Source organism: Carassius auratus, chromosome 22, assembly GCF_003368295.1.
Source record: "Carassius auratus strain Wakin chromosome 22, ASM336829v1, whole genome shotgun sequence".
Taxonomy (NCBI): domain Eukaryota; kingdom Metazoa; phylum Chordata; class Actinopteri; order Cypriniformes; family Cyprinidae; genus Carassius; species Carassius auratus.
In genome coordinates, this window is record NC_039264.1 from 23021560 (window position 1) to 23165738 (window position 144179).

At 38.0% G+C, this 144179-nt stretch overlaps 8 protein-coding genes, 1 long non-coding RNA gene and 1 other non-coding gene across 27 annotated transcripts in view; 4 read left to right on the forward strand and 6 right to left on the reverse strand.

Moving 5' to 3' along the window:
• Nucleotides 1-875: 875 nt before the first annotated feature.
• On the reverse strand, nt 876-4937 carry LOC113040682 (protein unc-13 homolog A-like). Its single transcript, XM_026198959.1, has 5 exons — nt 4891-4937; nt 3925-4044; nt 1579-2328; nt 1395-1488; nt 876-1043 (listed from the first exon to the last, which is right to left on the reverse strand). The coding sequence occupies exons 1-5, from the start codon at nt 4926-4928 to the stop codon at nt 963-965; spliced, it is 1083 nt and encodes a 360-aa protein (XP_026054744.1). The 5' UTR covers nt 4929-4937; the 3' UTR covers nt 876-962.
• Nucleotides 4938-18694: 13757 nt separating this feature from the next.
• On the reverse strand, nt 18695-23697 carry LOC113040062 (SWI/SNF-related matrix-associated actin-dependent regulator of chromatin subfamily E member 1-related). Of its 2 annotated transcripts, none has more exons than XM_026198296.1 (9): nt 23602-23697; nt 22765-22860; nt 22361-22582; nt 21422-21542; nt 21274-21329; nt 21091-21157; nt 20779-20994; nt 20559-20691; nt 18695-19377 (listed from the first exon to the last, which is right to left on the reverse strand). In XM_026198296.1, exons 2-9 carry the CDS (start codon nt 22840-22842, stop codon nt 19365-19367), a joined length of 906 nt encoding a protein of 301 aa, XP_026054081.1. In that variant the 5' UTR covers nt 22843-22860; nt 23602-23697; the 3' UTR covers nt 18695-19364. The 2 variants fall into 2 exon arrangements, with proteins under 2 accessions (XP_026054081.1, XP_026054083.1); XM_026198298.1 differs by having other exon boundaries at nt 22765-22841; nt 23598-23660.
• A 1028-nt stretch (nt 23698-24725) lies between these two features.
• LOC113040061 (BTB/POZ domain-containing protein 2-like) lies at nt 24726-29580 on the forward strand. 3 transcript variants are annotated; one of them, XM_026198294.1, is made up of 9 exons: nt 24733-25475; nt 25763-25882; nt 26400-26556; nt 26774-26879; nt 26968-27165; nt 27291-27483; nt 27631-27718; nt 27943-28089; nt 28552-29580. In XM_026198294.1, the coding sequence occupies exons 1-9, from the start codon at nt 24967-24969 to the stop codon at nt 28711-28713; spliced, it is 1680 nt and encodes a 559-aa protein (XP_026054079.1). In that variant the 5' UTR covers nt 24733-24966; the 3' UTR covers nt 28714-29580. The 3 variants fall into 3 exon arrangements, with proteins under 3 accessions (XP_026054080.1, XP_026054079.1, XP_026054078.1); XM_026198293.1 differs by having other exon boundaries at nt 24739-25565; XM_026198295.1 differs by lacking the exon at nt 25763-25882 and having other exon boundaries at nt 24726-25475.
• A 449-nt stretch (nt 29581-30029) lies between these two features.
• LOC113040063 (uncharacterized) lies at nt 30030-32464 on the reverse strand. Of its 2 annotated transcripts, none has more exons than XR_003275152.1 (5): nt 32371-32464; nt 31106-31294; nt 30800-31004; nt 30637-30721; nt 30030-30411 (listed from the first exon to the last, which is right to left on the reverse strand). It is a non-coding gene; the product is annotated as an uncharacterized LOC113040063 (long non-coding RNA). The 2 variants fall into 2 exon arrangements; XR_003275151.1 differs by having other exon boundaries at nt 30030-30443.
• On the reverse strand, nt 30524-30589 carry LOC113040809 (small nucleolar RNA SNORD37). Its single transcript, XR_003275306.1, has one exon. It is a non-coding gene; the product is annotated as a small nucleolar RNA SNORD37 (small nucleolar RNA).
• A 4330-nt stretch (nt 32465-36794) lies between the features above and the next one.
• On the forward strand, nt 36795-46604 carry LOC113040064 (cyclic AMP-responsive element-binding protein 3-like protein 3-A). Its single transcript, XM_026198299.1, has 10 exons — nt 36795-37001; nt 37253-37366; nt 37624-37858; nt 38056-38189; nt 38354-38464; nt 38547-38653; nt 38876-38944; nt 39028-39112; nt 41090-41186; nt 44467-46604. Exons 1-10 carry the CDS (start codon nt 36981-36983, stop codon nt 44778-44780), a joined length of 1287 nt encoding a protein of 428 aa, XP_026054084.1. The 5' UTR covers nt 36795-36980; the 3' UTR covers nt 44781-46604.
• Nucleotides 46605-48050: 1446 nt separating this feature from the next.
• LOC113040683 (relaxin-3 receptor 1-like) lies at nt 48051-49728 on the forward strand. The gene has a single exon (XM_026198960.1). It carries the CDS (start codon nt 48263-48265, stop codon nt 49463-49465), a length of 1203 nt encoding a protein of 400 aa, XP_026054745.1. The 5' UTR covers nt 48051-48262; the 3' UTR covers nt 49466-49728.
• Nucleotides 49729-82337: 32609 nt separating this feature from the next.
• LOC113040536 (uncharacterized) lies at nt 82338-90480 on the reverse strand. The gene is made up of 7 exons (XM_026198853.1): nt 90071-90480; nt 89541-89747; nt 89079-89425; nt 87858-88363; nt 87317-87719; nt 86271-86391; nt 82338-82600 (listed from the first exon to the last, which is right to left on the reverse strand). The coding sequence occupies exons 1-7, from the start codon at nt 90180-90182 to the stop codon at nt 82338-82340; spliced, it is 1959 nt and encodes a 652-aa protein (XP_026054638.1). The 5' UTR covers nt 90183-90480.
• Nucleotides 90481-91163: 683 nt separating this feature from the next.
• On the reverse strand, nt 91164-93989 carry LOC113040065 (uncharacterized). The gene is made up of 6 exons (XM_026198300.1): nt 92885-93989; nt 92708-92791; nt 92552-92632; nt 92375-92432; nt 91391-91919; nt 91164-91293 (listed from the first exon to the last, which is right to left on the reverse strand). The coding sequence occupies exons 1-5, from the start codon at nt 93687-93689 to the stop codon at nt 91844-91846; spliced, it is 1104 nt and encodes a 367-aa protein (XP_026054085.1). The 5' UTR covers nt 93690-93989; the 3' UTR covers nt 91164-91293; nt 91391-91843.
• A 9800-nt stretch (nt 93990-103789) lies between these two features.
• The window catches only part of celf5a (cugbp, Elav-like family member 5a), a 199645-nt gene continuing 159255 nt past the window's right edge, over nt 103790-144179 (forward strand). For 3 of the 14 annotated variants that reach the window (XM_026198307.1, XM_026198311.1, XM_026198308.1), the window contains exons 1-2: nt 103792-104496; nt 119191-119273. In XM_026198307.1, coding sequence (XP_026054092.1) covers nt 104091-104496; nt 119191-119273 — 489 coding nt within the window. In that variant the 5' untranslated portion in view covers nt 103792-104090. Of the gene's footprint in view, nt 104497-119190; nt 119274-144179 lie in introns of all 14 variants that reach the window. The other 11 variants (XM_026198301.1, XM_026198302.1, XM_026198309.1 and 8 more) reach the window with 7 other exon arrangements.

The window sequence follows — 144179 nt, forward strand, 5'->3', positions numbered from 1 at the left end:
TCCCTACTGTGCATAATGAAGCAGAAGTCTTGCACATTCACAGAGAAAAAGGCTTACGTCCACATTGAAAAATAAGGTGGTTAAGTTGGTGGTGTTGCTACAGTAGCGAATTTACACCATTCTATCTCTCACTGCAGCCAAAAGTATCCGCATGCGCTTGAAGCCACTGAGTCACATGATGGCATGACAACAAAACAGCATAGCAGGGGAGGAGCAGCAATGTTTGCATTCGAGATGTAAAAAGAGCGATATATACACACACAGACAAGTCTAATCTTTGTTAAATGTATTAAGCAATGTATTAAGTATAGAGGAGAGAAAAGTCCGGCTAGTATTGATCCAATACCAATACAAACGTTGGCATTGATATTATCGATATTAGGATCGATCCGCCCACCCCTAAAGCGTATTCGTCATAGTGATTCATAAAGCTTCAGGTACTTCCTGATGTTTAAATGTTTACATAAATTATATATCATCTAAAGCATGAAGTTTGAATTGCTCAGACGCATAGCTGCTCTGAAAAATTAGCTGCAGTCCTTTGGTGACACTCACCCTGCTTGCAAAAAGAGTGACGCAAGTCCTGGAGTCTCGCCTCGAGCCTGGGGACAACAGGGAGTTACAGCAGGGTCAGTGACAGATCTCTACATCTCTCTTTAATCCATCTGCTAAACCATATTTAACATTTTTTCAATATCCATGCAGACCTCACAATGTAATTTCAATGATATAATTTATAATAAAGAAAAAAAGACCATTGTCTGTTTTGAGAGGAGAAAGAGCCTGCAGTCAGCTGATCTCATTGACGTCAGTTGCAGGACTCTCTCATAATTAGACTGGATTTGCCGGACATCTTTATCTCATCCATCATTATTCTTTCATCACAACTCCATGAGTATCTCAGAGGAAGCAGGCTGCAGCCATCGGTCAGGAATATGTGTTTAATTTGGACCCACACATAGTCACACCCACCTTTCAGACTGCTTGTCCAGCTTCAGTAAAGCAGTGAAGAACATGACAATCATCATGGCAATGACAAAAAACTGAAAGAAATAAAACAAAAAAGCAAAAACAAATGGGGTTGAACACAAAGAGGGGGCAGGGCATGAAATCTCAAAACAAAGACTTGTATTGTAAACATATGTAAAATGTAAACTTAAAAGCAAGTGACAAAAAAGTAACATGACGTGGACAAGACAGGCAAGAAAAAGGACAACAACGCCGGGCAAGAAGACTAACCAAAAACTGACAACCCAGTGTTGGCCAACAGAACCAACTGTACTGGGCATAAGCAAGCTGGCAAACTTTGATTGGTTACTGAATTACTATGTACTTGGAGAAAGCTAATCAAACAAATATAGTATCAATGTCAGGCTTCACAAGACCTCATGTACCTCCTGAAGTTGAAGGCGAACCCTGTTGAAGAGTCGCAGCCAGTTGGCTTTGGCCCTTAGTGCAGGGTCCACAGGTGGCTCCAACTTTGGTGTGCTGGGAAAGGATGGACATTTTTTTTTAGATATAACTAAGCATTCAGCAAAATGTCATGAAAGGCTACACCTTCTCCAAGGACAAGCTTACCTCTCTGGAGGAGCATCTTTCTTTTCTTGTTCTGCTTCAGGCAGGTTCTCAGTAGCAGGGGTAAGCAAAGGTTCCTCCGAAGGAGCTGCCTGCTTGCCTGCAGGTGTTGGGACCTTCTCAGGCTCCAACTCTGAGACTCGTGGTGGGGTCAAGGTATGAGGGACCTTGGCAAAAACACCCTGTGGCTGCTGTGGGGGCGGTGACTTTCGCTTAGGCTCAATGGTCTGGAATGGTGGTTGAGATTGTGGTGGCTGTTGCTGGTGTATGGAAGCCTGTTTCTCCAGTGGTGGACGGCTGGTTGGGGCCTCAGGAGCTAACGCTGGGGCAGTGCTGGTTGGGGTAGGGGTGTAAGGTGGCTCCTGCTCTTCACTGAGAGTACCATCCAGTGGATAAAGGTCTCCGTCCTCTTCATACACCATTCCTTCCTCTTCCTCCTCATAGGGAAACTCCCTTTGCTCTTGCTCATAGATCTCACCATCCTCTTCATCATAGAGTGCACCTTCTTCACCTCCATCTTTGTTATACTCCCCATCATCACTGTAGACGCCATGCGGCTCATCTGGATCCCAACCAGGTGAGTCTTTACCATAGCTAACGGAGGAATGGCAGGAATGGTAGGAGTCATTCTCATCGTAGAACTCTCCGGAACCTCGGAAGCTCTCACCATCCTCTGGGCCAAACTCCTCACTGAGTTGGGAGCTGCCACGGCTCAGCTCACCCGAGGAGGCATAGCGACTACTACCGGTGGGGCTGTGGGAGTAAAGAGTTGTTAGTTATAGGTCATGAAAGAAACAAGATGGGCGACTGCTGATATACGGTTTATGGGCCATAATAATTGTGGTAAAGAAAGCAGGAACGACCAACCATAAAGGAATCTTATCCTTGTCAGCTGATAGAAGTCTCTCCCTGCTGAAAACAAAAGCTTAAAACCTGCCAAATATGGTTTTCTGCTCTTAACTGGTCTCTCAGAAGGCTGGCCAATACACCATCTTAAACCAGCTAAGACAAGCAAACAAATTTAGGGTTGGTTTAACGGTATTCTCTTCAGCAGGGAAAAGGTTTCTGCTTATTTATGGATGTATGCGTGCAGGTAAGGTGGTGAGAGAAAACAAGACAGAATCCTGAGGTTCATTTGAGGGATTCGAAGGAAAAAACTCACATCAACATACAGACTCAAAAAGAACTGTTTCACAAAAACTGCGAAATGCCAATGGGAAGAGTTGTCCATGGACAGATTCATCCAGGTGGACTTAAGAAAGGACAACACATTGAAAAAACAGAGATAGAAACACTGAGCTGAAAGAAAAAGGGGATACAGCATTTTCCTGTGACACTTTAAACAATGGAAGGCTATTTATCTTTGCTGATGAATGAGCCAATTAGGTGTAGAGAGATTGAGAGAATGGAATGAGTAAGAAAAGATGCGCTGCCACACACACACACATTATCGATTACGGGACCTAAGGTTTAGTAATGCATGAAGAATCAGAAGCGAAAGAGATGGGGTGTGTAATAGGCTGTGAGCCAAAAAGCATCTGGGCTTCAGACTAGAGGAAATATGAGAGCCACAGGACACACACACAATTACACATACAATCACAATTCTGTCAAGCCTTTCCGCCGATTAATCATATATCCTTGTCACCTTTTCTCACTTCCTCGCACACAAACCCATAAATTCTCAAGACACACACACACAGCTTTATTTCCTGTCTTCCACACGACACATTTTGGCTTTCGGAAAGGTTTTGTCCATGAGATGCTGAAAGGGTAAATCAGTGATGTGAACATCCCCTGGTCTCTGTCATAGCCATCAGCATGGTCCATTCTGCTGCCCACACACAGCCTAGTGTGTCTAAAGGCTATGTAATTAGCGCACACTAGGCTTTTGCAATTACAACGTTATTCTCTAACTCTGTCAGGCATATAGCAGGCAAATAACAGACTTCACAAAAAACACACTTTGTGACCAACCCAGTGGACCCCCGTCTGCAATTGCACCAAATTCCGATTTACACAGTACAGAAGTCACAAGAAAAAGCTTCTGAGACGTACGGGTTGGTTACCTAATAACAGGTGACAGGTCATTAACAGGTACACAGTAGTCATGATAGAGGACATAGATACATATACAAAGAGGTATACATAAAGTATATATATCAATAGACCATGTATGTAAAAGAAGGACTGGTGCGCATGCATGGCAAGCATAGCGAGGACCACAGGACCAGACAAGTCCAATTCCACGACATCATCACAGCGGGACGGAATCACAGGCTGGAGCAAGAAGAAGAGCAGGAGGAGGAGGTGGAAGAGGGTGGAGGTGTAGGAGCTACGGAGACCCACCTATCAGAGAGCGAGTGCCTACTGTCTAAGGAGTACTGGCGGCTGGTCCGCCTGCTTGAGCCAGAAGCCGAATCGAGATCGCTGCGGTCGTTGGTGGCGGAGTCTAAACTATCATAGCGTCTGGTGAGAGGGAAGGGATGGGGGAGGCAGGAAGAGGAGGAGCATGAGTAATGTCTTTTTTCATCTCACCTTATGTGTTGGGAAAATGACCCAACTTAAGGCAATGGTTAATCAGCTACTAAGAGACTCTTATCAAAAGCATCACTTTGGGATCAGGGTCTATCCATTTGTAAGACTGTAGGGTGGCTGCTTTGAGGCAGCTATGCCTCCTTTTGGTAAAACTATCTTAAGGGACAGTTCCCCAACAGTCTGCCCTGTTAAAAAAAAAAAAAACAGCATATGTTTTGAAGCATGGCAGCTGGTTTGAGCTGGCTTAAGCTGGTCCTTAGTTGGCCACGAGTTGGTTAATAGCTGGTCATGTGTTGGTCCTAAGCATCAGCTTCTACTCAGGACCAGCTGATAACCAGCTCAGGACCAACTAAGGACCAGTTCAAACCAGTTGCAATGTTAAAAACTTGGAGAAGGAGCTTCAGGTGCCATTTGGGACAAGGCAAGAGTCTTAGAGCACAAAGTCTCCAGCATGCAATGCAATAATGTAGGGAATACCACATTTGCAAGACAAAATGTACAGGAAATAAAAACTCGTTTTGAAGTGAAATGGGCCAAAACGAACAATTGAGGGGAAACGTTGCATTCATATCACAGAGTGGCACCAGTGTGGCTCCAAACCCATGAAGTGTATAACAATGACCACTCATCCATGGCTTGTATAGTCACCATGCATAGGAATAAGAACAGAAGGAAAGTCCCACAGACACAGTGAATGTTTTTACCAACTGATAGAGGCTAAAGTGACTAGAATTAGAAAATACATTGCAACCAGGAATTGGGGCTTATGGAATTTACCTAATGGGTCTCTGGTTATCATAGTCATAGTCATGCATGTCGTTGTAGCGGGAAGCCATGGTGCATGTGACGGATGGGGTATGGTGCATGGATGCGTTGGGCTGGGAAGTGGTGTAGAATGGAGGCGGGATACTGTTGCTGTTTCGCTGCGGTAATCACTGTCTCGATCGTCCACAGCACTGTCTGGATCGTCATCTGAGAAGCAAGTGGAGAATTTAGATGTAAATTGTGTGGATTAACTGTAATATCTGGTACTTTTTAAATATTGATGTTCTAGGACCAAAACCATGCCCATCATACTTTGGGAGGAGTCAATGAAAAGTTTTCAATGCATTTCTTTTTAACCCATAAAACAAAGTTTACTTACTTTGCTGGTCCCCCCATAGACTCCAGTTACCTATTAGAACAATGAGTCGACACAAAAATTAGAAGCAGACCAAGAAAAAATTTTTTTTTGAGACACATGCCTCTGTGTGCCCATGAACAAGCAGCTTGTTATAAATCTAGGTTTGTAAAACTACCAGGTGTGACACAGACATAAATTTGGATGTCTGGAGTGCAGAATAGTGACCTCACCCAGGTACGCTAAGTGCTAATGGTTAATAGCTCTGATGTAAAGCATGGCCTGTTGGCAAACCAAAGATTCCCGCTCCTTAACCCACACATGCATGCGATATTGGCTGAATACTGTCCAGGAAATCTTTATGCACCATGATGCTAAGCCATCCATCTAGTGCTCAGAGATAAAGCAATCTCATATTGGACATGCTGATGGGGTGACTGGACCTCTAATGAGGTTCTGCACACATCAACCTACCAAGGGGACTTGCAATTTATAGTGTGTGTCTAAGTGTGAGTAGTGCTTAAAAGCTCACAGCACTGAGTTGATGGCACTGGAAGTGGTCTCTCGTGCTCCTCCTGGTATGTGTACTGCAAAATAAGCAAACAAAAATGACTGTTTGAACAGGTGATAGTCTTTATTTTAACAGGTCAGTAGTTCAGAAGGCAAAGAAAAAAAAACTGTTCAGGTCTCAGGAGTACTGCTGACAGACTCAAATTAATGCATGTTCCGCCCTTGGGCTCTGGGGAGGACTGTAAACACAACAAGACTCACATCTTGGTCCCTCATGGCATTAAGCTGCTCCAATTTCTTGGCCCAGTATCGAGCTTCCTCCTCTGGTATATCTAGAATGATGAAAACTATGGGTTAGCATTAGGATGATTGTGGACCAAATGCAGTATTTTAGAAAGCAAAACACAGTAAGGATACCTAATGGGAGTTCAAATCGTGTATCCAAAAGCACTCGATGGAACGTGGGATCTTTGGTGCCACAGATCTCATTCTCAGCCATAATGACCTGGGAGTCTAAAGTCAGCCATTGTCCTGGACCTTCCTACAACACGAGAAAAAAAAGCACTGCGCTCAGAGACATGTTGTTGTCTGTAGGAGTGGGAGTCATTTTATTTTTACACCAACGATACATATAAAGTTAATTTTGCTTTAAATAATGCCTTTATGATATAAACATGTTTGATATCAAAAGAATATCAATATGTCAATATCCCAAAAAACAAACAAAAAAACTTAAGCTCACTGAAGACAAGTAAACAATCAGCGATTAAATAAGAATTAGGAACTAATTACAAGCAATAGGATGAAAAAAACAAAACCTAATACAGAAAAACAAATAAATAATGTATTGTAAATATTCGTTTTTTTATTGTATTTGTATTTGTATTTTTTTTGATAATGTAAGAAAATTTGTTTAAATGTTTTGCTTGAGCAACTGTGTTGTGCTGTGTGCAAACTATTATGCAACAACTGCATGAGTGTAAAACAAAAATGCAATTCACGATCGAAAATTTAGGTGAGATAAATAAATATTTTAGAAAAATGTTTCCTTCCACCCTCAAATAAAATAAAGAAATAATGAATAAAAACCCTATGAGAGGGAAATTCTCCCCATTTTCACAAATGAAATTCAGGCCCTGAATAAATGTCTAAAAATCCTAATTAATGTATTACTATAAATAATTCTACATGATAAAAAAAAAGATTGGTATCGGTGATCGTATCGGCAGATACTGCTTTCTATAATTTGTGATCAGCCTCAAAAATCCTGATCGGAGCACCCTTAAAAATATTATATAAGGGCCTTTCGCACCGTTTTAGTTCCAGAACTAAATGTGAAGTACTAATGTACTGGGACGATTGTGCTCAAACTATTCCCAGTTTTATTTAAAGGATTGTAAGTGACGTAAACCGGTTACAGAGAGATCATTTGTGCGCGGCTTTAACAACAGGAGGATGGAGGGCGCTGTCATCGGAGCTGTGTTTTTGTTGCATCTCACAGGTTTCACAATAATGGACATGAAATGTCTACGCATACATAAATTTAAATTAAATAAATGTATGCATTTAGCAGACGCTTTTATCCAAAGCGACTTACAGTGCATTAAGGCTATCAATTTTTTACCTATCATGTGTTCCCGGGGAATCGAACCCCCAACCTTGCGCTAGCTTGCTTGCTAACGCAACGCTCTACCAGTTGAGCTACAGGAAAGAAGAGCTACAATGTTTACAGGATGTTGTTCACACAGCGTTTTAAATCATGGCAGGTGAGGGCGTTTTCATACACGTCTGGCCAATCAATGTATAGTTACGTCACGGTTAGTACCAGTTGTGCTGGTTAGACCCCGCTTCGGAGTAGGAGCTAATTTGGTTCTCAAAAAAGGCAGTCCGGTACTAAATCGCATCCAGTTCCGGAGGTGCAAAAAACGCCAAAAAGTGGGTAGTTCCACAATTAGTTCTGGTACTATGAAAATGCTTCTGCGGTGCGAAAGGCCTTATAGAGTCTTACAAGGAATGGTTTCTGTTTGCAATGAGAGCCAATGGTAGGCTTCAGCTACAGATCTACACATATAGCTCTACAGAGGCTGAGAAAAGCTGCAAGCTGTTGGAGGCCAGGCTGGCCATCTGGGCAGTACCTCGTTCGACTGTCGAATGCTGCGCAAAGGGATCCACAATGTGCCAACCATGGTGTCCCAGATCAGTCCTTTGTTCCATACCTCAACTGTCAGTCCCAGATCCAGCCTGTTAATCTCACTAGAAGATGAAGTGAAGGGTAGTATTGAGAAACAGAGAGATGGAGAGAGATATTCATGTGTTTTTATGATGATATGGAGACAATACTGGTATGTCTGCTTCATATATCTTCAGTTAATAAACCCACATTAATAATCAAGAGACCTTAGGCAAAAATTTCTGAATTACTGTGGAGAAACTGCAAGACAAGTTTTAGTTCGATTAGACATGCTGAAAAACCAGCCCCCAGAGAATGGTGGAGGACAAAAATAAAATCCATTTTGACAGGGGCACTATTTTAAATGGAAAAAGAAACAGAAAATAGCAATAAAAACCAAACAGGGAACAGACAACAATGCCATCTGTGTCTTGGGCATCTCCAGCGCCACTCCAAGTGAAGCTCCATAGGACTACGATCTCTAAAGCCGCATCAAATCCTAATAAGATATTAAAACCAATCCTTCTTACAGACCACAGGGGCTAATCTTGGGGACAGTGGTGGTGCTGCTTTAGACATTACACAGCAAGATACAGAGGTGCTGACTCAAAATGAAGCTCTTGCAGTGTCAACCAAATGCTTTCGTAGTTTTGCTCTCAGTGTCTCAAAATTTTCTTCATTAGAACATTCACATTCTGAACAAAATGTGCAAGAACATTTTCTTATTTGTGAATGGATGCAAGTGTGTTGCTGTGTTGTTCTAACTGGTTGCTAGGGTAGTCTGGGTGGCTAGTTGGGGCGTAATGGTACACAGAAGTCACGGTTCGGTACGTACTTAGGTTTTGGGTTCACAGTTCAATACGAGTTCAGTACAACAGAAGTTTTTTTTCATTTATTCTGAACAGACAGTAGTGCTACGTATATGTAGCATGACTAGTTGTTTTTGATTTGATTTAGATTTACATAAGACACCTGCACAAAACAAAGACACCTGCACAAAACAAAAACAGCAGAGGGACTGAATTCAAATGCAAATTTATTACTGACAGCAGATGGCGCTTATGGAACAGCAACGATATAGAGTTTCCTATATAAACCCACAAATAGTTTTCTTCCTATATTTCGAGCATCATGAACAATGAGCTTGACCTGCCTGGTACAGTATTTTCTCCCGTTTACAGACTTCATAAAAACTCCACACAAATTACATTTGGGAAATAATTGCAATGCAGTTTGCATGGAATTCTGGAATTGAGATCGGCCCAAATAAAACCCAAAACCAGTTCCAGTTTATAGCCGGTCAATCAGAGCATCTCTAGAGCCTAAACTTTCCAACACTGCTGATTTAAAACAAGCAGGCGGTTCTAAAAGCTCTTGTTTGCCGCAACGTTTTTGGGTTGTTGCATAGATTGCCTCTTCGTCTGCTCTTTCCTGTTGTGACGGTTAGCATTGCATTACTGCATGCGCCCCCTTCTGGATTGATCCCTATAACTGACTGTATTCGTTGTTTGACTACATAAACCAAACAGTGACAATTTGGGGCAAATACATGTACTGTTACACTTCTAGTGGCTACTACAATGATTGCTAGGACAAGTTATGCAGGTTCTTATATGTTCAGGGCAGTGTTGGGAGTAACGGTGTTTAAGTATAACGGCGTTACTAACGGAGTTAAATTTTCAGTAATGGAGTTATCTAATTAATTACTTTTCCCATCATTGCAACGCTGTTATCTTTACTGATAATGTTAAGTGTCGCGTTACTACAATTTGGTTGAATAAAGTGCGAGGTGTCATGCTTTGGCTAGTGGCTACACATCAGCTGCCTGACACCGTTGCGAAAACAGATAATGATTGGCTGGGTGGGCGGTGGCCTGCTCACGCTGTCTCACTGCATGCTCCAACAACCACTAAACACAAGACGGCACCAGCGATAATGGCGTTCTCGAATTGGAAGTACCAGGAATTAAAGGCAAGAATGTTTCTATGACATGCACGGTATGCCCAGGAAAAAAAGACTTTATCCACGTCTGCCTCAAGCAACTCAAATCTTATGAACCACCTCAATCAACCCATGCTAACATGTTACTGTACTGAATATTTAATGCTGTGTTCAAACCAGACACGACTTGCACAAATAAATCTAGTTTTATAAGTATTTAATGTGAGAATATAGTTGTTTTAAACTCAAATATACGGTTTATTTAAAAAGACAGCTTCTATTTAAGAATGTGTTTCGCTGATTTTCGGAGGTTGTCAATACGCGTCTGTGCAGACGCTCTATTAGCGTCTGGTGTGAACTCACCATAAGAGTTGGATAGTGTTCTGTTTATTGTTTGCCTTAATGTTGCACTTGAATTTTATTTTTATTTCTATGCATATCATATGGCAGGCTGCAATCTATTGAATTAAAATAAATACAACATTTTCTAAAATACTTAGTGTTTTTATTCTTCAATCAGTTAATATAAACATCTTATATATTAAAGATGTTATGGGACATAATAGCGTTATAGAACATAAAAAATAACGTCACAGTTACTTTGCTGAGTAACTAATTACTTTTACAATGTGGTAAATGAGTTACTAACTCAGTTACATTTTAGGAGAAGTAATTTGTAACTGTAACTAATTACTTTTTTAAAGTAAGATGACCAACACTGGTTCTGGGTGTTTGAATTGGTAAACTAAGTCAAAAGAGCTCATCCAAAGCTTTTTGAAGTGTTTAAATTTAAGATATTACTTTGTTGTACTTCGTGAACTCCTCTATTTAAATGTTTTATGTCTATTCTTTCAGGACAACAAGTATAGAAGACAAGATTTACTGCAATTAGTGCTAAGCAACATTTGGGCCCTTGAGGGTGAAACCATTAGGGGGTACTTCCTGACTGGCACTACCAAGGGAATGCCAACTGTCACATGCAAAAACAGAAATAGCTCCTTCATCAAGGTTCTTGTCAGCTCAGTCGTAAGAAGTGAAACGTACTCTACACATGTTTGTGACGGCAAATGTTTGTAGCTACACTAGCTCAAGCTCTCACGATATAGGCTATGAAATGTGTCTGAATGCAGTTTAATTCAAGTACAGATGGCATTCTCGGCATTACCACTAGGGAACACACATTAAGGGTGCACAATGGGACCCTGTGCTTGGAATGCTTTGCCCAAACATTTGCATCAGCATCATGACTTACTTGTTTCTAGCCTTTCCTTGCACTGTTAAAAAGAAAGTGAAGAGGAACTCACAACATGAAGTCCTGTTCCCAACATGGCTGACTGCCGCGCACGGTTACGGTGGTGCTTTTCACGTTCTGAACCTTCAGTGACACGTAGGTGTTGAATTTCTCTGCAAAGAAATACCAGTGCATTTAATAGACTGCTGCAGGAAATAAAAATACAAAAAGATATTGTGGAAAGCTAGTTACAGTGAGACTTCAGGCTTACCTTGCGGTCCATCGAGCTTGGCTTTCTTCACTGTAATAGAGAGAGATGGGTATGTAAATAAGTAATAAACACGGGTATTAAAAATAATCACACTTTACATATCAGGCAGCGCATTTCACATTCAATGTCAGCATATTTGCATTTCTGCAAAAGGGATTCCTCAAGGCTAGACTCCAGTTTGTAGGGATTTTCAATTAGTGGGAAGGCAACTCATAACTTCAGCTTGAACATACAAAGAGTGCCATGATACTGTCATGGTTTTTGGACATGGCAATGTTTTTTGGTATGTACCGTGTTGCATAGTGTTACCATGGTAAATAAATACTATGATAATCATTCATTACCAAAGTATAAGGTGAACTTAAGTTGAATTTATATCAAAGTATCCTGTAATCACAATCTGATTCTATTTCTGTAGCATGGTAGCACCACAGTTCTTTTTTAAAAGCGTTGTTAAAGAGAAATACTCATGAAAACCTTTAAAACCATCATGTCAAGCAACAAAAGAAACAGAAAACAAGTTTTTCTGTGCAGATTATGAACAATTTGGGTGCTTATGAAACCTCAGAGGGGTCTAGAGAGGCAGTTACTGTCAGTTATGCTTAGGGAAAATCTGAAAAAAAAAAAAAATCCCCTACTGAGCTTCTTTTAAAGCCGAATGACATCAGTGACCCCATTCATAATTCATATTCCCCTATTCAGAGTGGGTAGAAGCATCCTCGAGTTAAGGGGACCTTAAAATAATTCCAAGCCTTCCACTGTAATCCTTCACAGTCAGCGTTCCTCTTTAAATTCAGTGCAGAATATCTCACTTCCTCTAAAACTCTTACCGGCTGACATTTTCAACACCTGAGAGTGGCTCTAAGTTATACCGAACGCAAAGCATATGAGTCAGAGGTTCTTGACAAACTGATAATATCACAAACAAACGAAATGGAAACTCTCACATTGCATTCGTCTGTTTGCCAACATACTGCAAATCTACACTTAAATGCTTGGGGAAAATTGAACATCCATTTCCTGCTGAGAAGGGGGAATGTTAGTGCTGGTTTGTTGCTAGTCTAGCTGGCACAACGGCTTCCTTAAATTTGGTTGAAGCCACTCAACAAGTATAATCAGGTAAACCTGACTGATCAAGGAAGTCGAGCTGGTTAAGCTACAGTACGGTAGTTAAAATGCCTAATGGAGTGATGCTAACATCCAGAACACTGAAATTTGTTGCATTCCATAAATGCTAATAGCTCCAGATGAGAATATGTGAGTGTTATGGTATGGAATTGGAGCGAGGTGCAGAGTTTGCCCACAGTAGTGGGTGATTTCATTCCAGGTCGGGTTTTGCAGCTATGAACAAATCACAGCCTTGCTGATATTAAGTACAATAAATGAACATCTAGTTCATGTGCAACCCTCACACAGTACATCAACAGACTGTTGGCTGAACATCTGATGCATAAAGCACACAAAATGGGAAAACACTTTGGGAGGATTTCCAGGAGTTCTTTAAAGGTACTTTAATTCTTTACAGTGTTAGCAGTTCAGCCCAAAAACAAGAATTCTGCCATTAATTACTCACCCCCATGTTGTTCCAAACCTGTATGACCTTTTCTCATCTTTGGAACACAAATTAAGATATTTTTGATGAAATCCGAGAGCTTCCTGACCCTTCATAGACAGCAACGGAACTTCGTCATTCAAGGCCCAGAAAGTAAGGACTTTGTTCAAATAATCCATGTGACAACAGTGGCTGCAATTTCAAGAAGCTACCAGAATACTTAATGTGTGAAAAAAACAAAAACAAACAAACAAACAAACAAACGTTACTGTCGTTAACACACGCAGACACACATGGAAGAGAAGAAACTGAAATAAAATCATTCAGAAACAATTTTAGCATCTTTCCACCTGTGATCACTTGTGTATAAGATACATTATTAATCATAATCATCACTCGTTACAGAAACACACCCCAAAGTGGAACAGATCTAGCATTTTGAGCGACATAATGCACTTTTCCACCACGTAGTTCTAGGAACTCAGTCATAGCTAGGAACAAACCAGTAGGGTCGTTCCTAGAGAACCAATTTATCCCTCGGGCCATTGTTCTGGTTTAATTCGCATCGGCAGCAGGAGCTCTGAAGCAGCCGACAATGATATCTTTATTAGTGGCATTTTCAAACATCTACAACTGGTGAATGGAGGACGCCGTGTTTGGAGATGTTTTTGTTGTGTGTGTGCATGCGTGTGTTGTTGTGCCGTGTCGTGGGTTTCGTGATAATGGAGATGGAATGTAAACGCACAATTTTTCACGGAATTGAAAGAGCTAGTGTGAAAACTAGACCAAATCTCCTACGACAACTCGTAGTGTTATCATCAAAGCTGAGAAAAGAACACAACGCTGCTGACAACAGGTAAATGCTGTTATCATTGTTTTCCATGTTCGTGAAGTCAAAGTTTTACATGGCCTTTTAAAAATGCCGGGGTAAAATGTACATGTATTTGCATCGCTTTGACCGTTCTCTGTAGATCCCACCTTCTCAAGCAACACGATTGGTCGATTTTACGTACAATGTCTGCAGGTTATTGGTCAAGTGATCATTACCATCATTAAGTATGTAAACAGGAAACCAAAGCCAAAACCCGGATGTTTTAGGCAATATAGAAATCCTGGCCAGGACGTGTCCTGCGAAAATGGCACGATTGGCCACCCTACCAGTGTCTCGTATGCGTTTTGGTCAGTCAGCGTACACTGCTTCACTGATAGTTCCTATATAACTGTTTAAGACCCTCCTCTGAAGTAGGTAAATTCGTTTTTAATTAAAGTTTTAGTTTAGTTAAATTTGTTTAATTTAGTTCCCTCAAATGGAGTTCGAGTTCCTGTGGTGTGAACACACCAAAAAGTGGGAACATCCGGCAATAGTTCTAGGAACTATTATAAATGTTTCCTCCAGTACGAAAGCGCCTACTATTCTGCTGCTATAGTGGACAAGCACCGTAAGGCTGATAGGAAAATGACATTTATAATGAAAGCCTCACAATAACCAATGCTGCACCTCCACTCAAAGTTCCCGCTCACGATGCGCCATTGTCTCCACCCACTCGTGCAGGCAGGCTATCCTCTCTCATGCTCCCACGCACCATCTCCTGCCATGTGGCTGGCATGCACGTGTGCTGCCTCTTTATCTCTTCCCCTCTTCCTCTCGCGCTCCATTAATCTCTCTGTGTAGCCAAGCTCGGGCAGAGCGAGCTATATCCTGACACTAAAAATAACCACTTCAGGGTGAATGTTGAGTGAAGGGGGTTTTTGGGGGTGGGAGGCTAAAAGCTTGGCATTAAGGGATGATATTAAAACAAGCTTCAAAGAAATCTAGGATTTACATGCAGTGATGTAAAGTAATCCATCAGCGATGAACTTCGGTCATTACTTTTAATACCTATTTTGTTTTAGGTATTTGTTCATTTAAGTATTTTAGGGTTTTCATCTGATTTTTATCACCGCTTTAAATGTAAATTGACAAAATGGGTTTTTTAATTGTTTTAGTTAACAATAACAATGCTCCAATTTCTTGTTTTTAATAAATAATATCAAATAAATACAACACAGCAGAGCATCCTTGAGGAACTACAGTGTTTGGCCTATTTAGACCACTAGATTTAATGTTATTTGTCTTATGAATGACTATGAATGAATGTATAAGGTCTGTAACTCTGCAGTTGCACATGATGGTTTTCTTTTTATACCTCTTGTGTAAATCTACAGCATTTGCAATTGACTGTCAGTGCTAAATTATACATGGTAACCGTTGATCGCATTAACTACAACACAGTCATATATCTGGAAGGTTAAACAGGCAGTTCGAATCAATTATTAAAATGAAAATGAGTCAAGGCCCCGGTTCCTTACAGGCAGAGTTCATCCAGAAATAAAATCACATCTTTTGACTCCTGCATTAACAAGTATACACCTGTATAAATCCTCTGTGGAACACACAAAAAGAGATGTTTAGTAGAATGTCAAGGCTGCTCTTTTCCATAAAATCAAAAAGTCAATAAAGTAAGTTTTGTGTGTGTGTGTGGGTGTGTCATGATTCCAAGGTTTAAACTGATAGCTTAGAATGCTTTTCCATTGAAACAAATCAGACATTTTAAACAGAGCTTAGAAAAGATGCATTCAAATTCACCAAAAAGTGCCGAAGAAATGGTAATGTAACAGGACTACAAGACTTTCAACATCATCAACACACATCCGCTGGGAATTAGGCAAGCCGTACTGTACATCTGCTCAGGTTACTGCCAAGAATGATGCCAGTCAATGTGACACACACACCCACACACTCACTGCCACATTCGGACGCTGCTTGTGAATCTGCTGCCTGTTTAATTACAGAGTGGTGGCAGACGTGCCGTGGATCAGAAAGTGTGTGTGGGATGTGTTCAAAGAAACATGGCTTACAGTATCGTTTAGATTTCTGAGGCTCCTACAACAGTTCTACAACAGACCGATCTGATTTGCATGTCGTCTTGCGTTAAATAGCAATCAAGAAAGCCAAGCAGCCCACTGCAAACTGCAGACCAGAAAGTGCATATGAAATACATTCAGCCAAAAATTTACACCACGTATTTCCACCTTTACAGACGCAGGGAGACACTATTCATACTTTCAGTTCCTAATAAATCTAATAAACTATCATTTTACAGCAATTATTCATCTCAATTTCTACATATCCACCTGTAATATGAATGAAAATGAACCATGATAATATACGTCACAAATGTTAACATTAAAATAAGTGCGACCTAAGCTAAAATTAATAAATGAAAGTGTCATTGTGCCTAATTTTTAATACTGAAATATTCAAATTGTGTTTCTTTAGATATAAAAATAACAGCTAAATTAAAGTAAATAATAATACTCATAATACAATTAAAATAAATACAAAATTGTTACTTCTAACATTAAAATAACAAAACAAAAACAACAAAAATAATAATAAATGAAGGTTCGGTTAAATGTGTCATTCTGCCTCATTTTTAATATTCAACTATTTATTTATTTAGCTTGAAATTAAAGTTCAGCTTGAATAGTTTTAATAGTGAAATATCAAAAATTTGTGTTACATTTTTTAAATTAAAATTTTTACTGCTGTAAAAAAAAAAAACTTTTAATGAAACCAAAGCTTAAGATAAGAAAATGTCCAGCTAAATGTGTAATTGCGCCTAACTAACTAATACTAAAATTTACAATTAAATAAAACATTTAATAACATATTTAGAAATGGGAATGTATATAAACCTGTCCATCAGAAATGATTTTTAATGGCTTTGCTATGCAAGCATAAAATAAAACCTTACAATATCTTTTGTTACATTAAAATGCAATGTCCTTCAATCCACAAAAGGGCTAAAAATGGTTGAAGACCCCCAATTTATTAATCTATTCATCTGTCAGTTGAGACCACATAGTGATTAAAACACATTATGTATTTTATTTCAGACATATTTGCATTTGATAGTTGTGGATGACCATTACAGCAAAGAAAATGTCAACTTTAATGTTGTCTATCCATCGAGAAGGTTTTGAACTGCAAAGCCCTTTTACCACTGTATACAGTAAACGCGGTTATAAATAGATATCATCATTCATCAAAGCAGATCCCAACCGAGCAGGGGAGCAAACTAAAGCTCCATTTGGAATATCACGGGAACACACCCCTGAATCCTGTCTGCATTTGGCGGATTCAGTACACTGCATTTCTAGAGCATCTCTATGAACAAACTGCACATTCTACTAAATAACTAGATAAGTAAACCAACAAAAGAGTAAGTTATAACAATAATAATAAAGAGCCATTGCACAGAGCGGACACTCCTTTTGCCTTACATTTCATACTGTAATCATAACAGTTCCCTTTCAGTTGCATGAATATAAAAACCAATAATAATATTAAACTCCAATGGGGAAAAATATATAATCAATTACTGATCATTGATCAGACTGAATAGCATACAGCGCTTGTAAACTATGCATTTCAATCAAAAGCAGTATCAGGTGACTAGTTAAAAACCTAACATACATATTTAACCCTTTCATTAAATGTATGCAATTCTTATATGCATGACCAATAGCAGGTATGCATCCATGCATGAAATAATACACTTACCTCCAACACACAGCAGTGACATCTCTTTATTAATTATTATCCTCGACCTTTGGCGTTATTTTAGATAATAAAACTGTTATTAAAACGATTTATGGATTATAATTTTTTTTTTTTTTTTACGTTGAGAAACCTCCTCTCTCCGTTATCGAACTCTACCACAGAATATACAAAAACAACGGCAGCTGCTATTCCGAATCGTCCAGATTACTCGAGCCGAGGGTGTTTTCAGCCGCCCTCTCGACGCAAACCGCTGTTAGTCGGTCTATGTGTGATTATTAGAGCTGTTTTTTCAGCCGCTCGTAGCGCGACGCACTGCCATCTTGTTCAGCACCGCCGCCGCGAGGAGAGCTACTCCAGTGACGTCACGGCCCGAGCGGCGCACGCGAGAGAGCGATGCTGTCATCGGCAGAGCACGCGGACGCCTCTGATCCTTTATAGCTATTTAACCCAGCAGAGCCTGAACAAAGCGTGGATCAATTGCTAGGAACTCTTCATTCATAACGGTCGGCAAATAAACATATGTTTTTAATTGGAAATGAGGTAGAAATTAAGATGCGGGGTCCGAAAGACTACAATGTTACTTTTTTAATCCGTCGAAAAACCTACTTAAAGGGAAAGTTCACCCTAAAATGGTAATTGCAAAAGTGTCATAATTTACTTACCGACAGGATGTTCCTAACTCGTATGATTTAGTTTATTCTGTGAGACAAAACACGACTGAACAATGGTCTTAGACTCAATTAACTTGTCGAAAAAGATGCTATAAAAGTGAATGGTGACTGAGGGTGGTTTGTTCATAACATTATGTAACCGCCTTTTATCTCAGTTCCTAATTCAATGAGAATACTGAATAAAACAACCCTACGGATAGATTTGTATGGCAGTTGTCTTTCAGAAACAATGGCTGCTATCATAAATTTGGATATAAAGTAGGGTTAATTTGTTTTTAAATTGCATTGTATGAATGTTGTGATTTACTAATCATTTTAAATTACTCATATGATAAAGTCATATGCAAAAGGTCTGTGGGAAAATTTTGTTATATATGTGTAATTCCAGAGAATATGATGCATTTTTTTTGCTGTGGCCAATGTCACCCTCTACTGGATAAACGTACAACTGAAGGCTGAATAATGTAATGGAATCATTCAAATTTTTAAATAAAAATAAAAAAGTAAAATAATTCTTGCCAGACTTTATTATCTTTTTTCATATTGAAATAATTGACACAATTTAAAAGTAGATTCATCAATTCAAGTACATCACCAAAGCAGTGTAAACTCTTGACACCTGAAATATTTTAATGCTAGAATTCATGCAGACTTATGGTTCGTTCAAAAGGGAATGCAACCAAAAACAAACATTTTTAGTCATTTTAATTCACTAAACATAATGATTAGGAATGTTACTCATTGTTTAGAGTAAACCAATTTCATTTTGTGCAGTTCTCAGGTTCTTGCAATCCATAGCACTGCGCACGGTTTAGGTGACCCAATGTAAAACACTGCACTTAACATTTCATTACAACTCAGTAAAGACAATATTACTTTGTAAAAATCATAGTATGCCTTTAAACCATGCTTTCCTTGATTCTAAATGGACTCTGTCTTTAAATGAGCTGCTGTAGTTGTCAAAACAGCAATATTATGACGCATTATATTACATGTCTCTGAGTTTAGAATCCGCTGGCACCAGTGTTACAAATTAGCTTATTGGCGAGTAAATATATCCAATTAAACTGTATGGCCCATCACACCCTGGAAGGCAGAGAAATCATAGGTAGAGCACGGTGATCCCAGGTCTTCCCAATGCTTGGGACATTTAGCTCCACCACAGCTGCAGACATGCTTTCAAAGCTTCTCACTGGAGGAAAATAAAGAAGAACCAGACTATCAGTAACAGTGTCATAATATATCTCCAGCAGCAAAGTACTTTTACATTCCGACTGTACTTGATTATTTTAAATTTGAGAAAGTTAAACTTCTAATTCCAAAGCATAATAATATTGTGCTTTTTATTCCACTGTTAAATAAATAAATAAATAAATAAATAAATAAATAAATAAATAAATGTATGTGTGTTGCGATCTGAGAAAACCCGTCAGATGCGCTGGGACAGTTTCAGTAATATACGAAAAATAGGATGAATGTCAATTATTTATTTTTTTGTCAAAATTGGGTTTTCATTAAATTATGCTATAACATCGTCTATCATCAATATAAATCGTCAAGGATCGGATGATGAAGTTACTAAATAGGAGTAAGATGACAGTCTCTTCTATGCACAGGTGCGCGAACAGTTGCACTGCGTTTTTGTTTTTATAAATGTAAACTACAAGGTACACTATTCGTGCCGCCTAAACAAACAAAGGGTGATTTAGTTCTCTCTCCACCTTCAATACCACGACTTAGGTGCCCTTGAGCAAGGCATTGAACCCCAAACTGCTCCCCGGGCGCCGCAGCATAAATGGCTGCCCACTGCTCCGGGTGTGTCTCACAGTGTGTGTGTGTTCACTGCTCTGTGTGTGTGCATTTCGGATGGGTTAAATGCAGAGCACAAATTCTGAGTATGGGTCACCATACTTGGCTGAATGTCACTTCACTTCACTTCACATTTTTTTTTTTTTTAAAGTTCAGAGACCATGCCCATGATAAACAATGTAAAATGTAAAAAACAATGTGTAATGAAAGTATAGCACTCCCGACAGACAGCTCTCGTTAAACCAGTGAAGTGAAACCCGCCTCGCTTTAAATTCGTTTTTTTCTCAAAATTCCATTCCTGAAAATCATCACTATCAGCCAACTAAAGATAGCCATAACTTTTGTTACGTTTTATAAAAACAGTTTTGAAAAGGGCTTGAACCCAACGTACACATGGTATCAAAACCAAAAAAAACGTACAATTTCACCAAATGTTGTGTTTTCCTAGATTGCAACACATATACATACATAGATATATATGTATATAAATTATTTATTATTTCTTGTTATTTCAATCTAAGGAAATCAATATATGTATGGCAAACCTGCTGAATGATTTGTTACCTGTCTAGGTGAGCTAAGAGCTCTTGTAGCTTGAGGACTAAGGCGCGATGCTCATGAGGCCTGCTCTCTAAAGCACCACTCAAGCGACTCAGGTACGAGTCCAGCGTTCCAACTGATGGCGTCTCGCCTGTGCCTGAACAAAAAAACAAAGATGTTTCCCCGCGGTCAAAAAAAGGATTTATCATGGTACTGGTAATATGGGCACAGTACAAGTACTGACCTGGCAAAGGCACAGAGGCCAGGCTGTTGACCAGTGTCTGTTTGATCGCCTGTAGGTGGCGCTGTAGAGCTTGAGTGCGAACCTCATCCTGGCCCAGCTCAGCCTCCAGTCGCTCTTTAGCGCTGAACATGTCGGCAATGTGCTTCTGGAGAACCGCGTTCTGCTCTTCAAACTCCACATTAGCCTTGCGCAGTCGCCGCAGCTCAGCTTCTCGCGCTGGGAAATGCGCAATTTTAAGAATACAGCTTTCTACGTTGATGTGTATGGTGTGTTCTGAGATTTAATTTTTTTTTTTTTTTTAATTAAAAATACCTTTGTTTTGGTCTAAAAATTCTTCTGTGAAAATTGGGACGTCAAATCTGGCCGTTAAGTCGGAGTTCTGAAAAAAAAAATCTTCATGAGGCAGGTTGCAAGAACGATTTCCACGCTTACCAGTTTCTACTTCAGGAATGGGGTGGGACTGTTTAGGAGTTCAGGCTTTGTTTGTATGCTTACCTTAAAACCTGCAGATCCTGAACTGTTGGCGTTGATAATGACAGAAGTCAACTCCTCTGTAAAACAAACAAACAAACAAATACATTTCTCTAAGCTAACACTTCCCCCGTTTCTAATTTTTAAACAGAAAACAAAATAAATTTTTTACCTCTCTTAATTCTCTTGTCCTGAACTTTTGCACATGTGATCTGATAAGCTTCACTTTTTTGATACTCCCTGAGTTCTCGTGCATACTGCATTTTGTCCCTTTCAGCTTCGTCTAGGTACCGCTGTAAAAAATAAATAAATATATATATTTAATTTAATCAGAATGATGATGTTACAAGGATTTGTTTATCCCAAAATGAAAGTTTTCTTGTAGTTAACTCACTCAAGATGTAGGCGAGTTTGTTTCTTTGCCAAAATTGATTTTGATAAATGTAGCATTACATTACTTGCTCACCAGTGGATTCACTGCTGTGAATGGGTGCCGTCAGAATGAGAGTCCTCAGCTGATAAAAACATCACGATAATTCACAAGTAATCCACAGTACATCAATTAATGTCTTGTGAAGTGAACATCTCATGTTTGTAAGGACAACAAATCTATCATTAACGTTCTTTAATTTGAATCTGGCCGAAATACGAGTTTATGTAATCCATAATAACACTTCGTCCAGCGAAAAAAGTCCATCCTCTATTACTATCTCACATCAAAAATCCACCAACATATTTCTTTAGAACTGTTTTTGCTTATAAATGGTGCTTGATCTGTGCATATTTCCCTCCTGATTCAGACGAGACAACTGTCTCACTGTAGAAAGCAATGTTATGGACAGAAGACTAGATGTTTTACTAGATGTTGGACTGGCATTGTGTGGATTAGTTGTGAATTACTGCAATGTTTTTATCAGCTGTTTGGACTGTCATCCTGACGGCACCCATTCACTGCATTTGTGACTAAGTCATTTCTCAAAATCTGTTCTGATGAAGAAACAAACTCATCTTCATCTTGGATGGCCTGAGAATTTTCATTCTTGAGTGAAATATTCCTTTAAAAGGAAACATCTGGACAGTCAGTTCACAATCACACACACAGAAAAAATACCTGTTTATCATGAAGGGCCAGGCAGCTCCATTCTGCTCCGAGTCTCTTGGTGATTTCTGGGAAGGGAAGATCCGGGTGAAGTGCTCGGATGTGTTCCCGTCTCTCATTCAAGAAACGCACGTAGCCAGTAACCGGAGCCTTGGGGCCATTTGGTAACACCTTCTTTCTCTTCTTTCCTTTTGGCCAGCCTCGCTTCTTTACCGGCTGTGAAGTCGATTGGTTCTGTAACAAATCAATTCAAATTGACACGAATCACATTTGCGAAGAGTATATGAGGAAAACAAGAGTGTTCTTGACTATGCTGACCACAAAACCTTTTACAATGATTCAATTACATAGCTGAAGTACTCTGTGATACATAATAGACGAGGTTATTGAACAAATCAAAGGAGTCCTGATCTTACCTCCTCTTGTGCGGTGTCTATATGTTCAGACTCTTTGGATGCAGGAGCATCGGTTTGCTCTTGCTTTACACCACCCATTACCGAACTCAGAAAATTCTGGGACACACACACACACACAAAAAATAAAAGGGTTGAATTTTTATTCATGTATTACTATTATTTGTATTTTTTTTTACTTGAAACATAATAACATAATAACTGAAAACCCAAATAATAATAATTTTGTTTCAGATATTTGCCAGGACAAAATTTCTCATTTTCATTTAGTTTAACTTACTACTAAAATACTACTAAATTTAAACTACGTACCAAAATAAAATACAAAATTAAATAAAATAGAAAGAAAACCAGATTTATTTAAAAAACATAAAATTAGTCAAAAAGAAACAAAAAAATAAGAGAAAAACATACAAATAATAATAATAAGAACAAATCGAAATGTAGTATTTTAATGCTACAATAATATTGTACATCAAACCCGCAAAGTGCTGTACATAATACATCATGATTGGAAAACAGCCATTATTAAATCGTTTGTTGACTTATTTAATACATGCGTTGTTTGTATCAAATATGTAGTAGACTGTATATTTGCAAACACGCATGTGTGCGAGTTGGAGCTTTCGGTGAATTAATGTTTTAACAAGACTTTTCTTTGCATCACCGGTTATTATTTGCTAAAGTAGCATAGTTGGCTAACTAGCTTCCGTTGAAGCTCAGACAAAATAAAATCAATCTCGTCCTTGTGAAGCGATATTATGTATTTATATTGATACATATATATATTTGTATTTATCAAAATATTCCGGTAGTTTAATACACAATAATTACACTTACCTAAATTACTCCCTGTTTTCTTAACTCGAACGCTAGCCCAGCTACAAACGTTGGTTTGATTGGCAGTGTGTTGGCAGTTTTGATTGGTTTGTGGGTTTAGGTGGGCGGGGCGAATGGCAACGCGCTTCATTTGCACTGCGCATGACTGAAATTAAAGTTATTTATTTATTTATTTATTTATGTATGTATTTATTTTAAATAAGAGTTTTAAAGCAGTTGTCAATTTTAAGCTATGACTACTCAATTATTTTCAGCAGTTGGGGAACTAATTATGGAGTAAATATTACTGATGTATGAATCAAGTCATATCATATCTTATATCAATTAATCCAACCAAAATTCTCTTTTAAACGCAGAATTATCACATAAATGTATATCCAATGATATTCATTTACGTTTCAAGCATGATAAAGTACAATTAAATAATTTTATAGGCAAGAAATTGTTGGGAATTTACATTTTTATGTCAGATACAAATTCATTTCTTACTAAAATTAACCATGATTTTCCTCCGTAGAACCATAGTAACAACAAAATGAACCATGGCTTTACTACACATCAGTAAATTACGACAGCACCTACAGCTTATGGCTTTGTAGTAAAATCATAGTATATAGTAAATTCTAAATTTATTAATACTGTGGGAATAATAATTAATTAGGCATAGTTTTACGAAGAAAACATTTCCAAAATAATTGACTTTTATCATCACTCAACTCCAGTCAAGGCGAACTATTGAGCTCTGTTAATTAGTCAGATATGTTCAATAATTATTTGTATCTAAACTACTGATTTAGATACCAATATTGGCTAGATATTGCTCTGTTTAGTGTAAACTCTTACTGCACAGCAGTGTAGTAATATCATTAATCTAATGACTATTACAACAACAATGATAATGAAATAATATTATTACCTAATTCACAATTTTAAAATTCAATTTCTACAAGTGTGAGGACCTCAAAGTTAATTGAATGAATAAAAGATAGTTTTTAATATTAAATTTTTAAAAAAAAGTAAATATAAAGCAAAAACCAACCAACCGCCTGTAAAACAGCACTTTAACATAACTGTTAACAATTACACTTCTCATATGGTTCAACTTATTTTAAACATTTGTAATTTTAATGCCATGTGTGGAAAAGCTGCTCTCTTATTTTTTACGCCATACTCTCCAGAATGAAAACATTTCCACGCACATCTGCCTCCTCTCCAACAATGTGCTGGCTAAAGAATAAAACTCTCACATCCTAAACATGAAAACTAGAATGAATTGCAGGCAGGAAGGCCAGGTTAATTAAAAGGGGGCTCGGTGATGCTCGAGTCTCTCGTGGCAAGGCAGTCATTCGGCCAGTATTTCTGGTTATGCGCTGTTGTGTTTGTTTATTCACGCAGAGCCTGGAGTGTTCACCATCCAAGATGGCTGCGGGGGAAAGCAACAGCCGATCCTCATGCCTAAACTTGTCTAATTCGGGGCCTCTTGGCAATGCACCGCCGAGCAACAGCGCCCATTCGTCACCCGCCAGCAACGGGGGAGTCGTGGTCGCTGCCGGGGGAATGAACCGGGGCGCGGGGAACGCGAACCCCCGGACAGGCCCAGAGAACGGCGGAGGAGGCGCCGAGCCCGCGGTGAGGAGCACGCCGAGCGCGCACAACCCTCCGCGGCAGTCGGTCTGTCCAAGCGGAGCGACTTCGGGCGCTGCGTCAAACATGACGGCGACTCCATCATCATCTTCAACCTCCTCTTCGTCTTCCTCCGCGTCCTCCGACGCGTCCGCCGCCGTCGCCTCGCTTCCCAGCAGCCCGGCTTCAGTTTTGGTTTATCGAGAGCCGGTCTACAACTGGCAAGCGACAAAAAGTACAGTGAAAGAAAGGTTTGCATTTTTGTTTAACAACGAAGTGCTAAGTGACGTCCATTTTTTGGTTGGGAAGGGGATGGGAGTGCAGCGCATTCCAGCGCACAGGTAGGGATGAAGAGCGGTCTGTTTCTATGTTTGACTGGAGTCGTTTTTGAATCATTATTTATATTGCTATAAACAAAGCGTATGGTAACTTCTTCCGCTAGATGAATATAAGCTATAGCACTTGTTTCGGTGAGGATAAATCCATATTTAATCCTCAAATGGCCGTATTTACAGCGCGGTCCCGTTGCTCTTCGCAGATTTGCTCTCGCGGTGGGAAGTGCCGTGTTTGATGCCATGTTCAACGGTGGCATGGCTACAACGTCGACCGAAATTGAGCTGCCAGATGTGGAACCGGCTGCATTTCTAGCCCTTCTCAAGTAAGAATGGGCTTCACTGCATGCTGGATGCTCTGTCCTGCTCTTCTTTGGGTTGACCCTTGCTGTCATAACGTCCTTCAGATGTCCTCTGCCATGTAACTGCAGTCAGCACAACCATTGCAAACATGTACCATGGTATATTAACGTGTTTCCGCCGATATAATACTGTTTTTGTTCCTACTAATAGGCTACAACAGTTAGTAAGTAAGCTTTTAGATTCTTTGTTAGTTTTTAAATGCTTGTGGTGGCTAGAGCGACGATATTTTGGCGGAAATAAACCGTTACCATGAACCAGAACCTTAAAATATACTGGACATTGTGGACAGAAGTAATAACTAGACTCAAACCAACAATAAAACAGGTACTGAGTAAAGTTTGACAGTCTGTTTTCTTAAGACTATCTATCTATCTGCTAAATTGTCCATCTCAAAACATAACTTCTTGTCTCTCTATCGTCTTCTTTATGTCTTTCTGTCAATCTGTAAGTGTATAATAGTTTTTCTTTTTCCAATTACAGATTTTTATACTCCGATGAAGTGCAAATTGGACCGGAGACCGTTATGACCACGCTTTACTCAGCCAAAAAGTACGCAGTACCTGCGCTCGAAGCCCACTGCGTCGAATTCTTAAAGAAAAACCTACGCGCTGACAATGCGTTCATGTTGCTTACCCAGGTAATCACCGGGATTTGAGTCCGGTTTGATGGTGGCAATAGGAACTGACATATTGGACGAGTTTGTCCCCCAGTCCTCTTGAGTCCCCATGTTTGACAGCTCCCTTTCAAATCCTAGCAAACAGCGCCTCGGGCTTATTGAGTGTTGTCTGTTATGTTTTGTTTTTTTGTGTTGTGTATTATAGATTGTATGAAAACATGGTTCCTTTTGCTTTTAGGCACGGCTTTTTGACGAGCCCCAGCTGGCTAGTCTCTGTTTAGAAAATATCGACAAGAACACCGCTGATGCGCTAGCCGCCGAGGGCTTCACGGATGTCGACCTCGGTACTGCTCTTAAGTATCAAATATCACAGCAAAATACAATCAGAAGAGTAAGTCAGCAATAAACTGTCTTATGTTTCCTCCCGTGCAGACACCCTTGTGGCAGTCCTGGAGAGAGACACGCTGGGTCTACGGGAAGTGCGTCTCTTCGGGGCTGCGGTTCGTTGGGCGGAAGCTGAGGCCCAGAGGCAACAGTTACAGCCAACACCAGAGAACAAGCGCAGAGTGTTGGGAAAAGCACTGTCCCTTATTCGGTTCCCGCTTATGACTATTGAAGAGTTTGCGGCAGGTGATTTCCTGAATGCTTTTTCAGAAAAGTGGATCTGTCATATTTCACTTGACCTTAGCGATAGGTGCTCTAGCTTCCTGAGTGGCATTAGCCATAGAGCTAAACCTTGTGTATGTGTGCGATAGGTCCGGCTCAGTCTGGAATACTCACAGACCGCGAGGTGGTCAGTCTGTTTCTGCATTTTACCGTCAATCCAAAACCACACGTGGAGTTTATTGACCGGCCTCGCTGCTGCCTCCGGGGGAAAGAGTGCAGTATCACACGTTTCAGTCAGGTGGAGAGTCGCTGGGGCTACAGCGGAACCAGTGACCGCATACGGTATGTATGTGTGTTTTTAAAACCCATTGATTGAAAAAGGGCTGAGATATCGAAGGGGAACATTCTAGTCGTTTTATGTAGCTACCTGATTTAGGTGGAACGTTAAAAACTGTTGTCGAGTAATGTTTGCATTCAAATTCCTCACAGGTTTTCTGTGAACCGCAGAATATTTGTGGTGGGATTTGGGCTCTATGGGTCCATACATGGTCCAACTGACTATCAGGTCAACATCCAGGTAAGAAATTCAAATTTCAAGCATGATCTGCCTGCAGTGCGTTCACTGATGGTCAATGCATGTCTGACAGATGCTCTTTCTGTCTAAGTGGGCGATTCTTGGCTACATCCAATTGCAATAAGGACTAGAGTAGTCCTTGTATTTCTGTGCTTGAAGATGATCTCGGAAATATTAAAATGTGTCAGTATGTGAGTGGTAAAACTGCACATTTTCTTCTAATGTAGATCATACATACAGACAGCAATACAGTTCTCGGTCAGAATGATACAGGCTTTAGCTGCGATGGAACGGCCAGTACTTTCCGAGTCATGTTCAAGGAGCCTGTGGAAATTCTTCCCAGTGTCAACTACATTGCCTGCGCCACCCTCAAGGTAAAACAGACCCAAATTTGTGTATTAGTCCATTCATATGCCAAAATGGTTATTGTAAATGCCACTTGCCACCTACAAGCAATGACAAGTACCAAATCTTGGTTCCTTGCATCTACAGTTGCATTAATGCTTGCAAAGCTAATACTTTGTTAACTAAAGTCTACTGGCTATTAATTATTAGGAATCCATGGGATCTGGAATTTTGCACGAGAGCGAAAGATTTTCCCATGCAGATTTTGCATTGGGTTCAAGTGAATTAATGGTTTTAAAATTGACTTCTGCGTGGGATGTGTTTCAAACATCACTACGCTATTGGACAATGGACCTTTTTTTGACTGCACATGTAGTTCCCTTGATATCCCTTTGTTACCGACGAATAATCATGTAAAACAATATCTATATAATTGAATACATTATTTAATGAATTATCAATTAACCTTTAATGGATTGATGCATTTGCAGGGGCCAGACTCTCATTATGGGACCAAAGGGATGCGTAAAGTCACCCATGAAGCCCCTGCTACTGGTACCAAGACCTGCTTTACATTCTGCTACGCTGCAGGCAATAACAATGGCACTTCTGTAGAGGATGGACAAATCCCAGAGGTCATCTTCTACACATAATGACCAAGCTGAATCGTCTCACAGTTGAGGAGTTTCGCATTGCATTTTGTGGCCAATTCACCGGTCTCCATGCAGACCGGTGACCAAATACTGATCTCTCATTTCTAACGGCTTTTGTTTCTAAGATTTGAAGCATGAGAATTCAGTCCTTTAAAAGTGTACTTAGGGTACAGATTCTGTTTCTACCCAAGTAGCACCTCGTAGTACCACCTTGATGTTATGAGCAGCCAGTGTCTTTGCTAATTAATGAACAAAGAGGTGAACTTTAATTGCAATGAACTACTACAGGTACAGTTCAACTCTAGAGGGTAACTCTCTTCCATTTGTACATTTATTTGAATGTTGACAACAACTGGTGTTTTTTTTTTTTGGTCCCATCTTTGACCCTTGATTGTTTATTACAGTCCTTCAGATCGCACTGATGCACTTAAGCCCCCAGGTGCAACAGCAAGTTTGGGGAAAGTACACTACATCTCAATTAAGACATCAATTCATTGTATAATGGACTGTTATGTACCCATTTTGAGTGGCCTGCACCCCTTGCTAGAGGTGAAACGCCATTTCTTCCACGGCAATGTGAACAGTAGATGTTTATAAAGTGTTGTTTTATCATAGTTGCCCTTCTTATAGTGATAAACCACAAGAGCACTTAGATTCACAAAGCCACGATGTATAAAAGCTCTAAAGTATTGACTGCTGTGAAATACTGAATACATTTGTTACCAATTATGAATATTCATTTACTGAGATGTTGATAGAAGGAAGATGAACAGGAAATGGCTTCATGAATGTACCAATGCTTACCTTGTAAGCACTGTAAATATGTCCATGTCTTGTTTCGGTGTTCAATTAAAGTCTGCACCCCAAGCTTGTTTTCCTAGAGTCACATGAATCCGAATCAAGTCAGATTGCTTTTAAACTAGATTCTTATTTCAAACACAAATGTATATAGAACAGAAATAGTGAAGTTTAATACTGTTAATATTGTAGGTTTAATATTAAAGTTGAAAATTAACTTTGGCTAATGGACATTAGTCAGAATATGTGGCATATTTACCATGGCACAAATAATAAAAACCTAGGATGGGTACAACTACCATATACATTGAAAAGACCATACATGAATCCCTCATTTTGATGTAAAATTCATTTTTTCCAAACCAAAATCCAGAATTTAAGACAATTCCTCAGAAATTGAAACCAAAACTTTTAATAAAACCTTAAAGGTACAGATGCACACACTATACCTGCCTGTCTGCGCATATTAGCATATCCAAACCAATAATAATAATAAAAAGACAAGCAGAGACATTGCATTGCTGATTAAGACTTGTATTTCAGGCTTACAAAAACACCAGTCTTCCAGAAATATTTTACATTGAGGTAGACTGTTATTATCTTTTAATGATATCACAGCAAGCACAGAATATCCACATACCACAGTACATAAATTGTGCAACTCATTTGACTAAATTTATAAATCCCACTAGGAGGTGAGAAAAGCCACCATTTGCCTGTTGGTCTGTAATGCAGACAACAAGACCACCTAAAAACTATGGTCATGCCTCTAGTGTAAATCTACAATTTGTCCAAGTAGTTGTCTAAAGCTAGAATGCCTTCGAGTCCCTTGCGCTTTTGTGTGTCAGCCACCATCTGGGCAGGCTTGGAATTGGCTTCCATGGGGTCTCCAGGCAGGATCTGCCAATGAAGTTCATGATGGCATCAAATATCTATATAATGGGAAAAGTAACAGCTCCATAAAATATCCATATGCACAAAGCAAATGAACCCAAGTTGTTGACAACAGCCATATCAGACAAACAATTTTCATCAAGACAATCAGGTCAAAGTGAAGAATTTTAAAATCATCATTAATGGCTTGGATAACAACTATACGTTACCACTCAGAGCAAGAATACTGACATTAAAGATAGGGTCCAGGATCAATTGGGCTAAAGTCCTGGGAATTATTTAGCCATCTGGTGAAGTGGCAGAAGGGTCAGATTACCTGCAAGAAATGGTCACATGTTACAGAAAGAAACATTATATTCAGCTGGGTTGTTCTGTTGGCTTTTCCCCATCTCACCGGTCTCCCCAAAGCTTCATCATGTCCTCCAACTTCTTGCACCGCCCAGCTGGTTCCAGCTGGGCTTCACCTTTGGCAGCAAACTTCATTACATACATCTCCACCAACTGCTTCAAAGTAAAAAAGTTCATGCAGTCCAGATCCATAGTCAACAGTACCAATGACTGCATTGGTCTAGGAGCAGGATATTAAGTAGACCGTGTACCTAAAATACATTTTAAGACAATCAATTAAAAAATTTACCTAATAACAGCAGAGTTCTTTGAAAACTGTAAAGGTCCCATGAGCAAGCCATGAGGCACTCACCATAATGAAGCCCATAGGTCCATTCTCATCCTTACCAAGGGGTATAGATGATCACGTTGACGTTCTCAAACAATGCGCTGGAAGGTCTAGTAAAGCTCTTCAGGGTCCAGCTGCAGCTCCAGCAATGCACATCTTGCCAATCATCAATACAGACTTCATTCTCCCAACAATAGCCCGTCTGAGCAGTCTCTGTCACACATTAATAAGCCACAGATCATGCAACATTTCAGACAGAGTCATATCTGGTTCTCTGACATATGGCACCCTACACTTCAAAATAAAAGGCACTTTAATGGAATATAACATTCCATGAAGAACACAAATGGAACCTAGAACATTCCATGAAGAACACTCATGGAACCTTTCCATTGCACAAAACGTTCTTATGATAAAAAGATCTTTAAAAAAAATTGTTCTAAGAGCAATTCACTAAAAGGTTCTTTAGGGAACCTAAAATGATTCTAATGCATCAAAAAAAAACAAAAAAAACATTTTTAACAGTGTACCTAGTTTTACCAAAACCCCGCCGTTTTAGCATCACCACCTATTATATGGTTTTGGACTATATAACGACTACCAATCGATCTCGATCTAGAAGCATGAAGTTCAAAATTATGCAGGAGCAAAGCTACGTTTAGCCTATATTTTGTTCCTACAAGTGTAATATGAACAACACAATGAATTTCTGAGCAGTGGGTGTTATTTTAGTAAATGTGGATTTTATTTCAACGACAATGAACGCTAATAGCTCATGTGGTCTCAAAATGGCAGCACCCATGAGGGGGCAAGTAAAATGAAATTCTAGAGGAATTTTAATAGATATTAAAGTTTAATTAACTTGTGCAGAACTTCATGTGCAGTCTTTAGCACCAGCTGTTTTGCTAACACACCACTGAAACAGACCTTTAGGAACCAATTCAGCTGACAATAGGCTTTGATGAAACCAGGATAACACACCCAGAGAGCACAACTGGTCAGAAGTAAAGGGATCGATGACATCGGTTCACCATTTCAGAAAATTGTTAAAAAAAAATTAAAATTTAAACAGTAACTGTACATATAAGCGTACAGACTTAAGAGAGAATGTAATACAATTTCTTACAAAAAGAGAAAATTGAATTCATATGTTGGTCAGGGTTTCAAAAGTGTTTTTTACAGCATCTTCACTAAACCAAATTGAACTCAAAGCACTTAAATGGTCACAAAATATCAAACTTTAGAAGATTATTAATGCATAAAGTAAATGCCGTCATATATCGCCTTACCATTTCCCCGATGTTTTTGGATTCGTTTAACGATGAACTCATTGGGACCCAGGCGAGGGTGAGAGAGAGGGAACGCAACCCTCATGAATATATATTGAGCGCGCGCCGTACGTATTGTACGTGATGACGTAGCATTACCGCATTTTCCAGGATGAGAGAAAATGTTGGGAATAGGGTATACAACGAGATAAATATATAATTTAATTTCAGTAAATTACAGGCACATGAGAAACGGATCATTTAAACTTTTTAAACAGTTTCTTTCATATAAAGCGGGAATTCGACCAGCAGGTGGCGCCTCGTCACTGATTCCGTTACAATGTCTCCACAGCCTTGCAAACTCTGATTCACACACTATCAACTTATTTTTAAAGGTGATGGGATGTAAATCATGTATCTGACAGATCATGCAGGCTACGTGATTAGTAGCCTAGGCTATTCTGATGTGGAGATACTGTAGCCTATGTGTTTTCGTTGGACTGAAGTATTGAATTGAACACGAATAAATGCTTTAAGTTTTCAGACATTTCCCTGATAGCACATGTAGGCTACAAGGGTACGGATATTTGACATCTGCATTTATGTCAGCAAGACGTGTCTTTTTTAGTCCAGACTATGTGTTAGGACTAATACATTTCAACTGAGGATGCTTAGATTTGGCATAAGTAGTTTAGCATTATCTACCTACCTACCAATTACATATATGACACTGTTGTCAGTAAGTTACTGTAATTAATATTTACAGTGTTAAACTGTATTTGATTTACAGTAGCAAACTGTACCATTTTACCGTAAATTACTATACAAAATGTAATTCATCCGTGTAATACTGTAGTCCATTTATTTTAATATAGATTTCATTTGATTTTATAATTTTATTTTTATATAGAATTCATTTTTATTTTTATCCTACATACTGTATGCACTACTGGCATTCAATTAAAACAGACGGAATAATTACAAAATATCAAATTCTTTATTTAAACATTGCATGTATAACAAATTAAAATACAGTCATCTGATGCTGGAACAGTTCATCTTCATCATTTCTCTTGTCTTAGGACATTTTGCAGTGCATTGTGTTTTATTCTCTGGGTTTATCCCCACAAAGAATCTTTAGGCAACAGAAACATAATGGGAAAAGATATTCATAGCCGTCTGCAAAACCAAGGTGCTGTTCCAAAATGTGGCCACCACCTTTCCTCACAATCCACTTTGTTGGTGACAGAATGTGTTCCCTGAAAAACAAGTAGGGCGGGAGCATCCAGATGGTTACAGAGCCCATGTGGACTGCATGTGAAGTAGAGAAAAAAAATATACAATTGCATTTGTGCTCTTACCATCTATGTGACTACAATGTTCACTGTTGTTGAGAGGTGTAGGAGGAAGAAGAGACTGCAACCACGTCAAGGTCACAAGTTCACTGAATACAACCATTTTAATCAAACCGAGAACAGACGGTTTTTGACAGAGACACAATAGGACACCATCAGTCTGTCTTGGGGTGAAATCAAAGTGACAGAAAAGAGCGACTTGGTCAGGCGCATGAGCCTTCAATCCGTCTGAGTGGCTAAAAAGTATCAGTCAATAAATGAAGTGAGCTGAAAATATATATATATATTTTTCAGTCGGCGCACTCATGGGATTTTGGTTACGGCTGCTTATGCTTAGGACTTTTCAGTGACACTGGGTAAGTACAAAAGGATTTTTATTTTATTGGTAAAAAGTGTAAAAACCATGTCAATTTGTAACCCGCAAGTTCGTTTAATTTCATTTTACAGTAAAATCCTGTTAAATGTAGTTTTTGTAAGTGAAAAAGAAAATAATAATTTAGTTTATAATTTACAGTGAAAAAAAAAACACATAACCGACATTCCTACAAATTCTCTTTGACAGCTCAAATTTAGTTTCTCCATTTTCCTGACATCCGCGTGCCTCCATTTTTTTTTCAGTAGGCTTCAAAAGCACCAATTGCACATGCGCAGGCAGTGAGAAGCCCGTTGCGTTTTCAACCTGTACAATCCGTCGATAAAACAATATAAAAACAGCCAGATGTGCAATCATTTTGTTGTGGAGTGGACCATCAGTGTAAACTTTCGGTAAGTACAAGTAGTCCACATCGCGCTGTCCGTGTACGTGTCCAGATTGCTCATGGGGAAAGTACAGTAAATAAAATGTTGTTTAATCATTATGCAGACATGATGGAAATGTTAGTTTTGAATGTTTTCTAAATGTTCTAAGACAAGTTGTAACATTTAAAAAAAAAAGTGTAAGAAGAACATCCAACTAAAACGTTTCAGAAATAACGTTCCATAAACTATGAATTAATAATTTCTTGGTGCTAAGGTTTTGAGAATTGTATTGAAGACCTGTTATCTTTGAACAAACATTGTATTTATTCGTAACTTCTCACCGGAGATTGATTTTTTTTCTCTCTCACAAAAATGTGTCGATTCACTTCAGAAGGCCTTTATTAACCCTCAAAAGCTATGTGGAGCACTTTTTATAATGGATGGATGCATTTTATTGGACTTCAAAAACTCAACACCCATTTACTGCCATTATAAAGAACCAGGACATTTATTAATATAAGTCTGATTGTATTTATCTGAGAAAAGACAGTCATATACACCTAGGATGGCTTGAGGGTGAGTGCGTATATCATGTTAATTTTATTTTTTGGGGAGAACTATCCCTATAAAATATTGCTTAAAATGGGTAAAAAGTGTCCAATCTTTTCTGTTTGTGGTAAAGCAGCATTGGTGGCCTTGCCTAATTCAAGGGGGATTTAATAGAAACAGTGTGGAAAAATCTGTGCGTCACATTCGAAGCCTCTTAGTTTGCCACTGATTTTTTCCTAAACAATACTTTTTATGACTAAGACATCGGTGTATTAAAGAAGAGGGGGAAACATCCAGGAAAACTGTCCGTCCTTCAGTTTTCCTTCAAACTTTCCCTGGAATTGACACTCCATGTAGGAATTCCACCATCTAATTATGTCTCTTGTGGAGAGGTACGTGAGTGCTTTGTAAAACAGTGGCTGATGCTTTGAACCGTGTGCGTGACGCTGCTTTCTTTGATGGTGAGTAAGCGCAGTGGACATACGTAAACCTGACGGTGCCATTAATGTGTGTTTAAAGTTCCCCTGAATACAAATGACATTGTGCCTTAATTGATGTCTGAATCTGTGCTTGCTAATGAAGAGTAAGCAAAGAAACGGCTCTGGTAAATTTGAACAAAGCCTGTCTGATACATAATAGATCTCCTCTGAGAATGAGAAATGATTTTTTAAAGCTACAGCTTACACAAAAGATGATTCCTAGTAAATCAGGATAGCTTTCAAAGTTGGATGGGCCTGTTCAGCTTCAAAGTTTTGTTCGGCAGATGATGAAATAAGAGTAGATGGAGATAGACTTGTTTTATGAGAAGACACACTGTGCCTGATGAGATGACAGTTGTTCCAGCGTGAGTCAAAGCAGCTCTGACGTCAAGAGGAAAATGAGAACAGAATTATTACCATTCAGAAATAAATAAATCTAAATTATGAATTATAAAACAGTCAAGTCTGGAAAAGGCGGACAAGCAGTAGCCAATATTAAAATATAAAAAAAATAAAAATAATAATAATCTGGTGAAGTCATAAAAGTATCATTTAATCAAATAAAATTTTAATTGCTAATAATTAAAAGTAAAGAAAAAATATTTCCATACTAAAAAGAGCAAAAATAATAATATAAATGGATGGCTACAACAGCTCAGATTGCAACAGATATTAACCGTTCAAAAATAAAATGAATAATAGTCTGGTGAAGACCGAGAAGCAGTATAATTAATAATAGAATTAGTTAATAATCATCAAAATGATTAGAAATCAGCTAAAAATAATAAAAAGGTGATTATGCAGTAAAACTAATAATAATAGTAATATGTATATATGTATGATTCAAAACAGGTCTTTATCATTCAAAAACAATTAATAAAAAATGCACTGAAAATAATTGCTTTCTACAGCTAGTTATAGTAAATATACTGTTTATTATGTATATTGTATATTGTTGACTATCAAAACTGTGTGAAAGGTCAAATTACCTCAGAGAGAAGGGAAAACGTGACCTTTGAACTGGTTCTGCATCAGGTGTTTCCCCCATTCACAACAAATGCCTGAAACCCTTACCTGCAAGCGCACTGAAACATATAAATAATTCCAAAGAATGATTTTTCCAGGGAAGGGAAGGGAAGTGTGGTACTATGGGGGGGGGGGGGGGAGGGGGGGGGGGGTGGGGGGAGTTTGCCCCTGTTGATGCAGTTTAACTGGTCTGACTCGAACAGATAATATGATTGCTATTACTTGATAATGTCTAACACAGAATTGCTGTATGTCTGGCTGAAATACAAACTTTACTATTTCTCCAGGGTGTTCCCACATCTCAACAAAGAGCAGCCAATCAAATGAAGAGGATGATGGCCTGATTGTTGCGTTGGAGTTCGAACTTTGTCCTGGGCGAGCAGAATGACAAAGATAGAGTGAGGATTAACAGATATTTTGGTTAAGTCCCATTTTTTGGCATTTTTTTCAAGGATATAGACTGCGTTAGCCCTGGGTAACAGTAATGGAGCACTATTCAGACCAGGCAAGTCATAATGCTTTGAATTTGAACTGGTTTTGCATGAAAAATTAGCATTAAATGTAGCCTATGTTATCTAGCCTGCCCGTGTAATATCTCATACAGAGCAAAGTTCAGAAAAATAGAAAAGTTATCTTTTATGTCTTCAACATTTGCTTGCTTTCAACTGTTTTGGTGCTTTGGTCCATTTTCTGTCTTTTCCATTGAATCCCACTGGCAGCAAATGATACATACAACAATTATATTCACTGTCTCAGGTTGGTGAAGGGTTAGAATTACTCGATTTGCTCTTTGATAAGAATGACGGCATCTTACGGCATGAGACTATGGGACCACAAATCGATCAGCTTTGGCCAGTCCAAGCCCCTCATGTAAGTCTGGCTTCTTCCAAGTTTTTCAGGTCTTCCAAGTTTAACATAAAAGGGAAATTTGAATTCTTCCCAAAATGAAACTGATAATTCGCTTACCCTAATGTCATTTCCTCGTTTATTCCTCGTGCAGAACACAAAAGAAGATATTCTGTAGAATGTTTTTGACGAAAACAGTTCTTTGAAATTCTTATTGTGTGTTCCGCAAAAGAAATGATTCAATATCTCATCATTCACCATCCTGTATTCTCAATTGCCAGATGAGGATGCCCACTCAGGGTAACGAGGACTTCTTCAGCGCACTTTTAGATGGGTACGACTCTGTTTCTGGATCTCCAGTTTGGTCGCCCTCTCCTAGCGACAGCGGAACCAGCGAAGATCCTCATTCGGATCACATCGAGAGTCCGCCGCCAACCGCAAGCCCTCTTTTGAATCCTCGCATTGTCGTATCCCAGGCCCAACACAATCTCGACACCAACTTTCCTTTTAATTTCAGTGAGTATCAAGTATTTGTGAACCTTCCATGTGACTCGAGACTTTGTAAACACAGATGATTAGCCTCCTACTTATTGATTCACTGCATTGTGCCCGGGTTTTGCTACACTTTCAGAAGATAAGCCCCCATTCCTGAGCTTTGTGAATCTCTACACACGCAAACAAAGAAAGATAAATAGTATTATCTGTTGCTGCAGATGGCTGGGAGACTGGCTTCTTCCCAGACAGGGCCGGAGGGATGCAGCGTGCATCTGAAACACCACAGGCTCAACCGAACACTGGATTCCCTCGAACTATCAAGGACCTGCTGCTATCTGGCACACCAGAGCCCGTGAGTCTCCACTCAGGCATGAAGCTAGGTAAAACACACAAGGCAGAATAGGGAAAAGGCGAACTTGACTGCAGATAAAAGGTGAACTCGATAGGTTTCTGACCATCCAGCCACACAGAGACGTTGATTGGATTTGTTACCTGCATGCCCATTTGATATTCCAGGCCACAAAGGTGTCCCAGCAGTCCTACCGGGAGCTGATTCTCACAGAGGATGAGAAACGATTACTTGCCAAGGAAGGACTGACTCTGCCAAATCAGTTCCCGCTTACCAAGGTACCGTCAGTTGGCAACTACACCGTAAAAGTAGAGCGCAGTCTTTGTAGCTCAATGTTTCTGCTTCCCTCCCATGATCAAGTACGAGGAAAGGATTCTGAAGAAAATCCGCCGAAAGATCCGCAACAAGCAGTCGGCCCAAGAGAGCAGGAAGAAGAAGAAAGAATACGTCGATGGCCTGGAGAGCAGGTATCAACTGTTGTGCTCGAACAAATGGAGCAAAGCTACGTGCGTTGATTCACAGAGTAAAAATCATAATCCGCGTTGATGAAATTTGCAGCTACTGAACACAAACCTCCTGGCAAAATACCAGGTGGAAGTTCACTGCTGTGTCTGAGAATTAACTCGAGTGTGGATTTGATTGCAACCTGTTTTCATTTACATGGTTCTTATGGGAATCTGTTTTCGTAGGATGGCGGCATGCAGCGCACACAGCCAGGAGCTGCAGAGGAAAGTCTTCCAGCTGGAGAAATGCAACATGTGAGGGAATCATTTATTTGGTAATATTCACACTCATTACAGGCTCCTGGAATCAAACTTTTACCCCACTCTGTCCATTTCAGCTCCCTGATGGAACAGCTGCGTCGGCTGCAGGCGATGGTCATGAATGGATCCAACAAAACGGCCCAGACTGGGACCTGCATTCTGGTAAGTGTTAAAAGAAGAAATATTAGCACATAAAAAAAGGGAATAAGTGATATAGAGACACATTTATGTTGTGTTAGAGAAATACGATGCTGTATTACAATTAATTATTGAAAGATGGTCTGGAAAATATTATCTATGCTTTTAGATGTATAAACCTGAAGAGAAGCATTTGCAATTTGAATCATTTATTTACAGATTCATGAATACTGTTTCAAAGCAATTTTACAGAAAATGCCTCAACCCACATCCCACCGTAAGCAAACCGAATTCAGTGCCAAGAAAAATATCCCCTAGAAAGATGCAAATCGAATACAAACTTTACACTGTAAGGAAAGAAAGATGAAACGAGATTACTTTTTAAAATTTCAATAAAATGAATAACAATAAAACTACATGCAGATTTGGGTCACAGTTTTTTTTTAAGGTATAGTTCTCACTATAAATAAAACTATTAACTTTTGTCTAAATAAACTCCTAATTACTGCTTATTAGTAGTTAAATGGATAAGTCTAAGTGTTGGGTAGGATTAAAGATGTAGAATATGGTCATGGACAATATGTGTTTTACAAGCACTAATAAACAGCCAATATGCTAGTAATATGCATGCTACTACTAATGAGAATTGGTCCCTATACTTAAAGGGCTCATGGGATGCCAATATTTTCTGAGTTGATATTATTCTTAAGGGTCTTAATGAAAAGTCTATAATATATTTTGGTAGAAATATCTCAATGGTAATGTAAAAAAAACCCTTTATTTCCTGTCAAAATCAGCTCTGTTTTTAGCAAGCTGCTTTTTAGTCCATGTTGCTTTAAATGCTAATGAGATTTTCATCATTATAGGATGGATGAGTACACACACTTCCAACACACATTCATGTTATGACAACTTGTAAATTGAATTTAGCATTCGATGATCCCTTTACGTGTTTCCCAGATTTGTTTTTGCTTACCATCATGTCTATATTTCTATTTCTTAATATTATTTTATCCTGTCACAAGAATGAAATGATCTCAAATAATTTCAAGCCTCTCGAAATCAGACTGAGATCTTTCAGATTCCAAATTATTTAATTTGATTTATTTTAAAATTATTATTATTATTATTATTATTATTATTTTATTTTATGTTCATCAAAGTATCCTGAAAAAAAGAAAAATTCACACACACACACACACACACAGACAAAAAACTAAGGAGCATTGTTTTCATTATGACACTAATAAAAAGAAATGCTTCTTGAGCACCATTTCTGGAGGATTATTGGACACTGAAGATAAGCTTTTATTTTAAGTAATATTAATTGAAAATGCCATTTCTGGTTGACTTCAGTTGATTAAATGTAAAATAAAATAAGAAAAGACTCACACTAAAGTAAATTTCATTGTGTTTTATGATTAGTCAAAACTTTGACTGACGTGCTCTTAAAGGGATAGTTCACTCAAAAATTAAAATTCTGTCATTACTTACTCACACTCATGTCATTCCAAACCCATTAGACCTTTGTTTATCTTCTGAACAAATATTGAAATATTATAGCTTTTTGACCCTGCATAGACAGCAATGCAACTGACATGTTCAAAGCCCAAAAAGATAATAAGGACATTGTTAAAGTAGTCCATACAACATCAGTGGGTTAACCATAATTGTTTTAGGGTCAGAAAGATCTTAGATTTCATCAAAAATATCTTAATTTGTGTTCCAAAGATGAACAACAGTCTTACGGGTTTGAAATGACATGAGAGTAAGTAATTAATTACTTAATGTAAATTTTTGGGTGAACTCTCCTTTAAAGCAATCATCAGTGTTCCTCAACATGAAGGAGGCTTTGGAACTAAATAATCACATAAAAAGAAACTCCGATCTATAGCTACTTGAGAACATACCTCATAAATACATGCTACATCAAAGTAATGCTTCACAAAATGGCCTTCTGTGTTGGTACACTCAAGCTTTCCATCTGCCTCTGTCCCTCAGGTGCTGCTTCTGTCTTTCACCTTGATTCTGCTGCCCAATCTGAAGCCCTTCACAGATACCAAGGTCAGCCAACATGGAGACTTCAGTCCATTGAGAGGTGAGTTTTCTGTCCAAAACATCTCCTCCATTCAGCCCTTGAGGGGAAAACCCCATTACAACTACTTTATATCCTCTAGTGCTAACTCGAGAGGAAAATGTCATGCTTGAAGAACGAAGGGTTTTTCAATCAGTGAAATGCATCATTTGGTCGACAAGCCATTAGGCTTGGACTGAAACCTTGAGACAGTTATTGGAAGTACTGAGAGAGTTGAATGGCAAGAAGAATGGCAAACAGCTTAGTCATGTTTCTCACACGCTGAATCAACGGCGTGGAAGAAAAGCTGTAATTTGTCCTCATCAAACGGCTGTCAGTGTTTCTGAAGGCAATCAATTCTTATTCTACAGGCTAAGCGTAGGTCATGGTTAAAGTTTGGTGCACTTGGTCACAGTCTTGTTCGATTAGCATCCTGTTGAGCACTGCAGCTCTTTTGAAGTGGATGGTCGAAGTTCAGGAAAAAAAGAACAGGGAAAAATGTGTCACAGAGTGACTTGTATGTTTATTTCCTACATAGATGAAAAATAACTTGCAATTCCCTTTCTACAGGTGTATCTCAATAAATTAGAATGTCGTGGAAAAGTTCATTTATTTCAGTAATGCAACTCAAATTGTGAAACTTGTGTATTAAATCAATTAAATGCATATAAACTGAAGTAGTTTAAGTCTTTGGTTCTTTCAATTGTGATGATTTTGGCTCACATTTAACAAAAACCCATCCATTCACAATCTCAACAAATTAGAATATGGGGACATGTCAACTCAAAACACCTGTAAAGGTTTCCTGAGCCTTCAAAATGGTCTCTCAGATTAGTTCACTAGGCTACTCAATCATGGGGAAGACAGATCTGACAGTTGTCCAGAAGACAATCATTGACAACCTTCACAAGGAGGGTAAACCACAAACATTCATTGACAAAAAAGATGACTGTTCACAGAGTGCTGTATCCAAGCATGTTAACAAAAAGTTGAGTGGAAGGAAAAAGTGTGGAAGAAAAAGATGCACAACCAACCAAGAGAACCACAGCATTATGAGGATTGTCATGTAAACTGGATTCAAGAATTTGAGTGAACTTCACAAGGAATGGACTGAGGCTGGGGTCAAGGCATGAAGAGCCACCACACACAGATGTGTTGAGGATTTTGTTGAACCACAGACAACGTCAGAGGCGTCTTACTCATAGCCCTAGTTGCCTGAAGTCCATCGTTAAGATTCCACAGTCTGTGATGATTTGGGGTGCAATGTCATCTGTTGGTGTTGGTCCATTATGTTTTTTGGAAACCAAAGTCACTGCACCCGTTTACCAAGAAATCTTGGAGCACTTCATGCTTCCTTCTGCTGCCCAGCTTTCTGAAGATGCTGATTTCATTTTCCAGCAGGATTTGGCACCTTCCCACACCAAAACTTGGTTAAATGACCACGGTGTGCTTGACTGGCCAGCAAACTCACCAGACCTGAACCCCTTAGAGAATCTGTGGGGTATTATCAAGAGGAAAATAATAAGAAGAGACCAAACAATGCAGACTGAGCTGAAGACCACTGTCAGAGAAACCTGTGCTTCCAGACCACCTCAGCAGTGCCACAAACTGATCACCTCCATGCCACGCTGAATTGAGGCAGTAATTAAAGCAAAAGGAGCCCCTACCAAGTATTGAGTACATGTACAGTAAATGAACACTTTCCAGAAGACCAACAATTTTATAAATTTATTTTTTATTGGTTTTATGAAGTATTCTTATTTGTTGAGATTGTGACTTGGTGGGTTTTTGTTAAATGTGAGACAAAATCATCACAATTAAAAGAACCAAAGACTTAAACTACTTCAGTCTGTGTGCACAGAATTTAATATACGAGCTTCACAATTTGAGTTGAATTACTGAAATAAATGAACTTTTCCACGACATTCTAATTTATTGAAAATCACCTGTACTTCCTGTACTGTAGCTAGTCAAAACCAAGTTCATAAGTTTGATTATGAGGGATTGACAATACGTATAGGGTAAAAAGTGTCTAAATATCTTTGCGTTATGGGTGTTTCTTAAAATTATAGCACTTTTGTGGCAAAGTTTTATTAAAAACAGATGTATATCTTTTTTTGTCTATAAAGGTTACATCATTCAGTCAAGCAGTTGCAAATTACATTTGCTAATTTTCAAATGCCCTTCATGTGCAGATTTTATGTATGCCTTGTCCAATATTCAAACTATTAAAATCCGTCATAAAAATATGAATTATTCCACAGAAAAATATTATCATCTTAATAAATAGTGAGATATCAATTAACTATTTAATATTTATTTTGTAAAATGTTTGTTTCAATTTTTTCACCTAAAAGTTAGTGTACTTGATTACCAAGGTAGACCCTTTTGTGACTTTTTTTTCCTGTGGGCGGAGCTTATGTGGAGGCAGAAAGATTTCTCTGACCACTTCACTAACACTAGCTATTAAGTTTGTAAGTTTTTTTTTAAACAATGACTGGAGGAAATCTAATTTTACCTAAAAAAATTAGATTAAAAAAAATCCACTTTTGATCAACCTTCGGTCTGTATTCCGAAGTGTTCATAAATTAACAATATAAGTTTGGATAGTTCACTTTCATGCCTATTTAAAAAAAACAATAGGATGACAATTAAGGGGTTACAAATAATTGTAAAACTTTACATTAAGTTTCCATTATTTCATGTTAGTTAATGTATTAAAGCTTATTAAAGTGTTAGTGTATTTCGAGCGTTCACTTAAAAAAATAAATAAAATTAAACTAAAGAGAAATTAAGATAAATAGGCCTGTCATTTGTGAACATCATTTCCAGTGTGTGTCCAATGATGCAAAAGTGTGAAAACAAAAAGTTTTTTCCCGTATTTATTATACAAACGGCAAGTTCAGAAATGAGCCTTAGCAAGACAAAAGGAGTCGGCCATTTTATTTACCTAAAAGTTTACAAATTAATTTACGTTACAGAACATAATTACTTACAGCGTGATATGGTGATGTGTCGGAGATGACGCTGTGGTGGAATTTTCACCAACGACATTCGAGGGGAACAATGAAAGAATTCTCTTGTGATTTATGTGTAGACACTGTTGTTAATTGTTACAAGATTAATTACTTAAACTAATGAGAGTGTAGGCCTACATTTATTCTAAATAAATATTAAATAAAAATACAATTTTCATGTGCAAATTAACAAATATTAAGTGGCGTTATTGTTTTTAAGAACATATACACTTTTTAAAAGGAGGAGTTTGAATAACTTTCTAACATTTTTTTTTAACCCCTTTCAGTTCAGTCACGGTCACTGCACAACCTTCAGTCTTCCCGTGTGCTGCGCGCCCTGGAGCATCCGTTCTCCGTGTCTGAGGACTCCAAAATGTTCCCGCGCTTCTCTAAAGATAAACGTATGGTGGAGATAGCGTCACTGCTGGGAAAACTTCACAGGAGACAAGAATCCATCAATTACGATTCTGAATCTCACAACCACAGTTTAGACCAGCGTGACGACCATCACCATGGAGACCCCATCACTGGGCATGTAGCGACAGTGACCTTGAATCCGGGACGCGGCTCGCGGCGGAGTCCTCACGCTGATGACATGTGAAGGGCAGAAGGGGATTTACCCGGGGATTTGTCAAAACTACTTTAACAGCGCTTTTGAAGACGGGAGCCAGCCAACAGATTGCTGGAAGCTCGTTTTTCTACTTTCTGCTGAAGTCATTTTAAAAGACACAGTATACATAGCTGCTTATTTATATATTATCAAACTATGGATAAAATAACAAGTCCAGTTTTATCTGTTGATTTGGAATGATGGAAATGCATTCGCTCGTGTTTGAAGCTTGCCAGAAGCTGAAAGAAGAAAAGCAATTTTGACTTTTCGTTAAAATGCAGTGGGGTCCAAACAAAAATGTGCACGTGTTTTAAAACAAGGCACAGTCTCGTATTCTTTGCGAGAATAACTGACAGACTGACTGTACATTATCTTGCTTGTTTATTTAATCCACACGCTAAATAAACATGGCATATTAATATGGAATTTACAAACTTATGCTTAAACAAAATTGTCCACTATAAAAAGTACAAAGCAATCGGACTAGCAACGAATGTTGAGGAATGAGGAATGTTGAAATAATGAAATAATATTGACATTAATACTGCTCTGATGTCATTTTCACTACAATCAATAACTGGGATGCAAGATGGCGACAGTTGTGTTTGTATAAAACAAGAGCCTGAGTGCCGATTTTATTTGCTCTGATGAGTGGAATGAGACACAGCCTTGCTATGGGAAACATCAAAGTCCCTTTAAAGGTTCTGTAAGTTTTTTAACTCTACTAAAGCATAAAAATACCATAATATGTTTGCAGATGTTTTAGAAACATGCTAAGTTAACATACTTGTCGATCTGAAAAACAATGCTACAGTCAGCTATTCTCCTTTGAAAATGTCTGTTCCGGGCCTGAATGTCGGTCTCTGTTTTGGTTTGTGAAACTCATCCACTGACCGCTTACCCAAATGTGTTTCGGCACCTCGGGTTGCCAGTTGGCTGAAAACAGTGTATTTCATTTTATTCATCGTCAAGTGCTCTCTTTCCTGTTTGTGTAGTCAATCTGGCAACCTGTGTGTGCATCAAGTCTGAGGCGGCTCCAGGTGAAAAAAGAAAAAACTTGTCCAATATTTTGAATTTGGACTGCAATACCTAGTTCAACCACTCGGTGTCAATCATACATACAGCACCTTTAAGTAGGCTTTTAGATAGTCTTTGGAAATATCAGGCTGCTGCACCTGACCAATTAGAGTCAAGTAGGCCTATTCAGAGCATTGTGTGGCCCGATAAAATAAACATAAAAATAACAGTTTGAGTGAACAGTCGAAATAAAAAAAGAATGAATTTGTTTCATTGAGTTCAATGCAAGCAATGAAATCTGAATGCCATGGTCAAATGTTAAATATTTATTTTACTTTTATTTTCAGATTAAAGTTTGAAATAATTGAAAATAAATGCATTAAAATCCTAGATGCAGCATCAGATTTTTGGACTCCACTGTATATATTATGGCTGTGATCACTAGACGTTAGAACCATCTGCTCTGTCAATGTAGTACTTGGACTACAGCTGAGGTGAATAATAATAATAATAATAATAATAATAATAATAATACAAAATCAGCTCATTCCAATTCATGAATTTTAAATCTGGAATCCTTCAGCAAGTTTGTCCTAAAGTGCTGCCTTGTGCTTGTCTTCTCTTTGAAGACAGTTCTGCTTTATGGGTATTACTCTGAAGGCTGAAGTAATTTTTTCGGGAATGAGAACACGTTAGTGTGCATAAATTGCTTTTGATAACAAATGTGCTTTTTCAATAATACGTTGTGTTGAATTGCCTTTGTTGTTGCTTTTTCCAATAAATGTAAAATATGTCTTATGAAATGGACAACTATCTGTCTGTCGACGTCAACGCGTAAATGCCTTTCAGAACAATTTGGACGTCACAAGGGACAGAATGAGGCCAGTGCAGATGAGAAGAACAGGTGAACAAGCGATCTCAGTAAAAACAAATATGAGCATCCTTGACAAATAACTTGCCCAGGAATGAGAAAACGTGTGGGAGGTTCTTCAAGACACTTTAAGATAAGAAAACTTAGAAAAAAAATACAGAGGATGTATAGATTATGCATAATCTTGAGCTCAGTAATAGTATTCAAATGTAATTAAAATGTACTTTTCAGCAAGGTTTCCATCTTGCAGCGCCTCTTTAACCATACAGAGATAAACTTGCATCTTTCATCCACAGGACACTGTGTGTCTCTTCGCTTTGACATCATTTTTACTTGATTAATCTGGTGCTGATTTGATGCATGACGTTTGTAAAAATACATTTCTAACTCTGTGCTCCTCAAGGCAAAAACTGTGCAATTCTTGGCTCAGTAATCTTCTAAATGAACCCAACAACTAAGACGAACGACTCCAATCGATAAGCTCTCATCACATTCATTGTGTGGATTTCAATATTTTGTTTCCAATATTTATGGGTTGCAATTAAAAGTCTGAATGTGGGGGGAAAAGCTTGTGTGTGACTGAAGTTATCACGGGTGGATAAAGAGAAAGAGAAAAAAATAAATTAGAGTAATTGAATTGGAGTAAATTAAATTGGAGGTGGGCTCAGCACACACAAGCACCTATAAAGTGAGAAAGATGAAGTGTGTGTGTGAGGGAGAGAAAGATAGAGAGAGCAATATACTTTAATACATTTTGTAGCAAAATACAACATGCTAAGATTAGATTGCATACCTTTTGTATATAATAATAAAAAAATTGAAATTTATATAGCTTATATACATTTATATAACTAAATATATAACTATATATATATATATATATATATATATATATATATATATATATATATATATATATATATATAGTATATAGTAATAGTATCTATATAATAAACATTATGCTATATAGTGACAGTTCTAAATTCTAAACAATTCTAAACAGAAACATATTTAAGAAACTGAAACCTAATGTCAAATAGCACTTATATTTTCTAGAATGCATTACTGGTATTGTGTCAAAAGATTAAGTGACATATTGTATCTTGATAACTTGAAAAAGAACTAAAAAACTTACATTTGAGGTATTTTAAGCTATAAGGTTATTTATCCAAAACAACATTCCCCTATAAAACCAAATCACAAGTCATTGAAGTCATTGAGCTTCATCCGTATGACTTTTAAAAACTTTACAAACTAATTTAGTATTACGAACCACAACACGTAAAAACTTGGCTTCATTATCACATATCATCCGACAGACAGTAAAGCGGCGCGTGCCTCAGCAGCGCGCGGACGCACGTCACGCTCATCGGAGTATAAAAGAATGTGCGCGCGCTGCAGAGCGCACAGAGGTGCGCGCGAGAGTGGGACTGATTAGACGGCGCTCTCGCAGCCGGTGAAGTAATTACACATGCCGGCAGTCAAAGTGCGGTTGCCACAATGAACTTGAGGTGAATTACATGAATGGATTCGTTTCTCCGTTTGCATCATTTCAACATAACAACGGACTGAGTGGGAGCCTGCCATGGAGAGGAATAACAGCACACAAACTCTAGAGCTGGGAGAATGTGAGCACACACTGGACACCAGCGTGGTGCTGGACAACTGTACTGACTCTGCCAGCGGGAACCTGTCTTTACGCTGCTGGCTGCAGTTGTTGACAAAGGAGTCTAGTTCGACGCTACAAGGTGATGGGTCTAGTTTGGCTGTGCGTGTGATGATCGCCCTCATTTATTCAGTGGTGTGCGCTCTGGGACTTGTAGGCAACTCTCTGGCGCTCTACCTGCTGCACTCGCGCTACCGGCAGAAGCAGTCTTCCATCAACTGCTTTGTGATGGGTCTGGCTCTAACCGACCTGCAGTTCGTCCTAACCCTACCGTTCTGGGCCATAGACACGGCGTTGGACTTCCGCTGGCCCTTCGGCAAAGTCATGTGCAAAATCATCAGCTCGGTCACCACGATGAACATGTACGCCAGCGTATTTTTCCTGACCGCCATGAGCGTGGCCAGGTACTATTCCATCGCGTCCTCGCTGAAGATGCACAGTCGCCGAGCGGCGGCGGCTGCGGCCAAGTGGATCAGCTTGGGCATTTGGGTCGTCTCCCTGATAGCAACCCTCCCACATGCTATTTATTCCACTATCGCCCAAGTTGCGCCAGATGAGGAGCTGTGCCTGGTCCGCTTCCCTGAAACGGGAAGCTGGGACCCGCAGTTGTTGCTAGGATTGTACCAGTTGCAAAAGGTCCTGCTTGGGTTTCTGATCCCACTGGTGGTGATCACTGTTTGCTATCTCTTACTTCTAAGAATCGTGCTTAGCCGTAGGATTAGCAGCGTGGCGGGCTCCGAAAGTGAGCAGGGGCGGCACAAGCGGTGCTCGAAGGTCACCAAATCGGTTGTGATCGTCGTCCTGTCGTTCTTCTTGTGTTGGTTGCCCAACCAGGCCCTGACTCTGTGGGGCGTCCTTATTAAGTTTGACCTGGTGCCCTTCAGCAAGGCCTTCTACAATGCCCAGGCATACGCTTTCCCACTGACTGTGTGCTTGGCCCACACAAACAGTTGCCTCAACCCGGTGCTCTACTGCCTGATCCGCCGCGAATTCCGGGCCGGACTCAAAGAACTCCTGCTGAGGGCCACGCCGTCCTACCGAAGCCTTGCCCGGCTGCTCCCACGCAAGGCCAAAGTAGCTGAGGCGCCCCCTGTACTGGTTCTTGTGCAGATGGATGTTTGAAAAAAAAGCAGATTCTTCACGTTCATCTTGATTTTTGATTGACAGGACGAAGCAGGCGTGAGGAACGTCCTTTGGGAGCTGCCCCACTTTCCCTTGTGCTTGTTCAGAAACTTTTGCGCATTTGTCTTTCTCTCTCAACTTCCACGTATCTTTTGACGCGCAGCCGCTTTCACATGCACCTCCGGTCACCAGAGCCCTTGGGAATTCAGGACCCATTCACCTTTGTTTGCTTTGCTGCATACTAGTAGCACATCTTAAGGATTTTTTTTTTTTCTAGAGACATCCTTCAAGGGAGCGATAAATTATCCATGTGTGTTTTTCATGCTTTGAAAAAAGAAGAAAAAATGTTGAGAGTCTAGTCTTCTCTTATTAGATATAAAAAAAATATGTGCGGGGGATCACTGGTTAACACATCAATCATTCAGTACTCTGTCAGTTATGCATTCGAATTTGTGTAGAATTTAATGAAGTTTCACACTTTTATTAGTCTTTCAGTGTATTTAAATCTTATGTTGTACAAAAAGCTAAACTAATAAAATACCTATGGTAGCTAAATAACAAAACAAGAATTTTGTGATTTAACATTGACCAGTCAAACTGTGCAAGTGATGATGATTGATTTGAAAGAGATAATTCTCTTATCTCTTTTCAATTTGACCTATAATCTGTGTTTCCTATTCATTTAAATTAGTATTAAACAATATATATATACACACCACAATAGATTAGCATATCTGAGCCATTAAGAGATTAAAATAACATTTTGTCAATTTACTCACCCTCATATTGTTTCAAATCAACTTCACACCCAGAGAACAGTAAAGGAGATATTTAGCAGAATGTTCAAGCTGCTCTCTTCTTCACAGTGTAAACGGATGAAGCCCAGGGTTAAAAAAGGGGAAAAGCAATATGAAGCATCATAAAATTTGTCCACAAGACTCAAACACTATTTTCAATGTCTTCTTAAGTCATTTGAAAATTTCTGTGAGGAACGGCCTGTAATTTAAATGTAAAATCTCTCCTGATAGCAGTAGTCACCATTCACTTTCATTGTATGAAAAACAGCAGCTTGGCCATTCTGCTATAAATCCTTTTTTGTCAAACAGGTTTTGAAAGACATGAGGTGGAGTAAATAACAGAAAGTGCTCCCTGAAATCTTTTTTATGTTGGCTATATCCTCAGAGACTTCATCAAAAAGCCAGCTTTGGCATAAATATCTTTGTAGAAATATTCTCTTCAATAAATCATTTTGGGACTTTAAATACCCATTCCTGAGCCATCAAACAGAATATAAAATCCAATCTGAGATAATTAGTAATATGGGTTTATTGACGACAAAATATAAAGCAGAGTTAAAGAACGTTAACTCATTAATGACATTTATTTATTTTATTTACATTTGTCAGTTATATATTTCAGCCTATTACTGCATCATTTCTCAGTCAATATACATGACAATGCCAGTGTAGGCTTTGAGGCTTTAGTGAATTGATACCTTCTAATATACACACTTGCACATTCCTTGCACGCAGGGAGAATATCTTATAGTAAAACGATTTTTAGCCTGGCATCATTAATCATTAGTCCTGCAATCTTCTGAAACTCTTCAAAGGACATTGTTCCTCTGACCAAACCTTTACAGATGAGACAGATTTGACAGTTTAAGCCACTTTTGCTGGTTTATCTCCTCAATGACAATGCCAGGTCATGATTTAGGGAAGACTGGGGTGAGCTATCACACTTTTTTTTTTACATTGGACATTTTTATCATTATTGTACAGGAAACAAGATACAGTTCATTAAGAATCACACTATATATATATATATATATATATATATATATATATATATATATATATATATATATATATATATATATATATATTGGGTGAATTGCAACAGGATTTTCAGATAAGTAGCCTATATATGTTAAATATCATTACTAATATATTTACACTTGCACAAATAACAAACAAACAAACAAAAACAAAAAGCCTCATAACTATTGCCATTAGCAAAAAATATGAATAATATATTGACCGATGGAAACTGTGGCTACATGTTCAATTATTAATCTATGACTTGTTACCATAAATTAATATGTAAAGAGCTTATATCCTTAAGAGAGGATCATCACAGCTGTGAGTTTCTCCATCTAGGTGTTGAGGGCATGCAGATGAGCTGGTGTGGGAGACTATTAATGAGCCAAACTGATTTATCTGAATCTGAACTCAACTGTGCTGAATAATTACTTGCGGTGACATTTTGGCCCAGTGTCGGAGTCAGTGGTGTGCTTTGTTGTCAGTATATTGAAGCTCATCGGGTGTGTTTTTGCTTGCTGAACAGTGTCTGTATGAAGTGTTATTACAATATTATGTTGTTTGTAAGAATATATTATGCTAACCAAATTTGCAAAAAGTTCTTTGAGATAAAAATAAATCTTGCATACAAAAAAAGATGTTCAAATGATGTCTTAAGGTGTAATTTACCACAGTATTACACACAGCCTAATAAAATAGTATCTTGTTGATTGTGGCTATTAGTAAAAGGATGCCGTTAACTGAAATCTGCATCCACACCACAGGTGTCAGTATCAGTTCAAGACAATTTCAGTACTAGCGAGCGCAGCCAAAAGAAAGTCATATCATTCAAAATCAGCCTAAAAAAATTATTACAAAAAGTTGGATTACCTCTACATCATTTCTAAAACAACACTGGTAATTGAAAACTCCTGTGAGATACTACATCCACACCACTAGGTGTCAATATCAGCTCAAGACAACTTCACTATTGGCCAGTGCAGCTAAGAAAGTTTATGCATCCAATATGCCTGCTTCCTTGCCTACTACATAGTCCTTGAAAAACAGTATGTGAACAGAGTGGTATGTCTGAATTTATACTTTCATAAAATAGCAGGTGAAAATTAACCGAATTACCTACTATTTTTGGCGAGATTCTGAAATTTGCATATGGTGGACACTTTACTGTCCCATGAGGCCATGGCAATGATGTTACACAACTGATTCTGTAGGTCACATGATTATGACAACGAGGCAAATTTAGTACATCCAGAATAAATCCATGCTGCCCATTCATAAAACATATTTAACAGTCATGAATTCCGTCCTTCATCATATGTAGTACATACCTTTTATATGATTTTGGTCTCAAATTTAGTTACTTTTCAGATGTAATAGGACTATCTACTCTAACAGTATTGGATTTCAGATGCACCTTATAATATGTGGAAACTATAGGGGTTTAACGGTATGCAGATCACAGTTCGGTACGTACCCAGGCTCGGCGGTCAAATAATAAAAACAAAATAATTCCACCTAGATGTAAAATATTAAGAAAATATTAACTATTATATTAAATTATAATGTTATATATATATATATATATATATATATATATATATATATATATATATAAAATCTGCAGTACATATATACAGATCAGGAATTAATATGTGAAATATATTTGATTTAGTGTACAGATAAACGGGGGGAGGGGGGGTTGTAATATAGCATATATACGCTGAGTTTTAGTTCATTTTTGTGACATTCTTAGTTTTTTCACAGAAAGGAAACTCAAAAGCATTGTCAAAAAGTGACATCCTATTTATTTTCTTTATTTTACAAAAGCACAATGTTTTGTTTTCATTGCGAGTGTGCACAAATAAAAGTAGACCTTTTACAGTGATGCGTTATTAATAAGACAATAAATGACAGATTGTTTTAAGTTGATTCTGCTGGTATAAGGAAATATCTGAAGTGATCACACCGGCACGCACACATAACACATCAGTTCCAGCATTGCTAACTTGACAGCACAGTTGGTACTTTATATATAATAGTTTAGCATTCAGATACATCGCAAATACAGAAATATTATGGAACATTTGGATTTGTGCCGAATGAGAGCGGTAGGATACACAAGCACAAAGCTCTATTTCACAAACAGTTGAGTGCGCCAGCCTTTGAAGTCAGCACATGGTCACTGTCTAGTGGGCTTTGTTTTCAAGTGTACAGTTTATGGTATTCGCTGTTCTTCTTCTCGCAGGCGGTTATCAAACAGTGTTGAATTGCTGCAGGTGCCCCCTTCTGGATTGGGGGCGAATTGCCTGTATTTGTTTGTAAGGCCTCATGCACTGAACCGAGATGTCCGTATTGTGACAGTTCGTGGCTATGTTTAACCAGCTTAGCTCATTCAAAGTAAAACAAACAAAACAAATACAGAGTGTGCCTTTAAAACTTTGAGATTTGTGAAATCGTGAAAGACGGCATTTACAGTACAGCCCCACTGCAATCATTAAAGTATAGCAAAAGCTAGCCAACAAGCACCAATAAAGTACGCACTTAAGAAAAGTATTCACTTAGCTTTGAAGAGGACTCAAAAATAACGAACACTCGCTCCCCAAAGCAAAACCTGGATATGAGGTTGAAGATAATGGCCTTCTATTCTTTTGATGGGGGCTACATACACTCTCCAGGCATGGCTAATTGCATAGTCTGTTATTATGGGATGGACTGGTGGTACAGTTGCCTAGCAACAAACTTCAGCCAGTAGGATATCTTCAGCCAGACAAAAAAAAAAAAAAAAAATCAGCCCTGCCACCTAGTTTGAGGGTGAGACCCTTCCTTTCTGTAATTGAATTTCACCTGCTGTATGTAAAATAAATGACTGATCCATTTTTCTCTTATTATTGTCAAAAAGTTTCAAAGTCATTGTACTTTTTTGTTACACAAGCTCCAAATATGGTATGTACGCCTTTCAGTTTGGATTTTTTTTCTAAATCTGTTTTGTTTTCCTGCCGAGGGAGATAAAAATAGCACTCAATCATCAAACATTTGTATGCTCCATTTTCCTTTTGGATTTGTCAGAACACTAGGGGGCACATGTTCAGTTTAATAATACTCTGTAAACAGAATGTAAATCTGTATGAATTGCCTTTTTTATTTGTTTTGTGCCATTTTGTACAGTTTGTTTCCATTTATTCAGCTCAAATGAATACCAGAATATATTGAATAACAATAACAAACAATAACAAAAAAAAAAAAAACTAATTTACCTGAACACATGATTCACTTTTTGGAAACAATACTATATAACGTTTAATAATAAAAATAAAATAAATAAGGATGCTATAATATAATATAATATAATATAATAGAATATATTGTACTATAATAATAAAAAATATATAAATAATTGTAAATAATTAACAAGTAAAAATTTGCTTTTTTTCGTCTAATATTTTCTATTTTATTTGACCTAATTTTACATTTTAATCGAATTAGGTGATGATCAAAACATCAGTGAAAATGGATTAATGAAAAAAATGTGAAATATTACTGTGTTGTTCATTTAAATATTGTAATCTAAAATGGAATTGGAAGATGAATTTACATTGGAGTAAAAAATCCTAAATGCAAACGAGAGACTTTGTTGCCCTATTTTGCACTTTTCTAGATTTCTAGACATTAAAATGAACATTTTCAGTTCAAATAGAAGATTATTATGATCTTGGTGGTTAGTGGGGCAAATAATGGGGAGATCCCTTCTGAGGAGCTGCTATTGAGGACCACAGCAGGATTCACATCTTCATGTTTCAATATCTGAAAACTAGCTGCTGGCGGTCTTATTCTTTATGACATTCTATACTATGATTCATTTATGGGCCTCTGTGCAGCACTGCAATCATTGAAATTCAACGAAATGATGAATTATGAAATCTGTCTGCTCCTAGTTGAGGTAAAATGTAAGGAAGCGAACAACTTTTGTGTTAATGAGGCAAACTTTGTTGGGTTTAAGCACCAGGAAATGATAGAGGGAGAGGAGAGAGCATATAGAGCATGAAAAAAATCAGAGATGAAAAGAAAATCAAAGGTGATTCAGCACTGTGTGATGTCAAGTTTAGATTTTTGGGTCCATCAGACAGAGATGAAGCGACTGCATACACAAAGGCATCCTGGTTTTTAAGTTGGAGTTGATTACTCAAAATGCTTGCAGCATTTGTTATCTTCTGATTCTGACTATATATCTTGTTCCCAGTATATCTGGATAAAGGTATCTCGCGCTGAAGCTTCTGCTTGTGATCTTTCATTAGGCCTGTTTGAGCTGGCTGGGAAGATTACGACGGTTAATTGTTTCTCATTAATGGCTGAAAACTGACATGTTGGACACATGCACACTTACATATAGAGTAATTGAGACCGGGGCTAGTTTTCACAGTTTTCGCTGCAGTGATTTCTTGGGGTAGGTTTATTGTTAGAAGTCAGTTTTCTAACAAAAAGTGCACCCCATGAATAAAAAGACAAAATAAAAATATATTACACATAACATTTTTATTATTGAATTATAAAAAAAATCTATATAATTTACTTTAAATGCACAATTAAATAACATGAATAATTTTTGTGCTTAATTAATTTTTAATTAATTTTTACCTTTAAAAAAAAAAAATACACACCTGAATATACACTGTAAAAAGTAATTAGTTAAGTTTACTTAATTCAGTTGTGCAAACACGTTGCCTTAATTCAATTAAGTAATCTTAACTTTATTGTTTTAAGTGTCATTTAAATTTCTGCTCATATATTAAAAGTATTCCTTACTTATTTTGAGTTCAATCTGTGATCTGAGGAACATTACCAAAAAGAACTCTAATCACTGTAATGGTGAGTAAAAATAAATAAATAAATAAATAAATCTAATTCCATATATGAAGTCAGCTTATTTGATGTTCTCAGTTTTACTGAAAATTCAACATGACTTTGGGAGACGAGTGAATGCAACTAATGAAAGATAACTGTAGACATGGAGGAAACTGGTGAAAAGTTTATTAAGACTCTTCTTCTTCTGTTGTTATGTTGCACTTTAGCAACATATTAGTGCACTGCTGCCTCTCACTGGTTTATTAATGTCATTGGTTCCTTTTCGGCTACTTAAATATTTTCAAAAAAAGTAGGTAAATTGTTTTATGTGCCTTCAAAGTAGCTGCAACTTAAAACCTAGTAAGTATAACAACTAAGTAAAGATAAAAAAATATAGCTAAGTGGAACAGACCTTTAGTCCAACAAACTAGATGCTATTAAGTTTACTTAAGTTATTAGTTGAACTATTGCATCCACCTGAAAGTTTACATAACACAGTGTAATTAAATAAATTCAACAAATTTGTGAAAGTTATTTTTACACACTTTTCTTAAGTAGATTCAGCGATTACTTTTTACGGTGTAAAGTATATTTTATATATTTATGATTATTAATGTTTTGCTATGTAATTTAAATATTTTTTTTTCAATTGCAAAAAAAGATAAATTATAGTAAATATAAAAAATCAGTTTATCAGTTTACATTTTTTATATAACTTTTTATAATTTGAACTAATATTTAATTGTAATTGAACTATATAATAAATGTGACATATCTACACATACACACACAAATACATAAAATATCTAAATTCATAGGTTTTTGTTTACTTATGAATATCTAATTTAGTAAATAATTTAATACACTGAATATTAATTGCAAACATATATGATATAAATAAATATATAATTTAACAATGCATAATTTTTTTTCATTTAATTTCTTTTTATTTGTGACAAATCTACCCATACATATTTTATATGTTATAAATAATAAATATATAGACTACTTATGAATATATCAATCTATTTATGAATTTGTAAAAATAATAATACAATGATAAAAAATAGATAGATGATAGTGTGATATTGTTTTGATTTATATATATATTTTTTTACTTTTAGTTTTAATGATTTAAGTTCAGTCCTAAACAACAAGCTAAAATGTTTTGTATAAATATTATTTTCTTTTATATTTAGTTATATTTTATGTTTAGTTTATTTTTCACATTTTCACCATGTGATAACTAGCCTCATTGTTTCTTTAACTCTGAATTCATGCAAACCCCCATCAAACAGTTCTACCTTGACCCCCAGACAAGTTCACAAATTAATCTGACACGTGAGCCTGTGGGATCTTTACTGAAGGGAATATACAGCCACGCTCTTTGGAGACCCAGGCGGTCCGCTTTGACATAAGTGGATCATGGAGGAGATCCGTCAGGCGAGGCTCAATAGGATTGCCCACTTCACAGATAGGCTACTCAAAGTCACTCAAAAATCAAGACGCAACTCTGCGCTACTTAGCTTTCCAACCAAGAGGTGTCAGTGATAAATGCTATCTGCCGAGACCCAGCCTAATGCACATGGCAGTCTTTTCACAGTCTTGATTATTTTGCGAGCCGGATTGGCGGCTGAGTATTTCCACAACGCGTCCCGAATGTCTCGACTGTCGCACCTGCACCGGCGAAGTCCAAAACCCCCAGAAATCCAGGAGGAAATTCAATTACTTACTCTCAGCTCCAGGAATGAGCTCATCTCCATATTTATTAGGATACCGACCAAGCGAAGTCCTCGGTGTTCAATTACGTTTATTATTCTCTAATGTGTTCCCACAAACTCTTTTCATTTCCAATGTGACACAGGCGCTCGGCTGCCACCAGTCCTCTCGAGATTTCTCAAGGGCCCTGAGAGGAACTTTGATGGGGCTTGAAATGAAAACCTCAACGGTTTTCAAAGAAGTATCGCGGCAAGCTCCTTTCTCCTACTCCGGGTGAGTGGGAGAGAAGCCATGATCAACCAAGACACGAGGGCTCTGTGACTCAGAAAGCCTTTCTAGCGGCACTGATTTCGGGGCGCCTTTATTCTCCTGAATGCATCCGTATCTAAAAACGAGCTTTCGTCGGAGCGCGTCTTTCATAGTCTGATGAAATGAAAAGCTGCAATAATGAACGGAGGAGAAGGATGGAGCAATGTTTCTCAACTCTGCCCTAGTTTCAAGTTAATTGCGTTGAGTCTTCGCTTTCTGAGACATGGGCTCACAATTATCATGTGTCAGTCAGGCATGGCGAGGAAGACTCATTCAATCAATCACCTCTCCAACAAACGGTCCAAAAAATCCCAAAGCAGGTGGAAACAAAGCCTTTGAAGATACTATTGAGTAGCCTTGAGAGCTAGATATATGTAGCGGAGGAAATAAGTATTCAACATGTCAACATTTTTTTAATTAAACACCACTCCAATGTACCAATTCCCATTAAATTTTGACCAGATAATGGTATTAGCTCAAGAAACCCTCCATGCACACTCACGCTGGAAGGCTCCAGTAATGAAGAAAAGGCATGTTGAAGCTCATTTGAAGTTTGGTACACAAAATTGACTTACTAGGAGGATGTAGTCTGGTCAGACAAGAAAAAAATTGAACTTTTTTGGCAATAATACCACACGCCTTGTTTAGGGGAGAAATGACTCTGCACATATGCACCTAAAAAAAACCATGCCAACAATGAAGTTTGGAGGTGGAAGCATCATGGTATGAGGCTGTGTCTCTTCTCACGGTATTGGCAAAATCCATATTATTGAAGGGAAGATGAGCCATATACTTCAAAAATTCTTGAGATGAATCGGTGCATCCTTCCACCATTTTCCAACTGTCAAATTGTCATTAAACAAGCCACCAATGAGACATTACAGCTGCGCATGTACAAGGCTTCTGCGAAATTACTTTAGCCTCATTATAGGTTCATAAATAATTTATCTTAACACTGGCCTATTCGGCCGAGCAGTGGGAAGCTGACCTTTCTCGGCTGCCCCCGGCGTCGATAGCGATCGTGTCCAGCACAAAGACAATAACGGGGCTGAAATATCACCCAGCGTCCCTGCCTTATCTTCGTCTCTCACTGTGCTATGAGTCAAACGCAAAAGTCACCATCGGCAAAGACAGCAAACTGATATCGCGACGAATATCAGGCCTAGTCAAGTCAGTAGAGAGAAGCCTGATATCTCTCATGCAGTTTTCAAGCTGTAAATGATCTAGAGCTTTGCGTGATTGCTTGACCTCTGGGTTTGTGCCAGCAGGGAGCGAATCTTCCTACGCTAGCGCGAACAATCTAGCGAAAATGACAGTGGGCGGAAGTTGGTACACATCAGGCTGATTAGCTTTGACTTGCTGAGAGCGTTTTGCAGTACTCAGGTGTTCAGCTAGTTTAATCACATAGTACAATGTGGCGTCTCAATGAACTTATAGAATGGGGGAGTAGAGCTTGAATAACCCATATAGCACGCTAGCGACTACCGTGAGGATGTAGCTGAGTAAACACTTTTAAATATTAGTGCATGTTCTGTGTTTATTTAGACCTACACGTTGAGATAGGGGAAAAAAATGCCTGTTGAAAATGTAGTCATTGTACATATTCACCCCGCATGTGGTTCCAAATCCATATCACTGTCTTTCTTCTGAGGAACACAAGACATTCTGAAAATTTATAGCTTTCTCTTTTCAAAGGAAAATACCATGTGACCTGTGCAAAGCCTATGGATGGGAAACACAAGGAGTTTAATGAATCTCGTTTCTTAATTCCTATCATTGAATCTGAGGGCAAATCCCTGCTTAAAAAACAATAGAAACAATCACAGAATTTCTAATGGTTTCTACTACAAATACCATTGCAGACATTATACACAATCAACTATTAACCATTAAAACCATTGATGCATGGTTTCCTGTAGTGTGTTTTTGGGACCAAATCAGTTATAGGTTTTTTAACAAGCCACCAAAAAGCTACAAATTACCAGCAGAGAACCACAAGGGAACAATTACAGTTCACATTAAAACCAATTCAGTTCCCATTATAACCAGTAAAACCATTATCAATTCTTTGATGTTTTCTACCTTTTTTTTTTCTTCAGCAGGGATGACCATTTAAAAACCAAAAAGTTGACCTATAGTATTTTACTTACCTACTTTATTCTTAATTTAGTTTTCTAATTTATTTTAGACCTATATATTGCCATAATGAACAAACAGTTAGTAACTAAACCAATTTGAATTGCACACAGCGGCAGTTTTTGGTTTATGGAGTTTCATACGATCGATGAAAATAACTCATGGTTAACTAAGTGAGTGATCAAAAAGTAACTGAGTAATCATCAAACTTCTCCGATTAAATTTTTTTGTTAATCGCTAGAAAGAAACGTCTGAGTCATTCGCTTCGCTAGTCAAGTACTGAGTGCTCTTGATTCACTAAAAAGAACGTAAACCATTTTTAAAACCATTTTTCAACACTAGGCTACTAAAAGTTTGCGTAACAAAAGACTGAAACGTAAAAATCTGCACTACATCTGGCAAAAACAATATATTGCCTTTTAAATGTCTGTTCAGTGTGTATGCCTGCTACAATAATAACGTCTTATAAATTGTATTTTCACAAGTACCAAACACGTAATTCGCAAGTATCACGTTCAGTTAAAAGTTTGAATGGATTTACGTCTCTAATATAGAGCAATAATCATTCATGTTTGTTGAGGCAGAAGCAACTTCATATTTTTTTTAATGAAACGAAAAAGACATTAATAAACCATGGCTGGTGAATCCACATTAGCGTGTGTATTTATCAGAAAATGTCGGCTCAACTGGTCCTCATTATCCTCAGCCGTCCCCATGCAAACAATGGGAAAGTAATTGGTGTTGATAAGAGTGTTGCCATCAGAATATGAAAAAGATATGGAGAGCTCACACTGCATTTTATATTTAGTTTGGACACCTGTAAGTACAAAACTGAAAACTGACTCTCCCTGCTGTTAAATTAGTCCCATTTTTTTTCATTTTTTTCTCTAAATCCCTGCAGTCTTATATCATGTGAAATTCTACGCTGAAAATATGTGGAAAAGTTAGGAAATGACATCTCGGCCTTGAACGACTAGAAGACGCAAGCCAAAGCAGAAGCTGGAGCTGTCAGGGGAATGCATTTCCATATATTTGATCAGGCATGGCCAAGACAGCATGACCCCCAAGTTTAATCTACTACGCTCGCATGAACGTCCAATTGAGTGCCAGATCCTCTTTGACCTACAGACGTCTGCAAATCCAACCATCTCATTCCCAACACTTTATCTGATCTTTTTGTTCTTTATATATATATAAAAAAAATTAATAAATAAAAGTCACAAGATGAAGGTTAAAGCGACTGTTCATTTCGAATAATTGAGTCTGTTCTGTCATTGCCTGGAATCACAAAGTCTGAAATTTGTATCTGCTCTTTGCCCTCTAGAACAAATGACTAGTTCAGTAAGCTTTGTCCTGGTCTTCAGCCCTGTAATCTAATGCTAATCTAAGTTGTTAAAATGAAGCATATACCCGAGACCCCTTCATTTAATGTTTTTATCTCCTGATTGCTGTATTGTATTTCTAAAGTCCAGAGTCAGAGGATTCACTGCTAGCAAAAGACTTTCTCTGTGGGATGAACTGTGCTTTTGAAAGTCCTAAAAATGAAAACTGTGTTATTATTTACTTACTTCAGGACAGTTACTTCTGTGGAACATGCACACACACAAAGAAGAATACTCAAAAAAAAAAAAAAAAAAAAAAAAAACAGATCCAAATACACCATAAAGTATTAGAAATGGGTCTATATGACTTTCATGGTACATATAATTTGGAAAGAGTACATATAATTCAGTTGAATTTATACAACTTTTCTAAATGATTCATTCATTAATTAAACTGATTTTTTTCTTGAGTTGGAATCTCTGTAAAACAGTGCTTTTTAAAATCGCACTACTCTGCATTTCTCCATTCTACTGCATTGCAATTCTCTATATATATTTTTTAAGTAAATATGCACTAAACTGACATGTTTGCTGTGTTCACGTTTTTGAACCAGCTCACACATAACACAGCACTATAAAACATGGCATTAATTAGTTCTTGTAAAAAATAAAAAATAAAATCCTTTTTTTTTTTTTTTTGCATTCCACTGCCTTGTGACTCATGGTTTTAAATGCACAAACAAGTTCTGGGTGAATTATCGCCTAGGGGTTGTTCACACAAAACTCATTTTTTAATTTGACTTTGCTGATTTTTATGGAAGCCCGTTTCTGCCATTGAACAAAATAAAAAAATAAAAAATGATATTTGCCTTTTTTCTTGCAGTTGCGTATTATTTAGTCAGAATTGTGAGACACAAACTCGCAGTTCTGAGAAAATTTCAGTCCTTTTTTCTCCCTCAGAATTGGGCATTCTAACTCGCAATTGCGAGATTATATAATGCAAAAAAAAAAAAAATGAGATAAAAAGTTGCAATTACATTTTGTATTCTTTATTCAGTGTCAGAAATGGAGAGAAACATAGAGTTTCCATTATTTCTATTTAAATATGCTAGATTGACATGATCGTTGCAGTGTCTTGCTCATGATAACACAACATTCTTAAAATGCACACTGAAGTTTAAAAAGGTAAACTTAAAAAAGGTTTCTAGACCTCACTTTTTCTTTATACCTCTGCCCTGCTTTCTGCATTCCACTGCACTGCACTGTTTTTATTTATATTAACATGCTAGGCAGAAGAAGACTGTTATCTTGTGTCTTACATATTTTCAAGCGTCTCACGCATGACATGGTTTTATAAAAACATGACACTCAAGTAAAAAGTGGTTAAACCTTTAAAAATAACATTGCTATAACCTGTGGTTCTGTAAGTGTGTGTGTGTTCCACTGCCCTGCATCTCACAGTTTTAAAAAAACGTGCCCGTGGACCTTGTTTTTTTCACTCCAGTGCCCTGCATCTCATCTTTTTAAAAGGAAAAACACATCCTGTGTGAATCTGCCTTAAGTGATCTTGATCTTTCATGTTTATGCTTCTCAGTATAGCTCATATCTTCAAGTCTTCGCTCCTTTATACTTCACAGTGATGCAAGGGTTAGCGCTGTTTCAGAAGATTTGCTTTTCTGGTGTACATGCACTCTGCAGCCATTGCTCAAGATATGAAAAGACGTTTTCAGTCAATGAGTTATTAATATTTTATCACAGTGAATCATTGATGAATTATGCACGGCTCAGAATGCTTAGAATGTCCTAAATTTTCAGATGATCCATGGTGTGTGTAAATGTAGGACGTAATTTAGTATACCGAAACTAACAAATATATACAAACACATTGCTTGATAAATAACTTAATTTCAATTTCCTGTGGTCTTAAATTAGTGCATAAATTGAAACGATTAATGATGCTGTCTGTCTGTAATGAAAAAAAAAAATTCTTGGGGAAAATACGAAAAACATACAAAAGAAAAAGATGAAAACACGATAAAAAGAAATGAATAAAATGAGTGTGGTTCTATTGGTGACAATGGAGTAAAAATAGAGTAGACTGAAATTGTTGTGACAATGCCATTCAATCCAGACGTTTTATTATTAGAGAGAATGAGTTCCATCATGAAAAAAAAGAAGTGCCACCAAATTTCCCCTGTAGCCTTAATGGTCTATGGGTGAAAAAAACTGGGAAAATCAGTTTCATATTATACTGTATGGCTAAATAGTCACTGGGCAAAAAACAATATTCCCATTTACTTGTTGATGTATGCCTGATTTAAACACAGTGGAAGAGCGATGGTTGGGATGATGTTTTCAAACTCAGAAACCAAAAAGTGTGGCTACTTATTCAGTTTACTTAATAAAATCAACTTTTTTGGAACATTTAGTAACAACATGATCACATTTCCGTGCAATCCACTTACATTCGCTAAATAAAAGCCTACTTAATCCAGTTGTATTGGAACTGCATTAGTAACTCTTGTTGGCACAAACTGCAGCTCAGCAGGGCATAGGCAGTTCCCAGCATGCCTTGCATGCAAATGGATGGGGAGATTAAATGTTGAAATTAAGGGTTATTTTTAATGTGATGGAAAAAAAAAGACTTGAAAACTTAGTGTTGAATGTTGTTCTGTTTGCTGCCATTGAGATGATGAGGGGAGCATTCAATACATGTAATATTAAATAGGGATACATACTCGTATATATTGAACTATATATATATATATATATATATATATATATATATATATATATATATATATATATATATAGTTATTGTTTGAATGGATAATCTCAGTTTTTGTAGGTTTTACCATTATTAATATCACACGTTATGAAAAAAACCCAAAACAAAACACTGAAATACTCTCACTTTCCCATCCATGGCCCCATGCATTAGTTCTCAATGCGGATTTGGAAGGAACATGAAAAGCCAGGGTGAGGAAGTAGAAAGAGAAAGTTAAAGGTGGGTTGGAGAGAAGGGCCAGGTCTCTGGGGAGAGGAAGAGGGTTCAGAGATGTGTAGTGTCTGGATGGATGCTTGGCAAAGACAAAAGATTAGAGCAAAAAGGATGAGAGACAAAAGCAGCAACAACAGAGCCGCATTTTGATTTTCTTAATGGTGCCTGAGCCTCTGACCCAGGGCAAAGCCGTTGGGGTTTCAGGGGAAAACAAGGCCTCAAAATAACTATTCTGATGGACCCATCCCTTCCTCGTCACTTTAGCAGGACATCAGCGGTGGCAGTTAACCTTTTCATGGTGCCTAAAGGCAGCAGAGGTTTGCTTTGAAGCTCAGACCGAATGCAGACAGAAGACTTTAATTATGCCCTGATTAAATGGGAGTCTTTACACCGCAATGGCGTTTGCTCATTGCCACCTTACCCCACGATACTTAATCAACAGCTGTCAGGGAGCCTGCGGATCAAAGACACTGCAATTTATCAACAGCAGCACACGGCCTCCCCACAGGTCAGACCCGTGGGGGACCGTTCGTTCCCCTCGGTTCCACATGCACAATCCCCTCCAAAAAAAGAAAGAAAGAGGGGTTATTAAGGATAATGCATTCTAGCAGCACAATGAAACTAAGTGTGCCAACAAGCTGTCATTCATGTTTGCTGAGTAAACGACATCTCATCTGCGCTGACAACACAATGGAGGCAATGGATGGCACATTGATTGCGTTAGCTGGAGAAAAAGCATGCGCGAAAGCACGCCGTAATTTGCCAGATGTATGTGCGCATGTACCTATGTGAGAGGGATGATTGCTATTCATTGTAAACTAGTGCCTTGTCCTTGACAGCCCTCTTAAGAGATTGCAGTCGAGCTCCCAGAGGGCTGCGCTGAGGATGAGGATGTCTCTTCTGCCGAACGGGTGCAAATTGAATCCGCTGGCAACGATTAGCGATGGAGCAGGCATGATGCACTTCGGCCGTGTCCCTTTTCCCAATCAAATGTGCCTTTGAAGTTCACCTGACACACTCGTTTGTGACCAGGGGATGAAAAAATCCCTTGAATGGACTTCGGAAAAGTATACCACTGAGAAGGAGCATTAGCGGAGAAAAGTATACAGTGGGAAACAAACATCATTTCATATCGATTCACTCTCTTCAAGGACAAAGACGTCTACTGATTACACTTTCTAAAGCATTTGAACAAAGTTGAGGGTTTTGAAACATTTGGTTTATAAAAGAAATCTGGCATTCATGGCTCTGTTGAGGTTTAAACTGTTTTAAAAAATGTTCCAGAAGTGATTCCCTGGAAGAACCGTTTTAGAATTTTTAAGTAAACGGTTCTTTTTGTCTTTGGGTGTTAAAGGTTCTTTATGGAACCTCTGATTTTAATAAAGAATCCTAGAATTTCTCACTAATTATGTTCTGGAATTGTTTTGCATTGGGTTTTAAAACCAGGGGCCAGTTGTTCAAAACGTTTAATCTGGATCAGAATGATCTGGATTTGGAAATCCCATGTTTTGCTATCCAGGAACAGGCAACCCATTTTAATTTTGTTTTTCAAAGCAAAACTGGATTGGATCACCCTGATCCAGATAACACACAATACACAATTTTTCAGATTTCCAAATCTGGATTACTAGTGCTTTATGGAGCCCCTAAAGTGACATGGGGGGAAAAAAAGCTAATGTTTTGCATTCTAGTTTTGCATTGCATTTAGACAAATAACTACCTTTGACAGGTCCAGATTGTGCCAATGGAGTGTATAATCAGTGATTAAAAAACAACAACAACAAAAAACAACAACAACAACAAGTTGTCCCAAAAGTAACCCAATCTTACTAAAACGTTTTGAACAACACAAACTGAGGATTTAATTTGAATTCACAATCTTTTTTCTTCTTCTTTTGAACAGCCCGTTTTCAAGATTTGATCCAATCTAATGGCCAATCTCCGATCAGATTAGTTTTGAACAACTGGCCCCAGGACAAAAATTATAATTTGTTAAATCCGAGATTGAGACATCGGTTCTGATTTGTATTCAAGTAGAAATCCTTGGATTTAGACTTTACACAACTATTAGTCCCGGCAACTCTGCAACTACACAAAATAACTGGAACTATTTTAGGCACTGCATAATATCAATGCGCCTGCTGCACTATGGTACAGCAGCAAAGTTCCTTGATTATTTTCCATTGGTCTTAGTACATGATGTAACTGCAGAAGTTTTAAATATAAAAAATATAAAAATTCTTTGGTCACTTTTTAGCGAGATGCTAACGGTCTAATCAGATTCAATGATCTATAATAAACTAAGCTAAAAGTGCTACCGCTAGACCCGGAGAACGGCTGAAGTGATTCGAAAACGGTAAAGCTGAACTTTTTAACTCTAGGGGAGTTGGAAAAAGGCCCATTTTCAAAAATAATGGAGTGTTCCTTTAACTAATGACTTCACAGAACTCAGAAATGTACTTAAAGCTACAGTAGGTACTTTTGTAAAAAATATATTTTTTACATATTTGTTAAACCTGTCATTATGTCCTGACAGTAGAATATGAGACAGATAATCTGTGAAAAAAATCAAGCTCCTCTGGCTCCTCCCAGTGGTCCTATTGCCATTTGCAGAAACGCCATCGCTCCCGGTAAGAAACAACCAATCAGAGCTGCAGTCTGTAACTTTGTTTGTGTTCAAAATGTAGAAAAATGAATATAATAAGCGAGTACGCCATGAATTCATTTTCTAAACAGTGTTTTTAGCTTGTTCTGAATCACTAGGGTGCACCTATAATAAGTTTTTATATTCGGACTATTTTAGATTGCTTCGGGGGTACCGCAGCGGAGTAACCCAGTACCTTTGTGATTCTTCATAGACATAAACAGAGAGAAGTAGTTCCAGCTACGATGTTCTTCCGCAAGAAGCAAGCAGTTCTGTTTATTAACCGCTAGAGCGTCAAAAGTTACCTACCGCAGCTTTAAAGGGCTAGCTCACCCCTAAATGTTGTCATCATTTACAAACCCTCCACTTATTCCAAAAAGTTATAAATTGGGCAATTTTTTTTGCCATTTTGAAGAATGTGGGTACCCAAACACTTGACGGTAGTCATTGACTTCCATATTATGAAAATAATAATAATTCTGTGGAAATCTTTGTCAACTGACAACATGTTAAATACTTAATAATTTTCCACTTTTTAAAATTTCTGTTAATGTTTTAAACCACCTCCGTGAGATATGTACAGATAGTGTCTCACTTTAGTCACTCCCTAAATGGTGACTTTCAGTTGGAAAGTCAGATAAGGTGTAGACTGTTATGCTCTGTATATTTAAAGTATATAGTTTAAAAGTTTTGGGGTCAGTTTTTAGGAAAGAAATGTATGCAACTTTTATTCAGCAAGGACACCCTGAAAAAGAATGACAGTTCTGACAACTTGATGGTAAAATGAAAGCTTGATAACCTTTTCAGTGTCTCCAGAGTGCAGGTTTTCCAATCATTAAGAAAAGTATTGAACTGTTTGCTGTCTTTAAAAGTTAATTCCTCAGAAAGCTGAGAGAATAGATGCCGCTGGCTGTCTGGCTCTCTGTCTCTCTCTCTGTCCTCACAACCCAAGGCATCTTACATAGCATTTTGTCAAAACCAAGAGGCTGCTGAATATAATTTAACAGCAGCTGGAATCTACTTGAACTTGAACTGTCTGTAGGAGTATTCCGAAAGAATTTTCATGTGACTGCTAATGCCTTTGGGCAACAATTAATTTTTGAAAATTTTGGAGGGAAGCGAGGGTGTCAGATTTGGAGACATTTTTAGTTTTCTGCGTCTCCTTGTGCCACCTGTCAGCTGAGGTCTGCCAATTACCGCACACGGCTTTAAGACTGATGTATTGCACGAAACTTGGATTAACAGCCAGGAAATCCATGATAAACATTTGCAAGCCTGTTGGCAGTTGTAAACTGAAATCCAATGCCCCGACGGGCATGCAATACACCCTCGCTGCGCTCCGATGAATTAATGAGTCTGCTCTGACTGGCATAAGAATCCAGTCTCTTATGACAGCACTTCAGCTCTGATCTACTGCAGACATTTCAAATGCCCCGACCCAAATATGTCTTAATGGATTTCATGGCATTACGAAATTAAGGTAATATGATTATATTGTAATAAGCTAATAAGGTAATAAGATTAGTGGACAAGAGTCTGGAAGCAGTATATACTAATATTTGAATCATACGTTCAAAAAAGTCAATGAAATTCTAAATATATCTGTAATCTGCATATTATTAGGGGTGCGCATACGTTTTCAGAGCTACTATCATTTTTATTCGTATATTTGATGTTCTTTTTTTGTAATTTTTCAAAAATGTAATTTAATTTAGTTTTTGTTACTTTTATGTGTTTTATGTATAGTTTATCTTTAATTTCAAGTAAGTTTTTATGTTTTTGTTTAGCTAACTGTAATTGTTCTGACAGTAACGTGATTTGCTTGGGAATGAATCCACGTTATTTGATGAATTTGGATGAATCAATGATTTATTGACACTTATCTCAACCTATTAGCATTACAACAAAACGTTAAGAAATGTAAAGGTAAATCCTAACCACAAATTCATAAAATGCTTAATACAATGCTAAGTTAACGTTAAAATAAAAACGTCATTAAAACTCTATTATAGTTCTAAATATTACAATGGAAAATATTCAATGTTTTCAAAACAGCTTATTGTTAATTGATAACACACTAGCTGCATATCTGTAACATAATAGTGTTGTATTTACATTTTTATAAATATTTACAAATATTGCATCAGCATGTGCATCAATCACTTTTCACAATGGGCTTCCTTCGTTTTTATTTTTCAGTAATGCCTCATTACTTTGAGGTTCTTCAGATCCGTATCCCATCATGATGTCATTTGACGGGGGTGTGTTCAAGCTCTAATCGTATGGTGAAAGTAAGCATGCTCAGACAGCTGATGACAACAAGGTGGGAAACAAAGACGGGGCTCATTTTGCAAGTCAATTAGAGGACAGAAGCAGGACGGATGCAATCAGGATATTTGCGGGAGGCCTTGGCTGCATTCCCTCTTCACCTGTTTTCTGGAGGCCATGTCAGCATGGGATAGACCTGTATTCCAACAACATGCGAGCACACAAACTTGACAGAAAGTTTGGATCTGCGTGCAAATCATCCCCCAGCTTATGTCTCTTTCTGAGCACGAGGTAAAATTAACAGCCGTTCTGACACACTGTGGATATTTAAAAATATAAAAAATTGTGTCATAAATTGTTACATTTTAGATATAAATTCACAATTATCCATTTATTTCTACATTCTGAAGAGCAAACAGGCTTCATTAGTTCTTCTTCACAGTTCAGAATTAAAAAAAAGGATGCAGCCAATGCAATGTAATATTATATATATAAAAAAATAAAACAGAGATGTGGCAATCGCATAAAGCAGCATACTTAAAAAGCTAGTTAAGTTAGTAGTGTCACTAGAGAGACCCCACACGTCTCCTTTAAAGTCTCTGTAATGTCTTGATGACACTGCAGACAGTTTTGAGCAATGTAGATTACAGTGTTACAATCAACCTGTCAATCAAACATTTCATTTAAACCCTTACTAAAGTAAAGTGCGCCTAAGATAATATTCTTTTGGTGCATGCCAATCAAATGTGCTTTTTTATTTTTCATACCCATTTGAACTTAAAACTATTAGACGTAAAGGCGGTGTGCCCTCCCTACTAATAAAAGATCAGCTACACATAAAACCCAAGATGTGCAATATCAGTCCAGCATAAAACTACTTATTCTAGCTTTCACTGAAACCAAAGGAAATGTATTAGCTTGCTTTGAAAGCAACATATTCGCATGCATGTACAGCTAAACAGCATCTTAGCTTTACCCAGACTTCCTTGTTGTGCCCTACAGTCACCAGCAGAGCAAGTGGCCTGTGTAGATAATGAGGTGCGTTCAGGTAGAGCGGCCCGCAGGCCGTGTGCACAGATACGGCTGACATCTACTGTAAAGGGATTTCTGGAAAGTCTCCCTCTGTTTCGCCCCTATCTCAAACAGTCATATTAGGCGAGTTATCAGCGTGACAGTGGTTGCCCGAGGCTCAACATATTGATCAACCGACGGCTTCCTGATAGAGGGGGACAAACCTCAAAATGAAAATCCAATTTTCATACCCGAATTATGCCTAAATTCACTTTTAAAATTTAAAACAGCTGAAATACTTGATTTTGCATTAGATAAAATGTTTTTAGACAACAATTATGTAATTTTTTATATGATAATACTGTTTAATTATTCATCAGAATATAATATAATATAATATAATATAATATAATATAATATAATATAATATAATCTATCTGAAAAGAGTGATTTGCAATAATTATAATATAATATAATATAATATAATATAATATAATATAATATAATATAATATAATATAATATAATATAATGTTTATTATACATTCTCTTTTAGTGACCTACCTCTTGTAATCCACATCTTGTATTCATAATTTTTAATTTAATTTATTTATCTATTTATTTTTATTATTATGATACAACAGTGAAAAGCAGACAGGAAAGGTCCTCAAGATGGGACTTGAACTTGGGACGCCTGTAATGCAACGTGTTATTACTGCATTTATATAATATAAATCTGAAAGAAGCATTGTTTTGTATTTTATAAATACTTTTTTTAGTGATCTACCTCTTGCCATCCACACAGGGGGTTTGATAATGTGGGATACTGAAGTGTAGGCTTTGACTGAGACAGAGAGACACAGCGAGTGACAGAGAGAGAGAAGCAGAAATGCATACGTCTCTTTTTGTCTAATGTGTCGAAAATAGTCTGCGTGCTATTTGTCAGCAAGAACAGTGGCTGGAACGGATCGCAGGGCTCAATAATTGCCTCACACACGCAAGCGTTCAGTTTTAAAGTTCTGTCAACAACTTGCCACTCTGACAAACTGCAACTTTATTTCTGAAGTTGAAGTGGAAAAACTATTACAGCACAATGAGATGTTATGCAAAACAAAATCAGAAAAGTGTTGTGCTAAAAAAAGCGTCATTCAAATGCACTATGCAAGTATGGGTCAAAGGCCACAAATTAAAAATAGGATTTTGAACTCAACCGATGTGGTATAAGATGGAGCTTTGATTAAGCGTGCTCTTCACCTTTTAATAAATTCAATGAAATAAAGCAAATTAATAAACATATATCCACAGCATGCAAATATCAATTCATCTGGTTTTCCATCTTTTAATTACAAGACATGCAGAGCAATAAATACTGAGCTCTGAAACTTTGAACAACTTTCAGTGTCAACTGAAAGTCACGTCAGGTCCTGTCAATAGTCACCAAACGGCTGTCAAAATCCTTTGAGGACTGTCAATCAAGCTTGGGGATTGTCTGGATGGGCTGACAGAGACCAGAAAGAGCGGCGTTTGCCGAAAAAACGAAACAAAAATTATTCACAATTTCAGATTTTTGCCCTACTTCTCAACTTATGTCATGTTTATGCAAATACACCATAAAAGCTGAAAACCAAGCCAATTTTTGGGGTTTAACATGTGAAAGCCAAGGATGTTGGAAAGCATCCATGTAACCTTAAACAGACAGTGGCGGAGAGTTTGTTTTGAGCTACACATCTCTTTATGTTATCTGGAAAGTCGCAGCTTAATATTACTATATTTAAACAGTATGTTAATAAGGTTTGAACTTTCGAGTAAATTCAGGAAATGGGCCAACTGTCGTTTATAGCTTGGAAATGAACCCATTAACATTGTGTCACCATGGTAAAAACTAGTACACAAAATCAGAAGGCATATAAGGCCATTGCCGGGTGACAGAAAAATCGGATTATGTTTAAAGCCAACTGAAGCCTGACTTTGCTTTTATATTAAGAGGAAACCAGCTAAAGTTGCGCCTCTGGGGAATTCCAGCCGGCAATACAAACTCTCCAACCGAATTTGCAGACGAAAAAGTCTGTGAGGGATGAAACAGACTTTGTATTTGCTTTTCTAGGTTGCATATATCTGCCCTCCGAGACACTCAGAAGAGATGCGGTGGTATCTCAGAATAGCTGTCGAGGCACAAGACAATGAGATTTGAGTGCCGAGATTTTGCGCCGAACCGCTGAGAGATGCGTGAGCCATTGAGAGATGCTTTTCTGCATTTCCCGAAGCTCAACGACCTGATACAGTGGCGCTGGGAACAGCTGCGTCCTATTTATGAGTCCAATTATGCATCTTGTGTTTGAAACTCAAGAATAGCTCGATATACTTTTGCAGCTCATTGCGTTTACCAAGGATCTTAATAAAAGTATTGAAAAAAGTCACGACATGACAACCAATCATTCTGTAGTTGGATTTAATTAGCTTTGAAAGAAAGATACTGTCATGAAAGGCAGGATGTGTTCAAATCCACCAAACCCATCTTTAATGGGCAGTCACGCAGTCGGAAGGAGAAATATTTTTCGTAACCTGCTGAGTCTGAAATGGCTCCAGGTTGTGAAAAGCAACGCTTCAGTTGCACACAGGCATCAGCAGCCCATTAACTAAGAGTGGGTGTCGTACAGCAAAGCTGAGAGCTTTCAAAGATGATTGATCTGTAGCAAGCTCAAAGTCTGATCTGTAAAGTAAACCTACTAGTCACTGGAAAAACACGCTTCTACCTACATTTGTACAAAAATCCAAAAACATACCTTGAATAAACACTACTGGGAGTAAAAAAACAACAACCTTTATTCCTGTTCACACAAATTATGATAACAGGGCAGAATATCAATTAATTAAGACTTATTTGTGCATAATTCCCATTCACTGTAAAAAAAAAATGGCTCTGAATTTAACGGTAAAAAACTGTAAAAATACTACACAAACCGGTTTAATAGTTAACGGTAAAATTCCCCTACTATATACGGTGAAAAATTGCATTGGACATTTCATGTAATTTTACGGTAGTTTACCGTTTTTGGAAGTGAAATAGAACCACTGATCTATATGTGACTGGATCGTTCATTGCATTCTAAACTGCCAACAGGAGAGTGAAGCCACTGGTAGCATTCGATCCGCCATCTTAATAATCACATGCAAACCGCTGACCTAAAATCACTTGATTTGAAGCGAATCAGTCGAAAGGGATTAGTTTTTATGTTACATGTATGTATATTCATTGTTACTTCAGATGTTATTTGCAATGTTTATGGTCTTTTTGGGCAGTTTAAGTGATATATTTAAACCGTTTAGGTGGGTGAGTCTGCTGCGCATTGCGACACAGGTAACTGATATACTTCAGATTTAAAAAAAAGCTGACTTGCTAGGTAAAATTTCCTATTAATTCATTGGAATGGGAATTCTAGGGATTACCAATATGGCGGAGTGGCTTCACTTTCATGACGTCATGAGCAATCTAGTTCTCTATTATCAATCAGTGAATAGAACGTATAATTTACAGGGAATAACCGTAAATTGACATTCTCAGAGTCTCCAGCGTTACATTTAAAATGTTATTGTTGTGTTGTTGTTGTTAAAATAACTATGTTTCTTTAACAACATTAGGGTTGTATGTTATACCTAATGTTGTTAAATGAATATCTATTGCACTATTTCAGTTTCATGTCTATTATCAAGATGGTGTATAGTGTTGGTGTGCATGACACTGTGCACCTTCTATGTATGTTATTATTTAAAAGCTGCTTGTGATGGGCTCTGGTTCATCATGTGACTTTCTCATCACCACCTGCATTTGGAGGTTATCAGTGTATTACACAAAGTACAAAACAGAATTCAGTACTTAGGTTGATATATTAACATTATATCAGTTAACAGAATTACAGTATCTAACTGTAAATGTAAGTTAAAACCATAAAACCTAAAATGTTGGTACCATATTCTTTTTAGGGTAAAATTCCGAAGTGCATGATTTCATAAACTGATACAGCTTGATGTTTTTTTTTTTCAACTTTATTTTTTGTCACTCAGATTCAAATTCATATGTTTAAGAAAAAAACTGAACATGCTTTTAAGTGTTGCAAATCATGCTAGAACAGTAATGTAATATGAGAAATGTTGCCAAAGGTAGTTTGGAATAGGACTAGGACTCAATCACACCATATGATGCTGACCAAGCATCCCGCCTCAAATGGATTCAGTGGGTACAGTGTCACCTGCTTACTAAATAGACAACACAGGCTATAAGGCAATGGGCGCATTAACAAGTAAGTTTACGGGATGATAAATGGCTTCTGGGCCACGCAAGAGGTATCGCCTTAGTCGGGAAGAGGCAGGAGAGGAAACAAGTACATTTTGTGTGCATACTAAAAAATATAATAGAATAAAAAACAGTTTCAGTGATACTAATAGCATCTGAGCATTTTCTATTGTTTTGCAGAGAGAGACTATTCACCCTCTCTTGGGTCTCGTCTGTTCAGTCTACAAGGCTGAATATTTCAGACAGGTTGTTGCTTTTATTTATGTATAAGATGTACTTATTTGTTTGTTTACCCCTTCTTTAATGATCTCAATAAAACCAACGGCTTGAGACTGTTCATTTGTTTTCAGGGCTAAAAGAAGAACGTGGCCAATTTAAAGAATAATACAATGACAACAACAAAAGTCACATTCAACCAATTTGGGAAAAATATAATGTTTTTTTATTCATAAAAATGCATTTTTCTTTATCATTATTCAAATTTATGCCAATTTCCAGTGTTTAGAATACATGCAAGCAAATAAAAGTGACTAAAATGTATATTTATGAATGTACATGTGCCATATGGGGAAAAACGAGAAAAGCTGAAGTTGAAAAAACACAAGGCATGAGCAGTGAACTCAAACTGTAAAAACTAGTTCTGCTGTAACTTAAGATGACAGCAAGAGCTGCATGTACAGATCATTTAAATACATTTATACATTAGCTTACTGAGTAATCCACTTCATAAAACTTTAATTTCCCTTGATGTTACTGCTGCTCCTCAGATGTTGTGCCACACTCCTGTCTGAAACTGTTATTTGCTCACATTCAGATTAAGGAAAGGGATAGAACAATAAACATGCAAATGTATTCAATTTAAAAAGAGTTCACAGTTTGGCTATTTTCATAAGACCCCCGACGGTCAATTCTGAACAACATGAATATGTTCCTATTGATGTGCTTACACAGAGGGCCCTTCGGTGGAGACTGATTGGGCTTTTTTCTATCAATCGCAATGGGGTGTGCAGGTTTCTAATCTCCATTTTAGTTCAGCAGAGTCTCAGCTGGCATCTGCAAGCAAGCTACAGGTAAATCAGAATGAGTCTGTGATACAAAAAGAGAATCAGTTATGATGAAACCACCAGAGATAGGGAATATGCCCTTCTAACCTGCAGAGCGCAGAGAGAGCTACTTGCGAAATATTGAAACCAAATATGTTTGGAAAAAAGCACAACACAGCAACATCAAAGCCCATAAACGGAAGAAAATACGTTTTCTGGAGTGTCCCAGTCAGAGTGCTAACCTCAACGCGACTGACATATTTCGGCATGACCTCAAAAGGGCGATTCACACCAGGAATCACAAGAATATTACAGAACTGCAACAGTTTTGAAAGACATTGTCTGTTGTGCAGGTTTGATGTGCAATTACAAGAAACATTTGGTGGTGGAGGTATAAGTGCTGCTTCTGAAGGAGGTCGAACGAGTAATATAATCCAAGGTTTCATGTACTGTTCCCACTGTGCACTGCAGATGTGTACATGGTGTGTTCAAGACAAGTAACAATGTTTTTTCTTTTACAGAAGCGTAGATCAAAATGTAATGGCCGATCCAAAGGGTTCACATACTTTTTTCTGCCGATGTTCAAATTCATTGCTTTTTCTTTTGAGATCTTCTCCAACAGTCTTCTTATTGCTGCTACTGAAGCAGGCCAACCTGTTGTAAAGTCCCTTTTCCCTTTGCACTGCAGGCTGTGTTCAATATAGACATGGAAACCTAAGTAGATTATCTCATACGTAATGACCAGTCTAATAGGTTCACATACTTTCGTGCAGACGTTCAAATTCACTGCACTTCCTCTCCTCTCTACATACACAAAAAACATAATTTCCATGATCACTTCACTTTATCCAAGTCGCATCTGTCCCCCCCACGGTGTGTATAACTGAAGCCCGGAGATGCGATGCAGAAGGATCTTTCACAGCGTGAAAGCGTCTTACAGTTTATGATGAAAGCAGAAATGGAAATCAATTCAGTGTTACATTAAGCATTGCAAGTAGTCAAGATCTAAACTGTTTCTATTTGGTTTTTAAAGCAATAGTTTACCCCCAAATTAAAAATCTGCTCAAATTTAACATCCAAGATATGAATGAGTTTGTTTTTTCATCAGAACAAATTTGGATAATTTTAGCATTACATCACTTGCTCACCAGTAGAGAAACATGCAGCTTTTAACTTTGATGAACTGATGGAGTCGTGTGGATTACATGTGGAATATTGTGATGTTTTTATCAGCGGTTTGGACTCTCATTCTGACGGCACCCATTCACTGCAGATGATCCATTGATGAGCAAGTTATGTACTGCTGCATTTCTCCAAATCTGTTCCAATCTACATCTCGGATGACCTGAGCAGTGTTGGGGAAAGTTACTTTCAAACGTAATGCATTACAATGTTGCATTACATTCTTAAAGAATCCCTCTCATCTGGGCTGAGCCTCCTTTTTTGATTTTATTTTTTTTATATAAAACATTCAATTTTTGGCAAAATTGAAATTAATAAACCTCAGTCTGTAAGAAATATAAATTCACGTCTGTAGAGTAGAGGGCGCAGCTCAAACAAACCTTTTAATTGTGCTGCTATTCTGGATTGCATGAAGAATATGATGCAAGAGAAGAAAGTTCGACACTCTTCAACAATAAAAAAAATATGTTATATTTATCTAAAGTCTTTTTGTTTATTAGTATGGCTGAAGTGAATCACCAACTGTCAGTAGCAGACACTGGTTAATAAAAAAATGGGATGTGTCATTATACCGAGTTTGCATTTCACTGTTTTTATTCATTTTGAGGGATCTGATTGTGTGCAAGTGAGATGAGTAAATACTGTCACGGGAGGAGCACAAGACAGACACAGTGGGCGTGGCGTCAGGCCTCGGAGAGGCTTTTATTAACAGAAATCATAAAACAAAGGGAATAAAAGTGGCCAAAAGGGGGAAAGTGTCCAAAATAACAGGGAATCTGGTGTCCTCGTCGTGCTGCGGGATTTGTGTAGGTCGGGCAGTGTTCATCAAGGAAGGGTCCAGGCAAGGGGCGGAGTCCGGCGGCCGCACGCGCTCCCCTCCTTGGTCCGGGGCGCGAGGGGCGGCGGCTTCTCCTAGCGGCCGCGTCTCTCTCGTTGGCCGCGGCGCTGGTAGGGGATGGACGGCCCGGCATCCTGGCCCGTCGGCCGTGTATACGGGTGCGGTTCCCATCCGGATCGCGGGTCCGGCAGCTCACGTCTTGGTGGCGCGGGAGTCCCTCAACGCACCCTTCCTGGACCCACGAGGACACCAGTGTGCATGCACGGGGAAGAGACCGGTCTCCTGAGGAGAGGCGCGTTGGGCTTTTAAACAGCGGCGGTAATGAGGCTCCACTTCCTTCAGGTGTGCCCCATCACACGCCGCCAGCCCTGACTCGTCCAGCGCCCCTCCTCTCACACACCCACTCCAGTCGGGAGCCTGGTGAAGGGCGGCGATTTAGGACGGGGTGCCGGTGATAATCAGGGAGGAGGCAGCTGACTCGTCACATTCCCCCTCCCAAGCGACATCCCCGTCATCAGGGCGCCGCCCACACGGGAGTGCTACCATCCTCAACCAGGCTCCAAACGGTCGGAGTGGGCGGGGCTTCCTCTCCGGGCGGTCCTCCCTCTCGCAGCGCACCAGAACAGGGACAGAGAAACCGGGTTTTAGTGACAGCCTCAACCAACCACAGGGTAAAATGACAATGGAAAAGTCACTTACCCCTTGTGTGGCTGGGAGGCTGTCCCCAGTTTTCCTCCGTCCCAGTCTGGGTTCTCACGAACGTTTGCAAGCGAGAGGGAGTGACGTCACCAGACGTTTCCCAACTGCGCTGTCTAGGCTCCGCCTGCCCGCATTCTCCACCAGTGTCACGGGAGGAGCACAAGACAGACACAGTGGGCGTGGCGTCAGGCCTCGGAGAGGCTTTTATTAACAGAAATCATAAAACAAAGGGAATAAAAGTGGCCAAAAGGGGGAAAGTGTCCAAAATAACAGGGAATCTGGTGTCCTCGTCGTGCTGCGGGATTTGTGTAGGTCGGGCAGTGTTCATCAAGGAAGGGTCCAGGCAAGGGGCCGAGTCCGGCGGCCGCACGCGCTCCCCTCCTTGGTCCGGGGCGCGAGGGGCGGCGGCTTCTCCTAGCGGCCGCGTCTCTCTCGTTGGCCGCGGCGCTGGTAGGGGATGGACGGCCCGGCATCCTGGCCCGTCGGCCGTGTATACGGGTGCGGTTCCCATCCGGATCGCGGGTCCGGCAGCTCACGTCTTGGTGGCGCGGGAGTCCCTCAACGCACCCTTCCTGGACCCACGAGGACACCAGTGTGCATGCACGGGGAAGAGACCGGTCTCTTGAGGAGAGGCGCGTTGGGCTTTTAAACAGCGGCGGTAATGAGGCTCCACTTCCTTCAGGTGTGCCCCATCACACGCCGCCAGCCCTGACTCGTCCAGCGCCCCTCCTCTCACACACCCACTCCAGTCGGGAGCCTGGTGAAGGGCGGCGATTTAGGACGGGGTGCCGGTGATAATCAGGGAGGAGGCAGCTGACTCGTCACATTACATTCACACATTTAATCTAGAACTACAGTAACTATCAGATTTACACAGCACACACAACGCCACTGCTTTACTCCCCCGATTTCTCTCAACATGGGACCAGAAGAGCTGTCAGTCAATAAATGGGAAAACAAAATAATTGTTATACCATATTTTGAGTACCTCAAATATTTTCTTGTAAATTAAAAAGTAATGCGCTACTTTATTAGTTACTTGAAAATGTAATCTGATTACGTAACTTGCGATATTTGTAATACGTTACTGGCAACACTGGACCCGGAGTAAGTATATTTTCAATTTGGGGTGAACTATTTCTTTAAATGTCATTCTTATCTCATCAACTGATGATTACATTTGGAAGCTTTCCTTCTAGAGTTCACTCAAAATCAAGGCTTTTCCTTTAAGTTGTTTCAGAGCATTTTAACCCCCAAATGAACTGTACTTGATTTAAACCAGTCCTTTTGTCATTCTATTGATTTCTGGAATGTAAAAGCAAAGACTTAACAGTCCGCTGCATGATAGAAGTACCTCAGACTCGCCATCCATAGCTGCAATCTTCTGTTTGTGGGAAAAAACCCTAAGAAACCCCTTACTGTCTGGATGGTCTCTGGAGGAGACTCTGGCATTCTTTGTTATCTGAAAAAAAGAATACATTAAACAATAACTGCCCTCAGCACATACAAAAGTTTATCTTTAGAATTTTTAAAACATGAAAGCTGCAGTGCCATGCAAACGTTAAGAAGTTACAGTAGAAGAAAATGCAACAAAGCTGTGAGCACCGTGAAATTAAAGATTCATGCCCCTTCTTCAACCTAGATGATGTTCTGGGAGCGAGAGCTTATGTTAATCTGACAGATGTTGTCGAGGGGAGAAACGTGGACTTGCAAAGGGATGAAAAAGATCGTTAGACACACCACGTCATTCGACATCCACACTCACGCATGTGTTTACACTGCAAACCAATATAAAATGATAATACTCCAACTGAGATTTATAAGGCACAAATCAATATTGTTGTCTGAAAGACCTACAGCAGACATAAAGGTTATGGTTTCAAAGAACAAAATACAATTTTACAAACACCTTAAATTGTGAAAAAATGGAAGCACATACGCCAACACATTCTCACTCCCAACTTGTTCAGGACCCTTTGGCGTCACTTTTTGACACACAGGTTACCCCTTTAGTGTCATTTTTCGACATGCGAGTCCTCCATTACTTTATATCCCTTGGTGTCAATATGCCGACGCGAAAGGCACTGGGAATTTTATTGTAATTATGAAATTATATATTGGGTAATAATATCACAATTATTGCATATATTTTGGGGGGTGATCTTTTTCTATGTTAACCGTTTTATTTGTATTACCGTATTTTTCGGACTATAAGTCGCACCTGAGTATAAGTCGCATCAGTCCAAATATACGTCATGATGAGGAAAAAAAAACTACAGACACAATTTATTCAAAAAGTATTAATATTCCAAATCTTCCGAGGCAAAACGATTGATTTATGAGTGGAATTGACGCGATCGTCCAAATTAAAAAATTCCGCCAGATTAAGCTTTATTCTATTGCCTCTTTTGTGTCTTATGACAGATTATTTCATGCTACGGGAGTATCTTTTTGAATGAGATGTGAGTGCATTACAAAGTGGGATAGTTTTTAAAACCTTATGTTTTACTCTTTTCTTTGCATAAAGATATTATATGGCTTCAGAAGACTTTGACTGCAACAGAACTTATTTGAAATGCTTTTATACTGCTTTTTTATTGTCAGTTTTTGCAAGAAATACCTGGGACTGTGCTTATATTTGCCTGTTACATGTATGGTATAATTTCTGTCACGGTTCGCTCTATGATAAGTATGTCATTTCACACTCCAGCACAGTAGGTGGCAATGTTAGTTGACACCCGCCATTATAAAAACATGAAGAAGAAGAAGAAGCTCTCAAAGCTGTCATTCATCCTGAGACCATGAATTTATAATTCACACCCAGTCACAAAAAAAAAATAAAAAATTAACCGATCCCATGACTTCATATATCTTTTTCCCTTTAAGATTTTGAAGGGCTCACATACTCTCCAGTTTTGCTTTTGGCCTTCATAAACATAATGGTTTTTACATAAAAACATGGACACTCTTATTCTAAACTCAATTGTGTGTTTCAGATGTACCACATCCTACAACCTCATCATCTGCAAAGAAAAATCGCTACTTAATCACACCAAAATAATGAACTTTAAGGCATCATATTGATTGGATTGTTATTGTTTCACTGAAAGTTGGTCTTCATCACATCTATTTTATGCTCTTATTTTGTGTTTTACTTCTTTATGTATTGATTCATGTTCTTTGTCAATTGTCATTCATTAATGTATTCAGCTAATAACTTTTGTAAAGACCACTGCCAATTTTGCATGTCAATAAAAACATATTTAATTCACACAACATGCTGCTTAAAATGTCTATCAATTATAACTTTCAGATGCTAATTGGTTTCTTTTTAGTCTAAGAAAACACTTAAGTGTGACCAGCTCTGGTCAGTTAAGGATACTCTCGTTTTCTACACTGCGTAGGTTACAAAGATATTGAATTTATTGTCTATTTTGTTAGATATTTTGTACTTTTTCCTTTTGACATTGTGTAGTGCTCGCATATAATTTTTAGCCTTCATAAACAATTGTTTTCGCATGAACAAATGAAAGGAGACACATTGTATATCTAACCTCAATTGTGCATTTCAGATGCTGTCACTACGACCCCATCATCTGAAAGAAACTGCCTTTCAATCCCACCAAAAACACACATAATGATGAACTTAAAGGCATCATAGAGGATTGTGAAGATATTTCACTGGAGCTTGGTCATCAATACACTGTTTTGGGGAGACATAACACACATAAGTCAAACCGAAATACAATGTTTAAATCTTCTTGTTTAAACCTTCTTTTCCATTAGAGGAGCGTGAGCAAAATGTGGCATTCCCATATCGGCTATGACCAAACTCTTTAGTTTTGGGCTGCCCACATTTGCTGCATGTGTTAAAAGTAACCCCTCGCACATACTTCCTCTTATGGACTCCGCTTTCCGTCTCCAGGGCCCGCCGGCGCCTGTTCCTCTGGGTGTAACGGGACACAGGAGCAGCAGGAACTTGAGCAGGCACTGGATTAGGCACTGGAGCAGGCACTGGAGCAGACACTGGAGCAGGCACTGGAGCAGACACTGGAGCAGACACTGGAGCAGGCACTGGAGCAGGCACTGGAGCAGGCACTGGAGCAGACACTGGAGCAGGCACTGGAGCAGACACTGGAGCAGGCACTTGAGCAGCCACTGGAGCAGGCACTGGAGCAGGCACTGGAGCAGACACTGGAGCAGACACTGGAGCAGGCACTTGAGCAGGCACTGGAGCAGGCACTGGAGCAGGAACTGGAGCAGGCACTGGAGCAGACACTGGAGCAGACACTGGAGCAGGCACTGGAGCAGGCACTTGAGCAGGCACTGGAGCAGGAACTGGAGCAGACACTGGAGCAGGCACTGGAGCAGACACTGGAGCAGACACTGGAGCAGACACTGGAGCAGGCACTTGAGCAGGAACTGGAGCAGGCACTGGAGCAGGCACTGGAGCAGACACTGGAGCAGGCACTGGAGCAGGCACTGGAGCAGGCACTGGAGCAGACACTGGAGCAGACACTGGAGCAGGCACTTGAGCAGGCACTGGAGCAGGAACTTGAGCAGGCACTGGAGCAGACACTGGAGCAGGCACTGGAGCAGGCACTGGAGCAGACACTGGAGCAGACACTGGAGCAGACACTGGAGCAGGCACTTGAGCAGGAACTGGAGCAGGCACTGGAGCAGGCACTGGAGCAGACACTGGAGCAGGCACTTGAGCAGGCACTGGAGCAGGCACTGGAGCAGACACTGGAGCAGACACTGGAGCAGGCACTTGAGCAGGCACTTGAGCAGGCACTGGAGCAGGCACTGGAGCAGACACTGGAGCAGGCACTTGAGCAGGCACTTGAGCAGACACTGGAGCAGGCACTTGAGCAGGCACTGGAGCAGACACTGGAGCAGGCACTGGAGCAGGCACTTGAGCAGGCACTTGAGCAGACACTGGAGCAGGCACTGGAGCAGGCGGAGCTGGGCCTGGACCGGATGTCAAAGCACCAGCACCAGCAGATGGCATATAATTTTTAGCCTTCATAAACAATTGTTTTCGCATGAACAAATGAAAGGAGACACATTGTATATCTAACCTCAATTGTGCATTTCAGATGCTGTCACTACGACCCCATCATCTGAAAGAAACTGCCTTTCAATCCCACCAAAAACACACATAATGATGAACTTAAAGGCATCATAGAGGATTGTGAAGATATTTCACTGGAGCTTGGTCATCAATACACTGTTTTACGTTCTGTTTTGTTTTACTTCATGTATTGATTCATGTTCTCTGTCCATTGCCGTTCATCAATGTATTTAGCTAATAACTGTTACTCATTTTTGCTACAATTTCATGTCATAAAAAAGTACTTGACACTTGACACATTGCTGTTTTTGTTGATTTTATGTGAAACCCTAATAGACACTTCACGATATATTATTATAAGATATTATAAGGAGATAATATAAGACCGGGCAGATAGAGGGGTAAATAAAATACACAAATAATACTAATAATTATATTGACATATAATGATATTTATAACACCATTAAGGTCCTATATAGCATTTTCAAAGCATGGTTCTATATGAAACCCTATTAAAAAAAGTTATATTTTAGCACTAAAAAAGGGTTCTGCAATTGTTACCGAAGAAGCCGAAGAACCCTTTTCTGGTACTTTGGTACTACAAGTTAATATCGAAAAGTAGGTATAGTGGAGCCCTATTTATGTTTATTTACCTTGTCTTTTAACAGTCTTTTTAAAGTTTGTGAGACTTTGCCAAATAAGGTTTGGGTGAAAATTAACTTTAGGGGACTGTGGAAAAGTGCAAAAAGTTTTGTTGGTTCCTTTTTCATGCAGTTGATATGCAAATAGGGTAATTTTAATTGAAAAAATAGCCAAATCTTTGAGCATTCTTTGTGCTGTGTCCCTCTCCTTTGAGTGGTCTGGCATGTCACATCAGTCTAAAATCTGCATATTGCATGAATATCCTTTTAAGAGTGCCAACTGTGATTCAGATGTGGCTCTCTTGCTGAGTAGTTTAGCTGTTGCGCTAAATAAGCATCTGGTAAGAAAACCAGCAAAGAAAAATTAATAACTACAGCATTAAAAAAAGACATTAGAAATGCTTTAATCCTTCACCTTTTCTTTTATATCCCACAGAATCCTTTGTTTTCATCTGAAGGCTGTTCAAAGGCACCTGAAGCATTGCTGGATATCCACACTGAATGTTTGTTACCACACCATCTTTTCTTTTGAAAGAAGGTTTACCAAACATGTCCCATCATTAATTCAGCCAGAGACAGCGAAAGAACCGGTATTCCATCCGAAGTTGAACAACTATCAGATGTTGCATACTGCTTTTCAATCCTACTCGAGTAGCAGTTCGTAAGAGATTTTCTTTCAATACCTCTGGTGGACTGACACTGAACTTGCAAAGTGGGGTTATACACTGAAGATCACTCTCATGGGTAAAGTGGTCTCTGACTGTCAAAATGTACATTAACACTGAACTACTCTATATATGTTGGACTACTTCACGGTACTTTAAAGAATGCCACATGGTAAATATCCCAAAAAACATGGCCCTTATACAGACTTTGCGGCTACAAAAGAAAGAAAGAAAGAACGAAAGAACGAAAGAAAGAAAGAAAGAAAGAAAGAAAGAAAGAAAGAAAGACCATATTACTTCAGCTGTTCCTCTTGTTTAAGGGTTTTAATTAATATTACAGAATACATTTCCATATATTGGAAACTAGTGAGAGCAATATATTCAATGACAATACAAGGCTATATGTTGATACATAAAAATATATTTTGAAGTGAGGACAAAGATGAATTGAATATTCATAATGTTTGATCCTTTATTGCTCATATATGTTCTCATATAAAAGTGAATATATGTACACATTCACTGAATGAGTTAAAGCAGATTTCTAGTTCCCAGCATGCTTTGCTTCTGAATGTTAAAGGAGAGTAAAAATGTTAAAAATAAGTGTTATTGCATGCATTTTTGCTCAATCTTAATATAGGGAGAGATCTGTTAGTATTTAATGTTATTTTCTTATATTTTCTTTGTGTAACTGTCTTTTATTCCTTTTTTTTGCATAAAGGAAAAATATGCAATTATTTGTGCATTTAAGTATGTAAAAACGAATTTAAATGAGGTGAGTTGAAAGATTTCTAACCCCGTGGCTCCCTCTAGTGGACAGCATTTTTGCTCAGCCAATGCAATCTAAGGGAAATCTTTGATTTTTTTTTATATTATTTCTAGAAAACTCTAATCTCATCAGTTAGGAAAGATATAGAAACAAACTACAGATAAGGTCCAAGGTCTCTGACGAGTTTGGTGCCTGTAGCATTAAAGCCCTAGGGGGAAATACAGTACAGTTGACCGAAACTATTGGTCTCAGAAGAATGATAATAAGTTTAAATAGTTTAACAATATTTTTCAAGCCAACATAACTATCTTATAACTTAAGTAACGTGGTGGATAAGTGAATGCGAGAGAAGGGGAGACATAACACACATAAGTCAAACCGAAATACAATGTTTAAATCTTCTTGTTTAAACCTTCTTTTCCATTAGAGGAGCGTGAGCAAAATGTGGCATTCCCATATCGGCTATGACCAAACTCTTTAGTTTTGGGCTGCCCACATTTGCTGCATGTGTTAAAAGTAACCCCTCGCACATACTTCCTCTTATGGACTCCGCTTTCCGTCTCCAGGGCCCGCCGGCGCCTGTTCCTCTGGGTGTAACGGGACACAGGAGCAGCAGGAACTTGAGCAGGCACTGGATTAGGCACTGGAGCAGGCACTGGAGCAGACACTGGAGCAGGCACTGGAGCAGACACTGGAGCAGACACTGGAGCAGGCACTGGAGCAGGCACTGGAGCAGGCACTGGAGCAGACACTGGAGCAGGCACTGGAGCAGACACTGGAGCAGGCACTTGAGCAGCCACTGGAGCAGGCACTGGAGCAGGCACTGGAGCAGACACTGGAGCAGACACTGGAGCAGGCACTTGAGCAGGCACTGGAGCAGGCACTGGAGCAGGAACTGGAGCAGGCACTGGAGCAGACACTGGAGCAGACACTGGAGCAGGCACTGGAGCAGGCACTTGAGCAGGCACTGGAGCAGGAACTGGAGCAGACACTGGAGCAGGCACTGGAGCAGACACTGGAGCAGACACTGGAGCAGACACTGGAGCAGGCACTTGAGCAGGAACTGGAGCAGGCACTGGAGCAGGCACTGGAGCAGACACTGGAGCAGGCACTGGAGCAGGCACTGGAGCAGGCACTGGAGCAGACACTGGAGCAGACACTGGAGCAGGCACTTGAGCAGGCACTGGAGCAGGAACTTGAGCAGGCACTGGAGCAGACACTGGAGCAGGCACTGGAGCAGGCACTGGAGCAGACACTGGAGCAGACACTGGAGCAGACACTGGAGCAGGCACTTGAGCAGGAACTGGAGCAGGCACTGGAGCAGGCACTGGAGCAGACACTGGAGCAGGCACTTGAGCAGGCACTGGAGCAGGCACTGGAGCAGACACTGGAGCAGACACTGGAGCAGGCACTTGAGCAGGCACTTGAGCAGGCACTGGAGCAGGCACTGGAGCAGACACTGGAGCAGGCACTTGAGCAGGCACTTGAGCAGACACTGGAGCAGGCACTTGAGCAGGCACTGGAGCAGACACTGGAGCAGGCACTGGAGCAGGCACTTGAGCAGGCACTTGAGCAGACACTGGAGCAGGCACTGGAGCAGGCGGAGCTGGGCCTGGACCGGATGTCAAAGCACCAGCAGATGGAATCACTATTGACACAGTCATGTCTGGGTTAAGCACTAGTGTGCCTAACAGTGACCCAGGTGCTGAAATGGGCTGCACAACTCCTGCTGCTGTGGGGACGGGTGCGATAGGGCACTCCCTTTTGGCAGCAGCGGGCCGGCGACCCGGTCGCAGAATTGGAGCCTGTCCTTCTCGATTTGGCGGAAGGATAAATTGATGTTTTGGGCCTGATGTTGATGGCACGTCATCCAATTTTTCCCTCGGCAGAGGAAGCTGCACATCAGCCACATCTATTGGGTCAGATGGAGTCAGTCCCTGGACGAGGACACTCAATTCCTGATTCTTCTGCTGCCGTTGAAACCTGAAAGTAAATTACTTGTAAAATATATATATATATATATATATATATATATATATATATATATATATATATGTGTGTGTGTGTGTGTGTGTACAGAAGTATTCAGTTCACTGGAACCAAATAATGTGCCTTGCTTACCACTGAATGAGTGTCCTCTGGTTCAGCTCAAACAGTTGGATCATTGTTTCATCCATCAGCCTTTGATTGTTAAGCACCAGCTCTCGGATGTGGTGGTAATCCGAAAGGATTTTAGACCACCTGGGGGTGGAAACTCCAGCCTTCTTGGTCGGTGACTTGTGTAAAGCACACAGCTTCATACAAATGGCCTCAACCAAGCGGCTGGTGCTGGGCCACTGTGCTGGACCCCCAGGATGTCCAATTAGACACCGTTTCACACTCTCCACACCCGGTGTGACTCCGGACCGCTTCGGTGCCTTAAAGCGCCCATGTGTCAGCTGAGGCTGATGTCGAGGCTGATAGTTGACCCGCTGTTTATCAACATCAGGGAGAGCGGTCCACAGCTGGATGGCCTCTGTAACCTGCAGGTCGGTGAGGTAAGGAGCCTCACGAAGACCCACCAGGAAACCAGCCAGATCCTGGACCTTGTCCCACCCAGCGATGCCATCAGGTCCAATGACTGCTCCCTAGTAAATGCAGATTAGTGTTAATATACACTTCCAGTCAAAAGCCTTTGAACAGAAATATTTTTGACATTTTTTAAAGAATTCTGCTCAACAAGCCTGCATTTATTTTATTCAAAATACAGCAAAAGCCATTATATTGTGAAATAATTTTACTATTTAAAATAAAAATGCTTTCTATTTGAATATAGTTTAAAGTGTAATTTATTCCTGTGATGCACAGCTGTATTTTCAGCATCATTCCTCCAGTCTTCAGTGTCACATGATCTTCAGAAATTTGTTGTTCTAGAAACCTTTTTTTATTGATATTATTATCAATATTTAAAACAGTTGTGTACATTTTGTTCAAGATTCTTTGATGAATAGAAGGATCCAAGATAAGAATTTATCTGTAATAAAAAGCTTTTTTAATATTATACACTATACCCTTCAAAAGTGTGGAGTCAGAACATTTAAATCATTATATATTTATTATTAAATTATAGAAATTAATACTTTTATTTAGCAAGGAGCATTAAATTGATGATAAAGACATTAATAATCTTACAATATACACTGAACTTTCTATTCATCAAAGAAACCTAACCAAAAATCTCTAGAAGCTATTTTTAACCTTATAATAATAATAATAAAGTAAAAAAAAAAAAAAAAAACTTGCTTGTAGTGTATGTGGAATAAAACGAGACTGAAACGAAATAAAGCCCTTAGAGTGTCGTACCTGAGCCTCGCCGGAGACACTGCTTCCAGTGTCAGATGTCTGTGACAGCACTGAAGAGGCAGGGGCGAGATGCTGTCCCTCTCCTCCAGATGATGTGGACGGCTCAGCCAGTGATGCTGGGGACTGAGGCAGAGGCAAAGATGAGGGGGTGTTTCTGAGGCAGGGGTCATCCTCATACAGCACTGGAACTGTGATGTCCTCCATGCTCTCTTCCTCAAACCCCTCATCTAGCAGGTCCTGATCATCAACCTCCTCCACCAACCGGTCTTCCTCCTCTGGGTTCTGGAGCACTGGAGTCAGTGTTTTGCCAGTCTGGCTGTAAAGGTACTCGATTCCCAGCAATTCACCTACAATAATAAAATAATAAAAAAAGTGTTCTTAATAATTGATCAAGTACATTGGAGGCTCTAATACTCTAATAACTTAATAGAATATTGCAAAAGAAATAATTAAATGTCTTACCTGTATATGCTCCAGGAGGGCGATAGCGCTCATCCCAGGGCTTCCCAAAGACTGTTCGGCTAAGCCGGTCCACAGCCTCGCTCATGGCACTGCCATATGTCCGAATGGAGGACGCCCGTTTTATGGCGTCTTCCATTCGGTCATCATTCCAACGCATCAAGCCCTCAAGGAGATAGGCCTGAAAATGCGCATCGCTGGCACTGGTTCCTAAAAGTTAAATAATATCAAAAAATATATAAAAAAGGGTTTTATATGTCACATATGTACAATATATGTACTACACATAAGGTGCTCTGAAGTAATTTGTATACTACATTTAATAGTTTTGTAACTATATTAAAAATGATTGTCACTTAGTCATGTGTTACTAGTGACTTGTTAGTAAAGACAGCTTTGTCAATGCTTATGACATTAAAAAGTATAATGTAGAGTGTGACATTTATTAATGCGGCATTACTTTAAAGTGATGGAAGCAGTTACAGTGCTTATATTTTCTACAGAAAAATGAATAATCCATATGCATGTAATACCTGGAATAAAACGGTTCAGGTGGAGGTGGAATGACTCCAAGGAGGTAGAGCCACGAGCACACCTGTAGCAGCACAGCTCCACGCCGCCTTTCTTCAGTGTCCCTGTCTTCATGTACAGCGGAAAGTCCTCTGGGTCTTGGATACACTGGACGTGCTTGCGCTGTTCCTTCCATATCTGCTGGATCCGTTAGTGGTCCAGCAGAGGAACTCCCAGGGTGTCCTTCCCATCCGCACTGTCAAACTGATCAATCAGTGACCCAATCAATCTGGTGGTCTCCTCCACCCCCCTGGTCCTCCTCCGGCAGTGCAGTGCCAACTCCCTCCGGGTAATGCGAGCACTGACCGCCTTTTCTGAGATGTGGCCAGTCTTCTTTGCCGCCAGGTCACCCTCTTTTGCGGAGCGAAGAGCAGCCACATCTTCTGGATCCCACTGAAAGATGCACGTGGACAGACGTGCCATGAAGATCCCATAGAGCGGATGAGCCTCTGTCGTGACACCTGCAGCAAATCGCCGCATGAAGTGCCAGATGTCGAGGCGCACTACAAGCTCATCCCACTCCAAAAACATGATCTTCACCCGCGATTGGCCGTACTGACTGCAGCAGTCCCTGTCCACGTACATCACTTTTGGGGCTGCCTCTCCTGCCTCTCGGTAGCGTTTCATCAGACCAGCTGCCATGGAGTCCAGTCCATGTCCCTCGGCAGCTGTCAGCACAGAGACAAGGACCTGGCCGTGTTCGTTTCCGACATTTGTGCACCAGGCAGCTGTTCCTGAAGCAGCACCGGCAAGTTTCTTTGTGACCTATTGGGAAAAATAAAAGAGTAAAAAAAATGAGCCATATCCGTGCCATATCCATATCTGGCAAATTTCTGGATATAAACAGGGCTTTGATACCTTTTTTGTCGAATCCATCTTGAGAACACAGCCAAAGACAGATGTTAATTTGGCCTTGACCTCGTGCAGTCGCCCCAGAACATCCCTGGCATACACGGCTAACAGCCACTTAGGTTTAGGCAAAGCAGGTAAAAGTGGAGGATCAGCAAACACAGGAGGCTGCACAAGGGAGGACCTTGTGAATGGTTCATAGGCAGTCAGGTACTGCAAGACACGCTGTGTCCATGCCTCACTGTGCTGTTCCATCAGCTTCCTGTAAAGCTGAGTCACACTGTTGCCCAGTGTCCTCTCCCTCATCATCCTCAGCACCCGGTTGTCACATGAGTATCTAAGGAAACAACAGTATAATCATGCAAATGCTTTAGCTGGTAAAAAATAACCCACATAAAAGCACCTAATAATGAATGATTGTCATTATGAATTACCTGTATGTCAGCAAAGCTGGAAACTGACTGCGGTGGCCCATATCCAGCTGTCCTAGGATGTCCTCGGACCAGGCAGGATATTTCTTTTTGCAGCGTTTGCACTCCAGATACTCAGTGGCAAGGTCATACCACCCGTCGATGTCCAAGACCTTACGCACGGTACGGTAAATTCCTGCCGCAGTTAGTCTGTGCCTACCACAGTCTGGGCGAACACAGACGAGAGGAAATAACCACATCTTCAGCGGCATCCATAAGAAAAGGGGCCGACAGAAGAAGAGGTCTGGTGAGGCAGGGGGCTGAGTGTTTATTAAAGGGGGCTGAGGAGGATACCACCAAAGTTTCAGCTGGGACACTAGTTCTGGCTTGCCGGTTCGTGGGTTGGCCTTAAACAGTGTGTTCCGGATCCACTCATGCTGGAAAGGTGGAAGTTGATCTTTCCAGTGACTTGGAAGCTCAGCTGGTGGCCGGTGATGTGAAGGAGCTGGTGCCTTGGCAGTTTCCACTGATGGAGATGGAGCAGCACAGTCCTCTGAGTGAATAGTAAAAAAAAAACAATAAGGAAGCACAATTTTTGGACAAGTATTCATAATTATTATGTTATTTTTAGGAACGAGAGTGAAGAAAGTGGTACTAGTGTTAAGGAAGCACATAACCCAGCATACACTTTATTAATTTAAGGAGAATGGAATCAGTGCAGCTGACTGAGAATGAGGATCAGATGGAATGGAGGAAGGAAAATGTGGTGTGATGAATTAAGTGTAAAGCAACGAAGCCCACGGACATGAAGCATACACACAGACAGAGTAAGGAAAAACTGTTCCTCTAATCATTAGAACAATGAATCTCCACCATCCTGTCTGCTCAGGGGGAGATGAAGAGTGAGTGAGAAGAGCAAGCGGTGTGAAAAAGTTATCTAGTGATTATCTAACAACGGGTAAGTTCGGAAACGCAAATAAATACACTGACACCTTTGGACATCCTTACGGTTTTGAAGAAGTGCACTCAAGAAAGCATCCCGCTTGAGGCATGACATGACATAATTCTGTATTGTAAACAAAAAATATTTTAAAATGTTGATTATTTTCCCCCAAGAAATAACGCTTCTCATTGCGTTTTTACAAAACATTCTTGTAATATTTGCATTTGTGTCATATGCCACACCTGTATTTAGCTGTGCTTCACATTGTGATGCAGCAAATACCAGCTCCTCATCGTCATCTTCAGCAGTGGGAACGGACTTGCCTGGAGCACAAATGTTAAAACTATCATTGTGAACAATACACAGAGACAAACATATGTAAGATGGTGCTTACTTACCAGTAGCGAAAAGCTGTATCGGGGTCAAATGTTTGGCTGGGGGTTCTGCTGCTGGAGGAGGTAAAGTGGACTGCAATAATGGATCTGGAAACAGCAAGTTGACAAGTTTGCCATAATGATAAATTAATATATGAAGAAATGCTGTAGGTAAAATTCTATATGCACACTCCTACTCACAGGGTTTAACTGGTGACGTGAGTTTTTTCGCCAGCTGTGAAGGAGACAAATTTTTGCCACGCGCCAACAGCGCTTTCACAGTTGCGGTCTTCTGTACACCAGTTTGGATAGGTGCAGGTGGAGGTGCAGTGGTTGCAGAAGCACTGGAGGTTGCAGCGTGAGGTGCAGGCTGACGTACGCTGGTGACCACAGCAGAAGCCCGTCTTTTCAGGACATATGTCTTGAAAATGGCCATGTTGGTTTTGGGCCTGGCATCTGCCTTAATGAGGTACCTGATGAGGGCTTGAGCCTCCTTGCTCTGGTCCTCATAAACATCTTTCATGGAGCGGCCCTGGAAGTCACCAAACTCCACCATCAAGCAGCCCTGGTCTCCAGTTGCCCGGGCTTCTGCCTGCATTTCCTGCTTCCTCTGATACTTTTCCACTTCTTCTGCCATCTCTCTAATTTGAGAAGTGTACTGTAGGAACAGTTGTTTATTTTGTGACAGGGGTGTTGTCTGCGCTGTCTCAGTGGAAATGCTGAGCACCAAATACACGGCATACCCCAGAGAGTTTTCCAGGAGCCATCTAAATCTCTGGCCCTGGTACTTCCCAAACTGAAGTTTGCAGTGAGCCAGTACTAAAAACTGGTCACTGGGGTCTCCACCGTTCGTGCTGACAAAAGTACTGGCCTCTGACAGCACCTCCTCCTTAGGTTTGGCCCTTCCAGACTCCAAATTTTCAAGGCGCTTCGCCTCCGCCGAAGGCGCCATGAGGAGTCGGCTTGATGTTGCCGATTGGCGTTGAAAAGAGGGATATGCATACATTTTCTGAAATGAAAATCAGAAAAAGACTACTATCTTTTGCAATCTGAAAGACACCTGTATGTTAAGTGTGTAACAATAATTTAACAAGCTACGCATAAACTATATTACTGTGGTAATAAACTTGGCCATGACATAAACTGTCCTGAAGATGAGTTTTCTACAAAGGACAGGAATCCCTGACATATAAAATATGTAATGTCAGTATGAAGTCTGAAATTTCCTTTTATTTCCAATGCTTTCATCTTAAACCATGACTACACACACCAGGCTATAAAATATTACATTAAATATATAATACTTCAAAAGTGGTCATCTTACCCCAGGGTTACACCAGGTGCTTTTACCTATTAAAATCTCAGCCATTTTTCAGTGTTTTTAACTTTCTGGTCTACCCAAATTAAAATGAGCACTATTCCCATATACTTTTGCTCATATGGATACATTTGGCCTTTTTTGTTTGTTTTTAGTTAAGACTCTCAATGTTTTATTTATAAAAAAGTCATTATTATATTATTTTAGAAAATATAAATTTATTTCTTGGTAAAGAAATTGGTCCATATCTCCACAACAATATGGTAACGATTTTTACAATCAAAATGTGTGTGTGTTATTATGTGTTATAACCAAATATAAATGTAAATAGTTTAATCGTTATTTTCATTCATAGGACCCAGAAACCATGACTTCTTAGACAATACACACATCATTGTTGACAGTAGCATAGCTTAATTAGCTGACGGTCGATAACTTTAACTTATCTGATCATTTATCATGTGAAAAGTTACAGGTTCACAGGTACTGAAGAAAGCATGAACTGTATGCTAGCTAGCTATACTGACACGATTCGTTTTCAAAAAATACACACTGTATATTAACCAATAATGACCAGTTTTCAATGAATGAAGTAATAATAGCCTTACCTTTAACAAAGATGACAATGACAACGACCGGCGATTGGTCAAAAGGAGGCCACGGGAGAGAAACGCGATTGGAGGAAAGTAAGCCCCGGAAGAGAAACTCGATTGATCAAAAGTAAGCCACAGGCGAAACGCGATTTGTCAAAAGTAAGCCACAGGCGAAACGCGATTTGTCAAAAGTAAGCCACAGGCGAAACGCGATTTGTCAAAAGTAAGCCACAGGCGAAACGCGATTTGTCAAAAGTAAGCCACAGGCGAAACGCGATTTGTCAAAAGTAAGCCACAGGAGAAACGCGATTTGTCAAAAGTAAGCCACAGGAGAAACGCGATTTGTCAAAAGTAAGCCACAGGCGAAACGCGATTGGTTCATGTGGGCTTACTTTGGGCTTACTTCGGCTCAGTCGGTGGAAAGCAGTAGGCGCAAGCGAGAGGTAGCGGGATCGATGCCCGCATTCTCCAAAGCTTTTCCCCCCTTTTTTCCTGCTCTAAAAGTTATAACTACATTTAAATTCAGCGCGCAGTGACTGCTGGTGAGTATTTATAAGATACTGAGACTAAAATGACTAGACTTTGCTAATTTATTTATGCAAGAAGCCATTTAGTATGCTAGACTAAGTATCCATAACTAATGCGCTAACGTTAGCCTGTAGGCTATATATAGAGTTTATTTGCAAAAACAGGACTCCGTTTTTATAAATTTTCGTAAATCATGTTTATTATTGTGTTATCATGTTTTTAACGTGTTAGTTAGCTGTATATCTTTAGTTATTATTTTTAACAATAATAATAAAAAAACACCTGCAGTTTGACTAAAATAAACCATTCTTGTTATCAGTTTTTGAAAAATAAACTCTTCATATGGTTTTAGATATTTGTTTAAGCAATTTTACACATTATTGCAATTGATTACAATAATATGTGTAATATTTAGTTTTCCCATTCTTAATTTCTCCTTTATTAATACTTATTTAGTACATTTTATTACAGTATTTGGATCCTTTGACAGATATTTTGAGGTGTTATGCATTACATTGTTGGCCAAAGCAATGATTTATTCATTTTTGCATGATAAATTCAGCATTTTTACAGTTTCTTTCAGTAAGCAAAGGCTGTTTAATGGCCGTTTCAGTTCATTGTGACAACTATTGTTGTATGTATGTGTTCAATGAACCGTAGAAATAATTCTCAATATGTTCAATAGATTATTTATAACTGACTTTTAAAAATAAACCAAACCTGGAGGAGAAAGGCACTAATTACCCCTAGTCTCAACTATACTGAAATATCTCATATAATACATGACCTCCACTATGTCAACACTGAATTGAAATTATCCACTAGGCTAGCTTGACAGATTTCTGTACTAATTCCACTGGAACTAACACAGAGCACTGTTTGTGTGTACAAGCAGAAATGCTGTACATTGCTCCTCATCAGTATGAAAAAGCTGCTGAGCAAGGTTTGCTTTTAAGGTTAGTAGTTGTAGAACTCAACCCTGCTGACTTGATCATGTACATACAGTGTATCCAGTTGAAGATCTTGTAGGATGATATTTTATTACCTATGAGACCAGTCAGTTATTCAAGAGAAAAGGTTGTGGGTTTGATTCCCAGGGGAAGTCGTGTTAGGTAAATATATATATAAAGGAGCCAAAGGAACTTCTTCCAAAGGAAGTCGTGGCATAATGGTTAGAGAGTTGGACTTGCAATCGAAGGGTTGTGAGTTGGAGTCCCGGGCCGGCAGGAATTGTGGATGGGGGGAGTACATGTACAGTTCTCTCTCCACCTTCAATACCACGACTTAGGTGCCCTTAAGCAAGGCACTGAACCCCCAACTGCTCCCTGGGTGCCGCAGCATAAATGGCTGCCCACTGCTCCGGGTGTGTGTGCATGCACTTTGGATGGGTTAAATGCAGAGCACGAATTCTGAGTATGGGTCACCATACTTGGCTGAATGTCACGTCACTTACTTTCAAATCAGTAAGACTTTCATCCATCTTAAGAACACAAATTAAGATATTTTTTATGAAATCTGAGAGCTTTCATAAAGGTTCTAATAAAGCTTATCCTCCTCTCTATCGAAGTCTTAAGACATGTTTATAGAAACTGTTTTATGTACAGAATGCATCTTCCTCTGCTAGTAAACAAGGTTCAATGCAAGAATGTCCGCTCCTGTGTCAGCAGCACCATACACATTTTCTTGTTTTCTTTGTTCACAAAAAGTATTCCTGTAGCTTTATAAATTACGGTTGAACCACTGATGTCACATGGACTATATTAACAATGTTCTTACTACCTTTCTGGGTCTTAGGCAGCGTCAGAAAGTTTGTGCTCCAAAGATGAACGACGGTCTGGTTTGGAATGATATAAGGGTGAGTAATGACAGAATTTTCAGAACTATCCCTTTAATGCAAGAGCCAGTGATTACATTTCAAAAGTTGTTTGCAGTCAGAAATTTGACACCTCAGTTTCTGTATGTGGATAAATGGCTGAAACTGTTTATTGGAATGGATCAATAGTCAGCACTGGGATCGTGTGAGTGTAACCGTTTGTTCCACTGTTAGAGGAAAGTTTTCTGTCACTCCAGGTGAAATCTCAACTGACCACATACTGTACAAACATGTGTCTCTTCTCATCCTATACACTTCATAACCTGGGTCCAAATCTGGAGTTTTCCTACCAGATGAAAAAAAATCCCTTCCTAACGAGTTTTATTGAGTTTCTTTTAGCATGTTTTCCAGTTAAATATAGAAAAATCCTTGAAACAGGATTACATTTTCTCATAAAGCAACACTGCAAAGATTATATTAAGATATGAAGACATGTTTTCACAGATTGTGCATTGAATACAAGTTTATTTTATGTCACTGCACTTTTTTTTACATCTAGTTTTGTGTATACTTAAAATGGAGTAACGTCATCTAATCATAGCACAAAGCACAACATTTGTTTTCTTCATCTTGCGAGATGCCTTTCCACCCATTATAAATTGTGGTTTTGACAGTCTGGCATTTGATATCCTAACACCTTCATGTCTTAAACTCCTTTTCATCACAGTCAGAAATGACGGACTGGTGTCAGCAGATCTATCAGCACCCACATGTCTGATCCACATCCAAAAGACAAATATAGCAACAGTTTACGTGGGCATAATTCCAGCAATTGTTTGCTTAGCTGGACATTTCTGCTAAAGTGATTACCGCCCACATAGCTTTTATGCGATTACCCATTAAAGTAAGCTTCTGGATAGCCACATTAAATAAATGAATTAACAGCACCTCAAAGTACCCCTAGACTTATGAAACATTTGGAAAGGCTGAAGTCATTAAACCTGTCTGTGTTCAACATTGAGCAACATTAATAAAACTACAGACGCCAAAAGAAGTAATTTATCGTAGCATTAACCTGCATTTGGAAAAAAGCGTTTGGTCAATGTATTTAAGACTATGCTGAAAACAAACCCAAGACTCAACAATGAGTATACGGCTACCCCTAGTGTTCAAGAAATGCTTTGCAGGCTGATGTATTTAGTGTTTACATTAGTTTAGACTTGCCCTTCAGTGCCAATCACATTCATCTAGTGAAACCAACTTCATTTACTCATTTACATCAATTTACTGTTAACGGAGACTTCATTGTTTGCTTTTTCTAGCCAAAAATATATTTAAAAAATTTACAAACTATATGCAAACTATATATATATATATATATATATATATATATATATATATATATATATATATATATATACACATATATATTAAACACAGTTTCTTAACAAAAAAGGTCAAGAAATTACACTTCCAATCTTAAAATACATAATAAATTCTGAGAAAAATGTATCACTCATCCAATTTAATGATTCACATCTATATATTTTTTTCTTTACTAAAATTAAATGCCCTTAGGGCTTTTTTAATAGGATGACTGAAACATTTATTATTATTATATATATATTTTTTTTCCAGTGTAGAATTAGTATACTAATAACTGTTCCCAACATTGATAATAATTTAGAAATGTTTCTTGAACAGCAAATCAGCACAATCAGATTTCTGAAGGAGGAAGTGACACTGAAAACTGGAGGAATGGCTGCTGATAATTTCAGGTTTGCTATCATGAAATAAATACGTTACAGTTTTTTTTGTGTGTGTGTGTGTGTGTGTGTGTGTGTGTAAGCAGTTGAAAAAAAGCAAACAAAAAAACGGAAAAATATATTGAAACAGAGAACAACAGTTCTTTTCATTTTTCTAAATAACATTTCACAGTGTTACTGTTTTTGCTTGTATTTTTGATCAAATAAATGGTGAGTATAAGGGATTTTGAAACATTAATTCAAAATATACATCGAAATGAGGCAAGAAAATATATTTCCAATGTTCCTTGCTCAAGGGCACCTGAATCATGGAATTGCCAGCCCGAGACTTGAACTCACAACCTTAGGGTTAGGAATCAAACTCTCAAACCACTAGGCCACAACTTCCCCTATATGTGATGTATCTTCACACAAACCTACTTTAAAAAATAAGAAAGCTCTCAGGACACAAAGTGTTTCGCTGTGTGTGGTTGCATCTGTGTGGGCTTGAGATCCTAGATGGACTCACTTTTGAAGTTGTGTCTGATCTTTGTACATGTTAGCGGTGGCACAGTGTGTTAAGTGCCCCCTTCTGCTGTCTACGACTCTCCCCTGAGCCCCAGCCACTTACCGCAGACCGGGGAGGCCAAGCTTGACTGCCTCTCCACACCCACTGAGTGCTTAACAACCAGCGGCTAAAAAAATGCTCACACGTTAAATTGTAATGCTACTTCTTCAGTTTGTGCTAATAGCGCTGGTGTCATTGATTTCTTGTCGCGCCCCCCTCAGCCAGGCAAAATACTAATGGTGGTGGTCAATAAAGCACATGAACTGGAAGTTCTCACTCTTCACACTTCTATCAAACTTGGGCCTAAAAATAGCCGCCACGTTCTGCATCGCCACCAGCTTATTTAAAGGAGTAGTTCACCCGCTGGTCGTCCAGGATGTATATGAGTTTGTTTCTTGATCAGAACAGATTTGGAGAAGTTTAGCATTACATCACTTGCTCACCAGTGGTTCCTCTACAGTGAATGGGTGTTCACTGTAGAGGAGTAATCCACACTACTCCAGTCCATCAATTAACCTCCTGTGAAGAGAAAAGCTGTGTGTTTGTAAGAAACAAACCCATCATAAAGGCATTCTAAATTTAAACTGGTGCTTCTGGACAAAATACAAGTCCATAATCCTTAATAACGCTTCCTCCAGTGAAAAAGACCAGCCTCCTGCATAGACATGTGCTGGTATTCTGTAATGCTATATATCAAGGTATTGAATATGCACAATATTGTTATCATGGAAACTTCTAAAAACCGTGAACCAGTTCCGTCGCCAGGGCTGTGCTAAGTGTGCGAACACACAGGGCCTCGTACCTCTAAAGGGCCTCGCTCTTGTCCTGCATTTTATGTTGTTTATGTAAAATTTGTATTACTGTTTTTCCAACCATTTTTTCCTTTGAAAGACTAAAATAGTCATAGCTGATAGACAGTAAAAGACTCTGTGTATAAGAATCAGTAAAGCGGTTTGTTGTTAGGATGACAAAAAGTTTTAAAAGTTTAACTTTTAGGCTGGTCTAGAGCCCTGCATTTCACCCCGACTTTTTTATGCCCTTCGGGCTGGGCTTCGGACCAATTTTCATGTCATAGTTCAGATGCGGGCCGGGCCTCAGGCGTGTTTTAGGCTTCTCCTTATTTTTATATTTCAGACAAACATCAATTAGTGATGAGAAAAATTGCTGCGCTGATGGAAACAACACGAGACCCTGCTGTCGTGACTGTCAAGAGCGGCTCTACAGCAGCAGCGCAGCTGAAGAGGTCTGTGTTCAAATGCACACAAAAGGCTTAAACTTGCTGCAAAGCAATGGCAAAATTAATTACCATAAATGAGTCAGGGGGAAATAGGAAGGTGATATTTGAATTATTTACTAACAAAATAGTGTTTCTGAGTCGGTGTCGCAAGGATGACGTTGCCGATCCTGACTCGCCATCTCCTCATTAGACGCGCCTTTAGAGAGTAGTGCATCTTTACAGATTATGATTATAATTAAATGTTTATGATTTGTTTTATTTCATTAAGTAGTAATTTAAAGCTTTCTATGGATATATTTATCATGTCTGTGAGGCATGTATTCACTGAGTTCCGGTTAATTTTTGTTCTCCTGTTCAAGATGAGACGGCAGAAAGAGCATCATGATTATTTTCTTAATTTTATAAAAGCACAACATTTTGTGAGTGCACACAAATAAAGGTAGACCCTTTATAGTTACAAATGATGCATTACTCTTACCTTTATGAGCAAAAATGATGGCGTATCCACTGAAAAAAATGCAAGTCATCATACTGGCGCCTCCATGTCCTAAAGCTTCTCCACAGAAACTACTGGATATAGCACACATTTATCTAGGTTTAATGTTTAAACATGCTTTTATATCTATCTATATATATATATATATATATATATATATATATATATATATTTTTTTTTTTAGGGAAGCCGTGATGATTTGAGAAGACTAAATTTAAATTTAATAGCTGAAACAGTAGTATTAGCTGTTTTTGGAGAAGAGGCGGAAAAAACGGGCCGGGGCCGGTAATTCTGATAAGCTGTCAGTCATGGGCCGGTCTTAGGCCTGAGCGTCTCGAGATAGGGCCTAAATTTGACACCCGTGCAGGGCTTTAGGCTGGTCTTCCTCAGTGGCCCAACAGCGCTTGTCAATGTCAAAATGATCGAGATGGCCAATTAAATCAGAAGAATGCCGGTCTTACTGTCATTGTCTCAACACAACTAGAGTTTGTGGAAAGATGCTAGTAGTAGCTTAATGTATTAGAAAACTTTTTTATAATAGAAATGTTAAGCGACCGACAGCATTAGACTATCTAGTGATGCAAACTACTCAACCTTTTAAGAAATTTTGCCATTTTGAATTGAAAATATGCGACAGGCTAATGATTCATGTAAATCATAAATAAATGTGACGTTTGAATTTTTGACTTATTAGACATGTGAATATCAGTGAGTGTGCACATGTAAAATAAAATATTATTTTCAAACAGTGTAAAATGACTACTACTTCATATGAAGAGTTCAGATGCAAAAGCCTTAAGAGCCGTTTGAAATTTTCTTCTAAGATGAGCCTTTTTATCAGGCTTCCATGTGTAGGTTTAGTAATTTCACTTTAATGCCAATGAATAGTTTCTTCTTCTTTTGTTGGTATAAAGTGATACCACGTTGGACACACAGCTTTTTTTCACTTCACAAGACAATCACTGATACTTGTAAATTACTGTGATGTTATTATCAAAGAAATAATCTGTGCTACGTATGTTACTTTTTTAAAATTAATTGATTGTAAACATAAATGCACATTTAAATTTAAAATCAGCATGAGATTTTTAAAGACCATTTTATTTTTATAAGAAAAATTAATTGGGCTCTACTTGATTTTATACATCAATAATTGATTGTTATCATACAAAAGAGCATTACATACCAAATGGGAGCCAGGTAACAAAAATATAAAAATAAAAATAGAGTTGTGACAAAAAAGTTGCTAAAGATGCAACCCCCCCTCCCTGCCACACACACACAAACAAACAAATAAACACAATTACAAAACTGATTCATCTTGAGATATTGCTTTTTTTTTTGTACTGTCACAAATCTTTCTGAAAGGCCTCTTTGAGTGAAGTATTGATCCGTTATATAAAAGTTCAATGCTACTTCTTGCCATGAGGATCAAGTGTAGATATTGCTCCATCACTTGTAGTTATGAAATTGCTTTGTCTCAAAACAGAGTTCCTAAACACATTGATAATGTCAGTTAAAAAAAAAACAATCTGTTTCTAGTTTTTTTTTTTTCACAAATTCAACATTCACACCAGGGTAGTGATGTGACAGCTATTTTAGAGAGCAGCAAAAATACTAATTTCTGCTAATTAAGCAACTGTATGGGACTCTGCATGGATGGTCACATGAAATATGAATGGAAATTGGTACATATTTTGTAGTTATTCAGGACTTACTAAACAAATTCCTAGTATGTCCTGCAAGAATATCGTTAGTGAAATATTAAGTGATGTTCTTGTTGCGTTTTGTCAATGATGTGAGATCAAACCGGGCCTTCTATAACAACTCTAAACAACAGATTCATTTAAAGACGCTGCTATTCTGACTGAAGGAAGCAAGCTGATCAAAGGCCATTCTTCCGTGTTTTATAAATAAAAAAGTACAAAAACTAAATCAAAAGTCTCGTTACGTTATGTCTGTTTGCTTATGGTTATACATTCACACCGTTTTTGGGATTGACAACTGTATGACTAACGAGTCTTTCAAGTTGTGTTGTATATCTAATTGCAGACAAAGCTGTCTTTATGGACAGGTAAGGTCAGTTCCCACATGTATTCTCAGAACAGTCTTGAGTAACACTGTAACCATAGTGACAGATAATGTCTGCATATGAGATTAATTCTATAATACTGTGTTACAGTATAGATAAATCTATGATACAGATAAGCCTGTCACTTAGCTGACTATAAGTTACCATAGCAGTTAGGCTACAGTGAAAAATGTTATTACATCTAACTTCAAAATGATGTTTAATGGAACTAAAAAGTATGAATTATAATTTACAGTGAAAACATACATTTATTTGTAAAAAAACAAGTTAAAATGCCTCTAAAAATGCCGTAAAAAACAGTAAGAAATATCTAGGGCACGTGATTTTAATATATTTACTCATGTTGGTTCTTACATTTTTTTCAAAGCTATGTACACGTTTGATTTTAAATATTATGTTTATTGCATTGTCTGCACATTAATTTATTTATTAGTAATCGTTTATTACTTTAACGGTCTTGCTCATTTAAATAGCCTATAATGACACATTTCTACATTTAAAACGGCCATTGGTGATACAATTAAATAATACATGCTCTCACTTAAATACCAGATTGTCAATCCACTTGATGTCTGCAAAATGATATCACTGTTATTATAGTAAATAGTGTATACATTTTGTTTAGTCGCGGATGTGTTTCAGAACTTCAGAATTGTTATATTCATTTACCCGGATGTGGCGTTCCAAACAGAACTTACTGTTGTATCGCGCAGCTGCGTGAACTTGACCGTTATTTTTGTCCAAAACACGCTTGTATTTAAAAACGAGTTCCGAAACTCAAATGGACCATTAACGTCTAACCCTTTTGTCGTCTTCAGAACTAAAGTAGCCTACTCTGAGGAAAACTAAAGTGTTTTCTGTAATCCACGCCGCTGGGTGTCGCTCTGGAGCAAGAAATGCCTCGGCCTCTCCCCCTCCCCTAAACATCTCCTCCGAATGTGTGTATGTGTAGCGCCGAGAAAGTAAGTCTGTGTTTCCAGCTGACTGCTCGCTCGCTCTCTCTCAGTGTGTGTGTGTATGTGTGTGTGTTGTCATTATTATTATCCAGTCTGCTCCCAGCTCAGAATGGCCAGATTCACTCAGTCTGAGACAGGAAGGGAGCAGCACCCACAGCCGCCCCATACCGCTTACTCCAGTCCGCTTTTCACTGGACCCGGGGCAGCACCGACCCAACATCCACTCCTCCTAATCCCGCACCAGCACCAGTACGCTCAGATCCCATTTCCTAAACCCATGAACGGGTCAGAATCCATCTCCATTCATCCGGAGAGCGGCACCATGAAAGACCAAGATGCCATAAAACTCTTTATCGGGCAAATACCGCGGAACCTCGAGGAAAAAGACCTGAAACCATTGTTCGAACAGTTTGGGAAAATCCACGAATTGACAGTATTAAAGGACCGATACACCGGCATGCACAAAGGTAAACGCGTGATTCTCTTAATACGAGTCTGATTTTGCAGGGGTAAACACTAGGCTGCAATATTGTAATATATATATATATATATATATATATATATATATATATATATATATATATATATATATATATATATATATATATATATATATATTTAATTGTGCACATTATCCGTTGTTAACGCATGCGTTATTGTAATATTTATTATAAATAATACCTGTCATGTCAATATTAAATACATATAGGCTACATACAGTCTGATGAAACTGTAATCTCAGGCCCCTTTGGCCACTGTCTTACACTTGAATCATTTCGAGAGAACTTATGTTCTCAGTTTGAACCTTTGCATTGTTGCTTGTTATGAATATTATGTAGGCTATCCCCATCATATAATATGGCAGTGAATCTCGCATTTCTCTATGGCGGTATAATTTTTGAACTGGGGCAAAGAGTCTTAGAAGAAAATTCATATTTAAATAGACTCTCTTTAGCCTCTTCCATCTTTAACAATGGGGGAATGCTCCCACCACCCCAGAGCATCCAAGCTTGTTCAGTCTAACACCGCCTATGCAGTTCCCGCGCATGAACAGGCGTTTTGAATATGATTATATTTAGCCTATATAGCCTACCAAGAGATATGTTCGGTGTTGTTCAGCATCTTACAAAAACAGAGCTGTTACATGCTCCAAACAGGTGCGCCTGATTAATGAAACACGCACATACAATACTAGAATAGAAAAAACGTGAAGCTCCACTTATCTGTTGATCATATTTGCACTTAAAACACGTTCGGTTGTGCGTCATAACGAACTACACGCGTTCTATATTGTGACGTGACGTTCAAACCGACAGTTGACGACGTTGGATACGTCATCCCACTCAAACAAGAAGAAAATTAAACCTCTGTTTTGGTATAATCTCGTTCTTGTCATTTATTCCCCTCAAGCGATGTGTGTCGGAAACTGAATATTCGCATTTGTCTTCGTTAGTGTCAGTTACTATTAGGCTTCATTTCAGTGGCGTGTTTATAATTATGCTAATAAGGCTCTATTTGCTCAAGCGTTCATCCACGATATTTACCCCGTGAGAAGCCTTGCTTCATATGGGGTTTAACTGTGTTGAACATGTCAGAGTAATGAGAATTGCTATATAGCTACAATGATTTCGTGGGCGAGGGTTGTGCGTTTTCATTTGGCTAAATGAAATCAAACCAAACAGTTGGAGAAAACGAGGTGGAATTTTCATTTTGTTCTTAATTTTAGGTTTCTGTGACAAACGGTTAAACTCTACAGAGGTTATGCGTGCCAAAAATGTGCAGTTTCAGAGGAAACTTAAAAAAGTTACTTACCACAAGTCGACCGTTATGAAAGCGCGCCAATTCTGACGAGAAATGACACTCGCGCGGCTATCCTTCTTTGATCAAATGGCATCAGTGGTGACATGTAAGTTGTTATATTATTTGAGGTATTAACTCGAGCAGCAAATAATACAAGACAGAAACACCTGGGAGGATCCAATCTGACTGTTCCTCAATAGTGATGGTCCTCTTGGGCATTGATGGATGTCAAGTGAATACACCTTATCTAGTGCATTACTGTGAGCTGAACAGTCCCATCAATTAGACGTCTAAAATATAGAGCTTTACAGTTTGTAGTGCTAAACCCAGAAGAGAATTAGCATTTTCAAGCAATTGGGTTCCCTTAGGAATTTCCAATGGGGTTTTAAAATCGTGATCTTCCTTTTCTAAGTAAAATAAGGTCTGTGGTTAATAATACTTCATACATTTTGTTATGCATAAATTATGCACAATTATACCTCAGATGTGGATTTTGAAATAATTGTGCATAATTATAATGTTTAAACCCATAATAATTAATAATAATAATAATTATATATATATATATATATATATATATATATATATACATATTCTTTTTTTTTTCAAACCCATAGGTTATTCCCGAAGACTTGTAAATTTGCATCATTACCGAATAATTGATGTGTGTGTGTGTTTTTTTTTTGGTGTTTATTATGGCTGGTTCCATACTTATTAATTGACCGTCCTGTCAATGCCAGATTACAACATCATGAACCCAATTGTTTTCATCCCTAAACTAGCTGATTATACTTGTGATGCAGCTGCCTCTGGGACAGGAACTGAATATGACTTCTAAAGGATTGCACAGAGAATTGGTTCTTCAGGATGGAATTTCTTTTCATCTTATGTATTATTCGACGAGGGGATGTGAGGATAAGAACAAGTCAGCAAATATTTACATAAACTTTTTGTCAGTTTATAGAGATTGTGCAGTCTTGCGAGTAGTCTCAATATGGCTGCGTTGGTGATGGAGATCCCAAGGTTGTTTAAATGTTTGGCTAAAATGTCGGTGAGGATGCTAATGTAATTTTTTCTTATCCGAAACGTGACAAAGGAGCACAGCAGATGAATGGTTTGTGTTAATGCCAGTACTCATTGGTAAGAGCCTACTGTGTGAACATACGCAATCCACACAATTTCACTGAAGATAAGTGCAAACCAAGATATTTGTGCATTTGTTTCATCATTAAGTTCTGCTTTAAAGGGTTCACCGGACTAAGGGGATAATATGTAGATTTCAGAGTGGAGAGATGTTTCGGCGTTAAGTCAGCTTGCTAATCCACACAGGAAAACACAGCATTAGTTTGCTAAGCGCGGTAATAAACCATGACCATAATGACGGAGGAGGATTAGCAACTGTAGTTATTGTCTGAGGTTGCAGTCGTTCAGATCTCTTGGTTTGTCCCTCTACAGTGGCTGCTTCTTTGCAATTAAAGCATGCTGTAGTCATCTTAGCCTGTGGTGTTCAGTATGAACAGCTATTATGAGGTCTGTTCAACGGGCCTAACAAACGCTGTCTCTTGATTTGTATTAACAGGTGAGCTTTTTCCCCTCGGGCTTTTCACCTGTGATCAGTTGAGCTCAGCATTTTATTAAAGTTTTCTTATTTAGTATGGAGTTGGGAATGGGTTTTTTACTCACAGATTTGCCTGCAAAGCTTGAGACACTTGCTGTGTATTAGTAATCGTATACGTGAGCGTGGTATATAGATCTCTTGCTGCGTTTAGCATAAATAGACTATTGTTGCTTTGCTTTGAAAGCCTGTTACGCACATTTTGCACTCCGCAGGTGAAGATGTCCAAGGATAAGCTTGCACAAGCTTACGATACAAAAGGCATGGAGAACATTTGAACACTATACACAAACATATACAAGGTTATTTAGACCTAAACCTGATGCTGTCTGATTGTCTGCGCTTAATGCGGCTCCATTCACATCTGCCACTATAGAGTGGCAATCCTTAACTGCTTTCAAGGGACCTATTGTGCTAATGCATTTATGAGGGATTGAGAGATACGATAGACATCTTAGAAATAATCTTATGAAGCATTAAACTATTTTCATTTGTCTTTTCCCATGTGAATGTAGTTAACAGCAGGGGTCCTTGCAAAAGCTGACAGCCTAGCGGTAGAAAGGTTCAGTGCGTATAAATGTAAAGCTAAACTTGTTGGACAGTGATTTGAAAGGAGATTTATGCTATGGTATTTTCAGTATTAAAAAGAGCTAAGCCAGGAGCGAGATTGTTTCAAGGCCTTGCAGAAAAATTACATCACAAATCCCTTATTAATAGAAAGATGAAACATATTTTGTATGCTTTACCAGGAACCAATGTTCATAGTAGCATTTTCATATCTGAGAAGTGATTTTTAAGTCTATTTTATTGTCTTGTTTTCTAGTAAAACTAGTAAATTGAAAGCGGAGAGTTGTTTTTTAGTAGCCTAAATGTCTGTTAGTTTTGAGACTTTGTAAAAGTTTAAATGATATAAACACATTTACTATTCCCAATTTTTTTTCTTTAAGTCGAACAAAAATGGCTGTCCACGTGTTTACAATTTGTATATTTTATAATTATTTTTTTTTGTCCAAAATGGTCCAAAGCAGTAAATTGTAGTTTCTAACTAAAAGCTATGAGCCTTTTTATGATAATGTTTCATCCAGACTTCCCACGCTTAAATAGGAAACATGTCAACAATGAATAAAAACTGCAACTGGGAGATTTTCATTAGGTTTTAAATTAGAGGAGGCCATTGGCTGAAATGTCAGATGGCTTCTTTAAAAGTCTGACAGTCTAAAGATGCAAAGATCTGTAAATACTATAATACGCAACAAGGCCAATTCATAAAAAATGCAGTGCTTCAGCAGCTCTCCTGGCAGGAACCGTAGCTCTGAATGTCAGGATGAGATGTTCCCTCCTCTATCAGCAAGCTTTGCTTTGAGCTACTTGTCTTTGAACTGGCCACTTATCTCCCCTTTACCTGCTTTTAGATGGACTTTCCTCCATTTGGAAAAGGTTATTTTTCTTTTTTGGTAGAAAATGTGTGTGTGTGTTTTTTTTAGGCCATTACCATTCATCAGGAGATGGCACTTACAGTAGAGTATTCTAGACAACCCTCTGTGGAAAGAGGTTCAGTGACCATCTGTATAATGTCAGTTTTGTGGACCGAGCATAAAACACAAAGCAAAATATTGATGCGCTATTCTAAGATGTTGTGAATCTCTCCCTTGTGACCATTTTTTATGGCAGACAATAAGCTTGTCTTCAAATGTGTCATAATATCTGTCGTGTTTGCTAATAGAAAAGACCACCCAATTCCCTCTGTTTTGTGCTGCTTAAACAGATTGATCTATCATTCAAAAACATTACTCACTGCCAGTAGGTTCCGATGAAATCAATTTATTAAACATAGTATTTTTTGAGTTAAGCTTAATTGATAAACATAATATAATTAATTTTACTGTTCAGTTAAAATTTTAAATTTTTTTGGTTGTGAATATGTAAACGTAATATTATCATTATGTAAATTTCATTTTCATGATTTTTACATTTTATCATTAAATATTGCTTAATATGCACAGTAAAGTAAACCATTAGTTGCGTAATTTTCCAAAAAATAAAAAATAAATTTTGTGACACTCGCACAGGGTTGTGTTTTCCATAAAATAATGCAGTTTGTTGCTTAACTAACTTATGTAATATGATGCATCAATTAACTAAAAAAATAACTAGCTAGTTTTCCCAAAACCATAATAATGGGCATAAAAACAGTGCGAAGGAAACATAGCTATAATAACATTAGCACAACCAATGGTGTAAGTTGAAGTCTCTTTGGCTGACCAATGGCAAATGGGGGAAGAGGTTACAAAACCTGTTTGAAATCTGTCATTACCTGCTGAAAATATGTAGTCTTATCTGCTTAGCTTGTCTCCTAGACCAGTCTTAGCGCTAATTTTATGATTTACCAATTTAACAGCTGGTTAGATTGAAAAACCAGTTGTACACTGGCAATGCAGATAAACAAGCCTGCACCAGCTGGTTTAAGATGTTTTATTTAGCAAGTTATTCTTTAGTGATGCTATTGGTGAAAAAAATATCCACTTCATCTTGTAAGATGCTTGATTTTCTTGGAGCATTTCAAAATGGAGCTCAATTCTGAGGGATAAGGCTTGTTAGTTACTCTTTTCTGTTTACTGTTTTATGCAGTAAACTTTTACAAGGTCAGTCCAGAGGTGCCGTTTTTTATGGAGGGAAAGGGAGAATGACGACAGAGAATGAAATGTATGATACAGAGACATGACTGCTCTTTCCGACATTTCCTGCAGTTGAACTGTTGTTCTGGTTTTTCGAGCTTCCTGAACTAAAGATTTATTGTCGAGAGGAAAATAAATCAACACTCAACACGGTTGACTAATGAATAGCGATAGGAATGATTCTGCTGCCGTTGATGAGAACTGCTTGGGAATATGTAAATGCCTTATTGGAATTTGAGCAGAAAAGCCCTTTTCCACGTCCTTTGATCTCAGGAAGGAGGGCATGGCCATTATGTTAGTCAGAGAGCTGTGACAAATGCCATGCACACACGCACAGACACACACAGAGAGATGGAGTGGACAGGGAAAAATGACAGTAAGGCAGAGGGCTAAGCACAATAGATGAACAGACTGAGAGAGATGGAGTGATTGTCAGAACCACTGAAAACAAATGGTGCCTTTAATCCGGAGGCACCGGCAGAGTGACGGGGCCCTTCTGACAGGATGGGAGAGCCAGAACCACCCCGGCAGACAGGAGAGGGTGGAAACAAAAGGATTTAATATGAAAGGGGAGGTGTGGCGGGGCAGACGTGGGACACCACCACGATGTTGAGAGTATGACAAGATAAGACTGTGCATAGGCATCAGGTTTGCATTAGTATTTTTCGGTAAGGGAAACTTCTAGCACGCTAGATCAGTGGTTCTGAACTGGTTTTGCTGAGCAACAACCTAACAAAGTACAAAAATTGGTATTTTAATAGTCATTTTCATATTGATAAATAACCCAACACAATTATTAATATGACTTAGGCTGAAAATGTTTTTATATTTTTTATTTTAGATAGTTAAGTATGCTTTCTTCGTTGGCTTTAAATGCTTTTTAGCTCACAAAACATATTATGTTTGACATTTTTTTTGCAATCGTAGGGATGCATTGTTGATGTCGTCAACAATAAATATGGAAAGCCTTTTCTCCACACTTTTAACAAGTTGATAATGAGTCCAGTTGGGTGGTATTTGACTAGCTTTTACAAATGGCACGATTCTGCAAAGGTTCATCAGCTACAAAAAAAACAAACAAAAAAGGAAAACATTTTCTTCATACTTTTAAAAATTGGCAATGAATCCAGTTGGGTCATGGTTACTTTTATTTTGTAAAATAATTTCTAGGGAGTTGCACAACCAGTCCAGATTTACCAGTGGCGGATAACCTTTTGCAAAATACCGTCAAATTTGATTAGATGTTTGATGATTTGATACCTTGATGTTAACAACAAAAATACACACTTTTAAAAGTCGGTAATTAGCCAATTTGAGTCGCTAATTAGCCTTTTGTGTTCACAACCTGTCCATGTCAGTTTGACTATTTTTCGTAAAATATCATAAAGTTTGATTATAGATACATGATGATTTAATGCTTTGACATCAACAAGCAAGCTTTCTCTACACTTGCAAAATTTGTTAGTGAGTCTTGTTAGCAGTATACAATCAGAAAGAAATAGTTTGCAACCCACTGGTGGAAAAAAACGCGCAACAGAGGATTGGTAAAGATTGTAAGAGTTAAAGTTTTATGATGCCCTTATAGAATATTAAGATGTTGAAGATATCAGTAATTTTTTCTTAATTATCTTCTTTCTTGGAAATCGCATGCAATTGGAAGTGGAAAAACGCTGTAGAACAATTTCTCCAGAATCTTTCCCAGATTGCTTTATCGCAGTATTCTTTTTACAGCCCAGAACGTTCTTGAATTTGGTTGTTGTTTTTATTTTAGTATTGAAAAGTGATGCTACGACATGAGCATGGCTGAAAGGTGGTCTGGGAGAGGATGTTTTCAGTGAGTTTGTGGGACCCGTCGGGGATGTGCGCAGAGGCCTGCTGCTCAGCAGGGCTATTAATAGAAATCTGTGGTATTTCCGAAAATAGGTTAAGCTGCCACTGCTGGCATCACTGCTCACATGCCAGCCATCCTCTGAAGACAGAAAGAGAGGGAGAGGAGGAGAAACAGATGTAGCCTACTGAGGAAGTGTCTTTGTTCTGTCGCACCCTTCTTGCATTCGGTGCACCATCAGAGCGTTTTCTGGCTGAGGACTTCCCAGCCTGCCGCAAGACACAGTGTCACCGCACCATATTTCAAATTCACAACACAATAACAGATCTAGACCTTTTTTGAGTCTTGCCATGACAAACAAGTCTTGCATATGTATTAGGAAGCTACTCTTCAGTATGCATTGCCGCCTTTTCATTTTCACAGTTGAAGTAGTCCAAAAATGTACACTATTTATACAGCTGCAAATTTTGTTTGTCATTTTTTAAATATGGAACTGTGATAAATGTTTAATGTGTAAGGCATTAATTTCCTTCAAGCACAATACAAACATAAAATTTCATTTACATTTTTTGCTGCTCTAGCTCCATGTGAGGTGACGTGCGTATAGTTTTGCTCTGGTACATTGAGGTTGAGCACATTTAAAGGTGGCTGCCTTAATTAAGGTTTACAGGTTACGCTAGCACACCGATTATATTACAAGACTCATTACAAAGTAATTAGGTGAGGGCAGAGACAATATTGTTGTCTGGACAGTGACTGAGAGAGAGTTTCGAAGGAAATCAAGCCCTAATGCATTTTTTTTTTCTCCGAAGGCGGTCAATGCATTAACTGCATTTTACATAATACATGTTAACTGCGAGTGACACTGAAACTGAGCTCTTTCATGAGAAACGCTCACTTGTTGTCATGCACGAACGCTAGCAGCACATATTTACATATGTAGAGTTTTGTTACTACAGTCAGTTTTATTAGCTTCTCTTAGCTACAACACAAAAGACGCTATACTCTATGTGCAGTTTAGTAAATTGCTTCACAATAAAATGTAAGCATTAAGAGTCCAACAATAAAGGTTGTTTTCTTAACATCTAAACTTTAAAATTGTCGCTTAACAGAAAAAAAAATAATATTTTCTAAATATTTCTAAGGTTACCCATTAATTATTGAATCTTCATGATCTCTTAAAAATCATAATGCAGATGCAAGTAAGTTTGGAGTAAAATCACAATTATAAGAGCGGCACATTGCACGCACACATTTAGATAATTAAATATTCTTTTTTAGTTACTTGATCAGTGGTATTAACTCCTCTTACCAGCAGCACTAAACCATGTAATTGCATTAATCAAAACACTTTGTACAAATTGCAATTCATTACAGTAGGGCCTTTCGCACCATGGGGACATTTTCATAGTACCAGAACTAATTGTGGAACTACCCACTTTCTGCCAAAACTGGGTTTGATTTTACTGCCTTTTTACTGCCTCCTAATCCGGAGCAGGGTCTAACCAGCACAAATGATACTAACAGTGACGTAAGTATACATTGATTGACCAGACTTCAATCTCTTAAGGGATCTGCATGATCCCTTAAATATCATAACACAATTCATTCTTGTGTTCGATTCAGTTTCAAGTGCAGTCAGATGTTGCGTAAAACTAACATGTGCTTAGAAATGGATTTTGGTAAGTAAAAGACAAAGAGGAAAATTAGTGAAGGCAAAATTATGTCATTATTTCAGCTAACCGAAACTGATAAGGCTTCTTATGCAATTTTTATAATTGAATCTGGACTGTAGGTTTACTAAACACAAAAGTGAATCTGAGTGAATCTGTGTTTCAGGGCATGATATGAATGCAGAAATACTTAAAAAATATGCATACAATGATCTAAAGTAGTGTTGCAACATATTAAGAAAGTCAAAAATTGCTATTGCGCAGTATGACAATACATGATTGAATCAGCACAGCCTTATTTTAATTTTTAATTTTTTTGAGTTACTGCAAAACAGTTTTAAGTTAAGTCCTTTGTTCTTAGAGCTAAATTGAATTGTGTCAGGAAACAGTGGGAGGTGTGAATGACGGGACTGCTCGTGAAGTTGCAAAGTGCTCAGACGAGAACGTGGAGAATCGGGGCACGGAAGCCGATTTAGTGCCAAGACCTTCGCACTTTAACAGGCACCTCTCAGTTCAGGACTTGCACACAATTATAATGGGGGGGGGGGGCAGGAACAGTGGTTTGACGGCTCTGCTTTTACTATTAAATAAAAACAGCAAATGGGGGATGTCAGGGGCGGAGGGGAGCAAGCGACACCTTCAATTCAGCTTGCTTAATTACTGCTATGCCTCTCTACCTCCTCAGGAAGCTCTACGCTATTCCTCAGACCCGCAGGCCTCATGGGTCTCTGTCTGTGTGATTGCTTATTAGCACGGGGGTTAGATGTCATTTCTGTCCTGAAAGAGAGAGGCACGTTTTTGCTGGCGGTAGCTACATTTGACTTTTGTGATTCAGGAGAAACTGTTTTCCAAGACATCTGAACGTGTGAGACCACCAGTGAAAATGCTCCTCAGTTTGAATGATTAAAAATGTAAATTGAATTTAAAGTTGGTTGCATTTTTTTAAAAAAACAATATCAGCATAACATAATAAGAAATGTAATTAAAATCAATTGATTAATGCAGAATAAATAGTGCAGAATATCTTTTATTGTATCATAATTTTTTTTAACTCCAAAATGTGAACATTTTGAAAGGTATTTATTAGTTTAATCATAATTAATTATAATATTTTAGATAAACTTTTTCGTATAAGTATTGTTTTGCATTATTTAGATATAGTATAATACTTTGCGAAATGTAATTAAAAACACTTCATCAATGCACTATAAATAGTGCACAGTATTCCTCAGTTTGTATTATTCTGTATAATTCTAATTATAATATTTTAGATAGATAAGTGTTGTTTTTGCCATTTTTAGACATGGTATAACACATTGAGATTAGATTAAAACAGTTGATTAATGCTCTCTAATTAGTGCAGAATATTTCATCTTCATTGTGCATAAGGTTTTTTTTAAGTCCCAAATGTAAAAATTACATTTATTTCAAGGCTCAATTATGAAAAAAAAGGTTTCCAATTTTCAGGTTTTTGCACCTCACTCCATTCATATTCTCATTCAGTGAAGCATTTCATCAGAAACGATTCACCTACTTATAGAAAAAGGATTATATTAGCTATAATTTTGAAGTTAAATCCATTCCCTACTAACTGTGCAGCTTCCTTTGTTAATTTTGAAATCACATTGGATCAGACAATAGAGATGGTTATCAAACAATGCGGTAGATCATTTCCACACTCCGTCCTTAGGGTGCTGCGTCAGCCTTTTCAATGCGTGATCTTTTTATGTCGAGTTTCAAATAATTTCATCATGCAGCCCAAAATTGCGCGCCTCGTATGCAACAGCAGGGCAGTAATTTGTACATGTTTGGATTCCAATTATGAATTTGTTGGTGCCTATGGGCTGCAGTCGCACTATGCATTAAAGTGAGAGCTTTAGAATTTAAATGTTTCTCTCACTATCTGTTTTTTTTTGTCACTTTTTCTCTCTCCCTCTATCCTTTTGCTTATATTAGTGGGGCAACTAATTTACTCTGGATATTCTTTGCGAATGCATTGTGAATGTATCCAGTTTGGTTCATGAGAAATTGCAAGATCAGATGTGTGGCCCAGATTGAAAAGAGCCTGTCTTGGCGGGAGGATTTGAGACATAACAAAGCTTTGATGTATTTGAAAACATTGCAGAGTTAGTGGGACTGATCCAATAATAAATATGAAAGAACACAAGTGGCTTGTTTGCTTTGTCTGACCCAGCAAGTCACTTCAAAAGGACAATGTTTTGGCCAAGTCTCATTTGTACATTAACTCTTCATGACCCCACATCACCGTCTCAGAGGCCTCATGTAGTGAATTATGATTTTAGTTATTAGTATTTGCTATTCTTTAAATTGGCATCTATTGACCTTAGCCAGCATAAATGGCTCATTTAGTTGGATGCAAATGGAAACAGGGCTGCAAGGGACTAAAGTCCAAGTTTCTATTGTTGTGTTCTTGGTTTCTGATTTAACAGCTGACAAAACACTGAAAAAAGATGGTTTGGTTTATGAAAAATACATGTAACCTAGTGAGAAAATATGACATATTGAACTGCCCGCCAGTTTATGTGTGCTTTTGCAACAAGTTTTACTATGACTAAAATCTGTAGTTGAGCAACAAAAGTTCACAGAGTTATAAGCTACTATAAAACTTATAAGGGTTAGCGTTATTTATTTAAAAAATTTTTTTGAGCTTAACCAGTGGTGTGAGCTTGGATGGGACTTTCTGGTTCTTTGACCAATAGCAGATAAATGGAGTGGGGGTGTGCGCTACTTATCGTCTACGATAATATCATAATTGTTTTAACGATGTGCGGGTATATGCAATAAACAATTAAAAACATGTCTTGAGAGTCCGAAAACATTCACTGTGTGATGAAGCCTATTAGACTATAGTATGAATGCCCTTATATTTTTTTCATACGTATGGTTTTTTTATTTGTGTTTTATATTTGTAATTTATGATGTATTTAGGCAATCATAAAGAGTGACGTTTTGTTCACTCAGAAATGAAAATTCATTAATTACTCACCCTCATTTCATTCCAAACACATACTGTAAGACAGTATTTGTTCATCTTCGGATCACAAATTAGGATATTTTTGTTGAAATCAGGGGTGACATCAGTGGGTTAAACCTTAATTTTACAATGCTATGAGAATAGCCTACTTTTTTTGTGCAAAGAAAGCTAAAATAATGACTTTATTCAACAATTGTTTTCTTGACGAAGATGAACAAAGGTCTTACAGGTTTGGCAATGAAAGGAGGGTTTACAAATTTTTTATTTTTGGGTGAACTATCCCTTTAAGAGAAGGCCTTGCCATAGCCTACTGGCGTTTTTAGTGTCATTTTTATTTATTCATGACAGGCCTAAACCAGCCAAGCTTCCAGGACAAAAAAAATTATAGTAAATTATAGTTATCAAAAAAAAAAATCCCCAAGTTTCGAGAGCAATTTTACCAATTCTGTTTGGTGACATTAGTTAAAGATATACTTGGTCTTTTGAACGTGGGTGATGAAAGAGAAGGTGACAAGGCAGAGAAAGCAAGACGACCGACTGGCTTTGTAGTAACTTTCACATTTACAAAACTGTGATCCTCACATTGCAGTTTGATTGTTGCCTGCGAGTCTGTTATATTGGGCAAATCCGAGACTTTACTTTACTGTAAAGACATCTACCAGTTTGCACTGTTAATGTCACAAAACACTAATGGGCTCAGGGATCTTCTTCCTTCTCTGTGATACCTGTGGCAGAAGGGTTATATAATCGGTGTGCATATGTGCATGTTTTTATGACTTCACATTTCTGTCTGGAGACCCAAGAGGCTCTGAGTTTCTCTTCCTAGTTCTCCGCCACTGTTCGCCTCTCTGTCAGCGTGTCAAGGGTAGTCAGAGCTTATTCCAGCCGGCCGAGAGCCTCGGACAGGGATGGCTGGCTGATCTATGGACTTGCTCAAACACACACACACACACACACACACACAAGCACACGTACGCAGAAACACACACGGGCACATCCAGTGTAAAGCGGACTGGACAGGCTCCCCCATGTTAGAAAATAGACTGTCTGTATTTAGCTTGTCTGCAGGGACTCCTCGAGGCACCTCTGGCCCTGTCATTGTAAGGGACGCGGAGGCTTTGTGCTGGCGAGCGGTGATACTCGATGGGAACACAATGTTGTGGGTGGACTTGAATCTTGAATTAAATGAAGAGCAGTGCATCTGGTCTTTCTTTTGGTCTCTTGATTCAAATGCTTGCATACAGGACCATCTTGGGTCTGCAGCCTTTTAGCTAAACTCACTTTCCCAGATTAATTTCCCTTCTTGCTCTGTGTGTAAGTGAGTTAATGAAGGTAACCTTCTGAAACCTGCACTTTCACTGGTTCCTCAGAAGTGGAACTGACCGACCTTCTCTCAAATAGGGTCTTAATTCATTAATTAATTTCAGATTGTAGATCTTGTACTTGAGGCTAGTTTGCGATTAGTTGTGATTAGAGAAACCTAGAACCTGTGGAATGTACGACTAACTTCAGTCTTGTGGTGGATGCTACTTTACTGAAGTTTTTAGCACTTAATAGCTATTTTTTCATCACCCTGTTTTATGCGCAATTTGAAGTATTGCATAAAAAAACGAATGATGGAAATGGCAAATATCTTAAAAAAAGAAATAAAAAATTTATGCTCGCTTGAAGGTGTTTTTTTTTTTGTGTGAAAAAGGATTAATGTAAATAATGGGGGATGGAAATGCATTTTGCGAACAAGTTCCTCCATGTGCATCGAAAAGTCATGTGACTTTGCACTATGGGATGGCATAACCTGACTTACCAGTGGACTGATCTCAACGCACAGCTTCTAAAAAGTTGTTATGGACTTTCTTAAACACCTGAGCGAAATCGGTTGTCAAAGTATTTCAACAGGCATCCACATACGAAAGCAAATTATCATATTTATTGTTTCGTCTGCTCACTCTGAGGTGCAAGTCATTTTTTATACATGAAAATTACTATGTACACTATGTACTAGTGTCGGTTTTTTAGGAAATTAGGATTTTGTTCCCTATAACTCATTGGATGGAAACAATGTTTTATTGGAAAATGCTTTATACGATATAAAAATTTTGCAAAAAAAAGTTACATTCACAACTTTGGATGGAAACCCGGCTAATGTTTTGTTCTATCTAAAAAATGTTAAGGTCTCTGCTGGAAAAAGCCGGCTTAAACTCAGACTAACTCTTAACGCCAGCCTAATCCATCTGGGTTTTGGGCACTATGTAGTCGGTCAGCCTGGGGTTCCAACTTAAACCTGTCAAAACCGGTTTAGGCAAGGGGTTTTTAAAGCAAAAGTAGCACTAGTTGCATTGTGTTCCTCCTTATTACCATTATAGTACTCATTTGAAAGTCACTTTGGATGAAAGTGTCTGCTCTGAATTAATAAATGTAAATGCTTTTGTCTTGATTGTCTGGCCACTGTTAGTTGCTACAGAAAGCTGTTTGGTTACTTCAAATGACTTTGGCCACCTGTCGATTTCAGGCAGTATTGAGTTCAAGCACTGTCTATCCAAGTAATTGAAAGTCTCCTTTCCTTTTTGTTACACAGGCTGCGCGTTCCTCACCTACTGCGCCCGCGAGTCGGCCATCAAAGCCCAGAACGCCCTCCACGAACAGAAGACACTGCCGGGGGTAAGTTTACTGCCAGCCTTTCGCCTCACCTCTTTAAGAGGGCCACCATGCCAGTCAAAGCCAAAGCCGTATGTTTTAGACAGAGAGCTAAAGCCTTTGGAGCAGAAATCAGTCGATAACCCAGCCTTTTAAGATCAGGCTTTGAGCCGTTTCATGGTACTTCTCCCCGGGGACATTTGCAAGCATTGATCCGATGCTTTCAGCGCAGGGCTTGGGGATGCAGTGATAGCGAATGTCAATTCATTTGTTCTCTCAATTTTTCCCAAACTGCTCCATTTACGCAAAAAGCCAGTGTGCCATTGTTGCCCCGTCGCACAAAAGTATTCCAGACGCGCAAAAATAAACATAGCGGGGGGCAGCGAGAGCGTTTCCATTGAGGGCTGTGTGCTCCTGAGGATGGCTGGCAATTGCGATGTCATTCAAAGCACAAAACACACAAGGAGGTCCAACAGGAGTCTTTCCGGCCATAAACAGCCATAGTGAAGGGTGTAACAATGACATATTGTTGCTATGCAGCGCCAGCCGGACAGACATCTCCTGAAGGAACCTGCAGGAAACTTGGATTCACAGGGAGCAATGCAGATGCACCAGTACCATTGCTTTTGTGGCTTTTTGAGCCTTTTTATGGGTTTCTGAATAATAACTTTATTTGTTTATAGCATGTTTTGTTTTTGTTCTTGTTTTTTGTTTTGCTTTGCTTTTTTTTTTTTTTTTTTTTTAACCTTGCTTTGCTTTTTTGTTTTATTCTTTGCGTTGTAAACTGTTGTATTTTACCTTTTTTATATTACACTTTATTTATTTATTTATTTGTTTGTTTGTTTGTTAATTTGGCATCATAGATGGAGATAATGCACCAGCAACATTGCTTTTGTGCCTTGTCCCCCTTTTTTGAACATCTAAAAAAGGCATTATTTGTTTGTTTATAGCTTTATTTGTTAATAGCATGTCATGTCTTGTTTTTTATTTTTTGTTTGCTTTGCTTTGCTGTTTTGTTTTTTGCCTTGCTTTGCTTTTTTGTTTTATTCTGTTCTTTGCTTTATTTTATAAATTATTATATTTTACTGTTAAATGTTGTTATTTTAAGATTACATTTTATATTATTGTTATTATTATTTTTTATTAATTTGGCAAAATATGGTACCAGCAACATCTTTTCTTTTCTTTTCTTTTCTTTTTCTAAATAATGACATTGTCTTTGAGCAGCTGCCAGAAAAATGAGCAAAGTTTGACCATGCAATTTTTTGTTATGTTTGGTTTATTATTAAATTATGAAATATTATTTTTAGTTTTATCTTTTTAATTTTGACGTTACATTCTATATTACTATTTAGTTTGTTTATATTACTATTTATTAATTTTGCCATCATATATGCATATATATATATACGGTTTATTTTGTTTCCCATTTGTTCTTTGCTTTTGCTTTAGTAAAGATTTTAAAATGTTGTTCTTAAATTTTTTATTTATTTTGAAATTACATGATTATTATATTCTTAATATTTAATTTAATTGAATTGTTTGTTTTTTACTTTATATTTTTCTACAACTGTTTTTGGCTTATTGTGCCAAAATCCTTAATAGTGAAACTTCTTTATTCCTTCTGAAATAAGTTTTTTTCATTATAAATTATATCATCAGGAATTTAAGTCAAACACTGGCTAATTCTCAGATTTTTTTTTTAATTTCTTAGTATTTTATGTTTCCTCTTTTGTTCAAGTTGGCATGATGTTAGTTCATATTAGTCATCCACTTGTATTACAGAGTTTCTATAAATTTGAATTAGAAATATGATATACACGTTCAAAGGTGCCTAAGGTTGCGGATCGTTGAAACCTTTATGTAAGAAGCCTCAAAATGAAAAGTTTTAAAGAAGAAGCCAATGACAAGTGGTATCCAACATTCGATTTAGTGCCACTATGTCAAAACCCACACACACTTGTACCCCCAGGAGAACATTTGAGCCTGAAAGGAGAAAAAAAGATGAAGGGATGTGACACATATCACCCAGGCCTGTTGAGAATATATCACAACTTCAAGACTGCACTGTGGGGTGAGAGAAATACACGCACATGTACACAGGCTTGCTGCATGTGTGACATCATTGCATCAGCTTCATTTACCAGTGTTGTCATCCCCTGAGACAACTGCGAAGAAGGTAGTAGGTGTTTGACGAAGAGTCTGAGAACTAGAGACGTGTTTTTATGTGCATGTGTTTGCCTGCTAGAAATAGGACATGCTGGTTGACTAGTTCCTCTCTATTTATTTGGTACATGTATATTTTAGTTGTAATATTTCAGTGGTGGTGTGCTCTAATTAGCATGCTGACAATGTGGTGCACTGTAAAATCCTCTCAGGAAAAGGTGTGTCTTCTGAATTTAACCAATTCAAAACACTGTGTCTGTACCTATACAAATTTAAACAGACACTTTAGCTGTTGCATCATGTCTCGCACTGGTTTTTTGATTACCACAACATGAGTTTTTCTATCAGTGTCTCACATTTTTAAAGAAGCACCACAAAATCCTTCATTCGGTTGTGCTCTAGATATTTTTTTTTTTTTTTTAACACAAGAACATGTCTTAAATACCCCCAAAGAAATGTGTCCAATTTGGGTCAGGTGAACCTGAAACCAGTCTAATTATTCAGGGCTTTTTCTTAAAGGGACAGGTCACCCCAAAATAAAAATTTATTCCAAGCCTTATTGATGCTTGTACTTTTGTTTCGTCCATGCAGTAAAGCCAATGAGTCCAATGTTTTTTTTTTTTTTTTTTTTTTACTCCATTGACATACGGGTGAATATATAATGACAGAATTTTTATTTTTGGGTCAAAATTTTCTCACCCTAATGTCATTCCAAACATTAATGGTTTTCTTTTCGCAAAACATTAAAATAAGATATTTTGAAGAAATCTGGCAACCAAACAGTTTTGGTTCCCATTGACATCCACTGTATTCTTTGTCCATACAGTGGAAGTCAATGAGAACCCGGCATTGTTCGGTTACCAACAATTTCTTCAAAATATCTTCTTTTATGTTTTGCGAAAAGAAAGAGTAAATCATAATATAAATTTCAATTTGGATGAATTGTCCCATTTAATCACAGTTAACCCACGACTAATCCATTTTACCAAGAAATGTGGTTGACAAACACGCTCTTTCTTCCGTGTATATCTGCCAGAGTGGCCTGCAGTGAGTCTTGGACAAACAGCCTATCCCTAAATCTTTCCCCAACAACCCCCCCCGTCTCAATACGTTGATGCTAAGCAGATATGCCAGTTGTTTGTTTGCTAAATCCTGCTTGATATGCAGATTGCCAGAGGCTACGGAGTAATTCATGTAAACTAGAGAGGACCTATAAGTTATTTATGCTTGTGTTTTGTCCTTAACACTTGACTGACCATCCCTCTTAGCAAAAACCTTGATGGGAGATGATCAGTTAGACTCCTGCTCCAGTGTTATTTATATTATTAAATATTCTATTAAATCAAAATTAGCTTTTTTTAAATTATTTTTAAGAATTTTGTTTGTTTTGTCACTTATTTGTATTATTTTTTTATTGCTATTGACGTTTAATTTAAATTGTTTAAATTGTTATTTTTATTTGAGTTATTGCTTTCCTGTTAGCAGTTTTAGCACTTATTTTAGTTAAACTGCCAAGGCCTTATTTTCATGTAGTTTTTCATGTAATATTTATATTTTATTTTATATCAGCATTATATTGTTTTTATTAATCTTAGTTGACAATAACAGCCCTGTTCCACTCATGTCATATGCAAACTGTTAGTTATATGTTGAGGCTTATGGGGCACATGAGCCCCATTATCGGAGGAGGAAGTTGGGTGAAGGCATGGAAGGCGTTCTGACAGCTGTCCGCCTCGATAGCGCTTTCCCATCAGTGACCTCTGAGGAACATTAGCTTCGCAGTGTGCGAGATGTGGTGATAACGTCACCGTGTATACATGGCAGCTTGTCAGGATCGTCTAGGGCTAACGGAGGCGTTCTGTGTATGTTTATGCATAATGGGATGGGTGTTTGATTTTGTTGGTGTGTATGTGTAGTCAGTGTCTGGATGGCCATTTTGAGTCATTTTGTAGTTGAGTACTTTAAAACGGGCATAGAAATGATCTGAAATGTTTGGAGAAATATTATGAACCTTATCTTTGAATATTAGTTAGGTGATGTAGCCTTTGGCAAGTGAGCACTTCAAATAGTATGATTACTGTTTATCAGTTCATTTTGTCAACAAAACAAAGAATTCTTAAAAAAGTTAATAAAAATAATAATAACTGGATATTTCTAAAAGGTGTTTTGCTAAATCCTTGCTATAATTAAAATTAAAAGATTTTTTACTTAAATACAATTATATTGAAAAAAAAATTCTACAACTTTAGAAATATTTTTTTTAAGGGAATTTAATAATAATAATAATAATAATAATAATAACTACAACAACAATAACAACTACAATAATAATAATAATAAAAGTTATTGGACATTTATGTAATAATATTTAATTACAATTATTAATAAAATTAATAATAGGTAAAAATCTTTGTTTTTATTTAATAATAATAATAATAACAAATTAAAACCACTTTAATAATATTATTAAAAATAATAATGTTTGATTAATACATAAAAATACTTGTTATTGATATTAAATAAAATATTATCAAATGTTTGTGTTCTTATTAACAACAACAACAAAAGCAACAATAATAGTGATAATAATAAAAGTTGTTTGATTTTATTTAATATTTAATACAAATTAATAGCAATAATATATAAAAAAGTTATACATTATTATTATTATTATTATTATTATTTTTAAAACCATTTAAATAATAATATTAAAAATAATAATGTCATTACTTGGTATTGATAATATTATTATTAAAATAAAATATTCTTAAATGTTTCTATTATTAATAGCAACCACATTACTACTACGATTACTGCTACTAAAAACATTTAAGTACATTATGAAACATATAATAACTTAACTTATTGACTATGTAAAGAATATATGACTCTTAACAAGAACCAAATGTACCAATACAAATTAAATTACATTTCAAGGAAATGTTATTGAGGTCCGTCAGCATTTAATGTAAAATGGTAACAAGAACACTGGGACTGCGACATGAATTCATCTCAGCAGTATTTTAACTGTATTTATATAAAGCATGCGCCTCTGTTTCCAAGCAGCTGGTGAAAAAGACGATTCATAACTGCAAATTGAATTTGTTGCATTATAGCGGCAAACCATTTTTTAGAATCTATCTAAATTGCTTTTAATCCACCGATTTAAGTTGCAAACAAGGTTATAGTGAAGATTCAAAATGTATTAAAAAAAATCTACATGGACAAATGTGTGAAGATATTTATGGCACGCCTTTTTTTATCTTTAGATGCAGTATAAGCCAGCATATACATCCGTCTACACTGGATATTACACAGGAAATATCCCGCTGAGTCAAAACAACGTGAAGACAAAGAAAACTGTTTGTTTTGACATTTACACAAACACCTCTGTCAACCCTGCTGTGCATTTTAAAGCCTAGTTTGGCATGCCATACGCATATAGCTACATAAAAGGCAGGTTTTTCCAACTGCATCCGTGAGAAATCAGGCACGCTCACAGATGTGTCTGTGCAGGAAGGCCGGCCACGCTTGGAGAAAATGAGAGCGGTTTCGCCACGTTTCAGCGTGTATGAGCTCATGCTGTCTGCGGGGCTCCACACCCCTGCTGGAACTGCAAATTCACCTGCTCCTCTGGAGTCAGCTCTGCCCCGCTGTAAATCCGGTGTAATTTAAGGTGTGTGTTTTACGCCCAGATCCGTTGCTTGTTCTCACATCCGTCTGTGGAAGACGTGTGAACTGGCAAATTGTCTTTTTTCCCAGAATACCATTCCCCATCCCAGAAAACCATTAGTTCCTAGCATCCTAGCATTATTATTTTTTTTAGCATCCATGGAACCTTTTACGTTCCACAAAAGGTTCTTTATATTATGTTCTTTCGATACGTTTATTTTAAAGAAATAGTTCACCCCAAAATAAAAACGGCTGAAAATGTACTCTCCCTCAGGTCGTCCAAGATGTAGATGACTTTGTTTCTTGATTAAATCTGATTTGGAGAAATTTAGCATTACGTCACTTGCTCACCAATGGATCCTGTGCAGTGAATGGGTGCCGTCAGAACGAAAGTCCAAACAGCTGATAAAAACATCACAAGTTATCCGCACAAATCCAGTCCATCAGTTAACGTCTTGTGAAGTGAGAAGCTATGTGTTTGTAAGAAACAAATCCAAAAAATGTTTCTACTTCCGGTAGAAAAGTAATCTTGTCTGAATCAGGAGAGAAATATGCAGTGATTAAGCATATACTGTGTGTGTGTGTGTGTGTGTGTGTGTGTGTGTGTGTGTGTGTGTGTGTGTGTGTGTGTGTGTGTGTGTGTGTATATATATATATATATATATATATATATATATATATATATATATAACCAAAAACAGTAGTCTTGTTTTGGATGTGTCAGTGGATTTGATGTGAGTGGACAAAAGGAGACCGACTTTTTCACTAAATTAAATATTATGGATTACAAACGGAATTCCTGCCAAAAGCAATGGTTTAATGTTAAAATGCCTTTATAATGGGGTTGTTTGTTACAGACGAGCAGCTTTTGACTTCACACGATGTTGTGTTGTGTATTGTTGTGATGTTTTTATCAGCTGCTTGTACTCTTATTCTGACGGCACCCATTTAATGCAGAGGATCCATTGGTGAGCAAGTGATATAATGTTTGATTTCTCCAAATCTGTTCTGATGATTAAACAAATTCATCTACATCTTCGATGGCATGAGTTCTTTGATTCTTGGGTGAACTATTCCTTTAAAGACTTTAACTATTCCTGTTTTGGATGCTGCTACCTGGTGAAGTCTTGTAACAATGGCGAAGCAGCAAATAATGTGATTGCTAACTCTTGTAAACTAACAAGGCTCCATTTTTAGCTTTTGATGGACATGAAATATGTAAGGAACGCAGGAGGGGTGTTACCCAGAGTGTGAACGCTGTGTGCTGACAAAGCTGTATATTTTTCTCCGAATAAACAGTGTGATAGGATGCTGACGGCCGCTCCTATCAAATCAAATTAATGAAGCGTGATTGGCATGACTATTATAAATACAGTGGGGCCCCAAATCTAATTTAAATCTGAAAGTTTGAGGAAGTTCGCAGCAAGGAAAAGTTATTACGTACAACAAATGAGACCGTTTGTACATTGTGCACTATTTTTAGGTCACTAATCAGTGCTGCTGTCATTAAAGCAGATTTGGAGAACAGCAAACACTTATTTATCCCACAATGTTTCACCCATATTATTAATACATAAGTTTTTATTAAATTAGTAAAAAGGCATATATATATATATATATATATATATATATATATATATATATATACATATATATATATATATATATATATATATATATATATATATATATATATATATATATATTTAATATATATATATATATATATATATATATTTTTTATGTTAAAATGTATGATTACTGACTAAAAGATAGATAGATATACACTAACAAATCAAAACTTGTGTTTAAGTCAACACAAAGTCCGGAGCAACATGTCTTCAGAATAGAAATCCAGCAGATTCTGTTGAATATTATGTAACCAGACGAAAATAAAAAGGCTTTAGAGTGGCACGCACAAACAGTAGCAGAGCAAATCGCCTTTATTGTTTAGCCGTTGATTTGGATCTACAAAACAAACAGTGATTCTCCTTCTCTGATAATCTCTAATATGATTTTCAGCATTTGTTTGCCTTTGGATTTTGGAAAATATGTACATTCGAGTGTATTTCCTGCGGTCTGCCTGTCTCTTTCTATTTGTCTGTTTCTCTCTCAAATACGCTGATTCATTGACTTGACAATGAAGTGAGCCGCTGGATTGTGGTGCTCTCTGATGGGTGGATATTTGCGTCTGGGGTTTGTGGTAATGCAGTTACACGGCCAGCAGTGTGTGATGAATAGAAAGTCTCCAGTGCCGTCATATGAGAAATCACAGCGGACTCTGCTTCTCACTTCATGAAGTTTTATAGTGCCGCTTCCCCTGTTATGGCTTCTCCCACAAAGGAGAGATGCAGACGTATGACTGCAGCGTTACACGGGGTGTGTGCGCGCCTGTGTGTGTAATGGCACAGTGGTGTAATGTACATAGTAAAAAGCCATTGCACTAGAGTGATCCTCAGGGATTTCACTTCCCACAACCCTGAAATAAGAGGAACAGCTGAAGTAACATGGTCTTTCTTTCTTTCTTTCTTTCTTTCTTTCTTTTGTACCCGGCAAGTCTGTATAAGGGCCATGTTTTTTGGGATATTTACCATGTTATGGCATTCTTTAAAGTACCGTGAAGTAGTCCAACATGTATACAGTAGTTCAGTGTTGTGGTATATTTTAAATCACTGCTTTATTTTAGTAATATACAGCATGGTACTGAATGTACTATGGTACTTCGCTAAGTAGTACGAGGTGCTTTTTATATATTAACCATAGTTTCTATTATGGAAGGTCATTTGTGCCAAAAAAATCTTGGTTTGAAGTTGCAAGTCAAATTTATGAGATAAAAGACTCATTATTAGGACTCATAATAGTCAAACATGTATATCAGAATTTTGATTTTGTTTGTATCTCATAATTTATAACTTTTGATCTCATTTTTTATCTTAATTTCAAATTGTACTTCATAATTTTTACTCTGTCAGTTGTTAAAATATATTGTTTTGACTTTGTATGTCAAATTTGACTTTTTGCCACAATCTCATAGTTTCTACTGTTTATGCTCGAATTTTTGTTTTCTTTTTGTCAATATTTATCCTGATCATTTTAACTTTTATCTCATAATTTTTTTTTTCATAATAGTTTTAATGTAATTTTCAACTTTGTATCTTAGTTTCATCTTTATCATAGTTTATATCTCATAATTTCAGCTTCATCTCTTAATTATCTCTTAAATATCATTATTAATATGATATTAGCATCTCATGATTTCAACTTTTTGGATTTTTTTTAGAATTGTCTTCAAGTCAATTTTGTCAATATTTATTATCTATATACTCATAATTATACATCTTTGACATAATCATGTTTTAATATCATTTTTGACTTTCTGTCTCAGTTTTGACTTTTTGTCTTAATTTTTTTTTTTTTTCAAATCTCAAAATATCAGTTTTGAGTGCCCTGTAAATACCATATTAGTCTTTTCTTTTCTTTTCTTTTCTTCCTCCCCGCACTAGATTTGCCAGATGTTTCGCCAAACCTCACCGTCCCATGAGCCATTTGCTTATTTGAAGGTATTTAGTGAAAAGCTGGCGGTGCACTTTGGCACGTTCCTGTGAGAAAGAACAACAAAAACAACACATAAACAAGCTAATGGCTTCCTTATCTGCACTGCCGAACAAGGCTTTTCTTAATTGGTTCAGATTTGAGAACAGTCCCATTCCCACAACTTTTCGCCTGGAATTTCGTGTTGTGACTTGTCCTTCTGTTTCACTTTTAAACACAGCTAATGCTTCAGATTGAAGTGGAGTCCCGCTTCCCATTCGAACCATAAATGTTCTCCAGATATCCAGGAACGTTGCCAGTTTCTGTCTTCCATTACAAATATGACCCTCATAGTAATGGAAATATGCCTTGAAAACAAAATAATCCTCCAAACCGGGCTATTAGTTAGGCGCTCTTCTGGCACGAGTGCTTTTTTGTTGGCTGTACGAGTTGGTAAAAAAAAAAACTATTAATGTGTGTATTTTTTATTTTTAGTCTCTTTCAGGTTGTAGCTGGACTGGGGAGCAGCCATCTGTGGGATTGAGTCATGTGACGATGTGATCTGGGTTAGCTGTGCGAAGTGTGTGTGTGTGTGTGTGTGTGTGTGTGTGTGTGTATACATGAGTCGGAGTTGTAGTGGTTGTACTTTCAGCACATCGCTCTCTCTCTTGGGTCTTGTCTGAAGGAGTCTGGCTTCAGGACAGGAGGAATGAGGGCCCGGTGAAGACCCACATCTCCCGCCTGCCAATCTATCTTCCTGTCCCCTTCGCTGCCGTGTGAGTGCAGGTGCAGCCCAGTGAGCTCTTAGCTAGAGACAAAGGGAGGGGAGGATACAGGAAAGACAAATAGTGGCCAGTCGTTTCTGAAGCTTTTTCGAGGTTGGAGATTGGACTTTGGAATGAACGAAGTGGCACGGTGAAGCTGGGTCATTTTTTGGGTTAGGTTCAGGTGTGAAGTTACTGTGTGGTGGTTGAAACAAGTCAGTTTTTAATAGTGGAAGATAGTCACATATTAGTTCACCTATTCCTCTATTAGTCAACGAAAAATCCTCTTTGTTATTTACAATTGGGGCAAAAATATCGGCCGATATTTATAAACCGATAATTATTACGTTATGGACAATAAGGGATAAATGCTGTAAATAAACTAAATATTCAAATAAGAAATGTAAAATTTTTAAATATAAATCATATTTATGTGTAAACAATCTTGTGTAAAAAATATACACTGCAAACTAAAACATTAAGTAATTGGAGTAAAGTATAAAGAAAATTATTGAAACTTTTAAATACAAATTAAATGTATATTCTGCTTTGTTTAAATAAATCAAAGAAAACCAAAGTCAATAAACAAGGAAAACAATTAAATAGAAAAGTAATAAAACATTTAAATATACATTGCATTTCTGTGCTACTTTGTGTAAATACAAAAAAAGACAACAACTGAAAACCTTGAAAGTTAAAATATAAAATAAAAAAAGAAATATTAAATGTAATAAAATATTACATCAATTTATATTGCTACATTTAGGTAAAACAAACAAACAAACAAACAAACAAAAAACCTGAAAACCTAACAAATAAATAAAGTAAAAAGCTTACTAAAATAAGTAACATTTAAAAATAAATATTATTAATAAATGCTGAAACATAATATATAAATTATGTACCATTTTGTACAATTTTATATAATAATAATAATATTAATAATAAACAAAAACAAAATCTATAATATAGAATCACATGATATGACCCGTGATATCAAGGTGTTGGTCACCTCTGGTTTGGGAAAATCCCATTTTAAATGACATCTTGCAGCAGGTCCTAATTGCTTCCCACCTCGAGGAAGATGAAACGAACGAAATCCGGCGCTGCGGAGCTGGAAAGATTGTTTAGAATTAGAGAGATAAAGAATGACAAAACAAAAAGAAGCGAGGTCTCTGAGGCAATGAATCCAGTGAAGACAAATCTAGCAATAAGGAGTAGGAGATTAGCGCTAGCTAGAGGGAACGAATAAGAGGAAGGAGAGAGAAATCAGGAGGAGGCGAGGACACAGGGTCATGCCGACAGCTTGAAGCCATACTTTCAGCGGGGTGTGAGAGCAGAAGTTCAAGTTAAAACCAGAGAGAACCCCCCCCACATCTCATTATATCTCAGTCTCTCTCCATCCCTCATTTAAAAGGCAGATCTGCCCTGAACACAGAAGGTAGGGCATCGTGTTTGTCGGAGGATACAAGGCCCCCGTCCGATTCGCTGTGGGTTGTGTCATTATGTTTGATTGACAGGAGCCGTGACGAGGGACTGTCCTCCCCGGAGGTTAGATTAGGCTGGCGAGGCCTTCAACACTCACGCGTGGAGCATGTGAGGCCGTGACCCTGAACATGGGCGGACGGGGAAAGTGTGTCTCAGGTGATAGAGGTCATATCACTGAATGCTGGTCTGGTATTTTAAGGAATATTCTGAGAATCTTTTTTTTTTTTTTTTGTTATTTATATTTTTATTTTTACTCTAGATTTGATGTACTTTTACTTTTTAATGCACAGTTTTGCCACATATGTTGTGATCTAGTAAATATATATCAAAATATGGAATGTATCAACATTTTAATATTACTGTTGGACTGTTTCATGGTATTTCGAAAAATATAATAATAATAATAATAATAATAATAATAATAAGCATAGTATTGTTAAAATATTAAACAAAAATATTACTATTGTAATGTTTTAATAATATTAAAATATTAATTAATTATATATATATATATATATATATATATATATATATATATATATATATATATATATATATATATATATATATATATATTAATAATACGATTATTCTTACTGATGATTCTTACTGAAAACTAATTTAATTTCATAGTACAATAAAAAATTATAAAAAATATACTACTACCACTACTACTAATAATAATAGTAATCAGAGTCTTTAAGAAAATTACGGTGATATTTTACCATAATACAAATAATAAAATAAGAAATATTACTATTGTGATGTTTCAATAATAAGTAATTATTATTATCAAATTAAATATAAAATTACAATTTAACAGCATTTTAGAAAATATAATAATAATCATCATCATCATCAGAGTGTTTAAAAAAACTACAGTGATATTTTACCATTATTTAGACAAATAATAAAATAAGAAATATTGACATATATTGACATATTGATTTTATTTCACTGTTATAAAAGTATAATATACATTTATTGTAAGTTTGTATAATTTTATTATCATTATTATTATCTGGCATGTAAAAGAAAACAGTCCTGAGCTCTGCATGCACTTAAATCCTTCTGTTCAGACAACAGCTAAAAAAAATAAAATAAATTAAAATATTGTAAATTAAGTAAGCAGTTTATCTGCATCAAAATCATGGTGGCTTTACTATTGATACCTTGAATATTTAAAAATTAACAAATTGGCCCCCTTTTGTAAGTGTCTATTAAACCCCGATTGAGCTCAACTTGTACTGAGCCCAGAACATTCCTTCAAAGAGCTGTGGGGAAGAAGGACATCGTGGAAAAGTAAACGACACATAATAAAACATCTTCATCGTTAGCGGATGCCTGTTGATTAATATAATGTGAGAATCACAGTGTGTGTGAGGGCTGTGTGGATGGATATTATGTTCTCTGGAGAACGGGTTCTTGTCGATCATGTTGAGCTGGTTTGGAGAGCTTGCCATACGGAGGTGCGGAAAGTGTGACTGCACTCTCTGTTCGGCTGAAAGAAACTCCAGTCCAACAGCTGAGTGTAGTTAAAGTCTGTGCTGGAGGTCGCTGTCCAGTGCTGAAACACATTGTTGACTTTGTCTATAAGAAACACATATAGACTCTGTCTATAAGAGCTTAAAATCTAAAGCTTCAAACTGCAGATCTTTCCAAAAATAAATGAATGATTAAATAAACTTTCAAATCAGGTTTTGTCAAGCCTACACTCAGAGTTTAAATTTAGTAACTTTGCTTATATATATATATATATATATATATATATATATATATATATATATATATATATATGTATATATAATGGCTTTCATTGTATGCAAAAAATAAATAAATAAAAACAAAAATAATAGTAATAATAATTATAAATACATACATAAATAAATAAATGTGCAGCACTTGCTATAGTCGCTGTCCGGTGCTGAAATGCAGCACTGAATCACAACTGTCTTCTTTATTCACGAAGTAAACTGTAAACTGTTTTCAAACAGATTTAAATTCTGATCAAACTCTAACTGCATTAGATACATCGCGAGGAGACTTCGAGTGACACAAATGTCATTTGTTCGCCTCGCTGCCGGCGGGGAAGCGGGCCTCGCCAGCTAGAGATCTCCTCCTCAGAGCCTATGCGCCGATGCCTCACAGCTGGGGTGAATCCGCCCGCGGTGCATCTCGGAGGCAATTTTGAGCCGAAGCGCTCCGTGCGACGAGCCGATCAGCATCTTTGAAAGCTGCTCGCCATGTTGTCCACTCTCATTATGGAGAGTCTGCCACCCAAAGTCAGATAACAACGAAATGCAGCTAATAGCACATTGGTCGCATTGTCTTTGTCTGGGGGATGAAAAAAAAATTCAAGGATTTTGGTCGTGAACTGTGCTGCGCAACGGCAACCGATCCATTATGGAGCACCGTGATGAACACCAAAAGCCTCCCGGGGATAATCATTAAGATGTCAGCATGGCACTGTATGGCGAGCGGACTGAATATTGCAGTGTTCTTTGAGGGGGAGAGAAAAAAGAAAGCAATCACGGTGCCCCGGTGCCTCTAGATAGCACACGAAGTTGCGGTGATGCATGTTTTTCATATAATAGAAGCGCATTGTCCGGCGAAGAGGGTCAATACATTCATTTCAAATTGCAAAGGGGCCAATAAAATCACCAGGAGCTGAAACACACCCTTTTGAAACAATATTTATATTATAAATCACCCCTTTGGGGTTAAACGAGCTGTTTGTTGAATGCATGAGTGTATATATTTAGTGTGTGTGTTTGCTCCGGGCCCGTGCATGTGTTTGTGAGTTGAATTGAGTTGTAGCATGCCGTCACCTCTCGCCTCCGGGGCTGGCTGGCCAGTCGCCATGGCAACAGTGAGAAACTACATACCAGACCGATGCACGATCCATTAGGTGAGAGAACGGGAGGGGGGGACAAGACAACTCACATTTATTTACTGGGTTTATTTACCCTATTTTTCCCTTATTTATAATTTATGATGTATTGATCTGTGTCAGTGATGGACAGAAGGAAGGTTTCCACGAGGATATACTAGCTTTTGTTCCCTTCGATTAGAAAAGGAGATTCAGTCAGTAGTTTGGGCGTATGACACCGAGCCGCCACTGAACAGAGGAGCGTCTTTGAGGTCCTGTGTCCTCCTTTTACCCTGCTTTTTTGTGGCATTGCAGGCAGATTTATTGGGCACTTGGTACCATGGATGTGTTTTTGATATACTAGCATTAGTGGCAATCAGTGTTCTTTTGTATTATTTGTATTTATTTTTTATTTATTTAATGATTTATTATCATTTAGCTTTTATATTTTCATTTTCTATTTTAATTTGTTTTAGTAATTTTATTTGTGTTTTTTATTATACATTTTTCGTATATTTCCATATATATATTTCTTTTTTTAGAGATAGCAAACTCTACCATCGTATGTTGAACATATACCATGGTGTTATTTGAATTACCTTAAAGTGTCATGTAAATACCATGGTATATAAACACTGTGAACAAAAAAGCATTTGTTAAATAGTTATATAACATACAACTATTGAAAAAGTACTATGATACTACCACGGAAAATCTATGTTAATACTTTTGTACACAAATTTCAGTACCATGCTGTATTTCACATTACCATAGTTTTACCATACCATCACTGTACCGTGGTACTGCCACCATGGTTATTTTGAGGGGAATGACTTCCTGTCACACATCCACTAGGTTGTTAAACACACAAACATCATTTCAGACATAAACTGGAAAAGATAAATAGATATAAGCCCCCACACGATCCACACTGGATATATGCTGCCAGCTTATGATAGTTCATTTTAAAAAGGCCACAGACTGCCCGGACCCCACAGTTCACACATCCTGCAGCTCTCGTCTGTGTTTAAGGGCCGCCTGGTGTCTAATAACACCACATTCATCGTATGTGGGTGGATGCGCAGTAGTGGCTCCTATGGGTCAGCTTCCTCCGAGGCTTTATTTTTGGGTTCTCCATAGAGAGGCATCATAGACTCTAATTTCACCTGCTTGCCAGCTCCTGTGGTCATCCATCCTGGGACCATCCATGCTTCAGTGCAGCTCCATCACGGCATTAGGAAGAGCAACAGCCTAGTTCAAGGTTTGTCCAAGCCGCTTGGCACTTTCCCAGGAGTCTGCTATGGAAAAATGGCAGAGAGGGAGCGGAAACTCATATGCATGCCAGAACGCCGTATTTCCATGTAGGCTAAACATATTGCGATGACGGTTTTGTAATAGAGCTTTATTTTTTCCAATAATAAAAAAAAATATATTCACCCCTAGACAGCACAAGCATGTCTGCAAAATGTCTGTTAAAGATCACTTGATCTAGAAAGCATCAGACATCTGTAAGATGTCAGTTTTTCATACATTCTAAATGATTAACATCTTAAAAACATCTAATATATGTCTATTTGACATCTGATAGGAAATGTCCTATAGACGTATTACAGATGAGCAAAAACAATAAAAAAGGAAATAAAAATACATCTTCCAGATGTGAATGCATGGATGTCTCCATGATGTACGTGTGCTATCAGGGTGTCTAGAGTACTCAGTTATGATTGGCCAGTTGTGACAAGTTCTGACTGATATTATCTCATTTTCGCCGTGTCTGGCAATCACAGAAGAAGTCTATTTGACGTCTGCATTTACATCTGCAAGATATTTTACTAAGTGTCTGCTCATCTGCGATAGGTTTATTGGGTATTTCCTATCAGATGCCAAAAAGATGTTTATTAGATGTCGTTAAGACGTTTATGATTTAGAATAAAACTGATGTCAGACGTTTGTAGTCAGCAGATGCTTTCCAGATCAAGAGATCTTTCTCATACATCTTGCAGACGTTTGTGTGCTATCTGAAAGTTAATATGCTGTGAAATTAACGTCATTTTTCGAATAGCGAGAAAGCTTTATCGTCAACATCGTAGCCATGTATGTCACTTTCAAACCAAGCAGTTTAGTTCTCATCAACACCGCAAATGTGCGTGACCAATTTGAACCCTTTTGTGATATGAAACCGGTGGTATTTTATTCTCTCTCACACCATACTGCGACATCACGTGATCGCGAACAAATGCAACGGCGCCATCTTGTCTTTTTATTTTGCTATACGGAAAGTAGTTTACTCACGGTTTATGTGTGTTTGGAAATAATATTGCCATTTATTCACTCTCTTTTGTTTAATTTATGCCTTTATATCACAATTTTCTCACACAACAATATTGCTGTCTATCCCACAGTGTGTTTTTGAAGGAAATTAGCTCTACAGAAATATGCCATGCTCCTTGTTTTCTCTTCTGAAAGACTATATGCTGTCAGAGAGGACAGGGTCTGTTAGTGCATCACGCTGAAGATGTCCCTCATTATAATGTGATAGCCAGCAGATTGTATCCCATTAGGGAAAACAACACGAGGTGTGCAGCATATGAAATGCTTTATCACTTTGGCAATTCAAGTGTGGGTATAAAACGGGACTGTATATATTTCTGTGGAATCTAAACAACCATTTAGGAAGCTGTGTATAGCTATGGATCATTTATTGATGAGGCTAATTGTGCTTCGAATTACATTTTTGATTTATGATCCATCTTTAATCAACTAATAAACAAGCGAATAGACAATACACGCAGATAGGACTCAAATGTATTGTTAAGGATTTTACTGGTCTCTCGAAATAAACAAATGCTTGTAATAATTATCAGTCAGTTTGCTAATCCTCATGTTGCTCTGAACTCTTATGGGTTAAGGGAATAGATCAACCAAAAATGAAAATCCGCAGGAAATGTATTCACCCTCAGGCTACATCAGAACCGATTTGGGGAAATTACATCGTTTGTTCATCAGTGGATCATCTGAAGTGAATGGGTGCCGTCGGAATGAGAGTCCAAACAGCATCACAATAATCCACAAGGGCGCCACACGGCTCCAGTCCATCAATTAACATCTTGTGAAGTGAAAAGCTGTGTGTTTATATTAAACAAATGCATAAAGACATTGCAGACTTCAAACCATTTCTTTCAGAGAAATAAATAAAAAAATCGAATCTGAATCAGGAGAGAAATATTCACATATCAAGCACCAATTATAAGTGAAAACAGTAAAGAAAATAATTTTTTTTTTTTGCAGATTATTGTAAGACATTAATTGACGTGGATTACTTGTGGATTATTGCAATGTTTTAATCAGCTGTTTGGACTTTGATTCTGACGGCACCCATTCACTGCTTATGATCCATTGGTGAGCAAGTGATTCGGTTTTGATTAGGAAACAAACTATAGCCTGAGAGTGAGTGTATCTCCAGCAAACTTTCATTTTTGGGTGAACTATTCTTTTAAAAGTGAATAGTAGCCAATTAAGTCAAGCTCCAAAAGCACCTCCTCCTTTTTTCCTTTATGGTCAACAATGACAAAAAGCTGATTTGTAAAGAAATGAAGGGGACATTTTTTTTTTATTAATAAAAAAATAAAAATAAATAAAAGATGTTGTATGTCAAAATTGTTCATTTACATCATTACATAATCCAAAGCAAACAAAAAGCCATCGCTGCCAGATCCCCTCATTCTTATCTGTGAGGGCAGGCATCTGAAAACAGACCCTGCATTATTCATTACCGGGAAGTTACACAAGAATAAATGAAGCAGTCTGTCGTCATTTGCACTACGAGACTAATTGGCTACATTCAAGCCCCTTTGGTCCTGGGGATGAGTTTAATTAAGTTCAGGTATCGAATTAAGATCATGGCACAGATTTAAATGGCTTAGCCTGGGCTAAAAATAGACAAGTGCTCCATGAATCTCTATGCGGTACTTTAAGTAAGGGTGGAGTTGGAAACATCTTCTGGTGAGAGAGCTCGTATGAGACAGCCTTTTACTATACAAAAAGTTCATATTAAAAGGTTAGTTCACCCAAATATTAAAATTATGTCATTAATGGCTCACCCTCATGTCGTTCCAAACCCGTGAGACCTCCGTTCATCTTCAGAACACCGTTTAAGATATTTTAGATTTAGTCTGAAGATAAATGGAGGTCTCACGGGTTTGGAACGACATGAGGGTGAGCCATTAATGATATAATAATGACATAATTTTCATTTTTGGGTGAACTAACACTTTAAAATAAATATTTATAAATAAGTATTAATAATATGTCTGTGTTGGACTGAATGCGAAGAAAAAACACTAATGCATTGCAAATGTATTACATAAACTTCAATTTTACAAATTTAAATTAATTGCATGTAACAAAGTGAACTTTGAAGAACTGTGTTGCTTTAGCTCATTTTAATTAAATAAACTGAACATGCAGCAAAAATCTATATATATATATATATATATTTTTTCAGTGAAGTGCATCCACTGCTCCTAGTATATTTGATTTAGTAAGGCTGTTGTGACCTTTGCGATGTGCTAGAGTATAAGGAGTATTTTTACTGCGATACGAGCTATGCATTATTGTGAAAGGAGGAATTACAGGGTTTTAGTAAGACCATCGCCCACAGGATTGGGAAGTCAGTAGTGAGCAGTCAGCAGTCAGTAGCTCTGGGAGCAGCAGCCTGAAGATTACAAATCCCATTTTAAAGCGCCACTTTTAGCCGCACCTACCCACGCACTCCAATACGTCAAGACCGCATATTTAACAAGCCAAGCTTTCCTCTTTTTCATCTCTCCATGAGAGAAGTGCAGGAGGGCTTAGAGATGTTTGCCTTTGTTCTCCTCATGGAGCTAGTTTTTTCTTTCTTTCTTTTTGTTAACGTGTAGGTGTTTTGGGTTTTGTAAGACACCTCAAATGGAAGTTTTGACAGAAAGGAATATGGGTAATAGTAATAGGCTTTAACAAGTTGTCATTTGTGTTGTACTACTTAAGTGTATTATTTTATTATTTTAGGGTTTTTTGGTTTACATAGCTGGTAGGTTTCTTTGGTAAAACTTCTGCTTTTATTTATTTTTTAGTAATAAATAATAAAAGTAATAATAGTTGCAGTAATTATGGTTTTATTATATTGTTTATTCTAAATATAGGAACAAGAAGAACAACAGCAATAATAATAATAATAGTAATAATAAAAACTCAACTTGTTGTTTATATTTTGTTATATTTGGCCACATTTATTATACCTGTTTTCAATTAATATTTTATTTATTTATTATTATTTGTTATTAGCAACTGCTATTACTAGTAATTGTTGTAATAATGATAATAATAGTTGTTGTTTTTATAATAATAAACAAAATAAGCAATAACATTGTTATATACATATATATTTTCTTTTTATAATGAATTATAATAATAATACCAATAATAGTTTATTTTATTTTTATAATATAATTAAAAATGAAACAAGTTGTAACAATGGTAATAATAATAGTAATACGTGTTGCTTATATTTTGTGTAATATAATGATAATAATAATTAGTTTTTTTTTCAATTTCTGTTATTTTTATTAAACACTATAACAACAACAATTGTTATTACTACTAAATATATGCTGTTAATACCACTTAATTGTTATAAGTTAATTAATTTTATAACGTTAATGACTACAGCAGTAACAACAACAACAACAATAATAATAATAAATACTGTTGTTGTTTATACCGTTGTTTTATTTTATATTATTTATAAAATCAGTTGTTACATTACATATACAGTAAATTACACACACACACACACACACACACACACACACACACACACACACACACACACACACACATATATATATATATATATATATATATATATATATATATATATATATATATAATATTTTTTTGTTTAAATAAAATAAAAATTTGGTTTGAATTATTTGAATTTTAGTCCTAGATTTCATATTAAATATGAATACAGGCTATTACGCTTGCACATATTGTGTAATTGTCACATTGTTAGTTCCCATGTCTTCAGGCTGTCAGTGTTGCTGTCCAAGGTGCTGAAACGAGTTCAGCCATTTGGACCTCGTCTTTTACACTAAAATAATTGTGCTCGCCAAAGGGACTGTCAGGAGCACATGAGAATAGATCTCGTGTTAAATAGTCCTGTTTTACATTGGCCTAGCTTTTGCATTTCATGCGTTGGATTCAATTGAGTTTGTTCCAGTCAAGAAATCTGTCCGTGGGCTTCAGACAAACAGCCTACCTGCCATCATGGTGCCCAGTCAAACTGCTTTGGCAGTTCGGATGAGTGTAAATGTGTTTCTTTTAACAAATTTGAGTTTCAGAGGAAAACAAATAATTGCTTTCACATCCTCGTGCATTGTCAGCCGGCTAAGTGGGGAAAAAAGGTTCAGCTTGAACGTTATTCCAACGTTTGACGGCGTGCCAAAGCGTGTGCGTGCTGCATGTGAAAACAAACTCTTGTTGAAAGTGTTCCCTTCCTCGATTGTTCCCACCTCAGTGCATCGCAATACAATTAACGATGGATGCAAATCAGGAGCAAATTATTCTGTTCAACACCGGAGCGTCTGCTTACCTGAACACACATCCTTTAGGCTATTTAATGACTGCTTTGCCCGTACTAATCTGTTCATCCATATGACAAAAATACTCGCTAGGTTTACTCGCCTGAGTGGCCGCTCTCTCTCTTTAATGCTGTGCTTCTTTTGAACCCCTCGCCCCCCTCGCTCTACATATTTACCCGCATCTCGCAATCCCGTCCCCATCAAAGCCATTTTTTTTCTCTTTTTCACTCAATGTTGATGCTTTTCTCTGGGGATTGGAGGCCTAAAGCTTCCCTACAGCCAGTTTGCAGCTTCTCTGCGTGACCCGACAGGCCTCGGCTGCACTAATGCCTTTTAAATATAGAGCATTCACACCGGTCTCTTTGCTGCCAATGGGAGGTGTGAATCCTGTTTCCTGGATTTGGGAACCTCCAACTCAGCTTGACTAGCAGGCCTGTCGGGATCCTTTTACATTCGCCTGATTGTTATTGTTTGATGGTTTTTCTAGTTTTAAGCGTGAGTGAGGCTTATGGTTAAGAAGAAACAGTTTGTTTCAAGACAATTAAGACTAATAGCACAGATCTCAAGTAAATGTAAGCTTCTTTTAGTATTTTTACTGGAAAGCATGACAAAAATACTGAATAAGAAAATGATAATTTTTTTTATATCTATTCAACTTGCGCTTAATAATAATAATAATAATAATGATATTATTATTATTATTTTATTATAAATATATACATTTATATAAAATATTTTCTTATTTTAATAATAATAAAAATAATTAAAATAATAATAGTTTTATACTAAACTAAACTAAACAAGATATTTTAATTTAGAAGTCCTGTTCTTTCAGTGTACGCCAGCTAGCTTTAGCCTTTGTTCTCGGTTTGTGCATAATTTTAATGGGGTCTCATTATAAACTATCTGCATAAATGGAGCAGATAAAAAAGATAACAACACGTTCTTTGGCTTATGATAGGAAATAACTGCTTTGGTTTCCAATTAAGCTTTTGCTTATAATTAGCCGAAAGGCTCCTTCGACCCCTTTTGCTTCAACCTCCACTTTATAATCCCCCTCCCCAACACACACACACACACACACACACACATACACACACACACACACACCTTGTCCACCCCAGTTTTTCTCAATGTGCTGCACAGCAAGAGAAATTAGATCAGTAGCTCATGCATTCATGCAGAAAGCTCAAAATTTCTGCTTTAATGCAGTCAGACAGTGAAGCCAGTGTCAGTCCGGCATTGACTTTACATGCAGTAGATGTTGGAAGTTCACTCATGCATGCCATCTCTGATAGCTGCACTCTTCTGACCATCTACTTTTAGGAGTTAGAATTGTTGTTATTTATTTATTTACTTAGAAAAAGTTAAAATTTGTCCTCATTTGTAAGTCACTTTGGATAAAAGCATCTGCTAAATGACAATGTAAATGTCTAAATGTATATTTATTTATTAATTGGGCTAATTAAAGTTTTACACATACATTTTGGTTCACCAATGAATGGATACTGCCATGCAATTATTATTATAATTATTATAATGGCAATTCTTCTTCTTCTTCTTATTATTTTCCTAGAGATAGATTGATTATAAATAAACGCCAAACAAACAAGACAAGAAAAGACAAAGATGAATAATCTTTAAAAAGTGGCAGTAGAAACTCCAATACAAGGTTTGAAGAAAGTAAAGAACTTACTGAGAGCATCAGTATTCATTTAATTTGTCTGTCCTTAGCATTGCAATGAGAGTTCTCTGTCTCCAGCATATCAAAATGAGTGACCCACCGCAATCATAAACCACCGTCTTGACCGCCAAAGCTTCTCCACGAAACCGCTGCTAAGTTATAACCAATACAATTTGCGACCGTGCACAGCACAAATGCTGTTTTTTCACCATAATTACCCAGACCTTTACTAAGCAGGGCCTCACTACAATAAGTCAAAGAAGCTACTCAAGCAAGATAGTGGTCATTTCCAATCTCCTTTCATCTGCCGCACCATCATCGGCCTTGAGAGTAAAGCCGAGAGTGGTTTCTTTTTCCAAGAGTCCTCTTTCATTTTGCGGAAGAGAAAGACCATTAATATTGTCTTGCCTTGCCATACATCTAATAGACTGATAATACAGGCATGGCCCCCAGATGAAAAGAGAGCACATTATTTTCTGTCAGAGAGATGAGGCATGAGGGTAAGCATAGAGCCTTGATGCACTCCATGTTTGGCTATAAGATGCACTGTTTCACAGGCCGATACATCTCTGATAGCTTGACTTCTGCATGTTCACAAAACGATAGGGGGGCGGTGGGGTAAGATGTGCCACTTTTGACTTGTCTTCTAGTCCAGGAGAAATGAAACTGGAGGAAAACTAATGCACCTAATAATATTTTTAGACTGTCTGCTGTCCATGGGACAGCATTGGGGAGAATTCTGAAATGTTCCCTCCTTGTTTCCACAACTTTTTGAGGTTGAGGCATTTAAAATAAAAATGTATTGTCCTCTAAATACCTCACAGGCGGCTTTTTATAGAATGTCATGTGACAACATTTGTCAGTAGGATGTGTCGGCCTGTTAAACTGCAAAATACATCTCACCTTATTGTCCACTACTACCGATCGTTCCGCTAGGGATAAAATGCTTTCTGTCGACTGTGTTTTGCAATGAAAGATGACAGCGACAGAGTTCATTGTCCTCAAAGGTCTCATGAGGAATTTCAATAAAAAAGGAGCCGATAAAACCTCATAGCTCCCATTAAAATCCTCTCATTTCTCTTTTCTCGCTCGTTCGTATCTGTCTGTTTTACTGAGTCTTCAAGTATTTATGGCAAAGCTTCTTTCTGATCGCTCGGCTCGGCCGGGCTGCTTTGACTGACGGCTTAATCAGAATTAAGAGGACAGTTGAACATCTCAATCTGTTACCCCTCACACCCGCTCATGGTTTATTCATTTGTGATGTCATAATGCAAAATTCATATCATTTAATAATGGACTGTCAGTGTGTAGGTTAGATGAGCTCATCTTTAATCGGGGTGTGGGGGGTATTTAGTGTGTAATTGGTAAATCATTTACGAAACAATGCTGGAGAACAATGGAACGAGATGAATACAACATTACTCACGTCTTATTGCTTTAACGGAGAGAGAAAACGTTTGTCAAATTAGACGTGGCTGTATAAGGATCTTCCTAAGGATGTTAGAAAGTTGCTATTGATTAATATTCACACAAACTAAATCTAAATCTAGATATTTTTGTCCATATAGAATGGGATTACGAAATGTTGCAGGCTAGATTCAAACCCAGAGCACCCATACAAGCATTATGGCTCAACAAGCACACTATGCCATGGCTCCAACATCAATATTCTCTTGATTTGAGAGGACTGATTTTGGAAATTGATTTGGCCGTTTAACATATTTTTCACCATGCAGATCTTCGTTCTGTGTTTGCTGGTTCGCGACTAGTTTCTTAACCTCTTTAGTGGCTCAGCGTCGATAGGCTTTGAGTTTGAGACTTATCTGCTGCTTAGCTTGATGGAAAAACAGGATGGAGACAAAAGACCGGGAAACCTTTAAAACGGCTCCAACATGTCGGGATGAAGAAAAAGAAAATCTAATTTATTTGTTCAATTGACAAAATTACTTTTACTCTTAAACAGCGGCACACTCAAACGGCAAACAGAAGATCCTATACAGCTCATTTGAGAAATAAAAACATGACTTGATGCTGTTAAGCTGTGATTCCCTTCTGCTTCCGTGTCGGACGCAAAAGGGCTTGTGCTTATTCGAGAGCCACCCATCTGAACATCAGTGTGATAAAGAGTGACGGCTG

Excerpts from the sequence above, each read along its gene's own strand:
- LOC113040682 (XM_026198959.1), bottom strand. The coding sequence starts at position 4,928 with ATGCATGACTATGACTATGATAACCAGAGACCCATTAG. Across the intron at positions 4,045-4,890 it reads GATAACCAGAGACCCATTAG|ACGCTATGATAGTTTAGACT; the intron begins GTAAATTCCATA and ends CCCTCTCACCAG. Across the intron at positions 2,329-3,924 it reads AGGCACTCGCTCTCTGATAG|CCCCACCGGTAGTAGTCGCT; the intron begins GTGGGTCTCCGT and ends TTACTCCCACAG.
- LOC113040683 (XM_026198960.1), top strand. The coding sequence starts at position 48,263 with ATGGAGAGGAATAACAGCACACAAACTCTAGAGCTGGGAGAATGTGAG.
- LOC113040536 (XM_026198853.1), bottom strand. The coding sequence starts at position 90,182 with ATGAAGACAGGGACACTGAAGAAAGGCGGCGTGGAGCTGTGCTGCTAC. Across the intron at positions 89,748-90,070 it reads CCTGAACCGTTTTATTCCAG|GAACCAGTGCCAGCGATGCG; the intron begins GTATTACATGCA and ends TTTAACTTTTAG. Across the intron at positions 88,364-89,078 it reads GTGTCTCCGGCGAGGCTCAG|GGAGCAGTCATTGGACCTGA; the intron begins GTACGACACTCT and ends TGCATTTACTAG.
- LOC113040061 (XM_026198293.1), top strand. The coding sequence starts at position 24,967 with ATGCGCTGTTGTGTTTGTTTATTCACGCAGAGCCTGGAGTGTTCACCA. Across the intron at positions 26,880-26,967 it reads CTTCACGGATGTCGACCTCG|ACACCCTTGTGGCAGTCCTG; the intron begins GTACTGCTCTTA and ends CCTCCCGTGCAG. Across the intron at positions 27,484-27,630 it reads GGAACCAGTGACCGCATACG|GTTTTCTGTGAACCGCAGAA; the intron begins GTATGTATGTGT and ends AATTCCTCACAG.
- LOC113040065 (XM_026198300.1), bottom strand. The coding sequence starts at position 93,689 with ATGTATGCATATCCCTCTTTTCAACGCCAATCGGCAACATCAAGCCGA. Across the intron at positions 92,633-92,707 it reads GATACAGCTTTTCGCTACTG|GCAAGTCCGTTCCCACTGCT; the intron begins GTAAGTAAGCAC and ends TTTGTGCTCCAG. Across the intron at positions 92,433-92,551 it reads TGAAGCACAGCTAAATACAG|AATTATGTCATGTCATGCCT; the intron begins GTGTGGCATATG and ends TTTACAATACAG.
- LOC113040062 (XM_026198296.1), bottom strand. The coding sequence starts at position 22,842 with ATGGGTGGTGTAAAGCAAGAGCAAACCGATGCTCCTGCATCCAAAGAG. Across the intron at positions 21,330-21,421 it reads GGACAAGAGAATTAAGAGAG|AGGAGTTGACTTCTGTCATT; the intron begins GTAAAAAATTTA and ends TTTGTTTTACAG. Across the intron at positions 20,995-21,090 it reads ATTTTTAGACCAAAACAAAG|CGCGAGAAGCTGAGCTGCGG; the intron begins GTATTTTTAATT and ends CGCATTTCCCAG.
- LOC113040064 (XM_026198299.1), top strand. The coding sequence starts at position 36,981 with ATGGAGCACTATTCAGACCAG. Across the intron at positions 37,002-37,252 it reads TGGAGCACTATTCAGACCAG|GTTGGTGAAGGGTTAGAATT; the intron begins GCAAGTCATAAT and ends TCACTGTCTCAG. Across the intron at positions 38,190-38,353 it reads TATCTGGCACACCAGAGCCC|GCCACAAAGGTGTCCCAGCA; the intron begins GTGAGTCTCCAC and ends TTGATATTCCAG.